The sequence below is a fragment of the Carcharhinus amblyrhynchos genome, unplaced genomic scaffold (genome assembly GCF_965287045.1).
Source record: "Carcharhinus amblyrhynchos unplaced genomic scaffold, sCarAmb.v2.hapA scaffold_45, whole genome shotgun sequence".
Classification (NCBI taxonomy): Eukaryota; Metazoa; Chordata; class Chondrichthyes; order Carcharhiniformes; family Carcharhinidae; genus Carcharhinus; species Carcharhinus amblyrhynchos.
The window spans coordinates 2121965-2266143 of NW_027649786.1; the positions used below are offsets into that span (position 1 = coordinate 2121965).

Genomic DNA, 144179 nt, shown 5'->3' on the forward strand with positions numbered 1-144179 from the left:
TTCAGAAGGAAGGCATTGGGCCCATTGAGTCGTCCCCAACCCTCCAAATGAGCATCTTAACCAGGCCCACTCCCTGCCTCACCCTCATAATCCTGCGCGTTGATTATCTCCAATCCACCCAACCTGCATATCTTTGAACACTAAGGAGTAATTTAGCATGGCCAATCCACGTAACCTGCACATCTTTGGAGTGTGGGAGGAAACTGGAGCACCCGGAGGAAACACACGCAGACACAGTGGGAACATGTAAACTCCACATAGACAGTGACCCAAGGCAGGACCCAGGTCCTGGTGCTGTGAGGCAGTAGTGCCAACCACAGTGCCACCATGGTCACCATGACACCAGAAAAATTGTTACGGACTAGGACATTACTACCCTGTCATCGAGCTGCCCAGGTTAGGAGTGAAGGGTGAGGACTCAGTGCGCTGAGCAGACCATTGCACACGCGCTGATCCGTCAGCACCAAGATTGCCGCATGCGCAGTGGCCCCACACCAACAATCTCTTTGCTGGCCAGCCCTGCAACGCACCCCCGATCACTGGCCACCCAACAATTCCCAGGCCCAGCCCTGAGCCCTGCCCTTCCGGCCCATCCCCCGATCTCTCCACCTTCCCCCCCCACCCCCATTTCTCCCCCTGACAGTTACGCCCACAGCCCCGGTGCCCTCTCTGCAGTTCAGGCCTCCCCAGCAGGCTGAGCCCACACCCCCAGCCCACCCTGATCATTAACCTCCTCCTTCCCCGATCGATACCGAGGCAGAGTGGCAGTGGGAACCCCAACTCCCAGCGATTGCCCCGTAGGCCTCACTCCATCAGAACCGCCCGACCCCCCGATACGCCCTGGTCCCTTGGCACTGCCTGATGCCCAGGGCAAAGACACAGTGTCACCTGGGCATTTTCACTTTGCCCCTTCAGCAGTACCAGTGGCAGAGGCTGGCACTGCCAGGGTGTCCATGCCCAGGGGTCACCACCCAGCTGCCCAATCCCGGGGTGTACCCCAATTACACCCCACTTCGCTCCAGCAGACTGGAGCTGCTAGTTCCCCAGAAATGGGGAGCAAGTGTAATCCCCACTGGAGTGAAACACTCTGGGGTGGTGGGAGCAGCAAGTGGGCCTAGAGACTGTAGTCCCGGGACCGCTAATCTCATTTAAATTGTATTATTTAAATAATTCCTGCTTCTCAGCACTGATTTCTGATGTGGAGCAGACCAGTTGGAAATCCAGCGGTGGAGGATGCATGGATCCCCCTTTTACTCAGAGCACAGAACAAGGTGATCAGTCTGTCGAGATGGAAGATGAACTTTCCTGTGCTGTGTGCCACAATCTGTGTAAAGATCTTATACAGATCTTTATCTGTAAAGGGCACAAACATTTCTGCAAACCCCACAAATCAACCTCCGTGGGATTCTCCTGGCCTGCTCTGCTAAAATATTCACAGGATGGGAGAATTGCAGCCTGAGCAATTAAAAGAATAAATATTGAGAGATACTTAAACCCAAATCTATGACTGTTCCCTGTTGAGGATTCTGTTATCTGTTTCTGTGTTTTATTTTACACAGGATCTCCTCACCTTAAACTCTTCAGCAGCTTCTCCCACTGGCAGCATCTCGTGGTTTTGATGATTTTTTGAAATCTGACAAATGACACAGATGGGCTGATTGTCAGTTTTACAGAAAACTTTCAGCTTCTCCTGGTGACGGCTGCATTCCAGCTGAATTTTATCACTTTTTACAAACAGTTCCACCATGTTGGAGAGAGTGCGGTTGGGTCTCAGATCCCTGGAGGAAGTTTCCTTTCCACAGACGGGGCAGGAGGCAGTGACAGCTTTCTCCCAGTACTGGGTTATACAGGATCGACAGAAGCTGTGATCACAGTCCATTAAAACAGGATCTTTATACAGATCGTGGCAAACAGCACAGGAAAGTTCATCTTCCATCTCGACAGACTGATCACCTTGTCTCTGCTCTGAGTAAAAGGGGTGAAATGTTCAGTGAAATACTTTCCCACAGTATTATAAACCATACCCAGAAAGGGCGGGGTGGGGGAATGAGCAATACAAATAAATTGCTTATAAACAAATTTGATGCACTAATTTTGTTCAGGGATTCACGACTGTGACAGGCTTGTGTTCCTGTAATATGTAGATATATTTTTACATTATTCTCACAGAACAAAGACAGAAGTTAATCTGGACAGAATTAATTTCAACTGTTCTCACGGACTTTTGATCAGAACAGGAGAGAGTGTAAGTTATTGTTCTGTCAAATAGGACAATAAATTTCTTTTACTGAAGATCAAAGGTTTATAAACAAAGACAAAGCGAACTGAATTAGGCTGTGTCACTTTCTAGGTGTTGTGTCGTGGTCACTTCAGAACCTTTGAAAAGTTACAGCACAGGAGGCCATTCGGCCCATCTTGTCCGTGCCAGTCTGAGGACACCCAGGTGCCCTTCCTAATCCCACCTTCCTGCACCCGACCCACAGCCCTGATGTGTCTCAGTGTAAAAAGTCTGACAACACCAGGTTTTAGTCCAACCTATTTATTTGACAATATACTCACAAGCTTTCGGGGTTAGTCCCTTCGTCAGGTGAATGGAGAACTCTCCATTCACCTGACGAAGGGACTAACCCCGAAAGCTTGTGAGTATATTGTCAAATAAATAGGTTGGACTAAAACCTGGTGTTGTCAGACTTTTTACTGTGTTTACGCCAGTCCAACGCCGGCATACCCACATCGTGTCTCAGTGTCACATTGTGTTTGATAATCATCTCGTGAAGCACCTTGGCACATTTCACTCTGCTGAAGCTGCCGTCCAAATGGAAATTGTTGTTGTTTTGAGTCAAATCCTGGGCCAAGGGCTGAAGTAAGAGTCTGACACAAACCTCGGGCACTGTCTCTGATCATTCACTAACTGTTTCCACTCACTTTGACCTGAAGTCTCCCCCAGGCAGCCCCCAGGAATAAATGTCACATCTTCATCAGCCTGGCTAAGATGCTCTTTGGGAGAGTGGGTGCAGACTGGATGGGCCCAATGGCCTCCTCCTGTACTGTCGGGGTTCTCTGAGGGAAGACAACTTGTATCTGCTGTTTGAATAGAAATGAATGGGGGAGCGATGGGAAAGGGCTGCGGTGGAGTTTTGTTGCTGGATTCAGACATTTCCCTGAATGATGTGAGTGAAATGTCAGAGTGAGGGGTGAAGCTGAAGCTCTCCCCGACCAACACCCCCTCCGCTTTTCCATTTCCCTGCTGCCCCTTTTCTGATCAGATGTGTGTGATTTTAAACGGTGTCACTCCCCCTCCTCCTTTCCCCCAGCTCTGCACTGATCGTTGCTGATCTCTCAGCTCCCAGTTCACAGACAGGCTTTCGAGCCGCGATGTTAACCTGGATTCTCTCTCTCTCCACAGCTGATAGCGAGTGAGTTGTGTCTTTGTAGCATTTTCCACTCCCATTTCCAGGCTGGGGACTGAGTTGGATGTTTCAGTGTCTCTGTGAACTGCCTCTGGAGGGAGGGAGCAGCTTCCCTGATGCATTTGGATGCTGTCAGTTTGGTTCTGGGCTGCTGACTGCTGCTGACACTGGGGGGAATTGCTGATTTTTTTTTGCCGGGTCACTTTTTAATTCCTTGTTTAAGATCAGGAATCTAATTGTAAATAAACATTTCCAAAGTGAAGAAATACATTTCCTATTTGTGTTCGACCTTCCAAAATGTGTTACCTCACATTTGTCCGGATTAAACTCCATCTGCCATTTCTCTGCTCAAGTCTCCAACTGATCTATATTTTTAAACCTTTCCGACCAATTAATCTCCTCTCTGTACTCGGAAAACAGGCCCAGATTTTTGAATTCAGCGCCTGACACACAGCAAGATCCCAAACTGGGGAATTTCACTCTCCCAACCTGGGTTTTTTTGAACATTGTCCAGACTGGCAGTGTGGAATTTCCCGATAGGGACTCGGTGTGTGACAGGAACATGGAATTGGGAAGTCCAGGCTCATGTTTATTTTCCCTCTTTGTTTCTGATCCAATTTTCTTTCAGTTGTGAAGAAAGGTCCTGTGGAGGGGCACAGTGGTTAGCACTGCTGCCTCACAGATCCCGATTTCAATTCCGGCCTTGGGTGACTATCCCTGTGGAGTTTCCATGTTCTTTCTGTGTCTGCTTGGGTTTCTTCTGGGTTCTCTGATTTCTTCCCGCAGTCCAAAGATGTGGGGGTTGGGTGGATTGGCCATGTTAAATTGCCTCTTAGTGTCGGTAGAATTAGCAGGGCAAGTACATGGGGTAACAGGGATAGGACCTGGTAGGATTGTTATCAGTGCAGGGTCGATGGGCCGAATGGCCTCCTGTACTGTAGCGATGCTATGCTTCTCTGAATTAAATGATCCATATTGCCTGGATTCACTATAGTTCACCACAACAGGTCCACAGCAGACATCATATCCCTGGCCTTACCTTCAACCCTGGATAACAAGAACAGTCCTGTCAGTCTCCCATTTATTGACTATAGGTCAGCCTTAACACCACTATTCCTACAATACTCACCTCCAAACTCCATGGCCTGGGGCTCGGCTCCTCCCTCTGCAACTGGATCCTAAACTTCTAATCCACAGGCGGCACGGTGGCACAGTGGTTAGCACTGCTGCCTCACAGCTCCAGGGGCCTGGGTTTGATTCCCAGCTTGGGTGACTATCTGTGTGGAGTTTGCACATTCTCCCTGTGTCTGCATGGGTTTCCTCCGGATGCTCCAGTTTCCTCCCATAGTCTGAAGATGTGCAGGTTCGGTGAATTGGCCATGCTGAATTGCCCCTTATTGTCAGGGGGACTAGTTAGGGTAAATGCATGAGGTTATGGGGATAGAGCCTGTGTGGGATTGTGGTTCCTGCAGACTCAATGGGCAGAATGGCCTCCTTATGCACTGCAGGGATTCTATGATTCTGTTCTATGACCGCAATCAATAAGGACAGGCAACAACACCTCCTCCACACCAGTGCCCTACAAGGCTGTGTCCTCAGCCCCTTACTATACTCCTTACACACCTCTGACTGTGTGGCCAAATTCCCCTCCAACTTGATTTTCAAGTTTCTTTATGACACCACCTTAGTAGGTTGGGTTCAAGCGATGATGAGATAGAGTACAGGAAAGAGATGGAGAATCTGGTGAACTGGTGCGACGGCACTAACCTCTCCCTCAATGTCACTGTAGTTAAGAAAGCCCACCAATACCTCCAGTTTCTCAGGAGACTAAGGATATTTGGCATGTCCGCTACGACTCATTCCAACTTTTACAGATTCACCATAGAAAACATTCTTTCTGGTTGTATCACAGTTTGGTATGGCTCCTGTTCTGTCCAAGACTGCAAGGAACTACAAAGGGTCATGAACAAAGCCCAGTCCATCACGCAAACCAGCCTCCCATCTATTGTGTCTACACTTCCCACTGCCTCAGAAAAGCAGCAGTATCATCAAGGACCCCATGCACCTCGGACATTCTCTCTTCCACTTTCATCCATAGGGAAAAAAATACAAAAGGCTGAGGACACGGACCAACCAACTCAAGAACAGCTTCTTCCCTGCTGCCATCAAACTTTTGAATGGACCTACTTTCCATTAAGTTGATCTTTCTCCACACCCCAGCTATGATTGTAACACTACATTCTCTCCTTCCCTTTTCTATGAACAGTATGCTTTGTATAGCAAACAAGAAACAATGCTTTTCACTGTACTAATACATGTGACAATAATAAATCAAATATGACTGTGTGGCCAAATTCCCCTCCAACTCAGTTCTCAAGTTTGTTGATGACACCACCACAGTGGTACAGATCTTAAACAACAATGAGAAGGAGTACAGGAAAGAACAAGTGCAGATTAGGTGGATTGGTCATGCTAAATTGCCCTTTAGTATCGGGGGAATTAGTAGGGCAAATACTTGGGTTTATGAGGATAGGGTCTGGGTGGGATTGTTGTCAGTGCAGGCTCGATGGGCCGAATGGCCACCTCCTGCACTGATGGGATTCTATGAATCCGGTGAATTGATGCGATGACAATCTCTCTGTCAACATCAGTAAAACGAAGGAGATAGCCATCAACTTCAGGAAGCGTAATGGAGGGCATGCCCCTGAATACATCAACAGGGATGAAGTGGAAATGGTCGAGAGCTTCAAGTTTCTAGGTGTCCATATCACCAACAACCTGCCCTGTCCCTCCAGACCGACACTATAGTTAATAAAGCCCCACCAAAACCTCTACTTTCTCAGCAGGCAAAGGAAATTTGGCATATCTGCTACGTCTCTAACCAACTTTTACAGATGCAATATAGAAAGCATTCTGTCTGGTTGTATCACAGCTTAGTATGGCTCCTGCTCTGTCCAAGACACAAGGTACTACAAAGGGTTATGAACGAAGACCAGTCCATCACACAACCTCCCATCCATTGACTCTGTCTACACTTCCTGCTGCCTCGGAAAAGCCGCCAGCATAATCAAGTACCCCAGGCACCCTGGCATGCTCTCTTCCACCTTCTTCCGTGGAGAAAAAGATCAAAAGGCTGAGGTCACGTACCAACCGACTCAAGAACACCTTCTTCCCTGCTGCCATCAGGACCTACCTTGCATTAAATTGATCTTTCTCTCCACACTCGCTGTGACTGTAACACTACAGACTGCATTCTCTGCTTTCCTTCTCTATGTATGGTATGCTTTGTATGGCGTGCAAGAAACAATACTTTTCACCTTCCACTAATACATATGACAGCAATAAATGAAATTAACTATCAAATCAAATCTGATCAGCCGAGTGTTTCAGCATTTTGTGTTTTTGGGATTGCTGCCAGTACCAGGTATCCAGCAGCAGGAGGCGACATTGCACTGTTAAACTTTACTGATCTTTGAACAGCTCGACATCACCATCTTCTGGCTGAAATCGGCACTACAATGAACTGCAAGGGAAAGTTCAACACTGTGGGCTGAATGGTCACTGTGATCACCGCTCACAAAACAGGCGTTGGAGTCAAGTGTGGGAGCAGAGTGAGAAATGGAAACGGGGAAGAAATCCCAGCTACAGACTGGGAAACAGAGGAAGAGATGGAGGATGGGACTGGTTGTTTGATTGACTGAAGCAGGGAGTAAATGAAGGAAGGAGAGACACAAGATATTTAATGTACTTTATATCTAAATCCTCTGACATTTCTATTTGTATTGTTTTTGTTTACAGTCTGATGGGGATTTTACAATTTGGAAATTAAATATCACATTTAGTAACAACCTGTTGTCAATGGTGGTTTCTGACACCCAACCCCTGACCTCTGCCCCTGACCCAAATCACTGGGTCAAGTCATTGTGCTGTCAGGGATGGTGTGACCACCTCAAGGACCCACCCATTTTCCAGATCTGGATCAGAACCAGAGCAGATTCTCAGAAACTGGTTTTCATCCCCAGTCCAGAAGAAAGGATAAAGTTTCTGGGTGAATTTTTTCCCAGTGAAGGTGTGGAGATGGGACTTGGTGTCTGCGTTGTAACATGAAACTGTCCCAGATTCATAACTGAGATAAACTCTGACCTTCCCAGGGATCTAACTGACAGGGAGGTCACTGGGCCAGTGCATAAACCTCTTCCCAGTGTCAGGTAGACTCCCCTGCTCCTGTTAATATTGAGGGTTGTTGTAGAAGCGAATGCAGCCTCTGCCTAATGTGATAGTGGAGTGGGACTGGAACCTGACTTCCATTCCCATTGCAGTTCAGTGAGAAACTACATCAGCCGACACTTCCCAACCTGCTCAACTTACCTTCGTTCAATATCTTGATGGTATGTGGGCAAAACAATGATAGTAAGAACATAAGAACAGAAGAAATAGTTTAACAGTCAGCAGTGATATTGGCAGCTCCCAGGAAACTTTGGGAATTCCTTGATGGTGAGGGAATGAGGGAATCCACTGTCTCACTGGCAATGGTCTCAAAATCATCCCCAGAGCCACCAAGTCACCGCACTCCATGTCATCAACCCTTGTGACCCACCGACTCACCACATAGAGTGAGCGAGTTGATTGGACTCTCCCAGCAGCCTTGCTTCAAAGAACAAAGAAAATTACAGCACAGGGACAGGCCCTTCGCCCCTCCAAGCCTGCACCGACCATCCTGCCTGACTCAACTAAAACCCCCTACCCTTCCGGGGACCATATCCCTCTGTTCCCATCCTATTCATGTAGATGTCAAGAAGCTCCTTAAAAGTCACTACCGTATCCATTTCCATTACCTCCCCCGGCAACGAGTTCCAGGCACCCATTACCCTCTGTGTAAAAAATCTGCCTCATACATCTCCTTTAAATCTTGCCCCTCGCACCTCAAACCTGTGCCCCCTAGTAATTGACTCTTCCACCCTGGGAAAAAGTTTCTGACTATCCACTCTGTCCCTGCCTCTCCTAATCTTGTAGATTCTATCAGGTCGCCTCTCAAGCTCCGTCATTCCAGTGAAAACAAACTAAGTTTCTTCAACCTCTCCTCATAGCTAATGCCCTCCATACCAGGGCAACATTCTGGTAAATCTTTTCTGTATTCTCTCGAAAGCTTTCTGGTAGTATGGCAACCAGAATTGAACACGATATTCCAAGTGTGGCCTCACTAAGGTTCTATAAAGTTGCAACATGACTTGTCAATTTTTAAACTCAATACCCTGGCCGATGAAGGCAAGCATGCCGTATGCCTTCTTGACCTTCTCCACCTGCGTTGCCACTTTCAGTGACCTGTGTATCTCTACACCCAGATCCCTCTGCCTATCAATACTCTTAAGGGTTCTGCCAAGTCCTCATCGACCCTTTCTGGTACCTCTTCAAACAACTCCAGCAAATTAGTTAAATGGGTGTCACGGCAACACAGTGGCACTGCTGCCTCACAGCGTCAGTGACCCAGGTTCAATTCTGGCCTTGGGTGACTGTGTGGAGTTTGAACATTCTCTCTGTGTCAGCAAAGGTTTCCTCCGGGTGCTCCTGTTTCCTCCAATCTGCTAAGAAGAAGTTCTAATAAATAAGTGTTGAAGCAGATACTAAAATCTGTCGACAGTCTGCCTAAGAACCAAGTTCCAGACCCAGAGTCCAAACCCAAGAACCCAATCTCAGAACATGGTGACAGCTCAGAACAGGGGGGGTGTCAATAACAAAGGCAGCATTTGTTGCCCATCCCTAATATCTACACAGACTAATGGAGCCATTCACTGACACAAACTGTAATGCACCCTTCACTAGTTATTGTCAGTTAGCAAACCAGTTACAGAATCAGCTTCCCGTGAAGAAACAACGGTGTTCTACCACCACCAGGTGGCCAAAGTCAGTAATGCTGGAGAAATAAATCTGTGGAGTCCCGATCTCAGGCAGCAGGAGGCGGTGTTGTTCCATGTAAAATAGGATTTTGATGTTAAAAGTGTTTTTACTGATTTAGCCTCATAAACATCAATACAAAGAAAACCTTGGAGAAATATAATCAGATAGTACGGACTAAAATCCTCATATCGCCTTTCAGGCAGGAAATCAAATTGTGTGAACGAATTGAATATTGAAATCAATTTGAGGTCCTGAGTAACATAAAGATTCTGAGAAGTTACTGGGTTAAAAATAAATCCATAGTTTGTAGTTTTAGATTTGCTATTTTGTTGACAAGTGATGTTGTTGCATCAGGTCAACTGTATTGATGCAATCAAAAAAATTCATCTGTTGTAATGAAAGCAAAATTCTGCTGATGGTGGGAATCGTCTGAAAAAGATTCATATTCCACTCGAGATGTTAACTCTGTTTTTCTCTCTCCACAGACGAGACCGGCTGAGCATTTTTCCAGCACTTTTGGTATTAATTTGATCTGCGGGTGAATTGAACACAGAAACATGTTGTTGCAGTATCTCCGGAAGCCATTAGGTGGAGCTGCTGCATGGATTTTAAAAATCTAATTTGATTGCTGCAATACCATTCTGAGCCAGAGGGAGGTGGTGTTGCTCTGTCTGATTTCACTTTCATTTTCACATTCTAACTATCCACCAATCCCCCAGTTATTAATCCAGGAGGACTTTTTTATCTTCTCTGTACTCGGAAAACAGGCCCAGATTTTTGAATTCACCTCCTGACACACAGCAAGATCCCAAACTGGGGAATTTCACTCTCCCAACCTGGGCTTTTGAACATTGTAAAAAGTCTGACAACACCAGGTTTTCGTCCAACCTAAAACCTGGTGTTGTCAGACTTTTTACTGTGTTTACGCCAGTCCAACGCCGGCATATCCACATTTTTGAACATTGTCCAGACTGGCAGTGTGGAATTTCCCGATAGGGACTCGGTGTGTGACAGGAACATGGAATTGGGAAGTCCAGGCTCATGTTTATTTTCCCTCCTTTCTTTCTGATCTAATTCTCTTTCAGTTGTGAAGAAAGGTGCTGCTGAACTGTCTGATCAGCCGAGTGTTTTAGCATTTTGTGTTTTTGGGATTGCTGCCAGTACCAGGTATCCAGCAGCAGGAGGCGACATTGCACTGTTAAACTTCACTGATCTTTGAACAGCTCGACATCCCCATCTTCTGGCTGAAATCGGCACTACAATGAACTACAAGGGAAAGTTCAACACTGTGGGCTGAATGGTCACTGTGATCACCGCTCACAAAACAGGCGTTGGAGTCAAGTGTGGGAGCAGAGTGAGGAATGGAAACGGGGAAGAAATCCCAGCTACAGACTGGGAAACAGAGGAAGAGATGGAGGATGGGACTGGGTGGTTTGACTGACTGAAGCAGGGAGTAAATGAAGGAAGGAGAGACACAAGATATTTAATTTATTTTGTCCTTCAAACTTGTGTGTTTTAACCTCTAATAGCGAATGAAAACACTAAGTCGTCTTTGAATGTTTAAACACAACTTTCATTATTCTGGTCTCTAACACAGGTTCATCCAGACTCAAAATGTTCGCTCTAACTCTCTCCACAGATCTGTCAGACCCACTGAGATTTTCCAGCATTTTTCTGTTTTTGTTTCTTTATTTTTTAGCTACTTAGAAACTAGTCATTTCCTGCAATGCATAAATACTCTCTATCCGTTACTGAAATTGAGGCTGATTTCCACTTGCATACGAAACCTGGCCAGGATTTTGCCACGTAACTATCAGTCTTCTTTTGTTGTTTTCTGTGAATGTTGGTCCAGATTTTGCCTGAACACAAGCTCTTTGTTAGCATTCCTACGCCTCAATGGGTCTTTGGCCGCCAGCCAATGAATTGATCAAAAACTGTTTGATGAAGCCAATCAGATAGACCCAGCACAGAGGGCCAGGACCCACCAGACCCCATCATGTTTATGCCTTACTGCATGTAGCCCGCATTCCAGTGCCCAGATAAGGAGACACTGGCTCCCCGCCTTCAGCTCTTTCGTTGGAATAAGTCTCAGGCCAGCTTGGCCACAGGAAATCCTAGCGTGCTTACAACATTGACCAAAAACCTGCTTTGCTTGATTGAAGTTGAATCTCTGAAAGTTATTCGGCTACAGTCGTTCCTCTTGATCCCTGAAGCCACAGGCAAAATGGATCACTTACCCATGACCAAATCAACATGGAAGTGAAAATCAAACCGCAAGACAATCAAATAAATTCATTCAAATTACACAGTATCAGTGTTATATCACATACATCACTTAATATATTACATAAAGCATTCCTGTTTACACCACTATAACTCTGCATTTAACTGTTTGGTTACCTCCGTCTTCCATTTAATAACCCATATTGTTACCACAATTAAATACAACAAGGTGGAAAGATTATTAATTGTTGAAGGCCTTTTAATTTGTACCCTTCAAATAACCAGACCAAATCGCAGAGTTCAAATCAAGGTTGAGGACTGGTTCCAAATCTCGAATCTTTAGTTTCAGACCTAACCTCATCTATCAGATCTCTGGCAAGAATCTCACCCTTCATCCACCCTTTGACTGAGGCCCCAGTGGTCTTAGTTAACCCTTCAGTTACCTGATTCAATGTTTTTATGAGCCCATCACCCTGTAGGTCTGTGGCAGTGAGTGCATTCTCGGTTCCATAGCCTCCACACTGTCATCCCTTTCCATGGCAACCCAGGAGGAATAGTCATTCAGTTCAGACAGTTGTACTGAATTAAGTACCGAGTTTTCACTCCCAACCAATCCCCCAATATCGCCCAGTACATCTCATATCTGTGATTCAGGAGCAATTCTGTAAGTATTGTTGGTTACCCCTGGAGACACCATTGTCACATCATGTAATAAAGTTTTAGCTTTCCCAGTCCTAACTAACCCATCAGGGGGAGGCTCGACCATGTTTGGACATTGGGTAGGTTTTTGATATCCACAAGTATTAAGCTGGTAATATCTAATATCTCTACAATCACGTCTTATCTATTACTTGTTTACATAGTTCTTGACAATGTTGGCCAGGTTCTGTGACATTGAATAAATATCTCCACAAATCCAGTATTTGAATCATATTATATCCTTTTGATAACTAAATTACCCTCTGAGTCTATCTCAACTGATCATCCCAACTCACAGGGTTTGATGAATATGCTCCCCTTAAACCTTTTTCAAAACTCCATCCTACGAGGGTGAACACTATACTCCTGCCCCATCCTTTTTTAACCCATCCACCCCCTGGGTCAGCAATTCGAATTGGCATGCCTGGTTTTCCTCAGGGTACAAAAACCTCATGCTCTGTCAGTTCCTCCCCATGATGGCTCGATTACTTGTGTTCGATGATTGGTGGGGGTGGCTTGATGCAATATCCAGATATTGAGTTTCTTTATCCACTCTCCTGTTCCTCCGGTGAGTAGCTGAACGTACACCATTCCACGATAGTCATCAGAGTAAACTGGAACCTGTGAAAACATTAATGCTGGTCCCCACCAGACGGGTGGTCATCAGGTTTGTTCGGGTCCTCGTACATTTTTAGCAGAGTATAATGCTTCCACTGACTTCCTCTCTTTGTATCTACAAATCTGTACGTATCACCTGTTAGAATTAGTTTGTCCAGTCCATGCCACCACGGTTGGAGACCGCTGCCCTCACGCCCCACCTTTACCATCACCCTTGAGAGATATTCTTCATTTTTCAACTTGCTGATGTGTCTCCAAATCCTGCATTGCCTGTCAGTCTCTAACTTCTGAATCAAATATAGTTGTTTAATTCTCTCACGTTCTCTCGGATCCTGCCTCTAAGTGGCCCTGCATTGCTCCCACCCTCTATGATTTGTTAAAGCGGAGGAATCTCTCATGGGGAATTCTTCCACCCACCTGGTAAATTGATCTATAATTACTAGGCAAGATCACTTCCCTTTTGATGAGGGTAGTGGACCTGTAAACTCAATCTGTATCTGATCCCAAGGTCCTCTGGGACGAGGCTGGTGATCGAGTTTAATTTTTATTGTCTTTGCAAGGTTGTACTGGGGACACAAAGTGCATTGCTGGCAAAATTGTGCAGTTTCCCCTCCTATTCCCTTCCAATACCACATACTCCATAGAGAAACCAATTTCAAAACAATTGAAATTAAATCTAATATATTATATCCAATCGAATATATTAATCGAATATATTATACATCTAATATATTATGTCCATTAAATCTAATATATTGTCCTGTCCGGATGTAAATCCCCATTCAGAGTCTTCTGATGCTTCTTGGGGCAACCACTTTCCCCTTCTTTCCTCCACACTCCTTCACTATCTGGGGATGCCCCCGCAACTCTTTCCACTCTTGTCTCATTATTATTCTCAATCACTTCTTTCTCTTCTCTCACCCTCCAGTGGGGCAATCTGTGCAACAAGACAATCCACCCTTTTTGTAAACTCCAGCTTCATCTTCACATGATTTGTGTTCAATTCCATTAATATTAACTGGAATGTGGTCTCTTGATGCTCTTTTCTCCCTGACACTCCCCACCTGCAGATCACCTCACTCAATATCATTCAAAATAACAACATGGACTTCAAATATTCTCCAGCTCTCCATTTATCTGTATCTATCTGATGGATATTCCTTGCCAAATTTATTAGCTACCCGGCCCTCCGTTGTTTTTGTCCGAATTATTTATCCTTTCAGGATAATTTTGGTCCTTGTTCATTTTTGACAGGTACTGATGCATTTAATTCTGCCCCAATTGTTTTGAAATTGGTTTCTCTATGGAGTGTGTGTCAGTGCCTTGATCACTTTGGCCCCATTAACCATTTCATGTCATGTTGTTTGTCAAGTAGTGTGCATGCCTGTGACCTGCTCTTAAGTGTATAGATACAAGAACTTCCAAACCCTTGAATGGGTTTATTTTGGACTGGTTTCCTGTATATTAGTAACTTAGTATGTAACTCATCTGCACACTTATTCAGTATCTCAATATCATACCAACACCTTCCTGACTCTCAGGTGATCTTGTCGAAGTCTTTCCTCATCTCTGCAAATGTCGTCCGGATACCTCAGGTATTGGTCAGAGTATCAAATTCTGTTCTCTTAAAAAACATAGACAAGGACACAAATATCGCCAAGAGAAGGCTACCAAGTTACGAGCCAATTTATACTTTCCTTTCGCTGGAATACACATCAGTGCCAGATCAAAATGTTCCATTGAATTGAATTGCACTCAATCTCCCAACACCCATTTGCTGTTTAATTTCCAATCTCTATCTTCTACCCTAATCCTATCCAGTTTGCTTCACAACATTTTAAAAACAGAAATCAAACATTTCTATTTGATTCCAGGCAGTTACCATTTTGATTCCTTTTTGTCTTAAATAGCATCATTTTTAAGTTAGCTTGTTAACAGTGTATATGTCAGAATTCTCCCAAATTCAAACAGTGTTGTTGCCTTTCAAATGTCCATTAATACCTATCTGATCTCATCTTCAAAAAAATCTTTGTTCCGACATCCATAGATACCACATAAAGTGTGTATGTTTCCTTAAAATAACTTGAAATGTTTTTTTAATCACCAGTTAGTCTCATTATCCATCAAATAAATCCCACCTTTAATTCTGTCCGACCTGTTCAACCATTGCTCACCCTGCCCTTGGCTTTCCATTCACTGTACTGTAACCTGTCGACAAACAGGGTCACATCAGCTCCCCTATGAGCCTGTTCACTTCCTCACATCTCATCTGCACACCACACACATGGTCCTTCAATGTTCATCTATCTCACTGGGTTACTTTCCTCATCCCTGACTATAGTAATTCACCTATTTGCTGGCAGGAGCAGGCTTTCCTCTTGAGTCTGCTTCACATCCGACACGGTTTTCAACCTTCCCATATTCAGAATTTACACCAGAGTGTGTTCTGTGTGCAAAGATACTTCCCCCAACATTGAGCAAATTGGTTTGCCTACTCTGACTGCCCGTGCTGAATAATCCAGGGGCTTGAATACATCTGGTAAACCCCTGTGGCACCTGCTGATTGTTTATTTGAATAGTATGCTACGGGTCGCTTTTGGTCTCCATGCTGCTGGGTTACTACAGCAGTGTAGTAATTCCCATTATTGTGACAATATATGTGGAATGGTGAGTCAGGTCTGGTAATCCCAGAGCTGGGGATGTTGCTAGACATTGTTTAATAGAAGTGAATGCAAACCTTGCACTCCCCCACCCATTCTGTCTTCTGTAACTCCTTACCAGATGCCCTCCCCAACTTTTTTCCAGATTTGAAATCGGGCTGATGATTGGTACAATATTGGAACTCTAAAATTAAATTCTCAAATATCTTGAAGCTGCTGCAAATCTTGTTCCATTTGGAGTTCGCTGCCACAGAAAATCCATCCTGCTTGGAGCAGAATGGGTTCATTCATATCTGATCATTCAAAACCTTAAAATCTTTGCCATCTTCCTGTCGTGACTATCAGTCCCATCGTTAATGCTTATATGCAGCTCACCTTGTTAACGGCACTCAGCTGCAGCCACTTTGGGTGAATCACGTACACGGACAGTCCATGCCAGCGAGAATCACACGGAGGGTCTTCCATTCCACTAAATGAGGAAAGATTGCAGTGCAGGGCGAGCCGAAAAAACCAGACCAAATAACTCCCGTTTTCTCACCACTAAGGCACTTAGAATATTTTTGGTAAGTTTGTACCCATACTGCTGAACATTTTCATTTTGCACTCATCAAGACAACACAAGAATGTCACAAATACTCGCCTTTTTTGAATTTTAGCAAAAACTGTAACTTCCCTGGTGTATTCTCCATGGCAATGCCTCAACCAATCAGAGTTTCTTTGCCAACCAATCAGCAAAACTTTCTCTTTTGCAGCACAAATTGCTGCTCCCTTTTGAAATTTGATACTCTTACATTTATCCTGATGAATGCAAGATGAAAAGCTTTGATAGCATGTGACTTTATTCAGCAGTGTTCATGTATGTATTTCTTGGAATCCTGGCCTGGTAATATCGAATAAAAATCGACACTTTGAGTTCATAACACAATAAAATGTGACTGATTGAGTTTATTAATTTCAGTTGAAGATTGTGCACCCAGATTTGGAAATAATTTTGAATTACATTTAATGATTCAGAGTCTTAGGCCAGTCTTGTGTGGAGGATTCACTGTCACTCTCCTCCAAAGAGTGATATTTCAGAAAGACAGTGGTGAAGGATAGAACTGGAGCCAATCTTTACACACTTTTATCTGCATTTACTTACAGAATTTCACATTAAAAGCATGTGCCCCCGAACCCAACAGTGACAGTTTCAGTCTGTATCTATTTATTCCTCTTTTGAGCAAATCTCAACAATGAAGTGTCCCATTTGAACAGGGCAGGAATAACCCACTGGAGCAAAGATCCAAAACTTAACATTTGAACTTTAAGAGAGTTTAAAATTTTGAAACTTTACAGTTCAAATTACGGTTACTTTACAAGGCTGATGTTGCACTGAATCACCACTCCTCCACATTGCCCCCACCACCCTCACAAGCCCTCCACACCACATCCCCCTCCATCTCCTCGCCCTTCCCCCCCCTTCCCTCCCTCCCCTCCACACCCCCACCTCCACCCCCACTCTGTGGTCATGGAAGGCCTCAAGTGTACCAGTGGGTAGGTGTGCACCTCATCCTTGAGGGACACCCAGGTGTAGCTGTGGAAGAGAGGCAGGCAGTTACACCAAATGATCCCATTGACTGCTCACTGCCTGGACCTGTTAATGGTCACCTTTACCAGGCCCAGGAACAGACCAATAAGGAGATCCTCTGCCCGCTCTCCTCAGCACCGTCTGCTCAAAGATCAGGAGAGTGGGGCTGAAGTGCAGCCAGAAATTGAGCAGCAGCCCCTTCAGATAATGGAAGAGGAGCTGGAATCTCTCACACTCGATAGAAATATTAAACACAGACTCCTCCAGGTTACAGAAATTACAGGCAGCCTGGGAATCAGTGAATTGATTTCACTCTCCATTGCACGGGACTGCCGTGTGTAACACCCTTCACCCCAAATCCCCGATGGACAGAAGGAGGATCCCACATGGACAGCATCCCACTGGGAGACTCTGCCTCCTCCGGACAACAGGACAGAACCTCACAGAGTGTCTGGATGGGCGATGAGATCGAGGGAGTGGAAGCTGTGCAAGAGCCCGTACAGGAAACCCCTCCGGATAGAGTGGAATGGCAGAGAGGGGATTTACCCTCAATCAGACACTCCGGAACCATGGACAGGAGCTGGATTAGCCAACAAAATGTGCCCTGAATCTGATGTCCACAATATTGATCATCCACCGTCAAACTCTTTCCAGGTGGGATTGGTCAGGGTGGATCCTGTGGGCCAGCACAGTGCCAAGGTGAGCAGACATGGTCCTGACAAATATCCTGTCATCCGTGCTGAGGAGGGAGACTGGGCACCACTTCATAAACAGGAGGAGATCGCCCCTCTTGGGCAGGAGGACAATAATGGAGAGGAACATTTCTCCGGTCACTAGATTTTCCCTTAGGACCAGTGTGTAATCTCCCCGCCCACCCCCCAGGACATCCCAGAACCTGCTCTATGGTCAGCTTGTCCAGCCCCGGGGACTTGCCCCTCGAGAGCCGGTCAGGGACACTGGTCAGCTCAGTCAGGCTAAGGGGTACCCTCTGCACTGACCCTCAACAGATCCTCCCACAAACCTCTGTCAGCATCATCACTGGACAGGTCCAGAGAGAAGAGAGCTCGGGAATAGGCTGGGGCCTCAACGCTGATACTCTCTGATTCAAGACCAGGGATCCGTCATCATGAAGCAGCCTCAGGAGCTGCTTACGGAGTCGCTGCCTTTTTTCCAGTGAGTAGAAGATGGGGAGACAAGGTCCAGGTTCTGAAGGAACCGGATCTGTGATCTCACAAACACATCACAGAAGTCGATAATCTGCTGCTCCCTCAGAGCGCCCTTGTTCTCTCCGTACACCTTCCACGGGGCCGGATCCTTGTTGTGGGGCTTCTAGGATGCTTTGCTCGTTAATGTACTTATAATCACCATTCCCCTTAAATAGCCAGACAAAGTCACAGAATGGTTCAAAATGATTTATTGAAGACTGTAGCGATCGGACCCTCTTTAGACCATAAAGGCCAGACAGAGTTCAGAATTTAGAAATACACAAGCAGTTATAGTTTCAAATTTGATTACAAGTAATTAACATATACCAATCAATGTACAGGAGTTATCTCTATCCACTCACAGTTATAGATTAAGGTTACATCATTCATAAGATACAGATATTGAAACAAATCACAATCACATTACGCTTGCTTAATTGTAATATCCAATCAGAGTTGAGTTTTGATTGTAGGTTATTGTTCCAACTATCTTTGGACACTCCAGCTGTGTCTGAGTGTGAGAACACAAATCAATCCTCCTATTCCAAATGTCTGCTTCAATGGCCTGTCCCAGACAAAGGCATCTTCCTCCCCTTCTGTTTATATGAAAGGTCTGTAACTCAGACACTCGGCCTTTGCCTGGCAATAGCAGCTTACTATCCTGATATGCATGTCTCTGCTGTTAAACTGTGTGCAGGCTTTTTTGTGGTTTAACCTTTCACTTGACACAGTTATTAATATGGCTACTCTTCACTTCTATAATTATTAGTATGGGTACTATTCCCCCTCAGTCCTCAACTCAGAGTGAACTCCAGGTCGAGCACCTCCTGCTCCCACCCCTCGATCCTGGTCTTCTGTCCCCTCATTGAACCCCTCACAGTCTCCCGACAGAAGATGTGAACCTTCTGCGAGACGTCAGCTCCAACCATCGGTTGAGGGTCAGCTGGACTTTGCCACGAGCTGTCAGCTCGGAATTCCCAGAATTCCCTGAGGGAGATGAAGGGGAGTCCCCCACTGACGATGGACTCTAAATCCTCCTCGGTGCCCTCCACTAAGTCCCAGTCCTCCTCAGTCTTCTCACTATCAGTGACCACCAGCCCTCACCCCAGTCATACCAGCCTCTGTCACCATCCCCCTCCCAGGATCGAGGGCAGAGAGCCGCTCCCTGGGCTGCTCTGGAGGTTCTGGGTCAGAGAGTGACAGTGGTTCTGGGCTCCGCTCCACCTCAGGCACCGGGTCACACAGTGACTGAGGGAAAAGCTCTAACCCCAGAACAAGCAACCCCAGGTTTAAAATCAGAGATGGAGAAAGGGGGCTTTCCCCCTACCCCACCCCCCCAACCGAGTGACCCAGTGTGTGGCACCTTCCCCTCCCCCACCCAGTGATCCAGTGTGTGGGGCCTTCCACTCCCCCACCCAGTGACCCAGTGTGTGGGGCCTTCCCCTCCCCCACCCAGTGATCCAGTGTGTGGGGCCTTCCCCTCCCCCACCCAGTGACCCAGTGTGTGGCACCTTCCCCTCCCCCACCCAGTGATCCAGTGTGTGGGGCCTTCCCCTCCCCCACCCAGTGACCCAGTGTGTGGCACCTTCCCCTCCCCCACCCAGTGATCCAGTGTGTGGGGTCTTCCCCTCCCCCACCCAGTGACCCAGTGTGTGGGGCCTTCCCCTCCCCCACCCAGTGACCCAGTGTGTGGGGCCTTCCCCTCCCCCACCCAGTGACCCAGTGTGTGGGGCCTTCCCCTTCCCCACCCAGTGACCCAGTGTGTGGGGTCTTTTTAATCAATTCCTCGATCAGGTCGAGCAGGTCCTGGGGGATATCAGCCCGTGTCCGGGTGGGCTCAGCCTCATCGACCTCGCCCGTCCCAGCCTCCAGTGTGTCCGACTTGGTGACGAGTGACTGGATTATATCGAGTGGATCCTCCGGCCCTCCCTCAGGCAGGGGTCCTCACACATCCCCGGGAGTTACAGGCCGGACCGGAGGGATCCGTCTCACCCTCCCGAGGAATGGACGACCCCCGCTGACAGTGTGTGATAATGGGAGGGGGGCAGGATCTGCTAAGGACACCAACCCCTCTTCCACAGAGGAACAAACCCCACCCCCACCCCCACCTACAAGAAACTGTCTTTATTTGGATGAAGGGTTAAAACCCTCATCCTCCTGGATTGTTACTGTCCGGGGACAGATTTTCAGGGGTTCTGTGTTTTTACCCCCATCAGTGAGATATGGACTGAAATAAGGATAGAGTTTCTCAGTGAATGTACCAGTGAAAGTGTAGATATGGGACTTGTTATCCGAGTTATAAAAGGACACCTTCCCTCCCTCATAATCCAGACAGACTCGAATCTTTCTCGGATTCACACTCAGATCTAAATGTTTCCATGGTTTCTCACAAGCCCAGTATTTATTCCTCTTTCTCAGTGCCATTGCCCAGTATCCGGAACCTGGATACAGGGTGATTTTCCCTTTCCTATTGATGGATTCCTTGGCCACACCCACACTCCACTTTGTCTTGTTTCCCACCTCCACCTCCCAGGAATGTTTTCCTGATGTGAATCCCTCTGATCCCAGGACACGGAGATAGTAATTAAATCTCTCCGGATTGTTAGGGAGCTGCTGCCGTTTCCCGGTGTATCTCACGGTGCTCAGGTCCTCAGACAGGAGAAGTTCAGGATGGGCTGTATTAGGGTCGAAGGTGACTGGAGCTGGGAACAGATGGACACGGATAAAATGTTAGTCAGACTCACTGTAACTTTCACAGCCGGTTAGTGATTGGGAAAATCAGCAATGATCCAGAATTAGAAATTCATCCCCCGGGGAAGAGCTTAAACAGCGCACAGGGGAAAGGGGAAGACACTACCCGGGGGGAAGGTTTTACCCGGACACCACACCCTGCAGTGAGGTTGAGGAAACCCCGTGACAGAGAGAGAGAAATGGAGACAGGCTGGGGGGGCGGGGTCAGACTGGGGGCGGAGCCAGGATGGGGCGGGACTAGGCGGGGGCAGGGCCTGAATGGGGGGTGTGGCATTGCCAGGGGCGGGTCATATCTCTGGGTGGGGGGGCGGGGGCGGGGGCGGGGCCGGGGCCCAGGAGAACTGAATGAGGGATCTGTAAAAACGATGGAAGAGAAACAGAGAGAGAGACAGAGCGACAGGCAGAGAGAGGGGGGCTCGTCTGCTGGTGACACGAATGCGACCCCTGAAGGTGCCTCCCCTCCTGTGTCCTGATGCGACCCGGAGGGACCTGCCATCCTGTCCAATGGCTGCAAGAGAGAGAAAGCTGGACTGGGAGAACAGGGACATGAAACACAGAGAGAGACAGAGAGAGAGAGAGACAGAGAGAGAGAGAGAGAGAGACGGAGTGAAGCAACATCAGGTTGTTACAGAAACAAGCAGCCACACTTGGACCGTGCTGAATACAAGAGACGGATTAAAGAGCGAGAGAGTCAAGTCAATGGTGGTTTAGTCTGTGCCGTGTCCCCGGGGCTGGTTGGAGAAGTGAGTGTTCCTCAGTTTGAGGGATAGTGAGTTAGAAACCGGACAGTCCGGCAGCCCCTGTTAGAAGCCCCTGATCCACCAAAACCTGTGGCTCCCCTTGTACAGCGGAGGGAAACTCCAGTCACTGATGACGGGGCCCCACCGAGGGGGCAGCGAGAGGGGAAGCGCTTTAAACCCGGGGAAAAGCAGATCATCCCGACCTGTTTCAATTGTGGGGGAAGTGGACAGTTTGTCCGAGAGTGGAGGAAACCAATGAAGGGCCAGAGTCAGGGGACTCGGAGTCAAGAGACACCCGAGACAAACACCCCGAGTTTCCGGAAATCCCACAGATGAATGAAATGGTGTCAGCACGAAAACACTCCCCAGGGTCAGGTCCATGTGGCCCAGGGAGAGGGTGTCCCGGGAAATTCAGCAGGAAGGGACTGTACCCAGCCTGAGTATCCTTGTCCACTCAGGTATGATGAGTGTGATAGACAATGTGTAGATATTATAGTGGAGGGAGAGAAAGGTAGTAGAGACAGGAGTGTCCAACACGGGAGTAGATTCACCCTCTCCTATGATCTACAGGAGGATCCATTATATTGGGAAGATTTACAGCTGATACAGGGGCTGGAGCGATATCCAAACCTTTAGGTTTTAGGGTGGGACCCCCTCCAGACAAAGTGGACATGGGTTTTAGTGAGATGGTGGCCATCGGGGGGCCGGATCGGCGATTAGAGGCCGGGTCCGGTCATCGGGAGGCCAACAGATACCGGGTCTGACCATCAGGCGACCGGGGGAGGTGAGGGGGGGATGCGCTTGTCAACCAATCTCCCGGCAGACTGAGAAATCAATGCATGTGCACTCGCCCCACCAACGGAAATCCCTTGACTCTGTGATACACTCAGTGCCGAAAATTCATTCAACTAAACTCGCCCAAAACACAGATGGGAAAATCTCCCGTATTCCCGCCTGTTGGGAGCTTAGTTTTTGGGGAAAATCATCCCGCCCCGTGTCCCAGCCACAAAACCAACAGACTTTCCTTAAGGTCGTGGGGAAAGAGCTGGAAAAGGCAGTAGCCTCTCGAGTGGAACAGGGAGTATTGGGACTGAGATGACAAATGTGAAAAGGCTTTCATTAAACTGAAAATGGACTTGCAGACTGGCCCAGCTCTGGGAGCTGTGGACCCCGACAAGGACTTTTATCTGGAAGCTGCAGCCACTGACATCAGTTTCAGTGAAGTCCTTCTGCAGGAAACAAACAGTCACTTGTGACCGGGAACCGATGTGAGCAGAGTCCCAGCAGACCTGGAAAAGGGATTTTCCACCTGTGAGGGACATCTGTTAGTGAGCTGTTGGACAGTGAAACATTTTACTGTTTTCGCCCGCACCCAGTCTCTTACATTACTGACCCACCACAATCCAATCCAACTATTGTGAGACACAAAAATCACAGAAGGAACAGGATCTAGTGTCAGAATAACCAGCTGGACTTTATTACTAAGTGGGAAAAACATGAAAGTAAACAGAATGGATGACCCTAAACTCACAGCTCATCTCAACTATCCAGGAGAAGCCCATACTTGTACTGTACAGGGTGTTTGGGAAACTGGGGGAGGATTCAGGGCAGGAATTAACCCTGAGGGATGAGATATTTATGTTGATGGCTCTAGTTTTGTGGAAGAAGGAAAAAGAAAAACAGAATGCTGGATTAATGATCCACAAAGGGAGGTTGAATGGACAATATCCTTTCCCAATACTGTGTGTTCAGCAGGTGGAGCTGGTCCTGTGACTCTCTGATCTGTCAATTCTGTATTTTAACAGAAAATTGACTGAAGTAAAATCTAATCCGTTACAAATACAATTGTATATTTATTTTAAAAAGACCAGTCCTTTCTACTAATGATCGAGAGAGCTGTCTAATAGCTGGTGTCAGGAAGCTCACACCCACCTGTATTAATCACCGTCAGCATCTTTTTCCACACTCTGTACTGCAGTGAGCAAATGTACTTCCCCACATTTATTAAAGGGTAAACCCTCTGTGGCTCTGGGAGAGTTTGTTTCACTCTGAAACAGGAGATAAAGGTCAGTGTTGGATCATTCCAGACTGGGGGAGAAATATGTTAGAAATAAAAATCACATCAAGGGTGTAAATTTTACCTTTTCTGTATATCCGGAAATTTCTGTGGAACAAGAACAATTATTACTGTTTATGTTTGGAGAACATTTTATCACAAAAAGTAAAGTAAGAGACTGGATTCCACAGAAAAGTACATTTTACATATAGAAAGTTATGGGACTGCCTCTTCCTGGACCGTGAGTTACTCCACAATATTACAAATGAGTCGATCTTCCTGCTCAACATGACTCACAGAGTGGGATTTTCCAGCTGCACTCACCCCTCATCCAGAAAATCCCACCCGAGGTCAACGGACTTGTGCATGATTTGCTCCCCACCCACTACAATTCCCATGGTGGGCAGGATGTGAACCTTTCCCCTGCAGAGTTACAATCCAATTGTAAAGTCCTGATCAATATCCAATAACTGGAATTAATTGATTGTTTGAAGAGATTCACTTTAATGTTTTCATTTTATAATTTGTATGTGTCCTGGACACAAATGTTTTTGTGAACCTTTCCCAGTGTTATCCAATAGAAATCACTGTCCTTTGTCACAATGACAAAGTGCACAGAAGGGTGTGTTGTCTGCCTGGTGCTCGGGTACAGGATGTCGCAGCTGGGCTGCAGAGGAATCTGGAGTGGGAGGGTGAGAACCCAGTTGTGGTGGTACATGTGGGTGCCAGCGACGTAGGCAAAGTGCGGACTGAGGATCTGGGGAGGGAGTATGAGAAGCTGGGAATGGAATTAAAAAGTAGAACCGACAAGGTGGTCTTCTCTGGGCTACTGCCTGAACCGAGTGCAGACGGGCGTAGGGTTGACAGGATAAAGGAAGTGAATGGGTGGCTCAGAGATTGGTGTGGGAGGAATGGGATCGAATTTATGGGGCATTGGCACCAGTATTGGGGTAGGTGGGACTTGTTCGGGCGGGATGGGGTTGGTCTGAATCGTGCTGGGACCAGAGTGCTGGCGAATCGAGTAAAGAGAACTGTAGACAGGGCTTTAAACTAATTAGGGGGGGGGAGGGTGCGAGGGTAGGTGATGTTAGGAGGTCTACAGTTAAGGATAGGGTACAGGTAAGGGAAGAGGCTGAGGATGTCCCAAGTGGTGGCGTTACGGCAAATAGGGTCCAGAAGAAGGCTGGGATGAAAGCGCTTTATCTGAATGCACGAAGCATTCGGAATAAAGTGGATGAGCTGGTGGCGCAGATCGACACAAATGGATACGATCTGGTGGCCATTACAGAGACGTGGCTGCAAGGTGACAGGGACTGGGAGATGAATGTACAGGGCTATCAAGTGTTTAGGAAGGATAGGCAGGAGGAAAGAGGGGGTGGCGTAGCTCTGCTGATTAAGGACAGCATCAAGGTGGTAGCAAGGGATGATATCGGAGCCAAAGAGCAGAAAGTGGAATCGTTGTGGGTGGAGATTAGGAACAGCAAAGGGAGGAAGACGCTGGTGGGTGTCGTCTATAGGCCCCCGAATAATGATCTGGAGGTGGGGCGGGCTGTTAACGCGCAAATAAGTGCGGCGTGCAGGAATGGGACGGCAGTAGTTATGGGGGATTTCAATCTGCATATTGATTGGTCGACCCATGTTGGACGAGGTGGGCTCGAGGAGGAGTTCTTGGAATGCTGCCGGGATAGTTTCCTGGAACAGTGTGTGTTGGAGCCGACGAGGGAGCGAGCTATCTTGGATCTGGTGCTATGTAATGAGGCGGGTAGAATTAGGGACCTTGAGGTGAAGGATCCTCTTGGAGAGAGTGATCATTGTATGGTGGAGTTTCTGTTGCAGATGGAGGAGGAGAAAGTGGGTTCCCGGACACGTGTCCTTTGTTTGAATAGAGGGGAGTATGGTAGGATGAGAGAAGAATTGGCGAATGTGGACTGGGGGAGCGCGTTGGAAGGTAGGTCTGCTGAGGAGCAGTGGAGGATCTTTAAGGAGATCTTTCTTGGTGCTCAGCAGAAATTTATTCCGATGGTTAAAAAGGACAGTAGGAAGAGAGGTAATAAGCCGTGGATAACGAAGGAGGTGAAGGAAAGTGTTAAATTAAAAGCGGAGGAATTTAGAGTAGCTAAGAGCAGTGGGCGAGAAGAGGATTGGGAAAGGTTTAAATGTCAACAAAGATTGACAAAAAAGTTGATAAAGGAGGGTAGAAGAAGCTATGAAGCTGGGCTAGCACTTAATATAAAAAAGGATAGCAAGAGTTTTTATAAATATATAAAAAGGAAGAGGCTGGCTAGGGTGAACGTTGGTCCCTTAGCGGATGAGAAAGGGGACCTAGTGGTAGGGGATGGGGATATGGCTAAGGTCTTGAATAACTTTTTTGTTTCTGTCTTCACGGAGGAGGACGTGAATAATTTGCCGGGTGTTAGCGATGGAAAGGTGGTAGGACTGGAGGGTCTTAATGACATTACTGTTACTAGAGAGGTGGTGCGCGACAGACTGGAGGGGCTGATTGTGGACAAGTCCCCAGGACCGGATGGAATGCATCCGAGGGTTCTGAAAGAAATGGCGGAGGTGATAGTGGATGCCTTGGTGGTTATTTTCCAGACGTCGCTGGATTCCGGGGAAGTGCCGGAGGATTGGAAAACGGCTAATGTTACGCCGTTGTTTAAGAAGGGTGCCAGGCAAAAGGCGGGGAATTACAGGCCGGTTAGTTTAACGTCTGTGGTAGGTAAAATGTTAGAATCCGTCATTAAGGAGGAAATTGCGAGGCATCTTGAAGGGAATTGCTTGATAGGGCAGACGCAACACGGTTTCATTAAAGGGAAGTCGTGTCTGACCAATTTACTGGAGTTCTATGAGGATGTGTCTAGGGCGGTGGATAGAGGAGAGCCGGTGGATGTGGTCTTTCTGGATTTTCAGAAGGCGTTTGATAAGGTACCTCACAAGAGGTTACTGCAGAAGGTCAGAGGACATGGAGTTGGGGGTAGGGTGTTAGCGTGGATAGAGGATTGGTTGTCAAATAGGAGGCAGAGAGTGGGGGTCAATGGGTGCTATTCGGATTGGCGGTTGGTGACTAGTGGGGTGCCCCAGGGGTCGGTGCTGGGGCCTCAGCTATTTACCATTTATATAGATGATCTGGAGGAGGGAACCGAGTGTAGGGTGTCGAAATTTGCTGATGACACCAAGATTGGGGGAAAGGCAAATTGTGCGGAGGGTGTGGAGAGTCTGCAGAAGGATCTAGATAGGCTGGGCGAATGGGCCAGGAAATGGCAAATGGAATTTAATGTTGGCAAGTGTGAGGTGGTCCACTTTGGTAGGAAGAATGGTAGGAAGGACTATTACTTACGTGGCGAAAAACTGCAGCAGGCGACGGTGCAGAGGGACCTCGGGGTCCTTGTGCATGAGTCGCAAAAACCCAGCCTGCAGGTGCAGCAGGTGGTCAGGAAGGCGAATGGGATGCTGGCCTTCATAGCGAGGGGGATTGAATATAAAAGTAGGGAGGTCTTGCTGCAGCTGTATAGGGCATTGGTGAGGCCGCAGCTGGAGTACTGTGTGCAGTTTTGGGCGCCGCACCTGCGCAAGGATATTTTGGCCTTGGAGGGAGTGCAGAGGAGGTTTACTAGGCTGATACCGGAGTTGAGGGGGTTGAGCTATGAGGAGAGGCTGAATAAACTAGGCTTGTACTCGTTAGAGTTTAGAAGAATGAGGGGAGATCTCATTGAGACGTATAAGATGATGAATGGGATGGATAGGATAGAGGTGGAAAGACTCTTCCCGCTCAAAAAAGACAGTAGGACTAGGGGGCACAGCCTCAAGATAAAGGGGGGGCAGTTCAGAACGGAGTTGAGGAGGAACTTCTTCACTCAAAGGGTGGTGAATCTCTGGAATTCTCTGCCCGTTGAAGTGGTGGAGGCTGCCTCGCTAAATATTTTTAAGAAGCGGGTTGATGGGTTTTTGATAAGAGAGGGGATTAAGGGTTATGGGGAGAGGGCGGGAAAGTGGAACTGAGCCACGACAGATCAGCCATGATCTTATTGAATGGCGGGGCAGGCTCGAAGGGCCAGATGGCCTACTCCTGCTCCTATTTCTTATGTTCTTATGTTCTTAAATCACTATCTATCCGAGAAAGATGGATAAAGCTCCAAAGTTAGTTTTACGTTCAGCCTTGGGGCTCATCAAACTTGCATTTGAATCTTTGTCTGCAGTTATCCTATTTTGTACTTTGCATTGGTGTTCAAAAGGAGAGGGATACATGGATCGGTGGTGTCTCAGAGGGATATGTAAACCCTTTAGAACAAGTCGTCATTACGAGGGAGGAAATGTTAGCTGTATTAAAAAGCATTAAGGTAGACAAATCCCCAGGGCCAGATGGCATCTATCTCAGCTAACTGAGGGAGACAAGAGATGAAATTACCGGTCCTTTAACATAAATCTTTGCTTCCTCGTTGGCCACAGGTGAGGTCCCAGAGGATTGGAGGATAGCCAATGTTGTCCTGTTATTTAAGAAGAGTAGCAAGGATAATCTGTGTAATTATGGTTCAGTGAGCTTGATGTCAGTGATAGTGAAATTGTTGGAGAAGACTCTTAGGATCTATACATATTTGGAACTGAATGGTCTTATTCGCGACCGACACAAGGTTTTGCATGAGGGAGGTCATCTCTCACTAATTTAATTGAGTCTTTTGACGAGGTGACAAAAATGATTGATGAGGGAAGGGGTGTGGATGTTGTCTACATGGACGTTAGTAAAGCATTTGACAAGGTCCCTCATGGCAGGTTGGTGCAAAAGATTTAACCACATGGGATCAAGGGTGAACTAGCTAGATGGACTCAGAATTGGCTTGGCCATAGAAGACAGAGGATAACGGTGGAAGGATGCTTTTCTAAATGGAGGTCTGTAACTGGTATGTTCCGCAGGGATCAGTGTTGGGACTTCTGTTGTTTGTAATCTATATTAATGACTTGGAAGAAAACATAGCTGGTCTGATTAGCAAGTTTGTGGATGATACTAAGTTTGCTGGAGTTGTGGATAGTGATGAAGATTGTTAGAGAATACAGCAGGATACAGATAGGATGGACAATTGGGTGGAGAAATGGCAGATGGAATTTAATCCGGACAAATGCGAAGTGATGCATCTTGGTAGATCCAATTCAGGTGGGAGCTGTAAAATAAATTCCAGAACAATCAGGAGCATAGACACAGAGAGAGGTTTGGGTGTGCAGGTCCACAGATCCCTAAAAGTGTCAGCAAAGATGCAAAAGGTGGTGAAGAAAGCATATGGCATGCTTACCTTCATTGGCTGGGGCACCGAGTATCAAAGTTGGCAAATTATGTTAGTTATATAAAACATTGGTTCACCCAGATTTGTAATATGTGTCCAATTCTGGTTACCACACAACCAGGAAGATGTGGAGGCTTTGGAGAGAGAAAAGGTTTACCAGGATGTTTCCTGGTATGGAGGGTATTAGCTATGAGGAGAGATTGAATAAAGTGGGATTGTTCTCCCTGGAAAGACGGAGGCTGAGGGATGACATGAAAGAAGTTTATAAAATTATGAGGGGCATAGATAAGGTGAATTTTTGGAAGCTTTTTCCCAGGACACAAATGACAATTATAAGGGACACAAGTTCAAGATAAGAGGGGAAAGGTTCAGTGGAGACGTGCGGGGGAAGGTTTTTTACACAGAGGACAGTATTGGCCTGGAATGCACCGCCAAGGGTGTTGATTGAGGCAGATACATTTGCGACATTTAAAACTCATCTGGATTGACACATAAACAGACAGGGAATAGAGAGATACAGACAGTTGGTCTAGATAGGACGTGATTGGTGCAGGCTTGGAGGGTCGAAGGGCCTGTTCCTGTACTGTACTGTTCCTCGTTTTTTGTTCAGATAGAGTGTCAGAGCACTTAGTGTAAGCTGGAAAGCTGAAGCATACAGAATGAATTCTAATGTCAGCTACACTTGCTGTGAGTCACACTGAGCTCAATGAGCAACCAGCTGAGTGGGAACTCCATTGTCACAGGGAGCGGCTTTCAGCTGAGATGTTAAACCGAGCTCTCTGCTGTCTGTTCAGGTGAAGGTAAAAGGTCATAAGACTGGAGCAGGAGAAGGTCTTTGACAGAATATTGCACACCTAGATGATGGATGTGCTCTCCAAAATGGGGTTTGGGAGAGAATCTGAATCCAACTGCTCGACACAAACACCAGTAGTGCAGTTTCAGTTAATGGGTGAGAATCAGAAAGCTTTCCAATTAAATCTGTAGTCAGGCAGGGCTGCCCCTCTCTCCTGTTTGTGTGTTGTTTAGAATCATTTGCTGAGTCCACCAGGAAGAATTCAAATATAAGAGCAGTGACAATCCCAGGCAGCAGAGGCACTGTGCTTGGATGATGTTGCCGTCTTTTGCTCGGATCCGCTGTTGATGCACAAACATCAACATCTGCAACCAGTTCAAACAGGCCTGGGAAGCCATGGTAAATCGTGGGAAGAGTGAGGCCATGTTCTTTGGGAACTGGGTGGATCAACAATTAGTCTCCTTTACTGTCAAATCAGGCAGCTTGAGGATACTGGAAATATGGTTTGGAGGGATCAGGGCATGCATTAGAATCTGGAGAGAGCGAGTAGCTATAATGAACCAAAACCTGGGTATATGGGAATGATGCTCCCTCTCCATTGCAGGCAAGAAGCTGGTCATCAGGTGTGAGGTGCTCTCAGTATTGGTGTACATGGCACAGGTCAGACTCGTTCCCCACTCCTGTGTGTGGCAATCACGCAAGCCATTTTCTGCTGCATTTGGGGGTCAAAAATGGACCATGTTTGTAGTGATATACAAACCTCTAGATAAAGGGGAGAAAAGCATGCCAAACATTGTCCGAATCCTGATGGCCACCTTTGTGTCTGGCTGCATGAAGCTGTGCGTAGATCCTCGGTACGCAAACATTAGGTGCCTCTACGTACTGAGGTTCTATCTGTCCTCAGTATTGTAAAGAATGGGTCTGGCCACATTGCCACAGAACGTTCCAAGTACTTAGACTGTGCCATACCACCTTCCTTCATGGAAACGTTTATGTGGAGAAACATCTTTGATGATAAGCCCATCTGGCAGTGGTCAGCATGCCTAGAGGCCCTGAAGGGAAAGGAGATGGTGGATCCTGTTGGATGGTTCCCTGAGCAGACTGTTAAGGTCATGTGGCAGAACACCTCATCACCAGAAATTTCAAACAAGTACCAAAACCTAACTTGGCTGGTAGTGAGAAAGGCCCTCCCGTCAGATCCTTCCTACAGGCATGAGTCTCACCCCATCTGCACATTGCCCTTGAAGAGACTGTTGTCCACCCTCTTGTGAAATCAGCCTTTGCAAAGAAGGTGTGGAGAAAGATGAGGTGGTTTTGTCAAGATTCATCATGAGCAGCTCCGTGATACAGGACTCTGTGCTCTACGGGCTGTTCCCAGGGATACACTCCAATATAATCATCAGCTGCTGCTGGAGAATCATCAACGCCGTGAAAGACACTCTTTGGTCTGCCCGAAACTTGTTGGCCTTCCAGCGCAAGAAACTGCAGACTGGCACATTCCAAAGCTCAGGACGATGTGCTGAGGGACGCACTGAAGCTTGGGGCAGCTGCTGCAGAATCCCACTGGGGAAGGTCACTGTCTAAGACCTTTCAACCACAGTAAAGTGAAGGGAGCAGAACCCTCTTGGACCAAATGAGTCACTGAATGTATACAGTAAATATTATCCTTCTCACAATTGTATTCATGCAACTCAGGGTGCAACTTGATCTCTGCAGATAATCTTTCAATACCTTAGCACCATCTGTAAGGGCCATTTTGAAATGTCCATAATGTTTCTTTGTGTTGAAGTAGCTCAATGTTTAACAGAATGTAGATAAAGAAGCTGAATAATTGCACTTTGTGTGATGGTCATTTTGAAATGTTTGGCGTGTTCTTTAAGATATTTTATGAATAAAGTATATTTTTGCAATCATAAAGCAAAGCCTGGCAGGATCCTGGATTGTTGTTCCCAGTCTCAGACCAACAGCTGTACTGGAAATGTACACTCAGGGGAGAATGGTCTGATCATTCTGAGGGTTTCTCACTTTGTATGAAGCTGATTTTCTTCATTGTTTAATTTGATGAAACTATCCCTCTATAATATTACTCTAAACAAGCTCCAGATTTCGTCATTTCCATGTTAAAGACAGCCGTTAGTGATCTTAGTGTGAGACAGAGAAATCCAAATGTCACAGGTGATTGGGGTAATTTTGGTCAGTGAGTTTTATATTCTAGATTTTGATGACACAACCTGCTCATTCTTCAAGACGGTGAAGCAGAGAAAAATAAAGAAACAGTTACCGTTAAAAACTTGATATTGTCCTGTTCACTCAGCTCTTGTTCAATATCCTGAACAGTGACTGAAAGCGATGAGATTTCCTCCGTTATCTTCTCAATCCTCTCCTTCATCTCCTGACTCTTTTTCTCTTTCTCAAGTTTCAGATCTTCCAACACAATCCTCTCTTCCTCACGGAGAAACTGGTGAAGTTTTTCAAATTCAGCTTTAATCTGTTTCTCTGTCTTTACACTTTGATCCTTTAGAAAATATCAGTGAGATTGAAAAATCAAATGAGGATGTTTAAAAGGTTGTTCAGCCTGAGCAGTTCTGTCCATATCAGAATATTAGAGAGAAAAACTTCCCAATCCTGTTAATTTCCAATCCTGATAATTTGACAAAGAACAAAGAAAATTACAGCACAGGAACAGGTCCTTTGGCCCTCCAAGCCTGCACCGACCATGCTGCCCAAGTGAACTAAAACCCCCTACCCTTGCAGGGACCATATCCCTCCATTCCCATCCTATTCATGTATTTATCAAGATGCCCCTTAAAATTCACCATCATATCTGCTTCCACTACCTCCCCTGGCAACGAGTTCCAGGCACCCACCACCCTCTATATAAAAAACTTGCCTCTTACACTCCTTTAAACCTTGTCCCTCGCACTTTCAACCTACGCCCGCTAGTAATTGATTCTTCGACCCTCGGAAAAAGCTGCTGACTAACCATTCTGTCCATGCCTGTCATAATGTTGTAGACTTCTATCAGGTCTCCCCTCAACCTCCGTCGCTCCAGTGAGAGCAAACCAAGTTTCTCCAAAGCTAATTCTTGTAGCTAATGCTCTACATACCATCCTGGTAAATTTTTTCTGTACCCTCTCTAAAACCTTCACATCCTTCTGGTAGTGTGCCGACCAGATCTGAACACTATATTCCAAGGGCACTGCAGCCTATTGTGCTGACAGTCCAGCCTTCGCAGGGCAGGTTCACTAAGATTCTGTGAAGCTGCAACATGACTTGCCAATTTTTAAACTCAGTGCTCTGGCTGATGAAGGTAAGCATGCCGTGTGCCTTCTTGACTACCTTCTCTACCTGCATTGTCACTCTCAGTGACCTGTGTACCTGCACACCCAGATCCCTCTGCCTATCAGTACTCTTAAGGAATCTGCCATTTACTGTATATTTCCCGTCTGTATTGGACCTTCCAAATGCATTACCTCACATTTGTCCGGATTAAACTCCATCTGCCATCTCTCCGTCCAAGTGTCCAACCAATCTATATTTTGCTGTATCCTCTGACAGTCTCCATCGCTATCCACAATTCCACCAACCTTTGTGTCGCCCACAAACTTATTAGTCAAACCAGCTATATTTTCCTCCAAATCATTTATACACATATTACAAACAGCAAAGGTCCCAACACTGATCCCAGAGGAACTCCACTTGTCACAGCCTTCCATTCAGAAACACACCCTTCCACTGCTACCCTCTGTCTTCTATGACCAAGCCAGTGGGGCTGTTTATCTGATTTATTTTATATAAAGAATATTATTCCTTAATGTAGTGACATCTAGTTAATCGATTAGATGTTTAGACAAATGATTACCAGATGGTCACTTATTCAAGAGAGGGAGCTTTAACTGGGGGATCGAGTTGCTGATTTCTCTGTTTGCTTTAGTAGGGACTATTTTTTGATTTAAAATCTAGGTTTTAGATTCTTTCTCAAATAAAAACACCTCCTGTATGGCCTGATGTTCCTCTCGGGGTGCACCCGAAGTCAGTGTGGGTGGGAGCAGATGTGAAACTGTTCCTGTTGTTAATGTGAGATTACACTGGGTGACCAATTCAGGCCTGGCCAGAGTGTAACGCGTCTGCTAGTTGGGCTAACACTGTGCGCAGGTGTGAATGTGTCGGGCACTGGGTCCAATGAGGAACGGGCAGGAGGTTTAATTCGGAGGAGACAATTCCCTGAAGACTGGCTGGAGTTGTGGGGGAAGCTGAGTGAGGTTTATTTAACAGTTATAAATAGCTGTGTATAGTCACTCCATCGGCACCAGGAAGGCAGGGAAAGCGTGTGGGCAAGTTGGGTGGGCTACCTGCCCCCTGTTTCACCAATGCGTGCCTGGATGTGCTAGTGCAGGATGTCAGTGCCAAGTGGCACATTTGGATGCTCAGGGAAAGAAAGTGCCCCACCTGACAAAGAAGGCCTGGTCGGTGACTACCACCCAGGTCAGTGGACACCAGGTTGTGGTGCTGTACCTAGCTGCTGTGCTGCAAAAGGTTTGATAATCTTCTGTGGTTGATAAGGGTTAGTGCAGAGATGGCATGGACCTGTGTAGAGGTGTAGTTAGGTGTTCAGTCTCCTCAGTGCTCAGAGGTCTGAGTATGTGTATCAACTGCACTGAAACCTGCCCTGCTAAGGCTGGACTGTCAGCACAATAGGCTGTGGTGCTTTGCAGGCGAAGGTGTGCCAGTGTTTAATGGTCTGCCAATTGCCAATGTGAGGGAGGGGACATTGTGAATGAACCTTAAGAAAGATGGAAGTCTCCCCTGTCAGGAGAAGACAAGTCACAAAGCTGCAGAGTGCCGCTGAGCCAGTGGGGGAATCCCCAATCTGCTGGTCCTCACTCAGAGTGAGAGAAATGCTCTCGAGTTGAATTTCCACCAGCCAGCTCATTCCTCCAGTCCTGGTGAGATCTGGGATGAAGGTAAGAGTGCAGGTCCCAGATGTGTGTGCCATAGGAACATGTCATGGGACCCTCATTAGAAAGTGAGCTGCCCCAGCCAGAGTGGCCTCTGAAGCTCCAATACAGACAGTACAACATCACTCCAGTGTCTCAACAGGCAGCCTTGCATGTGTAGTGACGTTGATGATGGAATTGACTGATGTGGCTTCTTTCCACAGATGAGCCAACTGCACCAGCCGCAGTCCACCCCAAGCACCTCCCCCTAAGCGCCAAGGGAACATTGCTCCGGCGCCTGTGTCACGCTGTACCTCAGAGCCAGGCATCAGTTCAGATACTCACATGTTGGTGGGTGTTAGGTCATCACCTTTACAGGTGGTGCACAGTGGTGAGGGTCCAGCACACCCACATGAGGAGGTGGAAGAGGCAAAGTGATCCCAGGATGCTGACATTGGGAGCACTGCTGAAGACCAGGACCATGCTGAGTCCGGGGCAGATGGTGAGCCTCTGAAGCTGCATATCCAGCGGGATGCGTGGGCAGAAAGGGCAGAGATCCACGAGGATCTGAATGCCATGGTCTCCATCATTGAGGAATCTGTGTGGAACCTGAGCACTGTGTTAACCCTGAGCACTGAGTGCACAGCCTCCTCAATTGACAGAGTGACGACTGAAGAGACAGCTTAACGGACACCCTCAGGAATTCCAGGGGAAGTGTTTGAACCTGCAAACCAGCGCACTGACTGCGACCTCAGGAGATCACTGCCAGTGTGAGTGATGGATGAGGAACCAAGTGTCTCTGCTAAGTGCTGTCCATCACTGATGAGCAGAGAGGTCCAAATGCAATTCACGCTGCTGGCTGAGCTTCCTGTTGTTTCTATGGTTCCTCAGGGTTAGGCAAGGTGAGTTACCGGTCAAATTTTTCAAAGTGTGTCCATAGGTCTAAGGGTAGTCAAATAAATGGCAGGGAGACGTGTCAGCTGTGTAAGGTGCAATATGTGGGAGTTCCTGGAGACACAGCATCTCCAGAGAGTCCACATCTGCACCAAATGTCTGGAGTTGCAGCGTTTGAGGGCCCGGGTTAGGCAACTGGAGTTGAGGCTGGAGGATTTATTTTTAGTGAGGGAAAATGAGGCACTAATGAATAGGAACCAGATTCAAGAGGGGATCCCAGAGCCAAGGAGGGGGGATGGGTGGGTTACAGTTAGGAAGGGGAAAAAGAAGAGGAGTAATGTTCCAAAGACTACCCCAGGGGTAGTCTCTCAAGATAGCAGGGGTAAGGCACCAACTGAGGTGGAAAGGGCACAAGGGGAAGAGGAAAATGCCTCAGAGGGAAGGAAGGGGGCTGGATGTGAGATAGTGGTGGGGGACGGGAGGGTTAGAGGAATTGATAGGCGGTTCTGTGGGCAAAAGCGGGACTCCAGGATGGTGGTCTGCCTCCCTGGAGCAGGGGTACAGGATGTGTCGGAGAGGGTAGAGGGAATGTTGAAGTGCCAAGGGACCCAGGCGGATGTAATTATACATGTAGGAGAGAAGGACATAGGAAGGAAGAGTAGGGGGGAAATACGTATGCAGTTCAGGGAGTTGGGAGCCAGGCTGAAGTGCAGGGCCTCCAGGGTGGTGATCTCTGGGCTGTTGCCAGTGCCCAGCAATAGCAGGGATAAGAATAATGAGATCCTGCAGCTGAATGCGTGGCTGAGGGATTGGTGCAGGACTGAGGGTTTTAGTTTTGTTGACCATTGGGAAGTCTTTGCAAAGGAAGGGCACTTGTATAAGAGGGATAGGGAACACTTAAATGGGAAGGGGACACATATTTTAGCTGGGAGGTTGGCTGGAGTGTTTAGGCAGGGTTTAAACTAGTGTGGAGGGGGTGGTGGGGAGGAGAGAGACAGCTCAGGCACTGGGAGTGAGTTGGAGGTCAGGGGAAGTCTAGATGATAGGAAAATCCCCCAGGAGAAGAAGGATCCGAGAGGGCCTGAGGGTCTTAGGTGCATCTGTTTTAATGCGAGGAGTGTGACGGGAAAGTTGGATGAACTTCGGGCCTTGATGTTCGCGAGGAATTTAGATGTGGTGGCAGTGACAGAGACGTGGTTAAAGGAGGAGCAGGACTGGCAGCTAAATATTCCAGGGTATAAGTGTTTTAGGCGTGATAGAGGTGGGTTGAAAAGAGGAGGGGGAGTGGCACTCTTAGTTAGGGAGCAGATCACAGCAGTGCAGAGGGAGGATAACATGGAGGGGCTGGAAATTGAGTCTCTGTGGGTGGAGTTGAGGAATAGGAAGGGGGCCATTACTATGCTAGGAGTGTACTATAGGCCACCTGATAGCCCACGGGCAGTGGAAGAGGGTATATGTAGGGACATTTTGGATAAGTGTAGGAAGAATAGGATTGTTGTAGTGGGAGATTTTAATCTCCCTGGGGTGGATTGGAAGGTGCCTAGAGCTGGGGGGTCTGATGGGGAGGAATTTGTAAGATGTGTATTGGAAGGATCCTTGCAACAGTATGTAGATAGCCCGACTAGAGAGGGGGCGATACTGGATTTAGTTCTGGGAAATGAGCCGGGTCAGGTGGTTGAGGTTGCGGTAGGTGAACATGTGGCTAATAGTGACCACAACTCCGTCTACTTTAGGATACGAATGGAAAAAGACGAGAGCTGTCCTCAGGGGAGGGTGCTAAATTGGGGGAAGGCTAGATACAGCCGGATTAGGCAGGAGCTTAGGGATACAGACTGGGATAGGCTGTTGGAAGGCAAGACCACGTTAGGCATGTGGGAGTCTTTCAAGGGAAAACTGCAAAGGGTGCAGGAAAGGCACGTGCCAGTTAGGAGAAAGGATGGGAAAGGTAGGATTAGGGAACCGTGGATTACTAGAGATATAGAAGACCTGGTTAGGAAGAAACGAGAGGCATATGTCAGGTCTAAGCAGCTGGGAACGGAGAGAGCGTTGGAGGAATACAGAGAGAAGGAGGGATCTCAAACGGGGAGTTAGGAGAGCAAAGAGGGGGCATGAGATGGCTTTGGCAGGTAGGGTTAAGGGGAATCCAAAGGCATTTTACTCCTATCTTAAGAACAAAAGGATGGCTGGGGTAAAATCGGTCCTCTCAGGGACAGACGTGGGGAATTGTGCTTAGAGGCAGAGGGAATGGGGGAGATCCTGAATGTTTACTTTGCGTCGGAATTCACGAAGGAGAGGGGCTTGATGTCTAGTACGGTCATTGAGGGAGCAGTAGACCAATTGAAAGATCTATCGATTACGAGGGAAGAAGTGTTAGGGCTTTTAGATGGCATTAAAACCGATAAATCTCCGGGGCCTGATTGCATTTATCCTAGGCTGCTTAGAGAGGTGCGGGATGAGATTGCTGGGCCTCTGACGCGAATCTTTGTCTCTTCTTTGGACACAGGTGAGGTCCCAGAGGACTGGAGGATAGCGAACGTGGTACCGTTGTTTAAAAAGGGTAGGAGGGATAGCCCGGGTAACTATAGGCTGGTGAGCTTAATGTCAGAGGTAGGTAAGTTGATGGAGAAGACTCTTAGGGATAGGATGTCTGTGCACTTAGAGCGTTGCGATCTGATTAAGGATACGCAGCATGGCTTTGTCAAGGGAAAGGCTTGCCTTACAAATCTGGTAGAATTCTTTGAGGAGGTGACAAAAACGGTCGACAAAGGACGAGCCGTTGATGTCGTCTATATGGATTTCAGTAGGCATTTGACAAAGTCCCTCATGATAGGTTGGTACAGAAGATTAAAGCTCATGGGATATGTGGTCAGGTATCTAGATGGGTAGAGAACTGGCTTACAAAGAGGAGTCAGAGAGTAGTAGTGGAGGGGTCTTTTTCTAGCTGGAGGTCTGTCACTAGTGGTGTGCCGCAGGGCTCAGGACTGGGACCTCTTCTCTTTGTAGTGTATATAAATGATTTGGAAGAGGGAGTAGGTGGTGTGATCAGCAGATTTGCTGATGACACCAAGATGGCTGGATTGGCGGGCAGTGAGGAGCAGTGTCTGGCAATACAGCGGGATATTGATAGGCTGGTTGATTGGGCAGATACATGGCAAATGGAGTTTAATCCAGATAAATGTGAGGTGATGCATTTTGGCCGGAATAATGTAGGGGGAGTTATATGGTAAAGGGTAAACCTGTAAGGAGTATAGAATCGCAGTGAGACCTGGGGGTGCAAGTGCACAAGTCTTTGAAGGTGGCAGTGCAAGTGGAGAGTGTGGTGAAGAAAGCCTATGGTATGTTAGCCTTTATAGGAAGGGGTATAGAATATAAGAGCTGGAGTCTAATGTTGCAGTTGTACAGAACGTTGGTTAGGCCGCATTTGGAGTACTGCGTCCAGTTCTGGTCGCCTTACTACCGGAAGGACGTGGAGACTCTGGAGAGAGTGCAGAGGAGGTTTACCAGGATGTTGCCTGGTATGGAAGGACTCAGGTATGAGGAAAGATTGAAGAAATTGGGGCTCTTTTCCCTTGAAAGACGCCGACTGAGGGCAGATCTAATAGAGGTATATAAGATTATGAAGGGTATAGATAGAGTAAACAGAGGTAAGCTATTTCCTATGATAGAGACATGTAGGACAAGGGGCCATGGACTTAAGGTTAGGGGGGAGACGTACAACACAGATATTAGAGGGAGGTTTTTCACACAGAGGGTAGTGGGGTATGGAATGCTCTGCCAAGTAAGGTGGTGGAGGCAAACACGCTAGAGTCATTTAAGAGTAACTTGGACAGGCACATGACTTGAGTTGGAGATGGGTGGATATAGGAGATTGTTTTAAATAAGGGTCATTAGCATTGGGGCATCCCTGGTAATGTAAATGGGTATGGTATGATAATGTTTTTTCTCTTTTCATTCACAGGTTTTAAGTCGGTCCACCTCATGTCCGATGAGGGGCATACACGCGATGGGTCGTACTGGGGCTGCTCTTGGTTGTTCGAGATTGGCCTAGTGCTTCATGTCGTTAGTGTGTGCCTAAACTGGACAAGATACTGGGCAAGACGACAGCTCAGTGACTATCACTGATTGCTGTGCAGACACATGGATTTGGGCCGGTGTCTGTGGGAGTTTGCGCATTCTCCCCGTGCTTGCGAGGGTTTTCTCTGGATGTTCCGGTTTCCTCCCACACCCCAAAGATGTGCTGTTAGGCTGGTTGGCAGGAATAAATTGTCCCGAAATCAGTTTCCCTCAATCTGGATGGCCATAAAACAATAGACAGGGGTCGTAGGTGGAGAGGGGGACTGGTGGTGTTGAGATGTCGGCGTGGGCTCGTTGGGCCGAAGGGCCCGTTTCCCGGGCTGATTTTGTTCTTCGTTCTCACAGGGCATTCCGAACGAGGGCAGCAGCTTCTCCACTCTTTGCCGTGATGAAGCCACAGTTCCTGCGGAATGGCCAGCCATGGGGCTGGATTCTCCCTCCCAGCCGGAGACAACTCAGGCTCCACCAGTCAGAGGACTACCACCAACGGCCCACCTGGAGAGCAAAGTCAGCAGGCTGCCTCCAATGTCACTGCCAGAGAGGGGAGAAGGGGAAAGTCATGGTAGGGGTGCACTAAGACACAGCACCCAGAGGCGTCAATCTAAGGCACCTTCAGCACAATAGGGACGTGTCATGGGTGATATTATTTGTCATTTTGAAGCTTGTGTTAGGGATGGCAAATGTATACGTTCTTTTCCTGTTAATCTAAGCTAATGTAAGTGTTTTCTTTACTGTAATGGGCTGAGGTGTTTTGAACAGTCGCCAGATGCTGCATGGGCTTGTAACTGTATAGTGTTTGCAATCCTTTGGATCAGTCAAAGTATCAGAAGCGCATCTTGAGCAATCCACTGGACCTCTGCACCACCACTCTCGAGGATGCATAAGTCCCTATCCCTGGAGAGGCGTAACCTCCAATGTCATGGACCTCAGACATTATTACAGGTTGGTGCTCTGCTTGTATACTCTAACCAATGAGTAATGGTGTCTGTGGCATCCCCACCCGCCTTGGTCTCCCTGCTGAGCCCCACCACCAACTCAGCCTGTGCCTCTCAACGGTCTCTGGCTGGGATCCTGCCTGCACTCGCCTTGCCTCCTCTCCCTCCTGTTCCTCTGTTCCTCTTCAGAGGAGATCACACCAGCTGAATACATTCTCCCCATTAGAGCAGATACAGAGGGATCACTTGCTCCAATCCTCACGGAAATTTTCTTGTGATGATGCAGTCCCGAAATGCTGAAAGGGCACGCTAATAAAAGCTAAAGAATTACTGAGAAACTCAGGAACAACTCTGTACTCACACAACAATGAGCTCACAATGAGAGAAAGTGTTGCTGCTCTGTGGGCCGCATACGATTTTTACACGTGCGTGGTGATGTCGGGAAATCGTACTCAATGTCGTTTCATGAAATTTTATTCTCGAACCAGGTCAGATACACATCCAAGCATAAAATTCTGGCCCACTTCCAGACTATCAATCCTTTCTTCATTTGAAAGACCCTTATCAGGTCCCCATCTCCCCCCCCATTCCCCATAATCTTTTTCAGAGAAAAGAGCCACAGCCAGTTCAATCTTTCCAATTTAAACTCTTTTAAATTTTAAAGTTTATTTGTTAGTGTCACAAGTCAGCTTACATTAACATTGCAATGCAGTTACTCTGAAAATCCCCTAGTTGCCACACTCCGGCGCCTTTTCGGGTACACTGAGGGTACATCTCGTCAGCACATCTTTCGAACTGTGGAGGAAATGGGAGCACCCAGAGGAAACCCATGCAGAAAGGACATTATTAAACTAGAAAGAGTGCAGAAAAGATTTACTAGGATGCTACCGGGACTTGATGGTTTGAGTTATAAGGAGAGGCTGGATAGACTGGGACATTTTTCTCTGGAGCGTAGGAGGCTGAGGGGTGACCTTATAGAGGTCTATAAAATAATGAGGGGCGCAGACCAGCTAGATAGTCAATATCTTTTCCCAAAGGTAGGGGAATCCAGAACTAGAGGGCATAGGTTTAGGGTGAGAGGGGAGAGGTACAAAAGTGTTTAGAGGGGCAATTTTTTCACAAAGAGGGTGGTGAATGTCTGGAAGAAGCTGCCAGAGGTAGTAGTAGAGGCAGAAACAATTTTATCTTTTAAAAAACAATTAGATAATTACAAGGGTACGATGGATACAGAGGGATACGGGCCAAATGCGGACAATTGGGATTAGCTGAGGGGTTTTAAAACAAAAGGGCGGCATGGACAAGTTGGGCCGAAGGGCCTGTTTCCATGCTGTAAATCTCTATGAATCTATGACTCTATGACACGGGGAGAACATGCAGACTCTGTACAGTCAGTGACCCAAACCACGAATAGAATCCAGGTCCCTAGTGCTCTGAGGCAGCAGTGCTAACCTCTGTGTCACCGTGCCACCCACATAGTTCCAGGATCAACCTTGTGAATATTTTATACACCATCTCCACTCTCTCTTTATATCTATAATATGAACACAGGATCCTGCATCTTGTAATTCTGTAAGTGTATAGAATGGAAAGTAAAATAAAATCAGAAATACCTGAATGTGGGTTAATGTTTTCTCGTAATCACTTTTTACAGCGCAGCATTCCTTCTTCTTGTCCTGGACAGGCTTCAGTGAGTTTCGCAGTTCTTCCTAAACAAAAACATCAGTTAATTTGTACAATTTTCAGAAATACACACCCAAAAATTAAATAACATTTGGTTAAAATTAAAATTCTCTGAGCTCTCAGGTTTTTATGAGGCTTCAGTTTCTTCACGTGTAGCAGTTTGATGTAAACTTCCAGTTTGCTGTCTGTGTAAAACTGGTGTTTGGGATCAGTCCCCAGATTTAGGCACCACCTGACTTTCTAAACATTGAAATTAGGAATATCAAAGAATAATATGTTGCTCAAGGTATGAAGTTCAACCATGTTTTGATTTTTATGTTTTAAACTGATTTAAAATAGTATTCTGATTTAAACTGAAACTGAAACTGATTTAAAATAGTATTAAGTCACAGGTAGATAGATTTCTGATCGATGAGGGAATTAAGGGTTATGGGGAGCAGGTGGGTAAGTGGAACTGATCCACTTCAGATCAGCCATGACCTTATTGAATGGCAGGGAAGGCTCGAGGGGCTAGATGGCCTACTCCTGCTCCTATTTCTTATGTTCTTATGTAGTATTCAGAAATTATCTCTACTGTTAATGTGTTCATTCAACTGGTCAGCCCATTGCCTTTCTGTTTCTGCCTCTTACTAATAAACAACTCTGATGTCGACATCATAAAGTCAATAAGTGATTACCACAGAAGTTCTGTTTTTTGTCATAAAATGTTAACTTAGTGAGTTGGTCATATCTCAAAAAGTGTGACACATTCAGCAATAGTTACCATACCAGGCAGTTTTATCTATTTTGGGTTGCTTGTGAAATAGAGCAAATCAACTGGTTTTACAAGGCAGGCTTTCTTTGTGGATGCAGCTTGCTGTTGGCTGAGTTCTCAAAACATCTACAGTTGGATAAGTTGGATGCTTCTGATATCGTTTTTTCCCTTTTTGATCTTCCCGTATCTGAACTAGCCTCTTAAAGTAAAGTTTATTTGTTCGTCACAAGTTGGTTTACATTAACACCGCAATGAAGTTACTGTAAAATTTCCCTAGTCGCCACACTTTGGTGCCTGTTCAGGCCAATGCTCCTAACCAGCATGTCTTTCAGACTGTGGGAGGAAACCAGATCTCCCGGAGGAAGCCCACCCAGGGAGAACATGTAAACTCCACACAGACAATGACCCAAGCCGGGAATCGAACCAGTGTCCCTGGTGCTGTGAAGCAGCAGTGCTAACCACTGTGCCACCATTCTTCAGAAGTGAAACTTAATTACCTTCATTTCGTGAGTTTACATTTTAGAATGTAAATGCAAAGTCTCCTCCTTTGAAATGTTAATACATCTTCAGACCCTTTATGTTCTATTTCACATTGTTACCAGCTTGCCCTTGGAAAGCATCTGTTTGACCTGTTGCTAGTCTCATCAAAAGTACGAGCACTAGCTGCATTAACCTATCCAAACTGCCCCTGACTTTAAGCAGTCCAATAGTTTTTTAAAACATATAAATATTCCAATTTACTGGATGTGCCTGATATTTTCATGTGATCATTATTTTTCTCTAGCAGCTTGTATATTTCTTGCCTTTTGAATATCTCTGAATCTGCTCTATTATTGACAGTAGTGCCCTCACTTGACTAGGCCTCAAACTCTGCAATTTCCTCCTTAAAACTCTGTCTTTCTTCTTTGGGACATTCCAGAGAAACTACCTCTGTGACCAAAGTTTTGACCATCTGTTGTAAGATCCCCTTATCACATAGAATCATAAACTCCCTACGATGCAGAGGGAAGCCATTTGACCCATCAGCCTGCACCGACACTCTGACAGAGCATCTTCCCCAGCCTCTATCCACGTAACCTCACGTATTAACCCCGCTAATCCCCCTAACATATAGATCTTGGGGACACTAAGTGGCAATTTAGCATGGCCAACCAACCTAACCTGCACATCTTTGGAGTGTGGGAGGAAACCGAAGCAGCAGAGAAAACCCACACAGACATGGAGAGAATGCGCAAACTCCACACAGTCCCTCAAGAATTGACCCTGGTTCCCGGCAGTGCGAAGCAGCAGTGTAACCACTGTGTGCCGCCGTGCCACCCCAATTTGGGAGGCAGGAGATTTCCCAGTGCACTGGGAGATCGGGGACCTTGTATAACGGCACGCCAAGATCTCTGCAGCTGGCTTTACCAGCGAGCTCAGGCTCCATCTCCTCCCCCCTACTGGCAAGAACCGCATTCTGGCTCTTTTTTTTGCACTAAGTGCCATAAGATTGCAACTGGCAGCTCGCTGAAAACAACCATCATGATTCTCTCTCATTTCTTGCCTGTAACTTTGAATTCTTTTGTAAACTTGCATCCTGAAGAATTTAATAATAAATATTGAGAGATACTCAAACCCAAATCTATGACTGTTCCCTGTTGAGGATTCTGTTATCTGTTTCTGTGTTTTATTTTACACAGGATCTCCTCACCTTAAACTCTTCAGCAGCTTCTTCCACTGGCAGCATCTCGTGGTTTTGATGATTTTTTGAAGTCTGACAAACGACACAGATGGGCTGATTGTCAGTTTTACAGAAAACTTTCAGCTTCTCCTGGTGATGGCTGCATTCTGGTTGAATTTTATCAACTTTGTCACTTTTTACAAACGGTTCCACCATGTTGGAGAGAGTGCGGTTGGGTCTCAGATCCCTGGAGGAAGACTCTTTTCTACAGACGGGGCAGGAGGCAGTGACAGCTTCCTCCCAGTACTGGGTTATACAGGATCGACAGAAGCTGTGATCACAGTCGATTAAAACAGGATCTTTATACAGATCATGGCAAACAGCACAGGAAAGTTCATCTTCCTTCTCGACAGACTGATCACCTTGTTCTGTGCTCTGAGTAAAATGGTGATCAACGTTCAGTGAAATACTTTCACTTTCATTTCCTGACTTCAGCAGTAATATTATTATAAACCACACCCAGAAAAGGGTGTGGAAAATACGTAACAGAAATCAGATAAACCCAAGTTAGTCACGAATTGTGTTCGGGAATCTGCCACCCTGACAGCCCGGCTCTTGTAAAAATGTAGATTTTTATTACCATAATTGTCGATCTCATGTAAAAGTCAGCCTACAACATCGAGCCAAAAAATTCAAACTCTATTTCTACTTGATGACACAGGCTGACTCTCTCACCCGCTGACCCCCCTCACTTGCTGACCCCCCTCACCCGCTGACCCCCCTCACTCACTGACCCCCCTCACTCACTGACCCCCCTCACTCACTGACCCCCCTCACCCGCTGACCCCCCTCACTTGCTGACCCCCCTCACTCACTGACCCCCCTCACTCGCTGACCCCCCTCACCCGCTGACCCCCCTCACTCGCTGACCCCCCTCACTCACTGACCCCCCTCACCCGCTGACCCCCCTCACTCGCTGACCCCCCTCATTCACTGACTCTCTCACTCACTGACTCTCCCTCACTCACTGACTCTCTCATTTGCTGACTCTCGCCCTCTCACAATCCTTGCACTCACTGCTTCCCTATCCTGACGCTCCCAATCATGGCTTCCTTTCCAAACCCCTCCACTCTGAGCGAGGGCTAAGTGGAAGATGGGCAATAGGGAGTAAATGGGTGAAAGGAAAACAAGCTGGAGAGTCAGGCAGGGAAGCAGCGACTGGGACAGAATCTCAGGGAACGGAACAGGCTGCTCCAAAATGGCACCAATCAGGTCACCCAGGCTCCGTCACCCCGGCCCATAAACCACGGGAAAATGAAAGACTGAAAGGGCATTTTCATACCCTGTTAGTGCATGGTTTTTAACCCCTTAAAGATATTACTCAGACACCTGCCCCAGAGAGAAAACCACACTGTTCAGGGCTCTTTATTCCAAAATGGGAGAACGGAGTTTGAACATTTTGTGACTTGGGCTGCCCACCTCAGGAATGAAAATCAGGCCTAAAGGCCCCAGTGGTTTGCAGAGTGGATCCAAATCACTAAACTGACCCGAATCTGATCAGAAATTGTAATTCTCACTCAGTGCTCTACTGTCCAATTAATTAATGTTCCCCAGGCCTCCCCATTCAACTTTTTAATTTGATTTGATTTATTATTGTCACCTGTGTTAGCATACAGTGAAAAGTGTTGTTTCTTGTGTGCTATACAGACAAAGCATACTGTTGATAGAGAAGGAAATGAGAGAGTGCAGAATGTAGTGTTACAGTCACAGCTAGGATGTAGAGAAAGATCAACTTAATGTGAGGTAGGTCCATTCAAAAGTCGGCAAGGAAGAAGCTGTTCTTGAGTCGGTTGGTACGTGACCTCAGACTTTTGTATCTTTTCCCCGACGGAAGAAGGTGGAAGAGAGAATGTCCACAGTGCGTGGAGTCCTTAGTTATGCTGGCTGCTTTGCCAAGGCAGCGGGAAGTGTAGACAGAGGCAATGGATGGGAGGCTGGTTTGCGTGACAGTTTGGGCTACATTCACGATCTTGTGTAGATCCTTGCGATCTTGGGCAGAGCAGGAGCCATACCAAGCTGTGATACAACCAGAAAGAATGCTTTCTATGGTGCATCTGTAAAAGTTGGTGAGAGTCGTAGCTGACACGTCAAATTTCCTTGATCTTCTGAGAAAGTAGAGGTGTGGGTGAGCTTTCTTAGCTATAGTTTTGGCATGGGGAGACCAGATGAGGAGATGCTGACATTGGACTGGGGTAAACACAGTAAGAAGTCTGACAACACCAGATTTAAGTCCAACCAATTTATTTGATAGAGGGACTATCAAATAAATTAGTTGGACTTAAACCTGGTGTTGTCAGACTTCTTACTATGGGGAGACCAGGACAGGTTGTTGGTGATCTGGACACCTAAAAACTTGAAGCTCTCGATCCTTTCTACTTCGTCCCTGTTGATGTAGACAGGGGCATGTTTTCCTTTACGCTTCCTGAAGTCGATGACAATCTCCTTCATTTTGTTAACTTTGAGGGAGAGATTATTGTTGCCACACCAGTTCACTAGATTCTCTTATTCCTGTACTCTGTCACGTCATTGTTTGAGATCCGACCAACTATGGTGGTGCTGTCAGCAAACTTGATAATTGAATTGGGGGGGAATTTGGCTGCATAGTCATAGGTGTATAAGGAGTATAGTCGGGGGCTGAGAACACAGCCTTGTGGGGCACCGGTGTTAAGGATAATCATGGAGGAAGTGATATTGCCTGTCCTTACTGATTGTGGTCTGTGAGTTCGGAAGTTCAGGATCCAGTCGCAGAGGGAGGTGCCGAGGCCCAGGCCATGGAGTTTGGAGATGAGTTTCATGGGAATCAGTGTTGAAGGCTGAACTGTAGTCGATAAATAGGAGTCTGACATAGGTGTCCTTGTTATCTAGGTGTTCCAGGGTTGAGTGCAGGGCCAGGGAAATGGTGTCTGCCGTGGGCCTGTTGCAGCGGTGGGCAAACTGTAGTCGATCCAGGTAGTCTGGAAGGCTGGAATTGATTCGTGCCATGGCTATGGTTGGCTTCATGACACAAGTTTAGTGCAATCACCAGCAATACCTGACTGTGGGGAGGGACTGGAGTCACTTGTGATCCTCTATCCCTTAGCAGCCCGATGAGGAACATATCCAGCCTGTGCAGCTCAATTCAATTCATGTCGTTGCTCATTTCCCCGTGGTCTTTCTGTCAAAGTGGACGGACTTGACAAGCAGTGTCAGCTCCGACCATCAGGCAAGGGCCATCTGCCATTATCACAGTGACCCAAGCTGTCAGCTAGGAACTCCCAGAATTCCCCGAGAGGATGAGGGGCGACTCAATGGGAGACTCGAGGGTATTTACCACCTCATTGGCAATGGACTCTAAATCCCCGCTTCCTCCACTGAGGATCCCCCCCTCCTCTGGGTTGACACAGTGATTTTCCATCAATAACTACCTCCCCCCCATCATCACCTCGTGTGTGGGGCCTTCCCCACCTCCCCTCCCAGTGACCCAGTGTGTGGGGCCTTCCCCTCCCCCACCCAGTGACCCAGTGTGTGACACCTTCCCCTCCCCCACCCAGTGACCCAGTGTGTGGGGCCATCCCCTCCCCCACCCAGTGACCCAGTGTGTGGGACCTTCCCCGCCTCCCCTCCCAGTGACCCAGTGTGTGGGGCCATCCCCTCCCCCATCCAGTGACCCAGTGTGTGGGGCCTTCCCCTCCCCCACCCAGTGACCCAGTGTGTGGCACCTTCCCCTCCCCCACCCAGTGACCCAGTGTGTGGGGCCTTCCCCGCCTCCCCTCCCAGTGACCCCGTGTGTGGGGCCATCCCCTCCCCCTCCCAGTGACCCAGTGTGTGGGGCCATCCCCTCTCTCACCCAGTGACCCAGTGTGTGGGGCCTTCCCCTCCCCCACCCAGTGACCCAGTGTGTGGGGCCTTCCCCTCCCCCACCCAGTGACCCAGTGTGTGGGGCCTTCCCCTCCCTCACCCAGTGACCAGTATGCCCCCCTGCCCCACTCAGTGTCCAATGTGTAGAGCCCTTCCCTCTCCCACCCCACCCCACTTGTCAAACTAGTTTAACAGAGAGTCAATCCAGAGGGTTTAAACTAGTTTGGCAAGGGTGTGGGACCCAAAGCAGTCGGGAGACTGAAGGTTCAGGGCAGCACAGAAGTTAAAGAGAGCACATTAAACAGCCAAGGCAGTGTCAGTAATCCTAGTACCAGACAGATCAGGCAAAAGCAAGACAGAGAGCAGGGGAAGTCCAGATTGAATCTGCAAGAGGCCTGACTGGCTCGGCAGATGTCGTAAAAAGTCTGACAACACCAGGTTCAAGTCCAACCGGTTTATTAGATAATAAACTCACTAGCTTTCGAGGGGTTTCCCTCTTCTTCAGGTGAATGGAGAACTCTCAAATAAACCAGTTGGACTTAAACCTGGTGTTGTCAGACTTTTTACTGTGTTTACCCCAGTCCAACGCCGGCACATCCACATCATCGGCAGATGTACTCAGGGCATGGATGGGTACATGGGACAGATATTATAGCTATTACTGAAACATGGCTAAGGGAGGGATAGGACTGGCAGCTCAATGTTCCAGGGTACAGATGCTATCGGAAAGATAGAACAGAGGAGGGGGAGTTGCCTGTTTGATAAGGGAAATTATCACAGAGAGGGAATATATCCGAGGGTTCACCCATTGAGTCTATATGGGTAGAACTGAGAAATAAGAAGGGGAAAATCATTTTGATAGGGTTTTACTATCGTCCCCCTAAATATCTTTAAGGGGTTAAAATCCATGCTTCAACTTGGGTGTGAAAATGCCCTTTGAATCTTCCATTTTCCCGTGGTTTATGGGCCGGGGTGACGGAGCCTGGGTGACCTGATTGGTGCCATTTTGGAGCAGCCTGTTCCGTTCCCTGAGATTCTGTCCCAGTCGCTGCTTCCCTGCCTGACTCTCCAGCTTGTTTTCCTTTCACCCATTTACTCCCTATTGCCCATCTTCCACTTAGCCCTCGCTCAGAATGGAGGGGTTTGGAAAGGAAGCCATGATTGGGAGGGTTAGGATCAACATTGATCACCATTTTACTCAGAGCACAGAACAAGGTGATCAGTCTGTTGAGATGGAAACTGATCTTTCCTGTGTTGTTTGCCACGATCTGTATAAAGATTCTGTTTTAATGGACTGTGATCGCAGCTTCTGTCGATCGTGTATAACCCAGTACTGGGAGAAAGCTAACACAACCTTTTGTCCCATCTGTAGAAAGCAGGTTTCCTCCAGAGATCTGAGACCCGACTGCATGCTCGCTAACATTGTTGAAACATTTGTAAAAAGTGATAAAGGTGATAAAATGCAGCTGGAATGAAACCGTCACAAAGCGAAACTGAGATTATTAAAACTGACAATCAGCCCATCTGTGTCATTGTCAGATTTCAAAAAAATCATCAAAACCACGAGATGCTGCCAGTGGGAGAAGCTGCTGAAGAGTTTAAGGTCAGGATATCCTGTGTAAAATAAAACACAGAAACAGATAACAGAATCCTCAACAGGGAACAGTCATAGATTTGGGTTTCAGTGTCTCTCAATATTTATTATTTAATCACGCAGTCTTTAGATGAACTGTCATTGGTATTGCTGCTTCAGAAACCTGAAACAGCTTCACTTTAGTCTAAAGACGACATTAATAGAAGTTGATCAACAACAACTTGTGTTACACTGTTAATATAATAAAACATCCTGGGGCCCTTCCTGAGATATAAAGTAAAATTAGACACCAAATCACATAAGGAGATATTAGGACAGATGGTCAAAAGCTTCGTCAAAGGCACTGGCCCCCTGTCCTGACAATCTGGGGGCCTCAATGTCTTCCAATGATTCTGACGAGGCCATCACATCTTGTCCCTCATCTACTGCAAGTCTTTGAAGACAAGTGAGCCCAGATGATTGCGTCCCGGGTTCACTGTTATTAAAATCAGAGTGCAAACCCATTTTTTCACCTCTATCATGATCTAACTATATCTTAGCAGTGTGCCTCAAGGATCAGTACAGGGGCCACTGTTATCTGTCATTATATTAATGATTTGGATAAGAATATAGGATGCATGGTTAGCAGGTTTCCAGATGACACCAAGATTGGTGGCATAGTGGACAGTGAAGGAAGTTATCTCAGATTACAAGAGATCTTGATCAATTGGGCCAATGGGCTGAGGAATGGCAGGTGGAGTTTAATTTAGATAAATGCAAGGTGATGCATTTTGGTAGATCGAATTAATGATAGGGCGTTGGGGAGAATTACAGAGTTCTAGGAGTACATGTTTGTAGCTCCTTGAAAGTGGAGTCACAGGTGGACAGAGTGCTGAGGAAGGCATTCGGCATGCTTAGTTTCATTGGTCAGAATATTGAATACAGGAGTTGGGACGTCTTGTTGAAGTTGTACAAGACATTGGTAAGGACACATTTGGAATACTGTGTAAGTTCTGGTCAGCCTATTATGGAAAGGATATTATTAAACGGGGAGAGTGCAGAAAAGATTTACTAGGATGCTACCAGGACTTGATGGTTTGAGTTATAAGGAGAGGCTGAATAGATTGGGATTTTTTTCTCTGGAGCATAGGAGGCTTAGAGGTGATCTTATAGAGGTCTATAAAATAATGAGGGGCACAGGACAGCTAGATATTCAATATCTTTTCCCTAAGATAGGGGAGTCTAAAATTAACGGGCATAGGCTTAAGACGAGAGGGGAGAGATACAAAAGTATCCAGAGGGGCAATTTGTTCACACAAGGGTGGTGAGTGTCTGGAACAAGCTGTCAGAGATAGTAGTAGAGACAGATACAGTTTTGTCTTTTAAAAAGCATTTAGACAGTTACGTGGGTAAGATGGGTATAGAGCGATGCGGGCAATTGGGAGTAGCTTCGGGGTTTAAAAAAAAGGATGGCATGGACAGATTGGGCTGAAGGGCCTGTTTCCATGTTATAAACCTCAATGACTCTATGATTCTATTACCAGCTTGCCATGCTGATTGACCGGCATGATGAGCTGGTAAATTTGACCCCTGTATATCAGAAGCTTCTAACCTATGCAAGTGTAGCTGTTTTGAGAACTCAGCCAACAGCAGGAATAGCTGTCTTCGCTCTTGTCTGTAATGAAAGCCTGCCCTGAAAAACTGGTTGTTTTGTTCTATTTCAGAAGCAACCAAAAGTCGATATAACAGCCTGGTGGAGTAACTATTGCTGAATTATTTTATAGTTTTAAATCTCTATAAGATGCTGTGGAGGTTTGGGGAGAAATAGCTCTGAAGATAGTGAAATGTATAATCGGGGAATGTATAATAGGGGACAAAGAAATGGCCGAATACAAACTTTCATTCTGTCCTCACAAAGGATACAAATCAGATATCAGAAATGTTGGAGAATGCAAGATTTAGTGAAATTGAAGAACTGAGGGAGATCAATATTAATAGAGAAATGGTGCTGGGAAAATTGATGGGATTGAAGGCGGATAAATCCCCAGGGCCTAATAATCTACATCCCAGTGTTTTAAGGAAGTGGCTCTAGAAATAGTGGATGCATTGGTGGTTATCTTCCAGGATTATATCGACTCTGGAACAGTCCCTGCAGATTGGAGGGTAGCTAATGTCACTCCAATATTCAAAAAGGGAGGCAGAGAGGGAACAGGGACTTTTAGACCAATAAGCTTGACATTGTTGGTGCGGAAAATTCTTGAATCCATTATCAAGGACTTTATAGCAGAGTATTTAGAAAGCAGTGGCAACAGCTGTAATCACGGAGTCAGCATGGATTTATGGAGGGGAAATCATGCTTGACAAATCTGTTGGAATTCTTTGAAGATGTAACCAGTAGAGTTGACAAGAGGGAGTCAGTCGATGTAGTATATTTGGACTTTCAGAAACGGTTTGACAAAGTGCTGCATAAGAGATTATCATGCAAGATTAAAGCACATGGGACTGGGGGAAGTGTAGTGAGCTGGATGGAAACCCGGTTAGCAGAGAGGAAACAAAGAGTAGGAATTAATGTGTGCTTTTCAAATTGACAGGCAGTAACTAATGGGATGCCACAGGGATCGGTGCTGGGACCCCAGCTATTCACAATATATATTAATGATTTGGCTGAAGGAACAAAATGTAACACCTCAAATTTTGCAGATGATACCAAGTTGGATGGGAGGGTGAACTGTGACGAGAATGTGGAGATCCTTCAGAATGACCTGAATAAGTTGGGTGAGTGGACTAATCAATGGCAGATGCAGTATAATTTGGATAAGTGTGAGGTTGTTCACTTCAGAAGCAAAAACAAGAAGGCAGATTACTACCTGAACGGCTGTAAATTGGGAGAGGGGAGTGTGCAGCAGGTCCTGGGTGTCCTTGTGCACCAGTCACTGAAGGTGAACATGCAGGAGCAGCAAGCAGTAAAGAAGGCAAATGGTATGTTCGTCTTCATTGTGAGAGGTTTCGAGTACAGGAGCAGGGATGTGTTGTTGCAATTATACAGGGCCTTGGTGAGGCTACGCCTAGAGTATCGTGTGCAGCTTTGGTCTCCTTTTCTGAGGAAGGATGTTCTTGCTCTCGAGGGAGAGCAGCAAAGGTTTACCAAGCTGATTCCGGGGATGGCAGGACTGATGTATGAGGAGAGATTGACTAGGTTAGGATTGTTTTCACTGGAATTCAGACAAATGAGGGAGGAATCTTATAGAGATTTATAAAATTCTAACAGGACTAGAACAGGGTATCTCCAGGGTGGATATTCCCAATGGTGGGGGAGAGCAGAACCAGGGGTTCACAGTCTGAGGATTCAGGGGAGATTCAGGAAGTGAGGAGACATTTCTTCTCCAAAGAGTGGTGAGCCTGTGGAATTCATTACCACAGGAAGTAGTTGATGCCAAAACATTGAATGTGTTCAAAAGGTGGCTGGATATAACACTTAGGGCGAATGGGATCAAAGGTTATGGGGAGAAAGCAGGATTAGGCTATTGAGTTGGATGATCAGCCATGATCTTAATGAATGGTGGAGCAGGCTCGAAGGGCCAAATGGCCTCTTCCTGCTCCTGTCTTCGATGTAAAGGGTAAAGTTCATGATACAGTATTTAGCCATTGTTTTAGTTCAGTGTACTTCTAGTTGACTTTATTGATTTTTATTTGATTGTTTAATAAACATTTAAAATCATCACAAAAAACCGGGACATCATTCTCTTTCCTCACATTATGTAAAGTTGCAAAAATTCATTTTGAGGATTTGTTCTAAATTTCTCTTCTGGGATTTGGAATAAACCTCCATTTACTATCAGCTGTGCTCTCAACAGCGGAGATGTTTTAGAAGATTGTGAGGGATTTGAAACAAGGATGAGAATGTTAAAATCAAGGTATTGTTTGGTCAGGAGCCAATGTCGCTCAGTGAGCACAGAGGTGATGGGAGAATGGGACTGGCTGTAAGTGAGGAGAGGGACAGCAGAGTTTTGGATAACTTGTAGTTTACAAAGGGTCGAATGTGGGAGAACAGCCAGAGTTCTCCAATCTCATCTGTAGCTGAGATTCTCCAGTCCTGCTGCTATGACTGGAGATTTGGCAGAGCGCCAAACTGTCCATTCTTACTGGCAGCGGTGGCACCGTGTACAACATTGGAGAATTCGAGCCAATAACTGTGTGGGGTTTGCATATTCTCCCTGTGCCTGTGTGGATTTCCTCCAAGTGATCCGGTTTCTTTTCACAGTCCAAAGATATGCACCAAAAGTGGATTGGCCATGTTAAATTGCGCTTTTGTGTCCAAAGATCTGTAAATTCTGTGCATTAGCCATGGTAAATGTGAATATTATGGGGATAGGGCAGGTATTGTAGAGTCATAGAATCATACAGTGTAGAAAAGCCTCTTCGGCCCATCGAGCCTGCACCAACAATAACTACCAATAATGCCTTGCTAATCCCATTTTCCTGAACTTGTCCCATACCCTTGACTGTTATGATATTCCAAGTGTCTATCCAAATATTTCTTAAAGGTTGTAATGTTTCCAGTCTCCACTACCTTCCCAGGTAGTGTGTTCCAGATTCCCACCACCTTTTGAGTGAAAAAGATTTTTCTCAAATCCCCCTGAATCTCCTGCCCTTTACCTTGTGCCCCCTCGTAATTGCCCCCTCAACCAAGGGGAGTAGCTGTTCCCTACTCTGTCCAGAGCCCTCATAATCTTAGACACCACAATCATGTCCCCCTTAACCTTCTCTGTTCTAAAGAAAATAATCCAAGCCCATCTGATCTCTATAGCTCAAATGCTCCATCCCAGGCAGCATCCTGGTGAATCTTCTCTGTGCCCCCTTAGTGCTGTCACGTCCTTCCTATAGTGAGGTGACTCGGGTGGGTCTGGGTAAGATTCGCTTTCGGAGAGTTGGTGCAAACCTAATGGGGCAAATGGTCTCCTTTTGCACTGCACGGATTCTCTGGATTTGATGGAATGCTCTGTGAATTTGGCAGCGTGCCATCCGCTCGTGGAAATGGTGGATTTTCACAATATATGTTAAGGCACTTTGGAAAAAAAAAATTCTCCAGTGGAGTCACACCACATCCATGGATGGCGGCCTCTGATTCATGCTAAGCACATTACTCATGGGGAGCTCCATTTAAATCCAATCCAGCATTCACCAACCACTTCCTCTGGGTCCATGGATACTCATGGCTGCAAAGACGTCTGCCTCCAGGTTCTCAGAAGCCTCCCTCACCAGACTGCTGGATGCAGTGAAGGGGCAGCATGACATCCTTTACCCTCATACAGGGAGGCTCGGCACTAGGGTTCAATCACTGCCAGCTCAAGGGAGAACCCCACTCGCTTTCCCCGCACACATCTACATTTCCCATGCAGATCATCTGCTCATCACCTTTCATGTCCTGGCATGCTCCTGCTTACTCTCTCTATATCTGGTTTCAGGCAGGACAAGTTGGCTCACAACAATAGCTACAGATTTCAGATGGGTGGAGGGATGCCTGGGTTGAAATCCCTCTCTGAAATCAAGACGAGAAATTGTGCAGAGTATTTCTCAAGATGGGCACAGTAAGACGTCGCACAGCACCAGGTGAAAGTCCAACAGGTCTATTTGGTAGCAGGAGGTTTTGGAGCGCTGTCCCTTCAGCAGGTGAGTCCACCTGATGAAGGGGCAGCGCTCTGAAAGCTGGTGCTACCAAATAAACTTGTTGGACTTTCACCTGGTGTTGTGAGACTTCTTACTGTGTCCACCCCAATCCAACACTGGATTGTCCACATCATCTCTCAAGATGATATACATCTCCCATTATGTCCCATTGCCTCCACTGTGCAAATTAAATAGGAAGAAAATAAAATAAGACCTATATTAGTCTGGGATCTCTCAAAATTTTAATTTTGATTAAAATTGTAATTTTAATAGAATGATATTCCATTTTTTGGGTGTTTATTTCTGAAAATTATACAAATTAACTGATGTTTTTGTTCAGGAGGAACTATGAACCTCATTGAACCCAGTCCAGGATAAGAAGAAGGAACGTAAGATTGTAAAAAAGTGATTACGAGAAAACATTAACCACATTCGGGTTCTTCTGATCTTATTTTGTTCTACATTCTGTACACGCTGTAGAATTGTATTGTACAGAATTCTGGTCTCATATTATTGGTATAAAGTGAGAGTGGAGATGGATAACAAAATAATCACAAGGTTGACTCCAGAACTAAGGTTAAAATAGGAAAGATTGAACCGGCTGTGGCTCTTTTCTCTGGAAAAGAGAAGTTTGAGGGGGTGACCTGATAGGGGTCTTTCAGATGAAGAAAGGATTTGATAGTCCAGACATTGGGCAGAATTTTATGTTCGGAGGTTTGGGTGCGTGTCCAACTCAGCCCAGGATAAGTTTCATCAAATGACACTGAATGTGCTTCATAGAGCTTGATCGCGCACACGGTAATCGGATGTGGCTCGCTGACAATTAAAGGGCCAATTAATGCCATGAACAAGCCAATGCGCTGTGATTTTACACAGCCAGTGCAATTTTCAGCTCCTCGCATGGGTAAAACAAGTGGGTGCTGGTCACAATTTTCATATTTCCCTTCATCCAAGTGTGAGATAAAAGGCCCCAGGATCAGCAACATTTTCTCTGCTCATCGCTGTGAGTAGAGTTCACCCTGAGTTTCTCAGGAATTCTTCAGCTTTTCCAGCTTGCCTTTCAACATTTCAGGACTGTATCGTCCCTTGGAGATTTTCCTGAGGATTAAAGCACAGCAATTCCTCATTTGCAAGGCATTGGTCCTTTGTATCTGATCTAATAGGAGAAATGTATTCACCTGGTCCGATCTCCTCTGAAGAGGAACAGAGGGAGAGGAGGCAAGGTAAGGATTCCAGCCAGAGACTATTAAGAGGCATGAGCTTAGTTGGTGCTGGGCCAGCAGGGAGACCAAGGCGGGAGGGAATGCCACAGACACCATTACTCATTGGTTAGAGTATACAGGCAGAGCACTAACCTGCTGATGATGTTTGAGGTCCAGTTCTGCAAGAGGCTACAGGGACACAGTGACAGCAAAATGCGAGCTGATAGCTCCCAAATTCGCCTCCAACTGCATTGGGGATGTGGAGGGAATGGACGTATCGATGCTTTAAAAGTCACAGTTGTCCGAAAACTCTCAGCCTCCAGTTCATCTCAGGGCTCAGTATTGGTCTGAGGTGTTTGTCAATTCGCTCACACAGCTGTGTCAATCTTGTGATCGATGCCATCTTCAGACAGGCATTCACCCATTACCAGACAGATGAGGTTGGCCATGCAGAGAGAGCACAAGGGTTTACAGTGATGTCTGGGATCCCTGTCATGCAAGGTGTTATAGATTCCATCAGGGCACCAACAGGAGAATCGGGAGCTTTCATCAACAGGAAAGGATACCACTCGATAATTGTGCAGATTGTCTGTGACCACAGGACACAGGTTCTCCAGAGTTATCCAGGGAATTCACACGATACATACATCTCCTGGCACTCCCAGGGCCCAAAGCTGTTTATGGCTCCTGCAAGATTGGATGGATGGCTCCTAGGTGACAGGGCTATCCGTTGAAGAGGAGGCTGATGGTTTCACTCTGTCACCCAAGAATTGAGGCAAAAAGGAGAAATATAACAGGAGTCATACATCCATAAGAGTGGTGATGGAGAGGTCCACCCACTGCTGAAGATGTGCTTCCGATACCTGGATCGATCTGTGGAATCATTGCAATATCTTCCGGAGCGTGTCTCCCTCATAGTGGGCATGGGTTACACCCTGTATAATCTAGCTCTGACAAAGGGGGCCCAGTGGAGCCTGAGGAGAATGAGACAGGACCACAGCAAGGATGACTCCACTGAAAGATCAGAGGAAAAGCCTGGGGATGTGCTGGCTGAGGATGTTGAGGCAGACGAACATTCAGGGGACAGGAACACCAATGATGTTGTGATCCAACGAGGCACCCAAGGCATCTGTGCTCAAAGTTAAAGTTTATATTTTAAAATTTATTTCAAGTCACAAGTAGGCATACATTCACGCTGTAATGAGGTTATCTTGCAACAATCATTAAATGAAACCCAACCCAGATGCCAGCATCACACAACAGCACACAACTTGTGTACCATCTGACCACTATTTAAAACATCCAATCAATCCAGCCCATTAAAGCAATGTTTATGTTACTTCACGTGAACGGAAAAACAACAGACTAATTTTCCACATCTGGGAATTTTCCACATGTTGAACACCCTTAGAGGAGGCACAGAGACAACAGGCAGCTCATTCACCAGAATCGATGCACTGGTCACGCTCGAACAGCTGCGATGGGCAGGCCATCTTCACTTTCTGATAAGAAGGGCCTGTAATGTTTCCCATATCTGTGGCACACACATCTGGGGGCCTGCAGTCTTACCATCATCCCAGACCCTCGTCTCACTAGCTGGCCGATGGAAATCCAACTCCAGAGCGTCACCTCCGCTCCGAGTGAGGACCAGCAGATTGGGGATTCCCCCACCGGCTCAGCGACACTCTGCAACTTTGTGACTTGTTTTCCCCTGACTGGGAATGTTCCATCTTCCTTAAGGTCCATTCACAATTCCCCTCCCTCACAGGGGGAGCCATTTCACTGTGGCACACCTCTCCCTCCAATTTATTGTGGCCTATTGTGCTGACAGTGCAGCCTTGGCAGGGCAGGCTTCAGTGCCAGTTGGCATACATTCAGGGTGCCCAGGGGAATGACCAGCCGACTGTACCTCTCTGCACAGGTCCCGCCATCGCTACACTTTTCCTTGCGATCACAGGAGACCAATGAACCTTTTGCAGCACCAAAGCCAGACATGTTGCACAATGTCATGCCCGCTGACCTGGACGGCAACCTCCAACCAGGCCTCCTTAGTCAGGTGGAGTGGCCTTCTCTTGCCATCCCTGGGCATCAGAACATGTCACCTGGCACTGATCTGTATTAGGCACTCATTGGTGAAAGGGGGGTGGCAGAGAGTTCACCTTACTTGATCACCTGCCTCCCATGTACTCCTGATGAGGGACAAAGACTGTATACAAGACTGCTTATAATTATTCAATAAACCTCACTCAGCATCCCCCACAACTCCTGGCAGCCTTCAGGGAGGTGCCTTCTCAGAATTTAAATCCCCCGCCAGGTCCTCATTGGGCCCAGATGTTTGATGCATTCACACTCCTTGCAGCATTAGCCCAACCAGTAGACGTGTTACATACTGGACTGGCCCTAATTGGCCCCCCTGTGTAATATCGCATTCATAGTATGATCTCTGGCTGAAGCAGGTTTCACATCTGCTCCCATCCGTACTGACTTGGGCATTGCCCTGAGGGTAAAATTCAGGTAAAATACGGAAGATGTTTCTACTTGAGGACTTTAAATCCAAGATAGTCCCAACTATGTCAAACTGAGAATCAGCAATAAAAATAGAAAATACTGGATAAATTCCAGCAGGTCTGGCAGTATCTGTAGAGAGAGAAACAGATTTGCGAGTCCATATGACTCTTCTTTGGAAATCAGCAACTCAATCACCTCTTAGAGTTCCCTCTCCTGCATAAATTATCACTGAGTAATTTATCAACTACAAATTCTAATTAACGAGATGTCACTGTGTTAGAAAATAATGTTCAGATACACATCCCCAAATCATCAGGACTGGGAATAAACTGGATTGGGATTTTTCTCTATAATATTATGTGAGCAGAACTGTTCAGGCAAAACAACCTCTTAAAAATCCTCAATCTCACTGATGTTTTCCAAAGGACCAAAGTGTAAAGACAGAGAAACAGATTAAAGCTGAATTTGAAAAACTTCACCAGTTTCTCCATGAGGAAGAGAGGATTGTGTTGGAAGATCTGAAACTGGAGAAAGAGGAAAAGAGTCAGGGGATGAAGGAGAGGATTGAGAAGATAAAGGAGGAAATTTCATCACTTTCAGTCACTGTTCAGAATATTGAACAAGAGCTGAGTGAACAGGGCAACATCAAGTTTTTAACGGTAACTGTTTCTTTATGTTTCTCTGCTTCACCGTCTTGAAGAATGAGCAGGTTGTGTCATCAAAATCTAGAATATAAAACTCACTGACCAAAATTACCCCAATCACCTGTGACATTTGGATTTCTCTGTCTCACACTAAGATCACTAACGGCTGTCTTTAACATGGAAATAACTAAATCTGGAGCTTGTTTAGTGTAATATTATAGAGGGATAGTTTCATCAGATTAAACAATTTGTGAGAAATGATTGGGAGGCTGGTTTGCGTGATGGATTGGGCTACATTCAGAGCACCCTCCGTGCTCTCATCCCACGTACTCCCTGCGTTGGAGATCTCTGCTGCCTCTCAAAGATACACAAGGCAAACACTCCCGGCCATCCCATTGTATTGGGTAATGGGACTCTGTGTGAGAGCCTCTCCGGCTACGTCGAGGGCATCCTGTATTGTACAAAGAACCCCCAGCTTTTGTCGCGACACTACGGACTTCCTGCAGAAACTCAGCACATATGGAGCAGTTGAACCAGGACCAGTCCTCGTCACAATTGATGTCTCGGTGCTCTATCCCAGCATCCCCCACGACGCTGTTCCTTCGTCAGGTGAGTGGGGAGTTCTGATCAGAAACAGGCATATAAAGGAACACACAGTTTACAGAATACTGATTAGAATGAGAATCTTTGCAGCTAATCTGCTATTCAAGTCTTAAAGGTGCAGACAATGTGAGTGAAGGTAGCATTAAGCATAGGTTAAAGAGATGTGTATTGTCTCCAGACAGGACAGTAAGTGAGATGTTGCAACTTCAGGCAAGTCGTTGGGGTTACAGATAGTGTGACATGAACCCAAGATCTCGGTTGAGGCCGTCCTCATGTGTGCAGAACTTGGCTATCAGTCTTTGCTCAGCGACTCTGCGCTGTCGTGTGTCACGAAGGTCGCCTTGGAGAACGCTTACCCGAAGATCAGAGGCCGAATGCCCGTGACTGCTGAAGTGTTCGCCAACAGGAAGGGAACAATCTTGCCTGGTGATTGTTGAGCAGTGTTCATTCATTCATTGTCATAGCATCTGCATGGTCTCCCCAATGTACCATGCTTCAGGACATCCTTTCCTGCAGCGTATTAGGTCGACAACTTTGGCCGAGTTGCAAGAGTATGTGCCGTGTACCTGGTGGATGATGTTCTCACATGAAATTATGTCATCCATGTCGATGATCCGGCATGTCTTGTCGAGGTTGCTGTGACAGGGTTGTGTGGTATTGTGGCCACTGTTCTCCTGAAGGCTGAGTAGTTTGCTGTGAACAATGGTCTGTTTGAGGTTGTGCGGTTGTTTGAAGGCAAGAAGTGGAGGTGTGGGGATGGCTCTGGCGAGATGCTCGTCTTCATCAATGATATGTTGAAGACTCCGGAGCAGATGTCTTGGCTTCTCCGCTCCGGGGAAGTACCGGACGTCAAAGGGCACTCTGTCCACCATGTCCCTTGTTTGTCTTCTGAGGAGGTTGGTGCGGATTTTTGCTGTGGTGCGTTGGAACTGTCAATCGATGAGTCGAGCACCATATCCTGTTCTTATGAAGGCATCTTTTAGTGTCTGGAGGTGTCTGTTGCGATCCTCCGCGTCTGAGCAGATCCTGTGTATACAGAGGGCTTGTCCATAGGGGATGGCTTCTTTAACATGTTTAGGGTGGAAGCTGCAGAAGTGGAACATCGTGAGGTTATCTGTGGACTTGCGGTACAGGGAGGTGCTGAGGTGACCGTCCTTGATGGAGATGCGTTTGTCCAAAATTGTAACTGATTCCGGAGAGTAGTCCATGGTGAGTCTGATGGTGGGATGGAACTTGTTGATGTCATCATATAGTTGTTTCAATGATTGTTCATCATGAGTCCAAAGGAAGAAAATGTCATCAATGTATCTAGTTTATAGCATTCGTTGAAGGTCCTGTGCGGTGAAGAAGTCTTGTTCGAGCCTGTGCATGAAGATGTTGGCATATTGAGGTGCAAATTTGGTCCCCATGGCTGTTCCGTGTGTCTGGATGAAGAACTGGTTCTTCAAGGTGAAGACATTGTGGTCCAGGATGAAGCGGATGAGTTGTAAAATTGCATCTGGAAACTGGCAGTTGTTGGCTTTGAGTACTGAGGCAGTTGCAGTAATGCCATCGTCATGGGGGATGCTGGTATAGAAACGCCGAGACATCCATTGTGACAAGGAGTACCCCTGGTTCAACTGCTCCATGTGTGCTGAGTTTCTGTAGGAAGTCCGTAGTGTCGCAACAAAAGCTGGGGGTTCTTTATACAATACAGGATGCCCTCGATGTAGCCGGAGAGGTTCTCGCACAGGGTCCCATTACCCGACACAATGGGATGGCCGGGAGTGTTTGCCTTGTGTATCTTTGGGAGGCAGCAGAGATCTCCAACGCAGGGAGTACGTGGGATGAGAGCACGGAGGGTGCTTTGAATGTAGCCCAATCCATCTCGCAAGCCAGCCTCCCATCCATTGACCCTGTCTACATTTCCCGCTGCCTCGGCAAAGCAGCCAGCATAACTCAGGGTCCTAGGCACCCCAGACATTCTCTCTTTCACCTTCTTCCATTGGAAAAATGATACAAAGTCTGAGGTCACAGACCAACCGACTCAAGAACAGCTTCTTTCCTGCTGCCATCAGACTTTTGAATCGACCTATCCTGCATTAAGTTGATCTTTCTCGAGCTATGACTGTAATACTACATCCTGCACTCTCTCCTTTCCTTCTCTAGGAACGGTATGCTTTGTCTGTATGGTGCACAAGAAACAATACTTTTCACCTTATGCTAATACATGTGAATATAATAAATCAAATCAAATCAAATCCTTGACCCCCCCTCCCCCTTTAAGGTCCCAAGATGCCAGACCAGGATGTCAGTGCCAAAGTGCCACTGTGCCAATGCACCATTGCCAAGACTTGGAGTCTGAGTGGGGGTTTAATGGAGGGTCTGAGGGAGCTGAGTGGGGGTGTGAGGGTGGAAGAGGTCTGATTTGGGATTTATGGGGGAGGGGGTTCTGTGGGGGAAGACCGAATGGGGGGGGTCACCCTCATGCCAGCACAGTGTGGGGGTGTGAGATGACCCGTTATTTCTATACTGGAAGGAGGGGGATGGTGGTGCTCCCCTGGTCAGTGGGTGGGGGTAGAGGGGGGGATATTACCATTTCATTCTTTGTGGGAAGCAGGGTCTGTCTCAAACCGTGGAGATCATGGCACTGTTTAGAATCGGCACCCCGAACTCCAAACAGCAGAGCTGGCTGGCAGGTCTCTCTGGATGGGCTTTTTATTTATTCATTCCTAGGACATGGGCGTCGCTGGCTGGCCAGCATTTATTGTCCATCCTTAGTTGCCCTTGGAGGGCAGTTGAGAGTCAACCAAATTGCTTTGGCTCTGGAGTCACATGTAGGCCGGACCAGGTAAGGACGGCAGATTTCCTTCCCCAGAGGATCACGTGGGTTGCATCATTCAGATGGGTGAATCCCACCTGACAGACGGTGTCAGCACCAGCAGGGAAGACCTCCGTTTTCCCGCAGGAGTGGCACGTAATCCCTTTTCGGGTGAATTGCGGACTGGGTGTGGGTGAAAACAGTAAAATGTTTCACTGTCCAACAGCTCACTAACAGATGTCCCTCACAGGTGGAAAATCCCTTTTCCACGTCTGCTGGGACTCTGCTCACATCGGTTCCCGATCACAAGTGACTGTTTGTTTCCTGCAGAAGGACTTCACTGAAACTGATGTCAGTGGCTGCAGCTTCCAGATAAAAGTCCTTGTCGGGGTCCACAGCTCCCAGAGCTGGGCCAGTCTGCAAGTCCATTTTCAGTTTAATGAGAGCCTTTTCACATTTGTCATCTCAGTCCCAATAACTCCCTGTTCCACTAGAGAGGCTACTGCCTTTTCCAGCTCTTTCTCCACGATCTTAGGGAAAGTGTGTTGTTTTTATAGTTGGGACTTGTGGCCTCCCTGACTTCACCCCCCAGTCAATCATGTCTGTGAACAGTGGAGACGTTTACATTTCCCACGTCCAAGTTGCTTTAATGTGGAGATGCCGGCGTTGGGCTGGGGTAAACACAGTCAGCAGTCTCACAGGTTAAAGTCCAACAGGTTTATTTGGGAGCACAAGCCACGAGCTTTCGGAGCACAAACCCTTCATCAGGTGAGTGGGAATTGTGTTCACAAACAGGACAGATACAGACACAAATTGAATTTATAAGATAATGGTTGGAATGCGAGTCTTTACAGGTCATCAAGTTTTAAAGGTACAGACAATGTGAGTGGAGAGAGGGTTAAGCTCAGGTTAAAGAGATGTGTACTGTCTCCAGACAGGACAGTAAGTGAGATTTTACAAACCCAGGCGAGTGGTGGGAGTTACAGACAGTGTGATATGAACCTAAGATCCCGGTTGAGGCCGACCACCCTCTCTCTCTCCAAACAAGGAAATGTTAATGGAGCAGTTAGAACCTGTGCGCTGGGATTATTGAAATGTGGATGATCTCTGATTAGCGCCCGGCTGCCCTGCGGCTCTCTCTCTCTCACTGTCTATTTCTACATACCACTGATTCAGTCCCGGAGTCCCGTCTCTCTCTCTGTAACGGGGTTTCCTCAGCCTCACTGCAGGGTGTGGTGTCCGGGTAAAACCTTCCCCCCGGGCAGTGTCTTCCCCTTTCCCCTGTGCGCTGTTTAAACTCTTCCCCGGGGGATGAATTTCTAATTCTGGATCATTGCTGATTTTCCCAATCACTAACCGGCTGTGAAAGTTACAGTGAGTCTGACTAACATTTTATCCGTGTCCATCTGTTCCCAGCTCCAGTCACCTTCGACCCTAATACAGCCAGTCCTTACCTTCTCCTGTCTGAGGACCTGAGCACCGTGAGACTCACCGGGAAACGGCAGCAGCTCCCCGACAATCCGGAGAGATTTGATTACTGTGTCCTGGGATCAGAGGGATTCACATCAGGAAAACATTCCTGGGAGGTGGAGGTGGGAAACAAGACTGAGTGGGATGTGGGTGTGGCCAAGGAATCCATCAATAGGAAGGAGAGAATAACCCTGGATCCAGATAACGGATTCCAGACAATGAGACTGAGAAAGGGAAATAAATACTGGGGTTGTGAGGAACGTTTAGATCTGAGTGTGAATCCGAGAAAGATTCGAGTCTGTCTGGATTATGAGGGAGGGAAGGTGTCCTTTTATAACTCGGATAACAAGTCCCATATCTACACTTTCACTGGTACATTCACTGAGAAACTCTATCCTTATTTCAGTCCATGTCTCACTGATGGGGGTAAAAACACAGAACCCCTGAAAATCTGTCCCCGGACAGTAACAATCCAGGAGGATGAGGGTTTTAACCCTTCATCCAAATAAAGACAGTTTCATGTCGGTGGGGGTGGGGGGAGGTTTGTTCCTCTGTGGAAGAGGGGTTGGGGTCCTTCGCAGATCCTGCCCCCCTCCCATTATCACACACTGTCAGCGGGGGCCGTCCATTCCTCGGGAGGGTGAGACGGATCCCTCCGGTCCGGCCTGTACCTCCCGGGGATGTGTGAGGACCCCTGCCTGAGGGAGGGCCGGAGGATCCACTCGATATAATCCAGTCACTCGTCACCAAGTCGGACACACTGGAGGCTGGGACGGGCGAGGTCGATGAGGCTGAGCCCACCCGGACACGGGCTGATATCCCCCAGGACCTGCTCAACCGGATCGAGGAATCGATTAAAAAGACCCCACACACTGGGTCACTGGGTGGGGGAGGGGAAGGCCCCACACACTGGGTCACTGGGTGGGGGAGGGGAAGGCCCCACACACTGGGTCACTGGGTGGGGGAGGGGAAGGCCCCACACACTGGGTCACTGGGTGGGGGAGGGGAAGGCCCCACACACTGGGTCACTGGGTGGGGGAGGGGAAGGCCCCACACACTGGGTCACTGGGTGGGGGAGGGGAAGGCCCCACACACTGGGTCACTGGGTGGGGGAGGGGAAGACCCCACACACTGGGTCGGGGAGGGGAAGACCCCACACACTGGGTCGGGGAGGGGAAGGCCCCACACACTGGGTCACTGGGTGGGGGAGGGGAAGACCCCACACACTGGGTCACTGGGTGGGGGAGGGGAAGGCCCCACACACTGGGTCACTGGGTGGGGGAGGGGAAGGCCCCACACACTGGGTCACTGGGTGGGGGAGGGGAAGGCCCCACACACTGGGTCACTGGGTGGGGGAGGGGAAGGCTCCACACACTGGGTCACTGGGTGGGGGTGGGGAAGGGTGTAACACCCTTCACCCCCACACTAAAGAGGAAGGGAGAGCTCTCTTCTCTCCGGATCTGTCCAGTGATGATGCTGACAGAGGTTTGTGGGAGAATCTGTTGAAGGACAGCACAGAGGGTGCTGAGTGACTGAGTGTCTAATCCAGCTCCTGTCCACGGCTCCGGAGTGTCTGATTGAGGGTAAATCCCCTCTCTGCCATTCCACTCTATCCGGAGGGGTTTCCTGTACGGGCTCTTGCACAGCTTCCACTCCCTCGATCTCATCGCCCATCCAGACACTCTGTGAGGTTCTGTCCTGTTGTCCGGAGGAGGCAGAGTCTCCCAGTGGGATGCTGTCCATGTGGGATCCTCCTTCTGTCCATCGGGGATTTGGGGTGAAGGGTGTTACACACGGCAGTCCCGTGCAATGGAGAGTGAAATCAATTCACTGATTCCCAGGCTGCCTGTAATTTCTGTAACCTGGAGGAGTCTGTGTTTAATATTTCTATCGAGTGTGAGAGATTCCAGCTCCTCTTCCATTATCTGAAGGGGCTGCTGCTCAATTTCTGGCTGCACTTCAGCCCCACTCTCCTGATCTTTGAGCAGACGGTGCTGAGGAGAGCGGGCAGAGGATCTCCTTATTGGTCTGTTCCTGGGCCTGGTAAAGGTGACCATTAACAGGTCCAGGCAGTGAGCAGTCAATGGGATCATTTGGTGTAACTGCCTGCCTCTCTTCCACAGCTACATCTGGGTGGCCCTCAAGGATGAGGTGCACACCTACCCACTGGTACACTTGAGGCCTTCCATGACCACAGAGCGGGGGTGGAGGTGGGGGTGTGGAGGGGAGGGGGGTGGAGGTGGGGATGTGGAGGGGAGGGGGGGAATGGGGGGGAGATGGAGGGGGATGTGGTGTGGAGGGGTTGTGAGGGTGGTGGGGGCAATGTGGAGGAGTGGTGATTCAGTGCAACATCAGCCTCGTAAAGTAACCGTAATTTGAATTTTAAAGTTTCAAAATTTTAAACTTTCTTAAAGTTCAAATGTTAAGTTTTGGCTCTTTGCTCCAGTGGGTTATTCCTGCCCCGTTCAAATGGGACACTTCATTGTTTAGATTTCTCAAAAGAGGAATAAATAGATACAGACTGAAACTGTCACTGTTGGGTTCGGAGGCACATACTTTTAATGTGTAATTCTGTGAATAAATGCAGATAAAAGTGTGTAAAGATTGGCTCCAGTTCTATCCTCTTTGGAGGAGAGCGACAGTGAATCCTCCACACAAGAAGCTTTGGTTGGACAGAGTCTCACCCGGAATCACTGATTGGTTCAAAGGGGATGTTTCACTTTGATATGATTTACCTCGTCTACATTTCCATTCCATTCCCAATCTTTTATCGCTGTTCTGTCTTTCTACTGTCACTGAGCCTGGGCTGATTTTAGAATAAACTCAGACAAAATGGTTTGAAATGTTAAGATTGATCGAAAACTCTGAATCTTTAATTTAAACACAATTCAAAGTTATTTCCAAATGTGGGTGCACAGTCTTAAACTGAAATTAATAAACTCAATCTGTCACATTTTACTGTGTTATAAACTCAAAGTGTCAATTTTTATTTGCTATTACCAGGCCAGGATTCTAATAAATACAAACATGAGCATTGCTGAATAAAGAGACATGCTGTCAAAACTTTAAAAATCTTTACTTAGACTGGTGGAAGGTGCGAAGTGATGTTCCACATGGATGAAGGCTGGGACGACAGTTGTTAATAATTTGAATCAATGATGAGGAGTTAGGAAGCTGAAAATCAGAATTTGAGGATGAAATTTGAATTGGAAATGCAGTTAATAGAGAGGAAAGAATCATCTGAGAATCATCTGAGACATTGTCCTGAATTATGCAGCCAGAGACTGTTCTGTTTGGTTCACCGTCACTTCCTCCTTTGATCAATTTGCTGCTGTTTGTTGTCAGAAGGAGAAATGAAAATATTGAACCAAGGAAACTGCAGCTGTGGTTCCAGCAACAACCAGTATTCTGCTGTGTCTGAGAAACATTCCCATCTAATTTGCAATAGAAACCAGAGGGATAATTGACAATGTACCATTTCTCTGCCAGGTAAAAGCAATCGATTTTACTGAGCCCGTGTGGGTGAGATTTAACTGGCTTGATACGATATTGACCCCATCGCTCCCTTTCACTTTAATTTTGTTGCTCAATACCCCTGCGCCTAACTTCCTCTACAGAGAGCAAAAAAACCCCACGAAGCGGAAAAGAAGAAAACTCAAAAATTCACAGCAAATCAGTCACTCACCACCAGCCACCAGCACTTTCCAAATCCACTGCTCCGAAGAACAATCAGCTGGAGGTCTGTGACTAGTGGTGTGCTGCAGGGCTCAGTACTGGGACCTTCGCTATTTGTAATAAGAACATAAGAAATAGGAGCAGGAGTAGGCCATCTAGCCCTTCGAGCCTGCCCCGCCATTCAATAAGATCACGGCTGATCTGTCGTGGCTCAGTTCCACTTTCCCGCCTTCTCCCCATAACCCTTAATCCCCTTGCCTATCAAAAACCTATCCACCCAAGTCTTAAATATATTTAGCGAGGCAGCCTCCACCACTTCAACGGGCAGAGAATTCCAGAGATTCACCACCTTTTGAGTGAAGAAGTTCCTCCTCAACTCCGTTCTAAACCGCCCCCCCTTTATCTTGAGGCTGTGCCCCCTAGTCCTACTGTCCTTTCTGAGCGGGAAGAGTCTCTCCACCTCTATCCTATCCATCCCATTCATCATCTTATATGTCTCAATGAGATCTCCCCTCATTCTTCTAAACTCTAACAAGTACAAGCCTAGTTTATTCAGCCTCTCCTCATAGTTCAACCCCCTCAACTCTGGTATCAGCCTAGTAAACCTCCTCTGCACTCCCTCCAAGGCCAAAATATCCTTGCATAAGTGCGACGACCAAAACTGCACACAGTACTCCAGCTGCGGCCTCACCAGTGCCCTATACAGTTGCAGCAAAACCTCCCTACTTTTATATTACGTTTCTACCTAAAATATTGGATATATTCAATGCATCAACTGCATTGTTTCCATCTGTACAATTGGTTAACTCTGCACAAAAACTCCATTCAATTTGATTTTATTTATTATTATTAATAATCATTTATTATTATTTATTATGGGCATATGGCCTCCTTCTCCACTATAGGGATTCGATGAGCGGTTTGTTTCACCAACTTCGCGGAAATTCGGGAGTAACCCCTTGGTCAGACGGAGGTTAGAATGTGGAAATTTATTTATGAGTCACAAGTAGGCTTACATTGATACTGCAATGAAGTTACAGTGAAAATCCCCTAGTTGCCACACTCCACGCCTGTTTGGTACACTGAGGGAGAATTTAGCATGACCAATGCACCTAACCAGCGCATCTTTCGGACTGTGGAGGAAACTGGAGCACCCGGAGAAAATCCACGCAGACACAGGGGAGAACGTGCGGACTCCGCACATACAGTGACCCAAGCTGGGAATCGAACCTGTGTCCCTGGCGCTGTGAGGTAGCAGTGCTGACCACGCTGCCCTATCTATCCAATCAGATTCCTTCATAATCCTGAAGACCTTAGTGACTGGTATTGATGCATTTGAAGGGAAGCTGAATAGGTACAAGTGAGAATGTAATGGAAGAATACTTTGATGGAGTTAAATACCAAAAGATGGAGGATGGGCTCGTGGGAAGCACAAACCCTCGCACGGACCTATCGGACCAAATGGCCTGTTTCAGTGCTACAAATACAATGCAACTATGAAAGCCGTTAGCCATTTATTATTAGTAGTGGTCTTATTGTATATTTTACTTCATATATTCCCAGTCTTTTCTGCTGTTTACACTGCTCATCACAATCAGCAAGTCCAGCCATCTTCGTGTCATCTGCAAACTTGCTGATCACACCAGTTACTCCCTCTTCCAAGTCATTTATGTATATAACTGGTGTGATCAGCAAGTTTGCAGATGACAGGAAGATGGCTGGACTTGCTGATAGTGATGAGCAGTGTCAAGCAATACAGCAGGATATAGATAAGCTGGTATATTGGGCAGAGAAATGACAGATGGAATTTAATCCAGATAAATGCGAGGTGATGCTTTTTGGAAGAAATAATGTAGGGGGGAGTTATATGATAAATGGCAGGACTATTAAGAGTATAGAAACGCAAAGGGACCGAGGTATGCAAGTTCACAAGTCCTTGAAGGTGGCAGTACAGGGGGAGAAGGTGGCCAAGAAGGTTGATGGTTTATGCTTGCCTTTATAGGAAGGGGTATAGAGTATAAAAGCTGGTGTCTAATGTTGCAGTTGTATATAACGTTGGTTAGACCACATTTGGAGTACTGTGTCCAGTTCTGGTCGCCTTACTACCGGATGGACGTGCAGACCCTGGAGAGGGTGCAGAGGAGGTTTACCAGGATGCTGCCTGGCATGGAAGGACTGAGCTATGAGGAGAGATTGGGCAAATTGGGGCTGTTCTCCTTAGAAAGGTGGAGAATGAGGGGAGATCTAATAGAGATGTATAAGATTATGAAGGGTATAGATAGAGTGAAGAGTGGTCAGCTTTTTCCCAGTTTGGATATGAAAATTACGAGGGGCCATGGGCTTAGGGTGAGAGGGGCGACGTATAATTCGGATGTTAGAGGGAGGTTTTTCACACAGAGGGTTGTGGGGGCCTGGAATGCACTGCCAAGTAGGGTGGTGGAGGCAGGCACGCTAGAGTTGTTTAAAGCTTACTTAGATAGGCACATGAGCGGTCTACAGATGGAGGGATATAAAAGATTGTTCTAAATAAGGATCAAGAGCCTTAGGCCATTCCTGGGAATCAGTTGATTCCTATGGACCGTCCAACATATTTTATGGCTCACTTGTCTTAACGTTTGAGCTTCTGAGAATTCCGCAAATGTCTGTCTAAGTTGTACATGTTGATTGATGTCTTTCTTTTAATCCACAGGTGATTCGGTCCGCCTTGTTGTCCAACAAGAGACATACACGCGGTGGGTCGTGCGAGGGCTGCTCTTGGATGTTGTTTTGAGAGTAGCCTAGTGCTTCACGTCGTTAGTGTACGCTTAAACTGGACCAGATGCTGGGCAACACGACAGCTCAGTGACTATCACTGTTTGCTGTGCAGACACATGGATTTGGGCCAGTGTCTGTGGGAATTTGCACATTCTCCCTGTGCTTGCGTGCGTTTTCTCCGGGTGCTCTGGTTTCCTCCCATACCCCAAAAACGTGCTCTTAGGCTGATTGGTGTTAACAAATTGTCCCTAAATTAGGCGTCCCTCAATCTGGTTATGGTTCCTTTATTGTGGAGTCCAATAGGCAGAGACAAAGGTCAGAGGTAGAAGAGGGCACTCACAATGTGAAAATGGCGGCGTGGGCTTGTTGGGCCGAAGGGCCTGTTTCCTGTGCTGTGTTGTTCTTTGTTGAACTTCCTGACGGTCAGATATATTTTACAGTCGAGTCTATAAGAGACTGAGAGGAAAGAGCAATGGAGAAAATCATTACTGAGTCAGGATCCCAGTGTCTTTCCTGACACTGATGCTCGGCTCCCTGCTGGATGGATTTTTTTACCCTGATCTATTTCTGGCTTAAATATAGGAATAACATTCATTGGCCACAGGATCTCTGGCAGAATTTGAGTGTTAAATTTTTTTTTACAATCACTTTTCTGTATTTTTATGTGATTCCCACCCAACCACAAGTTTTATCCAGTCTTTGATTATTTTATCAAATTTCGAACTGTACTGACCTGAAATGGTCTGATGAATTTATTCAATTATTATTCAATAGTTCAATTCCTCTCCTCATGAATCTTTCTCCCATCTCTAGTCTCCCAATCCTTATTCACTGGTTCATTCTGCTCCAACTGTCCCACGACACACACAACTTCTTTCTAACTGAGCTCAGAGCTGTGCTCCACTTGTCCATTTGTCAGTTTGCCCCTCTCTAGTCAGAATTCTAGTAAAGCCGAGTTGAGTTAGCCTCTACTTTCTACTTTTATTGCAGCAAAACATTTCATAAGTCACACATACAGGCAGAGTCAACATGGTTTTATTGGTCTTTAATGCAAGGCGATGGAGTATAAAAAACCCATTTAGAATTGGTCTGGTTTCTTCCATTCTCTCCACTGGTGGAAAGGAATAGGGGCTCTAATATATGGAATAGATACAAGAAATTCATTTAAAAATTACTTTTCAGTAAAACCTACAGCAAGCTGCATTTTCTAAGAGTGAAAGCTGACTGAGCAGATACATGGTGAACTCCCTTCACATCAATGTGACATTGCTAATAAAGATTACACACATCTACAAGTCACTGTCCTTAGGGTCGTCACAATGTCAACTCTCACTAAAATACAATGTTAGCTGGGAGAAATAAAACCACAATCAGGTAAAGGAACACGAGTCCCCAAGTCTTATTGTCTCATTGGACATGATATGTTGACCAAACAGTTTGACCAACATGACCATAACACAGCCCGAGTTTTTCAAAAATAAATTCAGAAAAACAGAAATTGGATGGTCAACTTAATTATAATAGGAGGGTTTTCTCACCTGATATGGGGTAATGAGTTGGGTGGTCTATTATTTAGAGAATGATCATCTTCCACATCACCTTTTAATTATACAACACCAAAAACTCATTGTAAATATCTCCACAAAATTTGAATGATCAGATTTGTTAGGGGAGAGTGTGATAGCGATCAGCTCCCTTTGAGATCCATCCTAACAAGTCTCACACTCTCGGGGATCAGGGAAAAATTACTTTGATATTCGATGGATGTCCAATTCCTCTTTTAGAATCTAATATTTGTATTAAGTAAGAGTTTACATTTGGGATTCTCTGATAGATATTAGAATTAACTATCTATTCGGAATATTATTTAAGTGTTGCAATTTACATTCTCTGTATAATCACTCTGTTACAGGCTTCTTCATAATATTAAATTTATCTGTTTACTTAAAATTTAAACTGTCTCATTTAATCTTTTGTATCAAACACTCCTCGATCCCACCTCCTATTCCCTTTGGGAGAAAATAATTTCTGAGGAGTTCTCCTCCGGATCCTTACAATATCCGGGAAATTACAATCGAGCTAAGAATGCAGTTGGATTTTAGGCTATTGGGTGGAAGGTAACATTCTGGACTGACTTTCTTCCTTTGGGTGTAGAGATAGCTCGACACTGTGGACCCAAATTACACATCCTGGAGTTTGCTTCCCTCTGAAGTTGAGAAAGTGAGTTTAACAATGAGCCGGATCTGACTGGCTTCCTGTAAAAGTTACGATTGTAAAAACACCACAGGAGTTCCAGGATTCAGACCCAGTGACAGTGAAGGAACAGCGATATATTTCCATGTTACCTCAATGTTCCATGTTACCACCATGAGATAAACTCCGCACACAGGACTACACCCCAACTGGTTTACATTAATCACTGTACAGAAAATACAGAAACAATTACATGGTCAAAAAGTGATTGGACATCAAGAGGGTAAATAATACATTGCCTTACAGACACACACTGCATACTTCTCTTCCCAAAGGTCTGAAGTCTGAATCTGCTGTCAATCTCTCTGCTCCTGTTAATATTGAGGGTGGTTGTAGAAGCGAATGCAGCCTCTGCCTAATGTGATATTGGGGTGGGACTGGAACCTGACTTCCATTCCCATTGCAGTTCAGTGAGAAACTACATCAGCCGACACATCCCAACCTGCTCAACAGACTTACCTTCGTTCAATGTCTTGATGGTGTGTGGGTAGAACAACGATTAACAGTTATCAGTGATATTGGCAGCTCCCAGGAAACTTTGAGAATTCCTTGATGATGAGGGAGTGAGGGAATCCACTGTCTCACTGGCAATGGTCTCAAAATCATCCCCAGAGCCACCAAGTCACCACACTCCATGTCATCAACCCTTGTGACCCACCGACTCACCACATAGAGTGAGCGAGTTGATTGGACTCTCCCAGCAGCCTTGCTTCAAAGAACAAAGAAAATTACAGCACAGGGACAGGCCCTTCGCCCCTCCAAGCCTGCACCGACCACGCTGCCCGACTGAACAAAAACCCCTACTCTTCCGGGGACCATATCCCTCTATTCCCATCCTATTCATGCAGTTGTCAACACGCTCCTTAAAAGTCACAACTGTATCCGTTTCCATTACCTCCCCCAGCATTGAGTTCCAGACACCCATTACCCTCTGTGTAAAAAATCTGCCTCGTATGTCTCCTTTAAAACTTGCCCCTTGCACCTTAAGCCTGTGCCCCCTAGTAATTGATTCTTCACCCTGGGAAAATGTTTCTGACTATCCACTCTGTCCCTGCCTCTCATAATCTTGTAGACTTCTATCCGGTCACCCCCCAACCTCTGTCGTTCCAGTGAAAACAAACTAAGTTTCTTCAACCTCTCCTCATAGCTAATGCCCTCCATACCAGGCAACATTCAGGTAAATCTTTTCTGTATTCTCTCGAAAGCCTCCACATCCTTCTGATACTGTGGCGACCAGAATTGAACATGATATTCCAAGTGTAGCCTAACTAAAGTCCTATAAAGCTGCAACGTGGCTTGCCAATTTTGAAACTTAATACCCCGGCCGATGAAGGCAAGCATGCCGTATGCCTTCTTGACTACCTTCTCCATCTGCATTGCCACTTTCAGTGACCTGTGTATCTGTACACCCAGATCCCTCTGCCTATCAATACTCTTAAGGGTTCTGCCAAGTCCTCATCGACCCTTTCTGGTACCTCTTCAAACAACTCCAGCAAATTAGTTAAATGGATGTCAACACAGTGGCACTGCTGCCTCACAGCGTCAGTGACCCAGGGTCAATTCTGGCCTTGGGTGACTGTGTGGAGTTTGAATATTCTCTCTGTGTCAGCGTAGGTTTCCTCCGGGTGCTCCTGTTTCCTCCCATCTGCTTAGAAGTAGTTCTAATAAATAAGTGTTGAAGCAGATACTAAAATCTGTCGACAGTCTGCCTTAGAACCAAATTCCAGAACCAGAGTCCAAACCCAAGAAACCAATCTCAGAACATGGTGACAGCTCAGAACAGGGGGGGTGTCAATAACAAAGGCAGCATTTGTTGCCCATCCCTAATATCTACACAGACTAATGGAGCCATTCACTGACACAAACTGTAATGCACCCTTCACTAGTTATTGTCAGTTAGTAAACCAGTTACAGAATCAGCTTCCCGGAAAGAAACAACGGTGTTCCAGCACCACCAGGTGGCCAAAGTCAGTAATGCAGGAAAAATAAATCTGTGGAGTCCCGATCTCAGGCAGCAGGAGGCAGTGTTGCTCCATGTAAAATAGGATGTTTATGTTAAAAGTGTTTTTATTGATTTACCCTAATAAACATCAATACAAAGAAAACCTTGGAGAAATATAATCAGATAGGACTGACTAAAATCCTGACATCGCCTTTCAGGCAGGAAATGAAGTTGTGTGAACGAATTGAATATTGAAATCAATTTGAGGTCCTGAATAACATAAAGATTCTGAGAAATTACTGGGTGAAAAATAAATCCATAGACAGTTTGTGGTTTTAGATTTACTATTTTGTTGACAAGTAATGTTGTTGCATCATGTAAACTGTATTTATACAAACAATTTCATCTGTTATAATGAAACCAAAATTCTGCTGATGGTGGAAATCGTCTGAAAAAGATTCATATTCCACTCGAGATGTTAACTCTGTTTTTCTCTCTCCACAGACGGGACCGGCTGAGCATTTTTCCAGCACTTTTGGTATTAATTTGATCTGCGGGTGAATTGAACAAGGAAACATGTTGTTGCAGTATCACCGGAAGCCATTAGGTGGAGCTGCTGCATGGATTTTAAAAATCGAATTTGATTGCTGCAATACCATTCTGAGCCAGAGGGAGGTGGTGTTGCTCTGTCTGATTTCACTTTCATTCTCACATTCTAACTATCCACCAATCCCCCAGTTATTAATCCAGGAGGACTTTCTTACCTTCTCTGTACTCGGAAAACAGGCCCAGATGTTTGAATTCACCTCCTGACACACAGCAAGATCCCAAACTGGGGAATTTCACTCTCCCAACCTGGGCTTTTTTTGAACATTGTCCAGACTGGCAGTGTGGAATTTCCCGATAGGGACTCGGTGTGTGACAGGAACATGGAATAGGGAAGGCCAGGCTCATGTTTATTTTCCCTCCTTTCTTTCTGATCTAATTCTCTTTCAGTTGTGAAGAAAGGTGCTGCTGAACTGTCTGATCAGCCGAGTGTTTCAGCATTTTGTGTTTTTGGGATTGCTGCCAGTACCAGGTATCCCAGAAAGAAATCCCACAACACCAGCTTAAAGTCCAAACAGGTTTATTTGTAGCAAAAGCCACAAGCTTTCGGGACAGCCTATCCCATCATCAGGTGGCTGGGAGTTCTGATCATAAACAGGACACAAAGACACAAACTCAATTTACATGCACAATGATTGGACTGTGAGTCTTTACAGCTAATCAATTCTTAAAGGTACAGACAATGTGAGTGGAGACAGCTTTAAGCACAGGTTAAAGAGATGTGCATTGTTTCCAGACAGCAACATGAGTGAGATTTTGCAAGTCAAGGCAAGTTGTGGGGGTTACAGATAGTGTGACATGAACCCAAGATCCCGGTTGAGGCCGTTCTCATGTGTGTGGAACTTGGCTATCAGTTTCTGCTCAGCAGCTCTGCATCGTTGTGTGTTGTGTAGGCCACCTTGGAGAATGCTTACCCGAAGATCGGAGGCCGAATGCCCATGACCGCTGAAGTGTTCCCCAACAGGAAGAGAACAGTCTTGCCTGGTGATTGTCGAGCTGTGTTCATTCATCCGTTGTTGTAATGTCTGCTTGGTCTCCCCAATGTACCAAGCCTCGGGACATCCTTCCCCAACCTCATCTATCAGATCTCTGGCAAGATTCTCACTCTTCATCCACCCTTTGACTGAGGCCCCAGTGGTCTTAGTTAACCCTTCAGTTACCTGATTCAATGTTTTTATGAGTCCATCACCCTGTAGGTCTGTGGCAGTGAGTGCATTCTTGGTTCCATAGCCTCCAACTGTCATCCCTTTCCGTGGCAACCCAGGAGGAATAGCCATTCAGTTCAGACAGTTGTACTGAATTAAATACCAAGTTTTCACTCCCAAACAATCCCCCAATATCGCCCAGTACATCTCATATCTGTGATTCAGGAGCAATTCTGTAAGTATTGTTGGTTACCCCTAGAGACACCATTGTCACATCATGTAATAAAGTTTTAGCTTTCCCAGTCCTAACTAACCCATCAGGGGGAGGCTCGACCATGTTTGGACATTGGGGAGGTTTTTGATATCCACAAGTATTAAGCTGGTAATACCTAATATCTCTACAATCAAGTCTTAGCTATTACTTGTTGACATAATTCTTGACAATGTTGGCCAGGTTCTGTGACATTGAATAAATATCTCCACAAATCCAGTATTTGAATCATATTATATCCTTTGGATAACTAAATTACCCTCTGAGTCTATCTCAACTGATCATCCCAACTCACAGGGTTTGATGAATATGCTCCCCTTAAACCTTTTTCAAAACTCCATCCTAAGAGGGTGAACACTATACTCCTGCCCCATCCTTTTTTAACCCATCCACCCCCTGGGTCAGCAATTCGAATTGACATGCCTGGTTTTCCTCAGGGTACAAAAACCTCATGCTCTGTCAGTTCCTCCCCATGATGGCTCGATTACTTGTGTTCAATGATTGGTGGGGGTGGCTTGATGCAATATCCAGATATTGAGTTTCTTTATCCACTCTCCTGTTCCTCCGGTGAGTAGCTGAACGTACACCATTCCACGATAGTCATCAGAGTAAACTGGAACCTGTGAAAACATTAATGCTGGTCCCCACCAGACGGGTGGTCATCAGGTTTGTTCGAGTCCTCATACATTTTTAACAGAGTATAATGCTTCCACTGACTTCCTCTCTTTGTATCTACAAATCTGTACGTATCACCTGTTAGAATTAGTTTGTCCAGTCCATGCCACCACAGTTGGAGACCGCTGCCCTCATGCCCCACCTTTACCATCACCCTTGAGAGATATTCTTCATTTTTCAACTTGATGATCTCTCTCCCAATCCTGCATTGCCTGTCAGTCTCTAACTTCTGAATCAAATATAATTGTTTAATTCTCTCACGTACTCTCGATTCTGCCTCTAAGTGGCCCTGCATTGCTTCCGTCCTCTAGTTGCTGACATTTTTAGCTAATTGAAAGAATTTATCTTTATTTTTGTTTATCAAACCCCTTCATCGAAGCCTTCGATTGAATATCTGAGGAGAATGATCCCAGTTTCTCTAGATGTACAGTTCCGATTACCATATTTGACTGAACTACAGTGTGCACTGTCAGCTGGCAACCCAGCTAAAGAGAATCCTACAGGAAAGTTCCCCTTTATACCTGTGGGAGGGAGGTGGGCCAGATCACTCCTCCAGCCTTCTCAAATCCAGCCTTTGCTACAGTGTCTATAGTTGTCTGATCTAGACACCAGGCTATTTAACAATCCAGCAGCTCACTGATTGCTGCTCTGCATTTATTTGGCTGTAATTATCTCAACCATTGAAGATGGAGGTTATGACAGAATTTTACAGTCCCCCCGCCCATTCTCAACCTTGACAGTGAGGGAGAGTGTAAAATTCCTCAATGGGCTGACAAGCTGGACTCCTGTCTGCCCCAACCTATCTGCAGTTTTACACTAAAGTGGGCACGGTCTCAGCCAGTGCACCTGGTCTTGTCCTAATTGAAGTCTTAGGCCAGTTATTGACCGCTACGGGGTGCTCCCCACCCAGCTTCAGTTTCCAGGCTGCCGATCAAAGTTTCCAGGCGTAGGGGAAGCCCAAAAGCAAATCAGATTCAGATCTTTGTGGGAAGGTGGATGACACCTCCAACAAAAGCCCCCTTTTAACATCAGTGTCCCCTCCCCCTGCTTCAGGCCCAGTAGCTGGAGGACCTGCTTCCTCACCTACCCCTAGCCTCTCCACCACTACCCTCTGTATTCCTCTCTGTTCACCTCCCTAGGCCTCCTTCAATTTTTTAAAAGAATCCATTAACATTGGGAGACAGGACATTAAATATCTCTTTGAGAATGTCGTGGGTTGTTGAATTCAGATTGTTTTAGAATGTGGTGAATGGTCTCCGCTGCTGTGGTTGATTATGTCACAGCTTTCAGAAACTGAACAGAGTTTTCAGAGCAGATTGTTGGACATGGATTGGACTGCAGCCTCCTCAGTGAGATGGAAGCTCTTCATAAAAAGATTTCTTTTTTCAGCTTTGTATTTACAGAGCATGTCCCAGGAACAGCCGTGTAATTCTACAAAGATTGAGTTAAGACACTGTGGTGGAGCTGTGTGCTGTGCTGAGTTCCCTCTTCAATTGGGAGCATCATGTTTACTCTCTTTGGTTTTATCCTTGGTTATTTCAACACCAGTCATGGGAGTGTGCCTCAGGTCAGTCTTCACTCAGCTCCCTTACCTCTGACCCCATCAGAATTACAGAATTGTTACAGTGCAGAAGAAGGCCATTTGGCCCACGCTGACTCTTCAAATGAGCAGTTTACTTAGTGCCATTCTCCTGCCGTCTTTCCATAGCCCTGCACATTCATCCTTTCCAGATAACAGCCTCATTCCCTTTTGATTGAATCTGCATCCACCACATTCTCAGGCAGTACATTCCTGACCTGAAATCTCCTGCTGCATGAAAAAACATTTTCTCATTGTGACTTCTTCTCTAGCCAATTATTTTAAATCGATGTCCTCACGTTCTTGATCCTTTCAAGTGTGGGAACAGTTTCTTCCTATTGGCTCCATCCAGACACCTCAGGATTTTGAATACTTTTCTCAAATCCCCTCCCAACTTTCTATTCTTTGAGAAATCAGTTGTAATTTCTCCAGTTTGTCTATATAACTGATGTTCAGCATCCTTGGGGCCGTTCACACAGGCTTAAGCACAGAATCCGAGGTGACACTTCAGTGCTGAGAGAGCAGTGATTGTGTTTTAAGTCTCCCTCTGTGGCCTATTGATTCACAATGTTTTTGATGTTATATAATTTTACAGGAGTCTCTGGAGTAGCTGCCATGAACTTATTCCATTGTACCGATTAACCAAAGAAATATCACCAGCAAGACATTGTAATTGGGTTGTACTCAGTCTGACCTCAGGTAACACTAGGGCTATCTGCATCACCTGATTTAATCTGGTTTATTATTGTCACATGTATTCGCATACAGTGAAAGGCATTGTTTCTTGCGAGCTATACTAAGCATACCATTCATAGAGTAGGAAATGAGAGAGTGCAGAATGTATTGTTACAGCCATAGCTAGGATGTAGAGAAAGATCAACTTAATACAAGGTAGGTTCATTCAGAAGTCTGATGGCAGCAGGGAAGAAACTGTTCTCGAGTCGTTTGGTACATGGCCTTAGACTTTTGTATCTTTTCCCCGATGGGAGAAGGTGGAAGAAAGAATGTGCACGGGGTCCTTCATTAGACTGGCTGCTTTTCCAAGCCAGGGGGAAGTGTAGACAAAGTCAGTGGATGAGAGGCTGGTTTGAGTGATGGATTGGGCTACATTCACGACCTTTTGTAGTTTCTTGCGTCTTGGGCAGAGCAGGAGCCCATACCGAGCTGTGATACAATAAGAAGGAATGTTTTCTGTGGTGCATCTGTAAAAGTTCGTGAGAGTCATAGCTGACATGCCAAATTTCTTTAGTCTCCTAAGAAAGTAGATGTGTTGGTGGGCTTTCTTAACTATAGTGTCAGCATGGGGGGACCAGGACAGCTTGTTGGTGATCTGGCCACCTAAAAACTTGAAGCTCTTGATCCTTTCATCCCTGTTGATGTAGACACGGGCATGTTCTCCTCACGCTTCTTCAAGTCGATGGTAATCTCCTTCGTTTTGTTGACATTAAGGAAGAGATTATTGTTGCCGCATCCGTTCACCAGTTTCTCTATCTCATTCCTGTCATTGTCTGGCCCACTACGGAGACTGACACCCAGCAGTTACAGCTGGCAGGAGGCAGGATGATGCTGTGAAATTATGGGATTGATCTGTTAGAAAATTTTAATCCCGCAGATTGTCAGTCGTTCTTCATTCGATCCCAGATAGAAGAAGGGAAAGATTCTCTCAGTGAAAGTGTGGGGAGGGGACATGTTGTCCCCATTGTAAAATGTCCACCCTCATAGTCCAGGTAAACTCCGATCCTCCGGGGATTCGCACTCAGGGCGAGGATGGTATTAGAAGTGGTGAAGGCAACGTAGACTTTGCTGGGACTCAGCCACACAGCCCAGTAACCAGTCTCGGGTCTCAGTGCAAATTCCCCTTTCCTGTCTGCAGACTCTCGGGCTATTCCCACCCCCCACCAATTCTCATTCCCCACCTCCACCTCTCAGTAATGTCTCCCTGTTGTGAATCCTTCTGACCCCAAGACAAAGGGCCAGAAATCAACCCTCTGCGGGGTGTCAGGGAGTGGCTGCAGCTTGTCTCCGAGTCTCACACTGGTCTGGTCCTTTGACAGGATCAGCAGGGATTTGCTGTATTCAGATCGAGAGTCAGAGAGGCTGGAGCTGAGGAACAGTTAAAATAACACAGTCAGTCACTTAATTCCTTGCTGTTTTATTCAAAATCTTTCTTTAAGAGCCCATTTATAGAAACATAGAGAATAGGCGCAGGAGGAGGTCACTCAGCCCCTGGAGCCTGCACCACCATTCAATATGATCATGGCTGAACATGCACTTTCAGTATCCCATTCCCGCTTTAACCTAAGAACATAAGAAATAGGAGCAGGAGTCGGCCATCTAGCCCTTCAAGCCTGCCCCACCATTCAATAAGATCACGGCTGATCTGAAGTGGATCAGTTCCACTTTCCCGCTTTCTCCCCACAACCCTTAATTCCCCTGTCTATCAAAAACCTATCTACCCGTGACTTAAATATATTTAGCGAGGCAGCCTCCACCACTTCAACAGGCAGAGAATTCCAGAGATTCACCACCCTTTGAGTGAAGAAGTTCCTCCTCAACTCTGATGATCTAGATAGGCTGGGCGAATGGGCCAGGAAATGGCAAATGGAATTTAATGTTGGCAAGTTTGAGGTTATCCACTTTGGTAGGAAGAATGGTAGGAAGGACTATTACTTACGTGGCGAAAAACTGCAGCAGGCGACGGTGCAGAGGGACCTCGGGGTCCTTGTGCATGAGTCGCAAAAACCCAGCTTGCAGGTGCAGCAGGTGGTCAGGAAGGCTAATGGGATGCTGGCCTTCATAGCGAGGGGGATTGAATATAAAAGTAGGGAGGTCTTGCTGCAGCTGTATAGGGCATTGGTGAGGCCGCAGCTGGAGTACTGTGTGCAGTTTTGGGCGCCGCACCTGCGCAAGGATATTTTGGCCTTGGAGGGAGTGCAGAGGAGGTTTACTAGGCTAATACCGGAGTTGAGGGGATTGAGCTATGAGGAGAGGCTGAATAAACTAGGCTTGTACTCGTTAGAGTTTAGAAGAATGAGGGGAGATCTCATTGAGACGTATAAGATGATGAATGGGATGGATAGGATAGAGGTGGAGAGACTCTTCCCGCTCAAAAAAGACAGTAGGACTAGGGGGCACAGCCTCAAGATAAAGGGGGGGCGGTTTAGAACGGAGTTGAGGAGGAACTTTTTCACTCAAAGGGTGGTGAATCTCTGGAATTCTCTGCCCGTTGAAGTGGTGGAGGCTGCCTCGCTAAATATTTTTAAGACGCGGGTTGATGGGTTTTTGATAAGAGAGGGGATTAAGGGTTATGGGGAGAGGGCGGGAAAGTGGAACTGAGCCACGACAGATCAGCCATGATCTTATTGAATGGGGGGGCAGGCTCGAGGGGCTAGATGGCCTACTACTGCTCCTATTTCTTATGTTCTTATGTTCTTAAATAAGGTGACGAGTACTGTAGACAGTACTACAGATGTAGTCTCATTATTGCTCTGTACAACTGAAGCCTAACCTCTCCACTTATGGATTCAATTTCCCTCACAGTAAACAATAACATTCTATTTGCTTTCCTAATTACTTGCTGTCTCTGTGTATTAGCCTATTGTGATTCATGCACAAAGATACCAAGATCCCTCTGCACCTAGGAGTGCTACAATTTCTCACCATTTAAATAATTTTATTTTATTCTTCCTGCTAAGATGAACAAATTCACATTTTCCAACATTATACACCATTTGCTGGATCTTTGAATCCCACTCATTGGATCCCACTCATTGAACCTATCAATATCTTTTTGTAGCCTCTTCATGTCCTCTTCACAACTTACTTTCCTACCTATCTTTGTGTCATCAGCAAATTTGGCAACTATCCCATCTACCTCTTCATACAATTCATACAAACTGTAAACAATTGAGGTCACAGCATTGATCCCTGTGACATTACTTGTTGCAAACCTAAAAAAGACCTATTTATGCCTACTCTATGATATCTGGTAGACAAACAATCTTCTATCTGGCCAACGTTACCCCTGTAACATGAGCTTTTATTTTTTGTAATTTTGATGTTGCACAATATTAAGTCCACATCCACAGCTCCTTCCTCAAAAAACTCTGGTAACTCGGTTAAACAACATTTCACTTTCACACAGCCATGTTGACTCTGGCTGATTATGTTGAACTGATCCAAATGCCCTGCTATAACTTTTTTTAACAATACCTTCTATCATTTTCCCAATGACAGTTGGTAAGCTAGCTGGTCTGTAGTTTCCCCTTTCTGTCTTCCTCCTTTGTTTGATTAAGAGTTATATTTACAAAATTAAAACCAATACAACAACTATCTCAGTAGCCACTTCTTTTAAGATTCTAGGATGAAGTCTATTAAAACCCAAGCTCCAGTCAGCACATTGATCAAAGATTTACTCAGTACCACTTCTCTGGTGACTGCAGTTTTCCTGACTTCCTTTCTCCATTCCATTTCCAGGTTTACAGGATTCTGGAATGTTACTTCTATCTTCTATAATGAAGACCAATGCAAAATATCTGTTCCATTCACTTGCCATCTCCTTGTTTTCAATTATTAATTCTCCATTTTATATGGGATTAACACTCACTTGTTAACAACTTCCATTTTTAAATATTGATAAAATTTCTTGCTGTATTTTTGGCTATTTCTGACTAGTTTTCTCTTGTACTCTAATTTTTCCTTCCTTATTAATCTTTTAGTCTTCCTTTGCTGCCCCTTATATTCTGTCCAATCTTCTGATGTTTCCCCGTCTTTGCACAATTATTTGTTTTTTCCTTAAGTCTCATTCCACCTTTAACCTTTCTAGTTAACCATGTACGTTGGGCCTGTCCTTTGTAGTTTTTCTTACTAGTTGAAGTGTATCTATTATGTGTATTCTGAAATATTTATATAGATGATTTATATAGATGATCTGGAGGAGGGAACCGAGTGTAGGGTGTCGAAATTTGCTGATGACACCAAGATTGGTGGAAAGGCAAATTGCGCGGAGGGTGTGGAGAGTCTGCAGAAGGATCTAGATAGGCTGGGCGAATGGGCCAGGAAATGGCAAATGGAATTTAATGTTGGCAAGTGTGAGGTGGTCCACTTTGGTAGGAAGAATGGTAGGAAGGACTATTACTTACGTGGCGAAAAATTGCAGCAGGCGACGGTGCAGAGGGACCTCGGGGTCCTTGTGCATGAGTCGCAAAAACCCAGCTTGCAGGTGCAGCAGGTGGTCAGGAAGGCGAATGGGATGCTGGCCTTCATAGCGAGGGGGATTGAATATAAAAGTAGGGAGGTCTTGCTGCAGCTGTATAGGGCATTGGTGAGGCCGCAGCTGGAGTACTGTGTGCAGTTTTGGGCGCCGCACCTGCGCAAGGATGTTTTGGCCTTGGAGGGAGTGCAGAGGAGGTTTACTAGGCTGATACCGGAGTTGAGGGGGTTGAGCTATGAGGAGAGGCTGAATAAACTAGGCTTGTACTCGCTAGAGTTTAGAAGAATGAGGGGAGATCTCATTGAGACGTATAAGATGATGAATGGGATGGATAGGATAGAGGTGGAGAGACTCTTCCCGCTCAAAAAAGACAGTAGGACTAGGGGGCACAGCCTCAAGATAAAGGGGGGGCGGTTTAGAACGGAGTTGAGGAGGAACTTCTTCACTCAAAGGGTGGTGAATCTCTGGAATTCTCTGCCCGTTGAAGTGGTGGAGGCTGCCTCGCTAAATATTTTTAAGACGCGGGTTGATGGATTTTTGATAAGAGAGGGGATTAAGGGTTATGGGGAGAGGGCGGGAAAGTGGAACTGAGCCACAACAGATCAGCCATGATCTTATTGAATGGCGGGGCAGGCTCGAAGGGCTAGATGGCCTACTCCTGCTCCTATTTCTTATGTTCTTATGTAATATCCCGATAAATGTTTGCTACTGCATCTCTATTGATCTGTCACTTAACCTAATTTGCCAGTTCACTTGAGCCAGCTCAGTTTTCATGTCGCATAATTTCCCTTATTTCAGTCTCAAAAACATAGTCTCAGGCCCACTGCTCTCTCCTTCAAACTGAATGTAAAATTGGGTTCACTGTTATCTAGAGATACCTTCACTGTGAGATCGTTAATTACTTCCATCTCCCTGCACAGTGCCAGATCTAGTATAGCCTGCTCTCTGGTTGTTTCCAGAATATATTCTAACTATCCTGAAAACACTCACTAGACTACCTTTGCCCATCTGACCTTTCCCATCTATATATAAATTAAAATCTCCCATAATTATTGCCTTTCTGACAAGTTCTAATTTTTTTTTATGCTCGATCCTACGAAGTGGTTACTGTTATGCAATCTGTACATGACTCCATAGTGACTTCTTGCCTTTACCATTTTTCAACTCTGCACAAATCACATTCTGGTTTCCTGAATGTTGGTTATCTTTCTCTATTGTGCTAATATCATTATTAACTCACACAGCCACCCCTTTATCTTTTCCTCTCTTCCTGCCCTTCATGAATATTCCATCCCCTTCAATATTTAGGTTTCAATTCATGTTCTTCTGCAACCATGTCTCCATAATGGCTATCAAATCATCTTTATTTCTCTAATAAAATAAACGCAAAATACTGTGGATGCTGGAATCTGGAACAAAAACAGAAAAATGCTGGAAAATCTCAGCAGCTCTGACAGCATCTGTGGACATGATGTGGGAATGCTGGCGTTGGACTGGCGTAAACACAGTAAAAAGTCTGACAACACCAGGTTTTAGTCCAACCGATTTATTTGATAATACTCACAAGCTTTCGAGGGGACTGCCTCTTCATCAGGTGAATTCACCTGACGAAGAGGCAGTCCCCTTGAAAGCTTGTGAGTATTATCAAATAAATCGGTTGGACTAAAACCTGGTGTTGTCAGACTTTTTACAGCATCTGTGGAGACAGAGTACAGCCAACATTTTGAGTCTAAATAACCCTTTGACAGAACATCTTTATGTCTATGTGTGCTCTCAGTTCTTTTGTCCTGTTTGGAATGCTACATACATTCAGATACAGAACTTTTAGTTTTATGCTTTCATTCTTTTTTATAATCTTTATTTTCATCGGTTGATTTACTATTGGATTTGATCTATATATTGCTTCATGGTTTTTATTTCCAATAACAATACCTTTCTCTTCTGCCTTGTCTCTACTCTGCAGTTGCTCCCACTATTCAGTGGCCACACTGTCAAACCCTGATTCCTTTCCTGGATAATGGAGAAAAGACATTCGTTTAGGGAGAGTGGAATATTTCCTCAGGATAACTGAGGAAATAAACCTTGGTGACACTTTCAGGGAGTGGGTTACAAGCCAGTGCTTGTTCTCCATGCCCACAGTGAACACAGCTAACTCCATATCACCCTGTAACTTCTCTCCTCTCAGCATGGATAAACAAGGCTTCATTCCCAGGCTTTCTGCCCAATCTTATTCATGATCGTGAGTTGGATATACAAGGTGGAAGGACATCGGGAGAAAGCTATATTGTGGAAAAGGCAAGATTCTGTGAGGAAGGAAAGGCCATGGTTGGGATGAGGGAGGTAAAATGGATGAACTGTCTCTTACTGAATTCAGGAAAGTATTGCAGGTTTTTGGAGGCAGTGCTTCAGCCCAGGATCCCTGAGTTACTTCTGTTGGAGAAGCTGAAATATTCAGGTGACTTGTTGAAGGCCTTTTAGAAGTTGAATCTGGTGAATGAATAACACTTTAATTCCATTGAAGGTTGTATTTAACGAGGATGTTAAACAACAGTTTGGTACTAAAACCTAGTCTGGTTGATATCTGATTCACAACATAAAGATATGAGTTATAAAGCAGACAAATGAACATATATGAGCTTTACCAGGGTCGAAGGTATCGAGCATTTCTCTCCACACTCTGTACTGCAAAGAGCTGAAGAATTTTTCAGTAGCTGGGGTGGCATATTATAATCCTCCCGAATCCTGTAAATGTCAAAGAGTTGGTTAGAAATGGACTTTTCTAGTTATTTTATCAAATTGCGCAGAGTTCCAGTAAAGACCATGCCCGACCTCCTTTTCCTGTCAGCTTCCTCCTGAAATAAATAAAACACGTGGCTGAGTTGACAGAGGCTGATTGTCTCTATCCAAACAGCAATACTAAAATACATATTCTTAAAAACTGCTGAGAATTTCTCATTTCCATTGCAGCAGACACCAGACAGAAAGATGATTTAAATGTAGGATAGAGGACAACCTGTGAAATGCAAACACATTACAAGAATGTTATCAGAGCTGATAGATTGTAACTATTGGAAGGTTTGAACAGACTGCCTTCTCTCCTCGAGAAATGGGATTACTGGGAGGTGATGCAGTCAAGTTTTGCATCAAGGGACAGATTGGTTGACACTGACCAAGGCAGTAGAATTTGTTACAGGAGTGAGGTGGGGTGGGGGGGTTGGTGGGGGGGTGGTGGTGGGGGCACCAGTTCTGGACCACTCATGAAACACACATGGAATAACGCCCGGCTGACTTTTAGGACCGAGCTGATAGTTTATAGGCCGATGTTCTCAGCACCTTGCTGTGTGACGGAATCAGGGACAACTTACAGCCAGCAGGAAAAGAAGCTCAACGATTTCCATCTTCACTGTCTGCGGTGTAACCTGACTGGACAAAATGGTAAATGTGGTCTTCCTCTCAAAGGCAGAGCTTCGAAGTTTGTTACTGCTCGTGAAGCAGAGGTGGTTTAATTGGCTAGAACACACCCACATGATGGAAGTCAGTCATATACACAAGGACTTCCTGTACGCTGAGCTCGCTGGAGGGAGACAACCAGTCAGATGTCTAATAACGATAATGAACAAATATTCTTCTTCTCACTAGGATGCATCTTTTTCATGTCAGAAAGTCCATTTGTTGTTGTTTATCATCAGATGACTCTTTAGAGAGACAGTAGCATATTATCATTGGTAATCTACAGGCCCAGGTTCTTGTTTTGGACAAAGGTTTAAATCAAACCACAGCAGATGGTGCAGTTTAAATTCAGTCAATAAAATCGAGAATTGAAAAGCTAATTTCAACGATAATGACCATGAAATATGATCAATTGCTATAAAAACCCATTTGGTTTATTAATGTCCTTTAGGGAAGAAAATCTGTCACACTTACCAGGTTTGGCCTACATGTGACTCCAGACCCACAGCGATGTCTTAACTGCCCTCTGAAAAGGTCCAGCAAGCCACTCAGTTCAGGGCAATTAAGGATGGAGAATAAATGCTGGCCTTGCAAATGATGCTTATATCCCAGAAAAGAACAAATAAGGGAGAAGGAACCTGAAACAAAGCCTTACTCACCTCACAGTGGAATGGATTCCCTTCCAGTGTGTCTTTGTGGATCTTATACACATTTCTGTGGGAAAATTCTTTTTCACAAAGTTTCTCCTAGCAATGGATAATTCTATGTGCATTCACAAGGCTGGTGAATGGTGTTAAGGAAAATGCTCATTTGAGAAGCTGTTGTAGACATGATGGGCTGAATGGTCTCCTGTGCTATAACAATTCTGTGATTCTGTGATTTAGCTATTTGAAAGGTAATTTTCCTTTTGTGACAGTATATTCATGCAGTACCTCACTCAGGAAAAGGCTATTCCATGTGTCAAACCGATAAGAAGGCTATTCCATGTGTCAAACTGATTTACCTTCAGAGCCTTGCTCATATCATCGATGTTCAATGAGAAGATAATGGAGTCGTTCAGCTACCAGACCCCAGAGGAACACATCGAGCATCAAGTGGTGGGTGGATCCTCATGCATATGACACCAATGGGGAGCAGCTCTCGGAAGGTGGGAGGTCTCCATGTAACCGGTTCAGCTTCACTGAGGTGGGATTTGCTTCAGAAATTCAGGATCTTCTCCATGCACTGGTAAGGATGCAGCAAATGTGTGGGTTGGAAAGGAGGGCCTAAGAGTGGGTAAAGCTGGGATGGGGCTGATGAAGGTGTTGAGGATGGCGTTAAAGCTGGGGGAGGGTGAAGGTATTGAGGGGAAAGCTGAGAGGTCGGGGGGGGCAGGAGTGACGGGAGGAAGGAATATTGTGTTTCTCCAAATACGTAGTCATGTTTCCAGATTTTGGGGCACAGGAATTCACATTCCGGTTTTCTGGCTGGCATGGGCACTTGGTGTCAATTTGGGGAAATCATTCCTAAGTGTTTAGAGAACAGGCAGCTCAAAGTGTGAGCAGTGGAGCCGAATGTCCACCTCCAGGAAGTTCTGCTCCTTTCTTTGACGTGACTTCCCTTTGTCTCTGTTCCCTGCTCACCTTCCATTGCCATCTCTGACGCCTCTTGTGTTTGATCAGGTTTGTGTCCATCAATCTCAGATCCAGCAGATTCAATAGGAACTTTCAAAAGAAAATTGGATCAATACCCGAGAAGGGACAGGGGAGTGAAATTATTGGATAGCTCTTTCAAAGAGCTAGAACAGACACAGTGGGCTGAATGGCCTCTTTTTCTATTGTATGATTCTCTAGTTCTATAAATAGAATGGGGAGGCCTGTGGAACATTAATTGATTGGACAGTAGAGCACTGAGTGAGAATTAAAATTTCTGATCAGATTTGGGTCAGTTTAGTGATGTCGATCAGAGCTCCAAACCACTGGTGACTTTATTCCCACTCTCCCTCCCAGTGGAGTAGCACGGTCTTTGGAATGTGTGCGCAATGAGTTAAGGAGGTGACTCAAGGCACAGATTGGTTGTAAGTACCTGGCATCTGAGTCATTGGGTTTCATCATTTGACTGATCAGCTTCTTCTCTGCTGCCATCAGATGTTTGAATGGATCTACCTTCTATTAATCTGATCTTTCTCTACACCTTCGCTATGACTGTAACATTATATTCTTTATTTTTTCTTTACTTCTCCCCTATATACTCTGAATGGGATGTTTTGTCTGCATTGCATGTAAGAAACAATACTTTTCACTGTGTCCCAATACATGTGACAATAATAAATGTAAAAGGTGATATAAAATAGGAGGAGGCCATTCGGCCCTTCAAGCCTGCTCTGCCATTCATTACGATAGAAACATGGAGACTAGAAGCAGGAGGAGGCCATTCAGCCCTTCGAGCCTGCTCCACCATTCATTTCGATCATGGCTGATCATCGAATTCAATTTTGTGATTCCCCCCTCCCCCCAGATCTCTTGATCCCTTTAGCTCCAAGAGAGACATCTCTTGCTGAAGAATCCATCAAAGGTGCCAAAAGAGAGTAACGGACCAAGCTGGAGTCCCAGGCTAGCCACACATACTCCCACCGATTATGGCAAGGGTTGCAAGACATAACAGGCTACAAGATCCAGGCATGTAAAATCGCCGGCTCCAATGCACCCCTTCCCGATGAGCTTGGCGCGTTGAATGCCCATTTCGAGTAAGAGGTCAGCGAGAGCGTGTCCTCCACCTCAGAAGCCTCAGATGAACCCACATCCGATGTCAGAGCAGCCTTCTCGAAGGTCAACCCATGGAAAGTGACTGCCCCAGATGGGGTATGATGAGGAGATGCCGGTGTTGGGCTGCGGTAGGCACAGTAAGAAGTCTCACAACACCAGGTTAAAGGCCAACAGGTTTATTTGGCAGCACAAGCTTTTGGAGCACTGCCCCTTCATCAGGTGAGTGGGAGTTGTGTTCACAAACAGGGCATATATAGACACAAACTCAATTTACAAGATAATGGTTGGAATGTGAGTCTTTAAAGGGAATCAAGTCTTAAAGGTACAGACAGTGCGAATGGAGAGAGGACCAAGCACAAGTTAGAGAGGTGTGTATTCTCTCCAGCCAGGACAGTTAGTGAGATTTTGCAAGCTCAGGCAAGTCATGGGGGTTACAGATAGTGTGACATGAACCCAAGACGAGGTATCCAGATGAGCACTCAGATCCTGCGCAGACCAGCTGGTGGAGTTTTTACAGACATTTTCAACCTATCTGCTTCAAGGAGACGGCCATCATTCCTGTACCAAAGAAAAGCCAGACAGCTTAATGACTATCGCCCTGTGGCTCTGATATCCATCACTGAGAAAGGTTATTCATGCCCAGATTCAATTCTGCCCTCCCAGAATGCCTGGATCCACTAGAGTTCACCTTCTGCTGCAACAGACCCACAGCGATGCCATCTCCCTGGCCCTGCACTCAACCCTGGAACACCTCGGTAACAAAGACATCTGTGTCAGACTCCTATTTATTGACTGCAGCTCACCTTTCAACACGTTATTCTTGTGAAACACATCTCCAAACTCTGTGGCCTGGGGCTCAGTTCCTCTCTCTGCAACTGGATTCTGAACTTCCTAACCCACAGACTGCAATCAGTAAGGAGAGGCAACAACACCTCCTCCATGACCATCCTCAACACCGGTGCCCCACAAGGCTGTGACCTCAGGATCAGGAGGGGTTCCTCATGTTAGTGTCGTCGGCCCAACCATCTTCAGCTGCTCCACCATCGCTGTGCTGATGATTACTGCAGTGTTCAGTTTCATTTGTAACCTCATAGATACTGAAACAGTCTGTTCCAGCCCAAGGCCTGGGCTGATAGGAGCAAATAACTTCCGTGCCACACAAGTTCCAGGCAATGATCATCTCCAACACTATAGAATCTAACCATCCCCTCTTTAATCACAGTACAATCACTGAAACTTCCACTGTCAATATCTTGGAGGTTACTACTTACCAGAAACTGAACTGGCCCAGCATATAAATACTGTGGTGACACGATAAGATCAGAGACTGGCAATTCACCAAGGCATGTTTGACAACATCAGGACAGCAAATATCTCAGTTCCTGGACATCACTGCAGGAGTTCTTCAGGATAGTGGCCTAGACAGCAATATGTTCTGTCTACAAGATGCACTGCAGGAACTCACCAATTCCAAACTCACCGTCATTACAGTTTTGAAGGTAAAAAGTACCAGATGAATCCCTCCCCCTCCCCGTCCCCCACTCCCACCTTTGAGGGGGAGAGCTCACTGGTGGTGATTTAACCTGACAATCACCACACCTTAGGTGAGGGGCTAGGATGAGAAGGCAGGCCTTCAAAAATAACCTCAACCAGTATGGAAATTGAACCCATGCTGTTGGCATTGCTCTGCACAATGAATCAGCTGTCCAGCCAACTGAGCTAACTGACCTCCAATTATCTTGGCCTATCCCCATGAGAGCAGCAGATACCTGTTAAAACCATCACCTGGAGGTTCCTCAAGGTCTCCTGTAATTCAAAGAACAAAGAAAATTACAGCACAGGAACAGGCCCTTCGGCCCTCCAAGCCTGCACCGACCATGCTGCCTGACTTAACTAAAACCCGGGGACCATATCCCTCGATTCCCATCCTATTCATGTACTTGTCAAGACACCCCTTAAAAGTCACTACTGTATCCACTTCCACTACCTCCCCCAGCAATGAGTTCCAGGCACCCACCACTCTCTGTGTAAAAAAATCTGCCTCATACATCTCCTTTAAACCTTACCTCTTGCACCTTAAACCTAAGCCCCCTTGACTCTTCCACCCTGGGAAAAAGCTTCTGACAATCCATTCTGTCCATGCCTCTCATAATCTTGTCAACTTCTATCAGGTCTCCCCTCAACCTCCGTCGCTCCAGTGAGAACAAACCAAGTTTCTCCAACCTCTCCTCATAGCTCATGCCCTCCATACCAGGCAACATCCTGGTAAATCTTTTCTGTATCCTTTCTAAAGCCTCCACATTCTTCTGGTAATGTGGGTGACCAGAATTGAACACTAGATTCCAAGTGCGGCCTAAGTAAGATCCTATGAAGCAGCAACATGACTTGCCAATTTTTAAACTCAATGCCCCGGCCGATGAAGGCAAGCATGCTGTATGCCTTCAAATACTGGATTTGTGGAGATATTTATTCAATGTCACAGAACCTGGCCAGGATTGTCAAGAACTATGTAAACAAGTAATAGATCAGACTTGATTGTAGAGATATTAGATATTACCAGCTTAATACTTGTGGATATCAAAAACCTACCCAATGTCCAAACATGGTCGAGCCTCCCCCTGATGGGTTAGTTAGGACTGGGAAAGCTAAAACTTTATTACATGACGTGACAATGGTGTCTCTAGGGGTAACCAACAATACTTACAGAATTGCTCCTGAATCACAGATACAAGATATACTCGTGATGTTGGGGGATTGTTTGGGAGTGAAAACTCGGTATTTAATTCAGTACAACTGTCTGAACTGAATGACTGTTCCTCCTGGGTTGCCATGGAAAGGAATGACAGTGTGGAGGCTGTGGAACTGAGTATGCACTCACTGCCACAGACCTACAGGGTGATGGGCTCATAAAAACATTGAATCAGGTAACTGAAGGGATAACCAAGACCACTGGGGCCTCAGTCAAAGGGTGGATGAAGGGTGAGATTCTTGCCAGAGATCTGATAGATGAGGTCAGGTCTGAAACTAAAGATTTGAGATTTGGAACCAGTCCTCAACCTTGATTTGAACTCTACGATTTGGTGTGGTTACTTGAAGAGTACAAATTTAAAGGCTGAATGTCAAAGCCTTCAACAATTAATAACCTTTCCTCCCTTGTTGTGCTAACAAAGAGCTTGTGTTCAGTCAAAATCCAGACCAACATTCACAGAAGACAACAACATCTGGAAGAAGAAGACTGATAGTTACGTGGCAAAATCCTGGCCAGGTTTCAGATGCAAGTGGAAATCAGCCTCAATTTCAGTAACGGATAGAGAGTATTTATGCATTGCAGGTATTGACTAGTTTCTAAGTAGCAAAAAATAAAGAAACAAAAACAAAAGTGCACGAAAATCTCAGTGGGTCTGACAGATCTGTGGAGAGAGTTAGAGCGAACATTTCGAATCTGGATGACCCTGTGTTAGAGACCAGAATGAAGAAAGTTGTGTTTAAACATTCAAAGTCGACTTAGTGTCTTCATTCACTATTAGAGGTTAAAACACACAAGTTTGAAGAACAAAGTAAATTAAATATCTTGTGTCTCTCCTTCCTTCATTTACTCCCTGCTTCAGTCAGTCTAACCACCCAGTCCCATCTTCCATCTTTTCCCCTGTTTCCCAGTCTGTAGCTGGGATTTCTTCTCTGTTTCCATTCCTCACTCTGCTCCCACACTTGACTCCAGCGCCTGTTTTGTGAGCGGTGATCACAGTGACCATTCAGCCCAGAGTGTTGAACTTTCCCTTGCAGTTCATTGTAGTGCCGATTTCAGCCAGAAGATGGTGATGTCGAGCTGTACAAAGATCAGTAAAGTTTAACAGTGCAATGTCGCCTCCTGCTGCTGGATACCTGGTACTGGCAGCAATCCCAAAAACACAAAATGCTGAAACACTCGGCTGATCAGACAGTTCAGCAGCACCTTTCTTCACAACTGAAAGAGAATTAGATCAGAAAGAAAGGAGGGAAAATAAACATGAGCCTGGACTTCCCAATTCCATGTTCCTGTCACACACCGAGTCCCTATCGGGAAATTCCACACTGCCAGTCTGGACAATGTTCAAAAAAGCCCAGGTTGGGAGAGTGAAATTCCCCAGTTTGGGATCTTGCTGTGTGTCAGGAGGTGAATTCAAAAATCTGGGCCTGTTTTCCGAGTACAGAGAAGATAAGAAAGTCCTCCTGGATTAATAACTGGGGGATTGGTGGATAGTTAGAATGTGAGAATGAAAGTGAAATCAGACAGAGCAACACCACCTCCCTCTGACTAAGAATGGTATAAAGTCTGACAAAACACCAGGTTTTTGTCCAACCGATTTATTTGAGAATAGACTCACAAGGTTTCGGGGCTTTTTGGTTCGCCCCAAAAGCTTGTGAGTTGGACTGAAACCTAGTGTTGTCGGACTTTTTACTGTGTTTACGCCAGTCCAACGCCAGCATACCCACATTAAGAATGGTATTGCAGCAATCAAATTAAATTTTTAAAATCCTTGCAGCGGCTCCACCTAATGGCTTCTGGTGATACTGCAACAACATGTTTCCTTGTTCAAGTGTTGCAACAACATTATTTATCAACAAAATAGTAAATCTAAAACCACAAACTGTCTATGGATTTATTTTTAACCCAGTAATTTCTCAGAATCCTTATGTGCCCCAGGGATCTGTTCTAGGACTCTTGCTGTTTGTTATTTTCATAAATGACCGAGATGAGGAAGTGGAGGGATGGGTAAGTAAGTTCGCTGATAACACGAAGGTCGGTGGTGTTGTGGATGGTCTGGAAGGATGTCAAAAGTTGCAGCAGGACATAAATAGGCTGCAGGACTGGGCAGAGAAGTGGCAGATGGACTTCAACGCGGATAAATGTGTAGTCGTCCATTTTGGCAGAACCAGTGGGATGAACGAGTACACTCTCAAGGGCAGGAGTCTTGGTAGCATTGAAGAGCAGAAGGATCTTGGGGTCTGGGTCCACAGGACTCTTAAATCGGCCTCGCAGGTGGAGGATGTGGTCAAGAAGGCGTATGGTGTACTGGCCTTCATTAATCGAGGGATTGAGTTTAGGAATCGGGAGGTAATGCTGCAACTTTATAAGACCCTCGTCAGGCCTCATTTGGAGAACTGTGCGCAGTTCTGGTCGCCTCACTATAGGAAAGACGTAGAAGCTATTGAGAGGGTACAGAGGAGATTTACAAGGATGTTGCCTGGACTGGGAGGCATGCCTTATGAAGTTAGGTTGAGGGAGCTGGGACTCTTTTCCCTGGAGAGACGAAGGTTGAGAGGCGACCTGATAGAAGTTTATAAAATGTTGAGAGGAATAGATAGGGTGGATTCTCAGAGGCTATTTCCCCGGGTTGAAATGGTCGCTACGAGAGGACACAGATTTAAGGTGCGGCGAGGAAAGTACAGAAGTGATGTTAGGGGTAAGTTTTTCACTCAGAGGGTAGTGAGTGAATGGAATCGGCTGCCGTCAGTGGTGGTGGAGGCGAACTCGCTGGGGTCTTTTAAAAGACTTCTGGATGAGTATATGGGGTTTAATGAGATTGGGGGTTATAGATAGGTCTATAGATTGGTCAGTGTTGATGTGATCGGCGCAACTCGTGGGCCGAAGGGCCTGTTTGTGCTGTAGTGTTCTATGTTCTATGTTCTATCTCCCTTGGTCTTTTTCCATCTCCCCTGCTCTTTCTCCCTTTTCTCCATCTCCCCTAGTCTTTCTCCACCTTCTCCATCTCCCCTGGTCCTTCTCCATCTCCCCTGCTCTTTCTCCCTTTTCTCCATCTCCCCCGCTCTTTCTCCATCTCCCCTGCTCTTTCTCCCTTTTCTCCATCTCCCCTGGTCTTTCTCCATCTCCCCTGCTCTTTCTCCCTTTTCTCCATCTCCCCTGCTCTTTCTCCATCCCCCCTGCTCTTTCTCCCTTTTCTCCATCTCCCCTGGTCTTTCTCCATCCCCCCTGCTCTTTCTCCCTTTTCTCCATCTCCCCTGGTCTTTCTCCATCTCCCCTGCTCTTTCTCCCTTTTCTCCATCTCCCCTGCTCTTTCTCCATCCCCCCTGCTCTTTCTCTCTTTTCTCCATCTCCCCTGCTCTTTCTCCATTTCCCCTGCTCTTTCTCCCTTTTCTCCATCTCCCCTGGTCTTTCTCCATCTCTCCTGCTCTTTCTCCAGCTTCTCCATTTTCACTGGTCTTTCTGTACCTTCTCCATCTCGCCTGCTCTTTCTCCCTTTTCTCCATCTCCCCTAGTCTTTCTCCATCTCCCCTGGTCTTTCTCCCTTTTCTCCATCTCCCCTAGTCTTTCTCCACCTTCTCCATCTCCCCTGGTCCTTTTCCATCTCCCCTGCTCTTTCTCCATCTCCCCTAGTCTTTCTCCATTTTCTCCATCTCTCCAGCTCTTTCTCCACCTTCTCCACCTCCCTTGGACTTTCTCCACCTTCTCCATCTCACCCAGTCTTTCGCATCTTCTCAGTCTTCCCTGGTTTTTCTCCACCTTCTCCATCTCCCCTGATATTCTACCATCTTCTCCATCTCTTCTGACCTTTTCCCATCTTCTCCATCTTACCTGGTATTCTGCAATCTTCTCCCTCTCACCTGGTATTCCTCCACCTTCACCATCTCTCCTGATCTTCTACCATCTTCTCCATCTCCCCTGGACTTTTTCCATCTTCACCATCTTTCCTGCTCTTCCTCTATGTTTAGTTTACCTTGTGTCAATCACTTGTTTGAACTTTCTAACCAATATATGCAGGGCAGGTACCCAAAATGTCAGGCTGGTCACACCATCAAACTCTTTCTCCTGATCCAGGTGGGATTGGTCAGGGTGGATCCTGTGGGCCAGCACAGTGCCAAAGTGAGCAGACATGGTCCTGCCAAAGATCCTGTAGTCCGTGCTGAGGAGGGAGACTGGGCACCACTTCATAAACAGGAGGAGATCGCCCCTCTTGGGCAGGAGGACAATAATGGAGAGGAACATTTCTCCGGTCACAAGATTTTCCCTCAGGACCCGTGTGTTATCTCCCCGCCCACCCCCCAGGACATCCCAGAACCTGCTCTATGGTCAGCTTGTCCAGCCCCGGGGACTTGCCCCTCGAGAGCTGGTCAGGGACACTGGTCGGCTCAGTCAGGCTAAGGGGTACCCTCTGCACTGACCCTCAACAGATCCTCCCACAAACCTCTGTCAGCATCATCACTGGACAGATCCAGAGAGAAGAGAGCTCGGGAGTAGGCTGGGGCCTCAACGCTGATACTCTCCGATTCAAGACCAGGGATCCGTCATCATGAAGCAGCCCCAGGAGCTGCTTACGGAGTCGCTGCCTTTTTTCCAGTGAGTCGAAGATGGGGAGACAAGGTCCAGGTTCTGAAGGAACCGGATCTGTGATCTCACAAACACACCACAGAACTCGATAATCTGCTGCTCTCTCAGAGTGCCGTTCTTCTCTCCATACACCTTCCACGGGGCCGGATCCTTGTTGTGGGGCTTCTAGGATGCTTTGCTCGTTAATGTACTTATAATCACCATTCCCCTTAAATAGCCAGACAAAGTCACAGAATGGTTCAAAATGATTTATTGACGACTATAGCAATTGGACCCTCTTGAGACGATAAAGGCGACACAGAGTTCAGAATTTAGAAATACACAAGCAGTTAGAGTTTCAAATTTGATTACAAGTAATTAACATATACCAATCAATGTACAGGAGTTATCTCTATCCACTCACAGTTATAGATTAAGGTTACATCATTCATAAGATACAGATATTGAAACAAATCACAATCACATTCCGCTTGCTTAATTGTAATATCCAATCAGAGTTGAGTTTTGATTGTAGGTTATTGTTCCAACTATCTTTGGACACTCCAGCTGTGTCTGAATGTGAGAACACAAATCAATCCTCCCATTCCAAATATCTGCTTCAATGGCCTCTCCCAGACAAAGGCATCTTCCTCCCCTTCTGTTTATATGAAAGGTCTGTAACTCAGACACTCGGCCTTTGCCTGGCAATAGCAGCTTACTATCCTGATATGCATGTCTCTGCTGTTAAACTGTGTGCAGGCTTTTTTGTGGTTTAACCTTTCACTTGACACAGTTATTAATATGGCTGCTATTCACTTCTATAATTATTAGTATGGGTACTATTCCCCCTCAGTCCTCAACTCAGAGTGAACTCCAGGTCGAGCACCTCCTGCTCCCACCCCTCGATCCTGGTCTCCTGTCCCCGCATTGAACCCCTCACAGACTCCCGACAGAAGATGTGAACCTTCTGCGAGACGTCAGCTCCAACCATCGGTTGAGGGTCAGCTGGACTTTGCCACGAGCTGTCAGCTAGGAATTCCCAGAATTCCCTGAGGGAGATGAGGGGGAGTCCCCCACTGACGATGGACTCTAAATCCTCCTCGGTGCCCTCCACTAAGTCCCAGTCCTCCTCAGTCTTCTCACTATCAGTGACCACCAGCCCTCACCCCAGTCATACCAGCCTCTGTCACCATCCCACCCCCAGGATCGAGGGCAGAGAGCCCCTCCCTGGGCTGCTCTGGAGGTTCTGGGTCAGAGAGTGACAGTGGTTCTGGGCTCCGCTCCACATCAGGCACCGGGTCACACAGTGACCGAGGGAAAAGCTCTAACCCCAGAACAAGCAACCCCAGGTTTAAAATCAGAGATGGAGAATGGGGGCTTTCCCCCTACCCCACCCCCCAACCGAGTGACCCAGTGTGTGGGGCCTTCCCCTCCCCCACCCAGTGACCCAGTGTGTGGCACCTTCCCCTCTCCCACCCAGTGATCCAGTGTGTGGGGCCTTCCACTCCCCCACCCAGTGACCCAGTGTGTGGGGCCTTCCCCTCCCCCACCCAGTGACCCAGTGTGTGGGGCCTTCCCCTCCCCCACCCAGTGACCCAGTGTGTGGGGTCTTTTTAATCGATTCCTCGATCAGGCCGAGCAGGTCCTGGGGGATATCAGCCCGTGTCCGGGTGGGCTCAGCCTCATCGACCTCGCCCGTCCCAGCCTCCAGTGTGTCCGACTTGGTGACGAGTGACTGGATTATATCGAGTGGATCCTCCAGCCCTCCCTCAGGCAGGGGTCCTCACACATCCCCGGGAGGTACAGGCCGGACCAGAGGGATCCGTCTCACCCTCCCGAGGAATGGACGGCCCCCACTGACAGTGTGTGATAATGGGAGGGGGGCAGGATCTGCGAAGGACCCCAACCCCTCTTCCACAGAGGAACAAACCCCACCCCCACCCCCACCTACAAGAAACTGTCTTTATTTGGATGAAGGGTTAAAACCCTCATCCTCCTGGATTGTTACTGTCCGGGGACAGATTTTCAGGGGTTCTGTGTTTTTACCCCCATCAGTGATACCTGGACTGAAATAAGGATAGAGTTTCTCAGTGAATGTACCAGTGAAAGTGTAGATATGGGACTTGTTATCTGAGTTATAAAAGGCCACCTTCCCTCCCTCATAATCCAGACAGACTCGAATCTTTCTCGGATTCACACTCAGATCTAAACATTTCAATGATTTATCACAAGCCTGGTATTTATTCCCCTTTCTCAGTATCATTGCCCAGTATCCGTTATCTGGATCCAGGGTGATTTTCCCTTTCCTACTGATGGATTCCTTGGCCACACCCACATCCCACTCAGTCTTGTTTCCCACCTCCACCTCCCAGGAATGTTTTCCTGATGTGAATCCCTCTGATCCCAGGACATTGACACAGTAATCAAATCTCTCCGGATTGTCGGGGAGTTGCTGCCGTTTCCCGGTGATTCTCACGGTGCTCAAGTCCTCAGACAGGAGAAGGTAAGGACTGGCTGTATTAGGGTCGAAGGTGACTGGAGCTGGGAACAGATGGACACGGATAAAATGTTAGTCAGACTCACTGTAACTTTCACAGCCGGTTAGTGATTGGGAAAATCAGCAATGATCCAGAATTAGAAATTCATCCCCCGGGGAAGAGTTTAAACAGCGCACAGGGGAAAGGGGAAGACACTGCCCGGGGGGAAGGTTTTACCCGGACACCACACCCTGCAGTGAGGCTGAGGAAACCCCGTTCCAGAGAGAGAAATGGAGACGGCTGGGGGGCGGGGTCAGTCTGGGGGCGGGGCCAGGGTGAGGGGCGAGGCTACTCGGGGGCGGAAGCAGGCAGGGCCTGAGTGGGGGGCGTGGCATGGGTGAGGGCGGGTCAATGCTGGGGGTGGGGCCGGAGGGAGCCTGGGGGCGGGGTCAGATTGGGGGCGGGGCCAGACCCTAGAAGAACTGAATGAGGGATCTGTCAAAACGATGGAAGAGAAACAGAGAGAGAGACAGAGCGACAGGCAGAGAGAGGGGGGCTCGTCTGCTGGTGACACGAATGCGACCCCTGAAGGTGCCTCCCCTCCTGTGTCCTGATGCGACCCGGAGGGACCTGCCATCCTGTCCAATGGCTGCAAGAGAGAGAAAGCTGGACTGGGAGAACAGGGACATGAACCACAGAGAGAGACAGAGAGAGACAGAGAGACAGAGACGGAGTGAAGGCAACATCAGGTTGTTACAGAAACAAGCAGCCACACTTGGACCGTGCTGAATACAAGAGACGGATTAAAGAGCGAGAGAGTCAAGTCAATGGTGGTTTAGTCTGTGCCGTGTCCCCGGGGCTGGTTGGAGAAGTGAGTGTTCCTCAGTTTGAGGGATAGTGAGTTAGAAACCGGACAGTCCGGCAGCCCCTGTTAGAAGCCCCTGATCCACCAAAACCTGTGGCTCCCCTTGTACAGCGGAGGGAAACTCCAGTCACTGATGACGGGGCCCCACCGAGGGGGCAGCGAGAGGGGAAGCGCTTTAAACCCGGGGAAAAGCAGATCATCCCGACCTGTTTCAATTGTGGGGGAAGTGGACAGTTTGTCCGAGAGTGGAGGAAACCAATGAAGGGCCAGAGTCAGGGGACTCGGAGTCGAGAGACACCCGAGACAAACACCCCGAGTTTCCAGAAATCCCACAGATGAATGAAATGGTGTCAGCACGAAAACACTCCCCAGGGTCAGGTCCATGTGGCCCAGTGAGAGGGTGTCCCGGGAAATTCAGCAGGAAGGGACTGTACCCAGCCTGAGTATCCTTGTCCACTCAGGTATGATGAGTGTGATAGACAATGTGTAGATATTATGGTGGAGGGAGAGAAAGGTAGTAGAGACAGGAGTGTCCAACACGGGAGTAGATTCACCCTCTCCTCTGATCTACAGGAGGATCCATTATATTGGGAAGATTTACAGCTGATACGGGGCTGGAGCGATATCCAAACCCTTAGGTTTTAGGGTGGGACCCCCTCCAGACAAAGTGGACATGGGTTTTAGTGAGATGGCGGCCATTGGGGGGCTGGATCGGCGATCAGAGGCCGGGTCCGGTCATCGGGAGGCCAACAGATACCGGGTCTGACCATCAGGTGACCGGGGGAGGTGAGGGGGGGATGCGCTTGTCAACCAATCTCCCGGCAGACTGAGAAATCAGTGCATGTGCACTCGCCCCACCAACGGAAATCCCTTGACTCTGTGATACACTCAGTGCCGCAAATTCATTCAACTAAACTCGCCCAAAAAACAGATGGGAAAATCCCCCGTATTCCCACCTGTTGGGAGCTTAGTATTTGGGGAAAATCATCCCGCCCCCGTGTCCCAGCCGCAAAACCAACTGACCTTAAGGTCGTGGAGAAAGAGCTGGAAAAGGCAGTAGCCTCTCTAGTGGAACAGGGAGTATTGGGACTGAGATGACAAATGTGAAAAGGCTTTCATTAAACTGAAAATGGACTTGCAGACTGGCCCAGCTCTGGGAGCTGTGGACCCCGACAAGGACTTTTATCTGGAAGCTGCAGCCACTGACATCAGTTTCAGTGAAGTCCTTCTGCAGGAAACAAACAGTCACTTGTGACCGGGAACCGATGTGAGCAGAGTCCCAGCAGACCTGGAAAAGGGATTTTCCACCTGTGAGGGACATCTGTTAGTGAGCTGTTGGACAGTGAAACATTTTACTGTTTTCACCCACACCCAGTCTCTTACATTACTGACCCACCACAATCCAATCCAACTATTGCTGGACACGAAAATCACAGAAGAAACAGGATCTAGTGTCAGAATAACCAGCTGGACTTTATTACTAAGTGGGAAACACATTAAGGTGAACAGAATGGATGGCCCTAAACTCACAGCTCATCTCAACTATCCGGGAGAAGCCCATACTTGTACCGTACAGGGTGTTTGGGAAACTGGGGGAGGATTCAGGGCAGGAATCCACCCTGAGGGATGAGATATTTATGTTGACGGCTCCAGTTTTGTGGAAGAAGGAAAAAGAAAAACAGAATGCTGGATTAATGATCCACAAAGGGAGGTTGAATGGACAATATCCCTTCCCAATACTGTGTGTTCAGCAGGTGGAGCTGGTCACTGTGACTCTCTGATCTGTCAATTCTGTATTTTAACTGAAAATTGACTGAAGTAAAATCTAATCCGTTACAAATACAATTGTATATTTATTTTAAAAAGACCAGTCCTTTCTACTAATGATAGAGAGCTGTTTAATAGCTGGTGTCAGGAAGCTCACACCCACCTGTATTAATCACTGTCAGCATCTTTTTCCACACTCTGTACTGCAGTGAGCAAATGTACTTCCCCACATTTATTAAAGGGTAAACCTTCTGTGGTTTTGGGAGAGTTCGCTTCACTCTGAAACAGGAGATAAAGGTCAGTGTTGGATCATTCCAGACTGGGGGAGAAATATGTTAGAAATAAAAATCACATCAAGGGTGTAAATTTTACCTTTTCTGTATATCCGGAAATTTCTGTGGAACAAGAACAATTATTACTGTTTATGTTTGGAGAACATTTTATCACAAAAAGTAAAGTAAGAGACTGGATTCCACAGAAAAGTACATTTTACATTTAGAAAGTTATGGGACTGCCTCTTCCTGTCCTCACTGGACCGTGAGTTACTCCACAATATTACAAATGGGTCGATCTTCCTGCTCAACATGACTCACAGAGTGGGATTTTCCAGCTGCACTCACCCCTCATCCAGAAAATCCCACCCGAGGTCAACGGACTTGTGCATGATTCGCTCCCTACCCACTACAATTCCCATGGTGCGCAGGATGTGAACCTTTCCCCTGCAGAGTTACAATCCAATTGTAAAATCCTAATCACTATCCAATAACTGGAATTAATTGATTGTTTAAAGAGATTCACTTTAATGTTTTCATTTTATAGTTTGTATGTGTCCTGGACACAAATGTTTCTGTGAATCTTTCCCAGTGTTATCCAATAGAAATCACTGACTATCCGAGAAAGACGGGTAAAGCTCCAAAGTTAGTTTTACGTTCAGCCTTGGGGCTCATCAAACTTGTGAACTAGCTAGATGGACTCAGAATTGGCTTGGCCATAGAAGACAGAGGATAGCGGTGTTTTTCTGAATGGAGGTCTGTAACTGGTATGTTCCGCAGGGATCAGTGATGGGACCTCTGTTGTTTGTAATATATATAAATGACTTGGAAGAAAACATAGTTGGTCTGATTAGCAAGTTTGTGGATGATACTAAGTTTGCTGGAGTTGTGGATAGTGATGAAGATTGTCAGAGAGTACAGCAGGATACAGATAGGCTGGACAATTGGGTGGAGAAATGGCAGATGGAATTTAATCCAGACAAATGTGAAGTGATGCATCTTGGTAGATCCAATTCAGGTGAGAGCTATAAAATAAATTCCAGAACAATCAGGAGCATAGACACACAGAGAGGTTTGGGTGTGCAGGCCCACAGATCCCTAAAAGTGTCAGCAAAGATGCAAAAGGTGGTGAAGAAAGCATATGGCATGCTTACCTTCATTGGCCAGGGCATCGAGTATCAAAGTTGGCAAATTATGTTAGTTATATTAAACGTTGGTTCACCCAGATTTGTAATATGTGTCCAATTCTGGTCACCACACAACCAGGAAGATGTGGAGGCTTTGGAGACAGAAAAGGTTTACCAGGATGTTTCCTGGTATGGAGGGTATTAGCTATGAGGAGAGATTGAATAAAGTGGGATTGTTCTCCCTGGAAAGACGGAGGCTGAGGGACGACATGAATGAGGTTTATAAAATTATGAGGGGCATAGATAAGGTGAATGTTTGGAAGCTTTTTCCCAGGACACAAATGACAATTATGAGGGGCACAAGTTCAAGGTAAGAGGGGAAAGGTTCAGTGGAGACGTGCGGGGGAAGTTTTTTTACACAGAGGACAGTATTGGCCTGGAATGCACTGCCATGGGCGTTGATTGAGGCAGATACATTTGCGACATTTAAAACTCATCTGGATTGACACATAAACATACAGGGAATAGAGAGATACAGGCAGTTGGTCTAGATAGGACGTGATTGGTGCAGGTTTGGAGGGCCGAAGGGCCTGTTCCTGTACTGTACTGTTCCTCGTTTTTTGTTCAGATAGAGTGTCAGAGCACTTAGTGTAAGCTGGAAAGCTGAAGCATACAGAATGAATCCTAATGTCAGCTCCACTTGCTGTGAGTCGCACTGAGCTCAAGGAGCAACCAGCTGAGTGGGAACTCCATTGTCACAGGGAGCGGCTTTCAGCTGAGATGTTAAACTGAGCTCTCTGCTGTCTGTTCAGGTGAAGGTAAAAGGTCATAAGACTGGAGCAGGAGAAGGTCTTTGACAGAATATTGCGCACCTACATGATGTATGTGCTCTCCAAAATGGGGTTTGGGAGAGAATCTGAATCCAACTGCTCTACACAAACACCAGTAGTGCAGTTTCAGTTAATGGGTGAGAATCAGAAAGCTTTCCAATTAAATCTGTAGTCAGGTAGGGCTGCCCCTCTCTCCTGTTTGTGTGTTGTATAGAATCATTTGCTGAGTCCACCAGGAAGAATTCAAATATAAGAGCAGTGACAATCCCAGTCAGCAGAGGCTCTGTGCTTGGATGATGTTGCCATCTTTTGCTCGGATCCACTGTTGATGCACAAACATCAACATCTGCAACCAGTTCAAACAGGCCTTGGAAGCCATGGTAAATCGTGGGAAGAGTGAGGCCATGTTCTTTGGGAACTGGGTGGATCAACAATTAGTCTCCTTTACTGTCAAACCAGGCAGCCTGAGGATGCTGGAAATATGGTTTGGAGGGATCAGGGCATGCATTAGAATCTGGAGAGAGCGAGTAGCTATAATGAACCAAAACCTGGGTATATGGGAATGATGCTCCCTCTCCATTGCAGGCAAGAAGCTGGTCATCAGGTGTGAGGTACTCTCAGTATTGCTGTACATGGCACAGGTCAGACTCGTTCCCCACTCCTGTGTGTGGCAATCACGCAAGCCATTTTCTGCTGCATTTGGGGGTCAAAAATGGACCATGTTTGTAGTGATATACAAACCTCTAGATAAAGGGGAGAAAAGCATGCAAAACATTGTCCTAATCCTGATGGCCTCCTTTGTGTCTGGCTGCATGAAGCTGTGCGTAGATCCTCGGTATGCAAACATTAGGTGTCTCTACGTACTGAGGTTCTATCTGTCCTCAGTATTGTAAAGAATGGGTCTGGCCACATTGCTGCAGAATATTCCAAGTATTTAGACCGTGCCATACCACCTTCCTTCATGGAAACGTTTATGTGGAGAAACATCTTTGATGATAAACCCATCTGGCAGTGGTCAGCGTGCCTAGAGGCCCTGAAGGGAAAGGAGATGGTGGATCCTGTTGGGATGGTTCCCTGAGCAGACTGTTAAGGTCATGTGGCAGAACACCTCATCACCAGAAATTTCTAGCAAGTACCAAAACCTAACTTGGCTGGTAGTGAGAAAGGCCCTCCCGTCAGATCCTTCCTATAGGCGTGAGTCTCACCCTATCTGCATATTGCCCTTGAAGAGACTGTTGTCCACCCCCTTGTGAAATGAGCCTTTGCAAAGAAGGTGTGGAGAGAGATGAGGTGGTTTTGTCAAGATTCATCATGAGCAGCTCCGTGATGCGGGACTCTGTGCTCTACGGGCTGTTCCCAGGGATACACTCCAATATAGAACATAGAACATAGAACATAGAACATTACAGCGCAGAACAGGCCCTTCGGCCCACGATGTTGCGCCGACCAGTTACAAAAACAATGACCCACTAGCCTATACCAATCCCTTTTCGTCCATAAACCTATCCAGAGATCTCTTAAACGCCCCCAAACTAGACGCATTTACAACTGCAGCAGGCAGGGCATTCCAATCCTTCACCACCCGCTGGGTAAAGAACCTACCCCTGACATCCGTCCTGTAGCTACCCCCCCTTAATTTAAAGCCATGCCCCCTCGTGCTAGCTTTCTCCATCCGAGGAAAAAGGCTATCACTATCCACCCTATCTAAACCTCTAATCATCTTATATGTTTCAATAAGATCCCCTCTTAGCCGCCTTCTTTCCAACGAAAACAACCCTAAATCCCTCAGTCTCTCCTCATAGGACCTCCCCACCATACCAGGCACCATCCTAGTAAACCTCCTCTGCACCCTCTCCAACGCCTCCACATCCTTCTTGTAATGCGGGGACCAGAACTGCACACAGTACTCCAAGTGTGGCCGCACTAGAGTAGTGTACAGTTGCAACATTACACTGCGACTCCTAAATTCAATCCCCCTACCAATAAACGCCAAGACACCGTACGCCTTCTTAACAACCTTATCTACTTGATTCCCAACTTTCAGGGATCTATGTACACACACACCTAGATCCCTCTGTTCATCCACACTATTCAAAGTCCTCCCGTTAGCCCTATACTCGACACATCTGTTGCTCCTACCAAAGTGAATTACCTCACACTTCTCCGCATTAAATTCCATCCGCCACCTCTCGGCCCAGCTCTGCAACCTATCTAAGTCTCCCTGCAGACTATGACACCCTTCCTCACAATCTACCACACCTCCAATTTTGGTGTCATCAGCAAATTTACTAATCCACCCAACTATACCCTCATCCAGATCATTAATAAAAATTACAAACAACAGTGGCCCCAAAACAGATCCCTGAGGCACACCACTCGTAACTGTACTCCATGATGAATATTTACCATCCACCACCACCCTCTGTCTCCTATCTGATAGCCAATTCCTGATCCAACTTCCTAGATTACCCACAATCCCATACATCTGCATTTTCTGCAGAAGCCTACCATGGTGAACCTTATCGAACGCCTTACTAAAATCCATGTATACCACGTCAACTGCCTTACCCCCATCCACCTCTTTGGTCACCTTCTCAAAAAACTCAATAAGGTTAGTAAGGCACGACCTACCCGCTACAAAACCATGTTGACTATTTCTAATCAATTCATTACACTCCAAATAACTATAAATCCTATCCCTAATAATTTTTTCTAAAACCTTGCCCACAACAGAAGTAAGACTCACCGGTCTATAATTCCCGGCAAAGTCTCTGTTCCCCTTCTTAAACAATGGGACAACATTCGCTATCCTCCAATCCTCCGGGACTACACCAGAGACCAATGACGACCTGAAGATCTGAGCCAGAGGCTCTGCAATCACCTCTCTAGCCTCCCAGAGAATCCTAGGGTAGATCCCATCCGGACCAGGGGACTTATCTATTTTCAGCCCCTCAAGAATTTCCAGCACATCCTCTTTATCAACCGTAATACTGTCTATTTTACACCCCTGCAACCCAATGTCCTCCTCAGCTATATTCATGTCCCCCTGCGTGAACACCGAAGAGAAATATTGGTTCAATACTTCTCCAATCTCCTCCGGTTCCACACACAACTTCCCCCTGCTGTCTGTAACTGGCCCTAATCTTGCCCTGACCAACCTTCTGTTCTTGACATACCTATAGAACGCCTTAGGATTCTCCTTAATCCTATCAGCCAAAGTCTTCTCATGTCCTCTTTTAGCCCTTCTCAACTCACTCTTCAACTCCCTCCTAGCCAATCTAAAGCTTTCTAGTGCACTATCTGAGCCCTCCAATCTCATCCTAACATAAGCCTCCTTTTTCTTTTTAACCATCGACTCAACTCTTTTAGTGCACCACGGTTCCCTAGATCTACCAAATCCACCATGCCTGACAGGGACATACCTATCAAGGACTCGCAGTAGCTGCTCCTTGAAAAAACTCCACATTTCAGACGTTCCCAGTCCCTGTAATCCCCTAATCCAATCCATGCTTCCTAATTCACTCCTGATAGCCTCATAATCGCCCTTACCCCAGCTAAAATTGCTGACCCGAGGTTCATGCCTATCTCTTCCCATCACTAAGGTGAACGTAACCGAATTGTGGTCACTATCACCAAAATGCACACCAACTTCCAAGTCTAGCACCTGGTCTGGCTCATTTCCCAGCACCAAATCCAATATAGCCTCACCTCTAGTTGGCCTGTCTACATACTGAGACAAAAAACCTTCCTGCACGCTTTGTACAAACACTGACCCCTCTAGCGAGCTAGAACTATAGCAACTCCAATCAATATTCGTAAAGTTAAAGTCCCCCATAACAATTACCCTATTACTTTCACTCCTAACCAGGATTGTCTCCGCAATCCTTTCCTCAACCTCTCTAGAACTTTTAGGAGGTCTATAAAAGACTCCCAACAGGGTGACCTCTCCTCTCCTATTTCTAATCTCCGCCCATACTACCTCAACTGACAAGTCCTCATCAAACTTTCTCTCCGACACTGTGATACAGTCCTTGACTAGCAATGCTACCCCACCCCCCCTTCTACCTTCTTCTCTACTCCGACTAAAGCATTTGTACCCCGGAACCTGCAACATCCATTCCTGACCCTGCTCTATCCAAGTCTCAGAAATGGCCACAACATCAAAGTCCCAGGTACTGATCCACGCTGCAAGTTCATCCACTTTATTGCAAATACTCCTCGCATTAAAGTACACGCATATAATCATCAGCTGCTGCTGGAGAATCATCAACTCAGTGAAAGACACTCTTTGGTCTGCCCGAAACTTGTTGGCCTTCCAGCGCAAGAAACTGCAGACTGGCACATTCCAAAACTCAGGACAACGTGCTGAGGGACGCACTGAAGCTTGGGGCAGCTGCTGCAGAATCCCACTGGGGAAGGTCACTGTCTAAGACCTTTCAACCAAAGTAAAGTGAGGGGAGCAGAACCCCCTTGGACCGAATGAGTCACTGAATGTATACGGTAAATATTATCCTTACCACAATTGTATTCATGCAACTCAGGGTGCAACTTGATCTCTGTAGATAATCTTTCAATACCTTTGCACCATCTGCAAGGGCCATTTTGAAATGTCCATAATGTTTCTTTGTGTTGAAGCAGCTCAAAGTTTAACAGAATGTAGATAAAGAAGCTGAATAATTGCACTTTGTGTGATGGTCATTTTGAAATGTTTGGAGTGTTCTTTCAGATATTATGAATAAAGTATATTTTTGCAATCATAAAGCAAAGCCTGGCAGGATCCTGGATTGTTGTTCCCAGTCTCAGACCAACTGCTGTACTGGAAATGTACACTCAGGGGAGAATGGTCTGACCATTCTGAGGGTTTCTCACTCTGTATGAAGCTGATTTTCTGCATTGTTTAATTTGATGAAACTATCCCTCCATAATATTACACTAAACAAGCTCCAGATTTAGTTATTTCCATGTTAAAGACAGCCATTAGTGATCTTAGTGTGAGACAGAGAAATCCAAATGTCACAGGTGATTGGGGTAATTTTGGTCAGTGAGTTTTATTTTCTAGATTTTGATGACACAACCTGCTCATTCTTCAAGACAGTGAAGCAGAGAAAAATAAAGAAAGAGTTACCGTTAAAAACTTGATGTTGTCCTGTTCACTCAGCTCTTGTTCAATATTCTGAACAGTGACTGAAAGCGATGAGATTTCCTCCGTTATCTTCTCAATCCTCTCCTTCATCTCCTGACTCTTTTTCTCTTTCTCCAGTTTCAGATCTTCCAACACAATCCTCTCTTCCTCACGGAGAAACTGGTGAAGTTTTTCAAATTCAGCTTTAATCTGTTTCTCTGTCTTTATGCTTTGGTCCTTTAGAAAATATCAGTGAGATTGAAAAATCAAATGAGGATGTTTAAAAGGTTGTTCAGCCTGAGCAGTTCTGTCCATATCAGAATATTAAAGAGAAAAACTTCCCAATCCTGTTAATTTCCAATCTTGTTAATTTCCAATCCTGATAATTTGACAAAGAACAATGAAAATTACAGCACAGGAACAGGTCCTTTGGCCCTCCAAGCCTGCACCGACCGTGCTGCCCAAGTGAACTAAAACCCCCTACCCTTGCAGGGACCATATCCCTCCATTCCCATCCTATTCATGTATTTATCAAGATGCCCCTTCAAATTCCACTGCTTCCACTACCTCCCCTGGCAACGAGTTCCAGGCACTCACCACCCTCTATATAAAAAACTTGCCTCGTACACTCCTTTAAACCTTGTCCCTCGCACCTTCAACCTACGCCCGCTAGTAATTGATTCTTCGACCCTCGGAAAAAGCTGCTGACTAACCATTCTGTCCATGCCTGTCATAATGTTGTAGACTTCTATCAGGTCTCCCTGATGATCTGGAGGAGGGAACCGAGTGTAGGGTGTCGAAATTTGCTGACAACACCAAGATTGGTGGAACGGCAAATTGCGCGGAGGGTAGATAGGCTGGGCGAATGGGCCAGGAAATGGCAAATGGAATTTAATGTTGGCAAGTGCGAGGTGGTCCACTTTGGTAGGAATAATGGTAGGAAGGATTATTACTTACGTGGCGAAAAACTGCAGCAGGCGACGGTGCAGAGGGACCTCGGGGTCCTTGTGCATGAGTCGCAAAAACCCAGCCTGCAGGTGCAGCAGGTGGTCAGGAAGGCTAATGGGATGCTGGCCTTCATAGCGAGGGGGATTGAATATAAAAGTAGGGAGGTCTTGCTGCAGCTGTATAGGGCATTGGTGAGGCCGCAGCTGGAGTACTGTGTGCAGTTTTGGGCGCCGCACTTACGCAAGGATATTTTGGCCTTGGAGGGAGTGCAGAGGAGGTTTACTAGGCTGATACCGGAGTTGAGGGGGTTGAGCTATGAGGAGAGGCTGAATAAACTAGGCTTGTACTCGTTAGAGTTTAGAAGAATGAGGGGAGATCTCATTGAGACATATAAGATGATGAATGGGATGGATAGGATAGAGGTGGAGAGACTCTTCCCGCTCAGAAAGGACAGTAGGACTAGGGGGCACAGCCTCAAGATAAAGGGGAGGCGGTTTAGAACGGAGTTGAGGAGGAACTTCTTCACTCAAAGGGTGGTGAATCTCTGGAATTCTCTGCCCGTTGAAGTGGTGGAGGCTGCCTCGTTAAAAATTTTTAAGACGCGGGTTGATGAGTTTTTGATAAGCGAGGGGATTAAGGGTTATGGGGAGAGGGCGGGAATGTGGAACTGAGCCACGACAGATCAGCCATGATCTTATTGAATGGCGGGGCAGGCTCGAAGGGCTAGATGGCCTACTCCTGCTCCTATTTCTTATGTTCTCCCCTCAACCTCCGTCGCTCCAGTGAGAGCAAACCAAGTTTCTCCATAGCTAATTCTTGTAGCTAATGCTCTACATACCATCCTGGTAAATTTTTTCTGTACCCTCTCCAAAACCTTCACATCCTTCTGGTAGTGTGCCGACCAGATCTGAACACTATATTCCAAGGGCACTGCAGCCTATTGTGCTGACAGTCCGGCCTTCGCAGGGCAGGTTAACTAAGATTCTGTAAAGCTGCAACATGACTTGCCAATTTTTAAACTCAGTGCTCCGGCTGATGAAGGTAAGCATGCCGTATGCCTTCTTGACTACCTTCTCTACCTGCATTGTCACTTTCAGTGACTTGTGTACCTGCACACCCAGATCCCTGTGCCTATCAGTACTCTTACGGAATCTGCCATTTACTGTATATTTCCCGTCTGTATTGGACCTTCCAAATGCATTACCTCACATTTGTCCGGATTAAACTCCATCTGCCATCTCTCCGTCCAAGTGTCCAACCAATCTATATTTTGCTGTATCCTCTGACAGTCTCCATCGCTATCCACAATTCCACCAACCTTTGTGTCACCCACAAACTTATTAGTCAAACCAGTTATATTTTCCTCCAAATCATTTATATATATATTACAAACAGCAAAGGTCCCAACACTGATCCCTGAGGAACTCCACTTGTCACAGCCTTCCATTCAGAAACACACCCTTCCACTGCTACCCTCTGTCTTCTATGACCAAGCCAGTTGGGCTGTTTATCTGATTTATTTTATATAAAGAATATTATTCCTTAATGTAGTGACATCTAGTTAATCGATTAGATTTTTAGACAAATGATTACCAGATGGTCACTTATTCAAGAGAGGGAGCTTTAACTGGGGGCTCGAGTTGCTGATTTCTCTGTTTGCTTTAGTAGGGACTATTTTTTGATTTAAAGCCTAGGTTTTCAATTCTTTCTCAAATAAAAACACCTTTTGTATGGCCTGATGTTACTCTCAGGGTGCACCCGAAGTCAGTGTGGGTGGGAGCAGATGTGAAACTGTTCCTGTTGTTAATGTGAGATTACACTGGGTGACCAATTCAGGCCTGGCCAGAGTGTAACGCGTCTGCTAGTTGGGCTAACACTGTGCGCAGGTGTGAATGTGTCGGGCACTGGGTCCAATGAGGAACGGGCAGGAGGTTTAATTCTGAGGAGACAATTCCCTGAAGACTGGCTGGAGTTGTGGGGGAAGCTGAGTGAGGTTTATTTAACAGTTATAAATAGCTGTGTACAGTCACTCCATCAGCACCAGGAGGGCAGGGAAAGCGTGTGGGCAAGTTGGGTGGGCTACCTGCCCCCTGTTTCACCAATGCGTGCCTGGATGGACTAGTGCAGGATGTCAGTGCCAAGTGGCACATTTGGATGCTCAGGGAAAGAAAGTGCCCCACCTGACAAAGAAGGCCTGGTCGGAGGCTACCACCCAGGTCAGTGGGCACCAGGTTGTGGTGCTGTACCTAGCTGCTGTGCTGCAAAAGGTTCAATAATCTTCTGTGGTTGATAAGAGTTAGTGCAGAGATGGCATGGACCTGTGTAGAGGTGTAGTTAGGTGTTCATTCTCCTCAGTGCTCAGGGGTCTGAGTATGTGTATCAACTGCACTGAAACCTGCCCTGCTAAGGCTGGACTGTCAGCACAATAGGCTGTGGTGCTTTGCAGGCGAAGGTGTGCCAGTGTTTAATGGTCTGCCAATTGCCAATGTGAGGGAGGGGACATTGTGAATGAACCTTAAGAAAGATGGAACTCTCCCCTGTCAGGTGAAGACAAGTCACAAAGCTGCAGAGTGCCGCTGAGCCAGTGGGGGAATCCCCAATCTGCTGGTCCTCACTCGGAGTGAGAGAAATGTTCTCGAGTTGAATTTCCACCAGCCAGCTCATTCCTCCAGTCCTGGTGAGATCTGGGATGAAGGTAAGAGTGCAGGTCCCAGATGTGTGTGCCATAGGAACATGTCATGGGACCCTCATTAGAAAGTGAGCTGCCCAGCCAGAGTGGCCTCTGAAGCTCCAATACAGACAGTGCAACATCACTCCAGTGTCTCAACAGGCAGCCTTGCATGTGTAGTGACGTTGATGATGGAATTGACTGATGTGGCTTCTTTCCACAGATGAGCCAACTGCACCAGCCGCAGTCCACCCCGAACACCTCCCCCTAAGTGCCAAGGGAACATTGCTCCGGCGCCTGTGTCACACTGCACCTCAGAGCCAGGCATCAGTTCAGATACTCACATGTTGGTGGGTGTTAGGTCATCACCTTTACAGGTGGTGCACAGTGGTGAGGGTCCAGCACACCCACATGAGGAGATGGAAGAGGCAAAGTGATCCCAGGATGCCGACATTGGGAGCACTGCTGAAGACCAGGACCATGCTGAGTCCGGGGCAGATGATGAGCCTCTGAAGCTGCATATCCAGCGGGATGCGTGGGTAGAAAGGGCAGAGATCCACGAGGATCTGAATGACATGGTCTCCATCATTGAGGAATCCGTGTGGAACCTGAGCACTGTGTTAACCCTGAGCACTGAGTGCACAGCCTCCTCAATTGACAGAGTGACGACTGGAGAGACAGCTTAACGGACACCCTCAGGAATTCCAGGGGAAGTGTTTGAACCTGCAAACCAGCGCACTGACTGCGACCTCAGGAGATCACTGCCAGTGTGAGTGATGGATGAGGAACCAAGTGTCTCTGCTAAGTGCTGTCCATCACTGATGAGCAGAGAGGTCCAAATGCAATTCACGCTGCTGGATGAGCTTCCTGTTGTTTCTATGGTTCCTCAGGGTTAGGCAAGGTGAGTTACTGGTCAAATTTTTCAAAGTGTGTCCATAGGTCTAAGGGTAGTCAAACAAATGGCAGGGTCCATGGGGAGACGTGTCAGCTGTGTAAGGTGCAATATGTGGGAGTTCCTGGAGACACAGCATCTCCGGAGAGTCCACATCTGCACCAAATGTCTGGAGTTGCAGCGTTTGAGGGCCCGGGTTTGGCAACTGGAGTTGAGGCTGGAGGATTTATTTTTAGTGAGGGAAAATGAGGCACTAATGAATAGGAACCAGATTCAAGAGGGGATCCCAGAGCCAAAGAGGGGGGATGGGTGGGTTACAGTTAGGAAGGGGAAAAAGAAGAGGAGTAATGTTCCAAAGACTACCCCAGGGGTAGTCTCTCAAGATAGCAGGGGTAAGGCACCAACTGAGGTGGAAAGGGCACAAAGGGAAGAGGAAAATGCCTCAGAGGGAAGGAAGGGGGCTGGATGTGAGATAGTGGTGGGGGACAGGAGGGTTAGAGGAATTGATAGGCGGTTCTGTGGGCAAAAGCGGGACTCCAGGATGGTGGTCTGCCTCCCTGGAGCAGGGGTACAGGATGTGTCGGAGAGGGTAGAGGGAATGTTGAAGTGCCAAGGGACCCAGGCGGATGTAATTATACATGTAGGAGAGAACGACATAGGAAGGAAGAGTAGGGGGGAAATACTTACGCAGTTCAGGGAGTTGGGAGCCAGGCTGAAGTGTAGGGCCTCCAGGGTGGCGATCTCTGGGCTGTTGCCAGTGTCATGATGTGGGTATGCCGGCGTTGGACTGGCGTAAACACAGTAAAAAGTCTGACAACACCAGGTTTTAGTCCAACCTATTTATTTGATAATATACTCGCAAGCTTTCGAGGGGTTACCCTCTTCGTCAGGTGAATGGAGAGTTCTGGCCTCAGACAGAGCATATAAAGCACAGACAGTTTAGAGATTACTGATTAAAATGCGAATCCTTACACCTAACCTGCTGTTCAAGACCTGAAGTGGCTGATAATGTGAGTGGTAGGAGCACTGATCACAGTTTAAAGAGATGTGTATTGTCTCCAGACAGTACAGTAAGTGAGGTTTTGCAAACCCAGGCAAGTCACGGGGGTTACAGATAGTGCGACATGAACCCAAGATCCCTGTTGAGACCGTCCTCATGTGTGCGGAACTTGGCTATCAGTCTCTGCTCAGCGACTCTGCGCTGTCGTGTGTTGTGAAGGCCGCCTTGGAGAATGCTTACCCGAAGGTCAGAGGCTGAATGCCCGTGACCACTGAAGTGTTCGCCAACAGGAAGGGAACAGTCTTGCCTGGTGACTGTCGAGCGATGTTCATTCATCCGTTGTCGTAGCGTCTGCATGGTCTCCCCAATGTACCATGCTTCGGGACATCCTTTCTTGCAACGTATCAGGTAGACAATGTTGGCCGAGTTGCAAGAGTATTTACCATGTACCTGGTGGATGGTATTCTCACGTGTGATGATGGTATCCATGTCGATGATCCGGCATGTCTTGCAGAGGTTGCTGTGACAGGGTTGTGTGGTATTGTGGTCACTGTTCTCCTGAAGGCTGGGTAGTTTGCTGCGAACAATGGTCTGTTTGAGGTTGTGTGGTTGTCTGAAAGCAAGAAGTGGGGGTGTGGGGAGGGCCCTGGCGAGATGTTCGTCTTCATCAATGATATGTTGAAGACTCCGGAGAAGATGTCGTAGCTTCTCCGCTCCGGGGAAGTACTGGACGACGAAGGGAACTCTGTCCACTGTGTCCCGTGTTTGTCTTCTGAGGAGATCGGTGCGGTTTTTCGCTGTGGCGCATCGAAACTGCCGATCTATGAGTCGAGCACCATATCCTGTTCTTACGAGGGCATCTTTCAGGGTCTGGAGGTGTCTGTCACGATCCTCCTCATCTGAGCAAATCCTGTGTATACGGAGGGCTTGTCCATAGGGAATGGCTTCTTTAACATGTTTAGGGTGGAAACTGGAGAAGTGGAGCATTGTGAGATTGTCTGTGGGCTTGCGGTACAGTGAGGTGCTGAGGTGACCGTCCTTAATGGAGATGCGTGTGTCCAAGAATGCAACTGATTCTGGGGAATAGTCCATGGTGAGTCTGATGGTGGGGTGGAATTTGTTGATATCATCATATAGTTGTTTCAGTGATTGTTCACCATGAGGCCAGAGGAAGAAAATGTCATCGATGTATCTAGTGTACAGCATCGGTTGAAGATTCTGTGCGGTGACAGTCGATGAACCAGAACAGCCGACAGAGAGATCCGCAGTGCAACAGCCTAAGAGGAAGGAATCCAATTGGACTCCTCCGGAAGGCCGCTGCCCTCGACTGGACTTGTATGCCCAAACCATCAGGAGGTGCGTTAACACCAGATTCATCAGCCGCACTCACAAGACAGCCCCGAACATCACCCAAGCACAACGCAACGCCATCCACGCTCTCAAGACAAACCGCAACATTGTCATCAAACCAGCAGACAAAGGAGGGGCCATCGTCATACTGAACAGAACGGATTACTGTAAAGAAGTGTACCGACAACTAAACAATGAGGAACACTACAGACAATTACCCACAGATCCGACCAAAGAACACGCTCGTCAACTCAACAATCTGATCAAGACCTTTGATCCGGACCTTCAGAGCACCCTCCGTGCTCTCATTCCACGTACTCCCCGCATTGGAGATCTCTACTGCCTCCCAAAGATTCACAAGGCAAACACACCTGGCCGTCCCATCGTATCGGGCAATGGGACTCTGTGTGAGAACCTCTCCGGCTACGTCGAGGGCATCCTGAAACCCATTGTACAAAGAACCCCCAGCTTTTGTCGCGACACTACGGACTTCCTACTGAAACTCAGCACACATGGAGCAGTTGAACCAGGGACACTCCTCGTCACAATGGATGTCTCAGCGCTCTACACCAACATCCCCCACGACGATGGCATTGCTGCGACTGCATCAGTACTCAATGCTGACAACTGCCAGTTTCCAGATGCAATTTTACAACTCATCCGCTTTATCCTGGACCACAATGTCTTCACCTTCAACGACCAGTTTTTCATCCAGACACATGGAACAGCCATGGGGACCAAATTTGCGCCTCAATATGCCAACATCTTCATGCACAGGTTCGAACAAGACTTCTTCACCGCACAGAATCTTCAACCGATGCTGTACACTAGATACATCGATGACATTTTCTTCCTCTGGCCTCATGGTGAACAATCACTGAAACAACTATATGATGATATCAACAAATTCCACCCCACCATCAGACTCACCATGGACTATTCCCCAGAATCAGTTGCATTCTTGGACACACGCATCTCCATTAAGGACGGTCACCTCAGCACCTCACTGTACCGCAAGCCCACAGACAATCTCACAATGCTCCACTTCTCCAGTTTCCACCCTAAACATGTTAAAGAAGCCATTCCCTATGGACAAGCCCTCCGTATACACAGGATTTGCTCAGATGAGGAGGATCGTGACAGACACCTCCAGACCCTGAAAGATGCCCTCGTAAGAACAGGATATGGTGCTCGACTCATAGATCGGCAGTTTCGATGCGCCACAGCGAAAAACCGCACCGATCTCCTCAGAAGACAAACACGGGACACAGTGGACAGAGTTCCCTTCGTCGTCCAGTACTTCCCCGGAGCGGAGAAGCTACGACATCTTCTCCGGAGTCTTCAACATATCATTGATGAAGACGAACATCTCGCCAGGGCCCTCCCCACACCCCCACTTCTTGCTTTCAGACAACCACACAACCTCAAACAGACCATTGTTCGCAGCAAACTACCCAGCCTTCAGGAGAACAGTGACCACAATACCACACAACCCTGTCACAGCAACCTCTGCAAGACATGCCGGATCATCGACATGGATACCATCATCACACGTGAGAATACCATCCACCAGGTACATGGTAAATACTCTTGCAACTCGGCCAACATTGTCTACCTGATACGTTGCAAGAAAGGATGTCCCGAAGCATGGTACATTGGGGAGACCATGCAGACGCTACGACAACGGATGAATGAACATCGCTCGACAGTCACCAGGCAAGACTGTTCCCTTCCTGTTGGCGAACACTTCAGTGGTCACGGGCATTCAGCCTCTGACCTTCGGGTAAGCATTCTCCAAGGCGGCCTTCACAACACACGACAGCGCAGAGTCGCTGAGCAGAGACTGATAGCCAAGTTCCGCACACATGAGGACGGTCTCAACAGGGATCTTGGGTTCATGTCGCACTATCTGTAACCCCCGTGACTTGCCTGGGTTTGCAAAACCTCACTTACTGTACTGTCTGGAGACAATACACATCTCTTTAAACTGTGATCAGTGCTCCTACCACTCACATTATCAGCCACTTCAGGTCTTGAACAGCAGGTTAGGTGTAAGGATTCGCATTTTAATCAGTAATCTCTAAACTGTCTGTGCTTTATATGCTCTGTCTGAGGCCAGAACTCTCCATTCACCTGACGAAGAGGGTAACCCCTCGAAAGCTTGCGAGTATATTATCAAATAAATAGGTTGGACTAAAACCTGGTGTTGTCAGACTTTTTACTGTTGCCAGTGCCCAGCAATAGCAGGGATAAGAATAATGAGATCCTGCAGCTGAATGCGTGGCTGAGGGATTGGTGCAGGACTGAGGGTTTTAGTTTTGTTGACCTTTGGGAAGTCTTTGCAAAGGAAGGGCACTTGTATAAGAGGGATAGGGAACACTTAAATGGGAAGGGGACACATATTTTAGCTGGGAGGTTGGCTGGAGTGTTTAGGCAGGGTTTAAACTAGTATGGCGGTGGGGTGGGGAGGAGAGAGACAGCTCAGGCACTGGGAGTGAGTTGGAGGTCAGGGTAAGTCTAGATGATAGGAAAATCCCCCAGGAGAAGGAGGATCTGAGAGGGCCTGAGGGTCTTAGGTGCATCTGTTTTAATGCGAGGAGTGTGATGGGAAAGTCGGATGAACTTAGGGCCTTGATGTTCACGAGGAATTTAGATGTGGTGGCAGTGACAGAGACGTGGTTAAAGGAGGGGCAGGACTGGCAGCTAAATATTCCAGGGTATAAGTGTTTTAGGTGTGATAGGGGTGGGTTGAAAAGAGGAGGGGGAGTGGCACTCTTAGTTAGGGAGCAGATCACGGTGGTGCAGAGGGAGGATAACATGGAGGGGCTGGAAATTGAGTCTCTGTGGGTGGAGTTGAGGAATAGGAAGGGGGCCATTACTATGCTAGGAGTGTACTATAGGCCACCCAATAGCCCACGGGCAGTGGAAGAGGGTATACGTACGGACATTTTGGATAAGTGTAGGAAGAACAGGGTTGTTGTAGTGGGAGATTTTAATCTCCCTGGGATGGATTGGAAGGTGCCTAGAGCTGGGGGGTCTGATGGGGAGGAATTCGTAAGATGTGTATTGGAAGGATCCTTGCAACAGTATGTAGATAGCCTGACTAGAGAGGGGGCGATACTGGATTTAGTTCTGGGAAATGAGCCGGGTCAGGTGGTTGAGGTTGCAGTAGGTGAACATGTGGCTAATAGTGACCACAACTCCGTCTACTTTAGGATACGAATGGAAAAAGACGAGAGCTGTCCTAAGGGGAGGGTGCTAAATTGGGGGAAGGCTAGATACAGCCGGATTAGGCAGGAGCTTAGGGATACAGACTGGGATAGGCTGTTGGAAGGCAAGACCACGTTAGGCATGTGGGAGTCTTTCAAGGGAAAACTGCAAAGGGTGCAGGAAAGGCATGTGCCAGTTAGGAGAAAGGATGGGAAAGGTAGGATTAGGGAACCGTGGATTACTAGAGATATAGAAGACCTGGTTAGGAAGAAACGAGAGGCATATGTCAGGTCTAAGCAGCTGGGAACGGAGAGAGCGTTGGAGGAATACAGAGACAGAAGGAGGGATCTCAAACGGGGAGTTAGGAGAGCAAAGAGGGGGCATGAGATGGCTTTGGCAGGTAGGGTTAAGGAGAATCCAAAGGCGTTTTACTCCTATCTTAAGAACAAAAGGGTGGCTAGGGGTAAAATCGGTCCTCTCAGGGACAAACGTGGGGAATTGTGCTTAGAGGCAGAGGGAATGGGGGAGATCCTGAATGAATACTTTGCGTCGGTATTCACGAAGGAGAGGGGCTTGATGTCTGGTACGGTCATTGAGGGAGCAGTAGACCAATTGAAAGATCTATCGATTATGAGGGAAGAAGTGTTAGGGCTTTTAGATGGCATTAAAACCGATAAATCTCCGGGGCCCGATTGCATTTATCCTAGGCTGCTTGGAGAGGCGCGGGATGAGATTGCTGGGCCTCTGACGTGAATCTTTGTCTCTTCTTTGGACACAGGTGTGGTCCCAGAGGACTGGAAGATAGCGAACGTGGTACCGTTGTTTAAAAAGGGTAGGAGGGATAGCCCGGGTAACTATAGGCCGGTGAGCTTAACGTCAGTGGTAGGTAAGTTGATGGAGAGGACTCTTAGGGATAGGATGTATGTGCACGTTGCGATCTGATTAAGGATACGCAGCATGGCTTCGTCAAGGGGAAGGCTTGCCTTACAAATCTGGTAGAATTCTTTGAGGAGGTGACAAAAACGGTCGACAAAGGATGAGCCGTTGATGTCGTCTATATGGATTTCAGTAAGGCGTTTGACAAAGTTCCTCATGGTAGGTTGGAACAGAAGATTAAAGCTCATGGGATATGTGGTCAGGTATCTTGATGGGTAGAGAACTGGCTTGCAAAGAGGAATCAGAGTAGTAGTGGAGGGGTCTTTTTGTAGCTGGAGGTCTGTCACTAGTGGTGTGCCACAGGGCTCAGTACTGGGACCTCTTCTCTTTGTAGTGTATATAAATGATTTGGAAGAGGGGGTAGGTGGTGTGATCAGCAGATTTGCTGATGACACCAAGATGGCTGGATTGGCGGGCAGTGAGGAGCAGTGTCTGGCAATACAGCGGGATATTGATAGGCTGGTTGATTGGGCAGATACATGGCAAATGGAGTTTAATCCGGATAAATGTGAGGTGATGCATTTTGGCCGGAATAATGTAGGGGGGAGTTATATGGTAAAGGGTAAGCCTGTAAGGAGTATAGAATCGCAGCGAGACCTGGGGGTGCAAGTGCACAAGTCTTTGAAGGTGGCAGTGCAAGTGGAGAGTGTGATGAAGAAAGCCTATGGTATGTTAGCCTTTATAGGAAGGGGTATAGAATATAAGAGCTAGAGTCTAATGTTGCAGTTGTACAGAACGTTGGTTAGGCTGCATTTGGAGTACTGCGTCCAGTTCTGGTCGCCTTACTACCGGAAGGACGTGGAGACTCTGGAGAGAGTGCAGAGGAGGTTTACCAGGATGTTGCCTGGTATGGAAGGACTGGGGTATGAGGAAAGATTGAAGAAATTGGGGCTCTTTTCCCTTGAAAGATGCCGACTGAGGGCGGATCTAATAGAGGTATATAAGATTATGAAGGGTATAGATGGAGTAAACAGAGGTAAGCTATTTCCTATGATAGAGACACATAGGACAAGGGGCCATGGACTTAAGGTGAAGGGGGAGAGGTACAACACAGATATTAGAGGGAGGTTTTTCACACAGAGGGTAGTGGGGTATGGAATGCTCTGCCAAGTAAGGTGGTGGAGGCAAACACGCTAGAGTCATTTAAGAGTAACTTGGACAGGCACATGACTGGGTTGGAGATGGGTGGATATAGGAGATTGTTTTAAATAAGGGTCATTAGCAATGGGGCGTCCCTGGTAATGTAAATGGGTATGGTATGATAATGTTTTTTCTCTTTTCATTCACAGGTTTTAAGTCGGTCCACCTCGTGTCCAACGAGGGACATACACGCGATGGGTCGTACTGGGGCTGCTCTTGGTTGTTCAGGATTGGCCTAGTGCTTCATGTCGTTAGTGTGTGCCTAAACTGGACAAGATACTGGGCAAGACGACAGCTCAGTGACTATCGCTGATTGCTGTGCAGACACATGGATTTGGGCCGGTGTCTGTGGGAGTTTGCGCGTTCTCCCCGTGCTTGTGGGTTTTCTCTGGGTGCTCTGGTTTCCTCCCACACCCCAAAGATGTGCTGTTAGGCTGGTTGGCAGGAATCAATTGTCCCTAAATCAGTTTCCCTCAATCTGGATGGCCATAAAACAATAGACAGGGGTTGTAGGTGGAGAGGGGGACTGGTGGTGTTGAGATGGCGGCGTGGGCTCGTTGGGCCGAAGGGCCCGTTTCCCAGGCTGATTTTGTTCTTTGTTCTCACAGGGCATTCCGAACAAGGGCAGCAGCTTCTCCACTCTTTGCCGTGATGAAGCCACAGTTCCTGCGGAATGGCCAGCCATGGGGCTGGATTCTCCCTCCCAGCCGGACACAACTCAGGCTCCACCAGTCAGAGGACAACCACCAACGGCCACCTGGAGAGCAAAGTCAGCAGGCTGCCTCCAATGTCACTGCCAGAGAGGGGAGAAGGGGAAAGTCATGGTGAGGGCTGCACTAAGACACAGCACCCAGAGGCGTCAATCTAAGGCACCTTCAGCACAATAGGGACGTGTCATGGGTGACATTATTTGTCATTTTGAAGCTTGTGTTAGGGATGGCAAATGTATACGTTCTTTTCCTGTTAATCTAAGCTAATGTAAGCGTTTTCTTTACTGTAATGGGCTGAGGTGTTTTGAACAGTCGCCAGATGCTGCATGGGCTTGTAACTGTATAGTGTTTGCAATCCTTTGGATCAGTCAAAGTATCAGAAGCGCATCTTGAGCAATCCACTGGACCTCTGCACCACCACTCTCGAGGATGCATAAGTCCCTATCCCTGGAGAGGCGTAACCTCCAATGTCATGGACCTCAGACATTATTACAGGTTGGTGCTCTGCTTGTATACTCTAACCAATGAGTAATGGTGTCTGTGGCATCCCCACCCGCCTTGGTCTCCCTGCTGAGCCCCACCACCAACTCAGCCTGTGCCTCTCAACGGTCTCTGGCTGGGATCCTGCCTGCACTCGCCTTGCCTCCTCTCCCTCCTGTTCCTCTGTTCCTCTTCAGAGGAGATCACACCAGCTGAATACATTCTCCCCATTAGAGCAGATACAGAGGGATCACTTGCTCCAATCCTCATGGAAATTTTCTTGTGATGATGCAGTCCCGAAATGCTGAAAGGGCACGCTAATAAAAACTAAAGAATTACTGAGAAACTCAGGAACAACTCTGTACTCACACAACAATGAGCTCACAATGAGAGAAAGTGTTGCTGCTCTGTGGGCCGCATACGATTTTTACACGTGCGTGGTGATGTCGGGAAATCGTACTCAATGTCGTTTCATGAAATTTTATTCTCGAACCAGGTCAGATACACATCCAAGCATAAAATTCTGGCCCATTTCCAGACTATCAATCCTTTCTTCATTTGAAAGACCCTTATCAGGTCCCCATCTACCCCCCGCCATTCCCCATAATCTTTTTCAGAGAAAAGAGCCACAGCCAGTTCAATCTTTCCAATTTAAACTCTTTTAAATTTTAAAGTTTATTTGTTAGTGTCACGAGTCAGCTTACATTAACATTGCAATGCAGTTACTCTGAAAATCCCCGAGTTGCCACACTCCGGCGCCTTTTCGGATACACTGAGGGTACATCTAGTCAGCACATCTTTCGAACTGTGGAGGAAATGGGAGCACCCAGAGGAAACCCATGCAGAAAGGATATTATTAAACTAGAAAGTGTGCAGAAAAGATTTACTAGGATGCTACCGGGACTTGATGGTTTGAGTTATAAGGAGAGGCTGGATAGACTGGGACATTTTTCTCTGGAGCGTAGGAGGCTGAGGGGTGATCTTATAGAGGTCTATAAAATAATGAGGGGCGCAGATCAGCGAGATAGTCAATATCTTTTCCCAAAGGTAGGCATAGGTTTAGGGTGAGAGGGGAGAGGTACAAAAGTGTTTAGAGGGGCAATTTTTTCACAAAGAGGGTGGTGAGTGTCTGGAAGAAGCTGCCACAGGTAGTTGTAGAGGCAGATACAACTTTATCTTTTAAAAAACATTTAGATAGTTACAAGGGTACGATGGATACAGAGGGATACGAGCCAAATGCGGGCAATTGGGATTAGCTTAGGGGTTTTAAAAAAAAAGGGCGGCATGGACAAGTTGGGCCGAAGGGCCTGTTCCATGCTGTAAATCTCTCTGAATCTATGACTCGATGACACGGGGAGAACGTGCAGACTCTGCACAGTCAGTGACCCAAACCACGAATCGAATCCAGGTCCCTCGTGCTCTGAGACAGCAGTGCTAACCTCTGTGTCACTGTGCCATCCACATAGTTCCAGGATCAACCTTGTGAATATTTTATACATCATCTCCACTCTCTCTTTATATCTATAATATGAACACAGAATCCTGCATCTTGTAATTCTGTAAGTGTATAGAATGGAATGTAAAATAAAATCAGAAATACCTGAATGTGGGTTAATGTTTTCTCGTAATCACTTTTTACAGCGCAGCATTCCTCCTTCTTGTCCTGGACTGGCTTCAGTGAGTTTCGCAGTTCTTCCTAAACAAAAACATCAGTTAATTTGTACAATTTTCAGAAATACACACCCAAAAATTAAATAACATTTGGTTAAAATTAAAATTCTCTGAGCTCTCAGGTTTTTATGAGGCTTCACTTTCTTCACGTGCAGCAGTTTGATGTAAATTTTCAGTTTGCTGTCTGTGTAAAACTGGTGTTTGGGATCAGTCACCAGATTTAGGCACCACCTGACTTTCTACTTACACTGAAATTAGGAATATCAAAGAATAATATGTTGCTCAAGGTATGAAGTTCAACCATGCTTTGATTTTTATGTTTTAAACTGATTTAAAATAGTATTCTGATTTAAACTGAAACTGATTTAAAATAGTATTAAGTCACAGGTAGATAGATTTCTGATCGATAAGGGAATTAAGGATTATGGGGAGCAGGCGGGTAAGTGGAACTGATCCACTTCAGATCAGCCATGACCTTATTGAGTGGCGGGGCAGGCTCAAAGGGCTAGATGGCCTACTCCTGCTCCTATTTCTTATGTTCTTATGTAGTATTCAGAAATTATCTCTACTGTTAATGTGTTCATTCAACTGGTCAGCCCATTGCCTTTCTGTTTCTGCCTCTTACTAATAAACAACTCCAATGTCGACATCATAAAGTCAATAAGTGATTACCACAGAAGTTCTGTTTTTTGTAATAAAATGTTAACTTAGTGAGTTGGTCATATCTCAAAAAGTGTGACACATTCAGCAATAGTTACCATACCAGGCAGTTTGATCTATTTTGGGTTGCTTCTGAAATAGAGCAAATCAACTGGTTTTACAAGGCAGGCTTTCTTCGTGGATGCAGCTTGCTGTTGGCTGAGTTCTCAAAACATCTACAGTTGGATAAGTTGGATGCTTCTGATATCGTTTTTTCCCTTTTTGATCTTCCCATATCTGAACTAGCCTCTTAAAGTAAAGTTTATTTGTTCGTCACAAGTTGGTTTACATTAACACCTCAATGAAGTTACTGTAAAATTCCCCAAGTCGCCACACTTTGGCGCCTGTTCAGGCCAATGCTCCTAACCAGCATGTCTTTCAGACTGTGAGAGGAAACCAGATCCCCCGGAGGAAGCCCACCCAGGGAGAACATGTAAACTCCACACAGACAATGACCCAAGCCGGGAATCGAACCAGCGTCCCTGGTGCTGTGAAGCAGCAGTGCTAACCACTGTGCCACCATTCTTCAGAAGTGAAACTTAATTACTTTCATTTCGTGAGTTTACATTTTAGAATGTAAATGCAAAGTCTCCTCCTTTGAAATGTTAATACATCTTCAGACCCTTTATGTTCTATTTCACATTGTTACCAGCTTGCCCTCGGAAAGCATCTGTTTGACCTGTTGCTCATCTCATCAAAAGTACGAGCTCTAGCTACATTAACCTATCCAAACCGCCCCTGACTTTAAGCAGTCTAATAGTTTTTTAAAACATATAACCAGTCAAAAATATTCCAATTTACTGGATGTACCTGATATTTTCATGTGATCATTATTTTTCTCTAGCAGCTTGTATATTTCTTGCCTTTTGAATATCTCTGAATCTGCTCTATTATTGACAGTAGTGCCCTCACTTGACTAGGCCTCAAACTTTGCAATTTCCTCCTTAAAACTCTGTCTTTCTTCTTTGGGACATTCCAGAGAAACTACCTCTGTGACCAAAGTTTTGACCATCTGTCGTAAGATTCCCTTATCTCATAGAATCATAAAATCCCTACGATGCAGAGGGAAGCCATTTGACCCATCAGCCTGCACCGACACTCTGACAGAGCATCTTCCCCAGCCTCTATCCCCGTAACCTCACGTATTAACCCCGCTAATCCCCCTAACATATAGGTCTTGGGGACACTGAGTGGCAATTTAGCATGGCCAACCAACCTAACCTGCACATCTTTGGAATGTGGGAGGAAACCGAAGCATCGGAGAAAACCCACACAGACATGGAGAGAATGCGCAAACTCCACACAGTCCCTCAAGAATTGACCCTGGTTCCCGGCAGTGCGAGGCAGCAGTGTAACCACTGTGTGCCGCCGTGCCACCCCAATTTGGGAGGCAGGAGATTTCCCAGTGCACTGGGAGATCGGGGACCTTGTATAACGGCACGCCAAGATCTCTGCAGCTGGCTTTACCAGCGAGCTCAGGCTCCATCTCCTCCCCGCTACTGGCAAGAACCGCATTCTGGCTCTTTTTTTGCACTAAGTGCCATAAGATTGCAACTGGCAGCTCGCTGAAAACAACCATCATGGTTCTCTCTCATTTCTTGCCTGTAACTTTGAATTCTTTTGTAAACTTGCATCCTGAGGAATTAAATAATAAATATTGAGAGATACTCAAACCCAAATCTATGACTGTTCCCTGTTGAGGATTCTGTTATCTGTTTCTGTGTTTTATTTTACACAGGATCTCCTCACCTTAAACTCTTCAGCAGCTTCTTCCACTGGCAGCATCTCGTGGTTTTGATGATTTTTTGAAGTCTGACAAACGAGACAGATGGGCTGATTGTCAGTTTTACAAAATAATTTCAGCTTCTCCTGGTGACGGCTGCATTCCGGCTGAATTTTATCACCTTTATCACTTTTTACAAACAGGTCCACCATGTTGGAGAGAGTGCGGTTGGGTCTCAGATCCCTGGAGGAAGTTTCCTTTCTACAGATGGGGCAGGAGGCAGTGACAGCTTTCTCCCAGTACTGGGTTATACAGGATCGACAGAAGTTGTGATCACAGTCGATTAAAACAGGATCTTTATACAGATCGTGGCAAACAGCACAGGAAAGTTCATCTTCCATCTCGACAGACTGATCACCTTGTGTCTGCTCTGAGTAAAATGGTGATCAACGTTCAGTGAAATACTTTCAGTTTCATTTCCTGACTTCAGCAGTAATATTATTATAAACCACACCCAGAAAAGGGTGTGGAAAATACGTAACAGAAATCAGATAAACCCAAGTTAGTCACAAATTGTGTTCGGGAATCTGCCACCCTGACAGGCTGGCTCTTGTAAAAATGTAGATTTTTATTACCATAATTGTCGATCTCATGTAAAAGTCAGCCTACAACATCGAGCCAAAAAATTCAAACTCTATTTCTACTTGATGACACAGGCTGACTCTCTCACTTGCTGGCCCCCCTCACCCGCTGACCCCCCTCACTCGCTGACCCCCCTCACTCGCTGACCCCCCTCACTCGCTGACCCCCCTCACTCACTGACCCCCCCTCACCCACTGACCCCCCTCACTCGCTGACCCCCCTCACTCACTGATCCCCCCTCACCCGCTGACCCCCCTCACTCGCTGACCCCCCTCACCCGCTGACCCCCCTCACTCACTGACCCCCCTCACCCACTGACCCCCCTCACTCGCTGACCCCCCTCACTCACTGACTCTCCCTCACTGACTCTCCCTCACTCGCTCTCTCTCACTCACTGACTCTCCCTCACTCACTGACTCTCCCTCACCCGCTCTCTCACTGACTCTCCCTCACTCTGACTGTCCCTCACTCGCTCTCTCACACTCACTGACTCTCTCGCTGACTCTCACTCGCTGACTCTCCCTCACTCGCTGACTCTCCCTCACTCACTTGCTCTCTCTCACTCGCTGACTCTCCCTCACTCACTGAATCTCCCTCACTCGCTGAATCTCCCTCACTCGCTGACTCTCCCTCACTTGCTGACTCTCCCTCACTTGCTCTCTCTGACTCACTGACTCTCCCTCACTCTCTGAATCTCCCTCACTCTCTGAATCTCCCTCACTCGCTGACTCTCCCTCACTTGCTCTCTCTCACTCGCTGACTCTCCCTCACTCGCTGAATCTCCCTCACTCGCTGACTCTCCCTCGCTCGCTCTCTCTCTCGCTGACTCTCCCTTACTCCCTCACTTGCTCTCCCTCACTGACTCTCCCTCACTCGCTCAATCTCCCTCACTCGCTGACTCTCCCTCACTCGCTCTCTTTCTCGCTGACTCTCCCTTTCTCCCTCACTTGCTTTCCCTCACTCGCTGAATCTCCCTCACTCACTGACTCTCCCTCGCTCACTCTCTTTCTCGTTGACTCTCCCTTTCTCCCTCACTGACTCTCCCTCACTCTCTGAATCTCCCTCACTCGCTGACCCCCCTCACTCACTGACTCTCCCTCACTCGCTGACTCTCTCTCTCACTGACTCTCCCTCACTCTCTGAATCTCCCTCACTCGCTGACTCTCCCTCACTCGCTGACACTCTCTCTCTCGCTGACTCTCCCTTCCTCACTCACTCTCTCTCACTCACTGACTCTCTCATTTGCTGACTCTCGCCCTCTCACAATCCTTGCACTCACTGCTTCCCTATCCTGACGCTCCCAATCATGGCTTCCTTTCCAAACCCCTCCACTCTGAGCGAGGGTGAAGTGGAAGATGGGCAATAGGGAGTAAATGGGTGAAAGGAAAACAAGCTGGAGAGTCAGGCAGGGAAGCAGCGACTGGGACAGAATCTCAGGGAACGGAACAGGCTGCTCCAAAATGGCACCAATCAGGTCACCCAGGCTCCGTCACCCCGGCCCATAAACCACGGGAAAATGAAAGACTCAAAGGGCATTTTCATACCCTGTTAGTGCATGGTTTTTAACCCCTTAAAGATATTACTCAGACACCTGCCCCAGAGAGAAAATCACACTGTTCAGGGCTCTTTATTCCAAAATGGGAGAACAGAGTTTGAACATTTTGTGACTTGGGCTGCCCACCTCAGGAGTGAAAATCAGGCCTAAAGGCCCCAGTGGTTTGCAGAGTGGATCCAAATCACTAAACTGACCCTAATCTGATCAGAAATTGTAATTCTCACTCAGTGCTCTACTGTCCAATTAATTAATGTTCCCCAGGCCTCCCCATTCAACTTTTTAATTTGATTTGATTTATTATTGTCACCTGTGTTAGCATACAGTGAAAAGTGTTGTTTCTTGTGCGCTATACAGACAAAGCATACTGTTGATAGAGAAGGAAATGAGAGAGTGCAGAATGTAGTGTTACAGTCACAGCTAGGATGTAGAGAAAGATCAACTTAATGTGAGGTAGGTCCATTCAAAAGTCGGCAAGGAAGAAGCTGTTGAGTCGGCTGGTACGTGACTTCAGACTTTTGTATCTTTTCCCCGACAGAAGAAGGTGGAAGGGAGAATGTCCACGGTGCGTGGAGTCCTTAGTTATGCTGGCTGCTTTGCCAAGGCAGCGGGAAGTGTAGACAGAGTCAATGGATGGGAGGCTGGTTTGCGTGACAGTTTGGGCTACATTCACGATCTTGTGTAGATCCTTGCGATCTTGGGCAGAGCAGGAGCCATACCAAGCTGTGATACAACCAGAAAGAATGCTTTCTATGGTGCATCTGTAAAAGTTGGTGAGAGTCGTAGCTGACACGTCAAATTTCCTTGATCTTCTGAGAAAGTAGAGGTGTGGGTGAGCTTTCTTAGCTATAGTTTTGGCATGGGGAGACCAGATGAGGAGATGCTGACATTGGACTGGGGTAAACACAGTAAGAAGTCTGACAACACCAGATTTAAGTCCAACCTTAAATCTGATAGAGGGACTATCAAATAAATTGGTTGGACTTAAACCTGGTGTTGTCAGACTTCTTACTATGGGGAGACCAGGACAGGTTGTTGGTGATCTGGACACCTAAAACTTGAAGCTCTCGATCCTTTCTACTTCGTCCCTGTTGATGTAGACAGGGGCATGTTTTCCTTTACGCTTCCTGAAGTCGATGACAATCTCCTTCATTTTGTTGACTTTGAGGGAGAGATTATTGTTGCCACACCAGTTCACCAGATTCTCTTATTCCTGTACTCTGTCACGTCATTGTTTGAGATCCGACCCACTACGGTGGTGCTGTCAGCAAACTTGATAATCGAATTAGGGGGGAATTTGGCTGCATAGTCATAGGTGTTTAAGGAGTATAGTCGGGGGCTGAGAACACAGCCTTGTGGGGCACTGGTGTTAAGAATGATCATGGAGGAAGTGTTATTGCCTGTCCTTACTGATTGTGGTCTGTGAGTTCGGAAGTTCAGGATCCAGTCGCAGAGGGAGGTGCCGAGGCCCAGGCCATGGAGTTTGGAGATGAGTTTCATGGGAATCAGTGTTGAAGGCTGAACTGTAGTCGATAAATAGGAGTCTGACATAGGTGTCCTTGTTATCTAGGTGTTCCAGGGTTGAGTGCAGGGCCAGGGAAATGGTGTCTGCTGTGGGCCTGTTGCAGCGGTGGGCAAACTGTAGTGGATCCAGGTAGTCTGGAAGGCTGGAATTGATTCGTGCCATGGCTATGGTTGGCTTCATGACACAAGTTTAGTGCAATCACCAGCAATACCTGACTGTGGGGAGGAACTGGAGTCACTTGTGATCCTCTATCCCTCAGCAGCCCGATGAGGAACATATCCAGCCTGTGCAGCTCAATTCAATTCATGTCGTTGCTCATTTCCCCGTGGTCTTTCTATCAAAGTGGACGGACTTGACAAGCAGTGTCAGCTCCGACCATCAGGCAAGGGCCATCTGCTATTATCACAGTGACCCAAGCTGTCAGCTAGGAACTCCCAGAATTCCCCGAGAGGATGAGGGGTGACTCAATGGGAGACTCGAGGGTATTTACCACCTCATTGGCAATGGACTCTAAATCCCCGCTTCCTCCACTGAGGATCCCCCCCTCCTCTGGGTTGACACAGTGATTTTCCATCAATAACTACCCCTCCCCCCCCCCCATCATCACCTAGTGTGTGGGGCCTTCCCCGCCTCCCCTCCCAGTGACCCAGTGTGTGGGGCCATCCCCTCCCCCACCCAGTGACCGGGGTCTTCCCCTTTCTCACCCAGTGACCCAGTGTGTGGGGCCATCCCCTCCCTCACCCAGTGACCCAGTATGTGGGGCCTTCCCCTCCCCCACCCGGTGGCCCAGTATCTGGGGCCTTCCCTTCCCCCACCCAGTGACCAGTATGCCCCCCTCCCCCACTCAGTGACCAATGTGTAGAGCCCTTCCCTCTCCCACCCCACTTGTCAAACTAGTTTAACAGAGAGTCAATCTGGAGGGTTTAAACTAGTTTGGCAAGGGTGTGGGACCCAAAGCAGTCGGGAGACTGAAGGTTCAGGGCAGCACAGAAGTTAAAGAGAGCACATTAAACAGCCAAGGCAGTGTCAGTAATCCTAGTACCAGACAGATCAGGCAAAAGCAAGACAGAGAGCAGGGGAAGTCCAGATTAAATCTGCAAGAGGCCTGACTGGCTCGGCAGATGTACTCAGGGCATGGATGGGTACATGGGACAGATATTATAGCTATTACTGAAACATGACTAAGGGAGGGATAGGACTGGCAGCTCAATGTTCCAGGGTACAGATGCTATGGGAAAGATAGAACAGAGGAGGGGGAGTTGCGTGCTTGATAATGGAAATTATCACAGAGAGGGAATATATCCGAGGGTTCACCCATTGAGTCTATATGGGTGGAACTGAGAAATAAGAAGGGGAAAATCATTTTGATAGGGTTTTACTATAGTCCCCCTAAATATCTTTAAGGGGTTAAAAACCATGCACTAACAGGGTATGAAAATGCCCTTTGAGTCTTTCATTTTCCCGTGGTTTATGGGCCGGGGTGACGGAGCCTGGGTGACCTGATTGGTGCCATTTTGGAGCAGCCTGTTCCGTTCCCTGAGATTCTGTCCCAGTCGCTGCTTCCCTGCCTGACTCTCCAGCTTGTTTTCCTTTCACCCATTTACTCCCTATTGCCCATCTTCCACTCAGCCCTCGCTCAGAGTGGAGGGGTTTGGAAAGGAAGCCATGATTGGGAGGGTCAGGATCAACATTGATCACCATTTTACTCAGAGCACAGAACAAGGTGATCAGTCTGTCGAGATGGAAGATGAACTTTCCTGTGCTGTTTGCCACGATCTGTATAAAGATTCTGTTTTAATGGACTGTGATTGCAGCTTCTGTCGATCGTGTATAACCCAGTACTGGGAGAAAGCTAACACAATCTTTTGTCCCATCTGTAGAAAGCAGGCTTCCTCCAGAGATCTGAGACCCGACTGCATGCTCGCTAACATTGTTGAAACATTTGTAAAAAGTGATAAAGGTGATAAAATGCAGCTGGAATGAAACCGTCACAAAGCGAAACTGAGATTATTAAAACTGACAATCAACCCATCTGTGTCATTGTCAGATTTCAAAAAAATCATCAAAACCACGAGATGCTGCCAGTGGAAGAAGCTGCTGAAGAGTTTAAGGTGAGGAGATCCTGTGTAAAATAAAACACAGAAACAGATAACAGAATCCTCAACAGGGAACAGTCATAGATTTGGGTTTCAGTGTCTCTCAATATTTATTATTTAATCACGCAGTCTTTAGATGAACTGTCATTGGTATTGCTGCTTCAGAAACCAGAAACAGAGGGTGAAACAGCTTCACTTTAGTCTAAAGACGACATTAATAGAAGTTGATCAACAACAACGTGTGTTACACTGTTAATATAATAAAACATCCTGGGGCCCTTCCTGAGATATAAAGTAAAATTAGACACCAAATCACATAAGGAGATATTAGGACAGATGGTCAAAAGCTTCATCAAAGGCACTGCCCCCCCTGTCCTGAAAACCTGGGGGCCTCAATGGCTTCCAATGATTCTGACGAGGCCATCACATCTTGTCCCTCATCTACTGCAAGTCTTTGAAGACAAGTGAGCCCAGATGATTGTGTCCCGGGTTCACTGTTATTAAAATCAGAGCGCAAACCCATTTTTTCACCTCTATCATGATCTAACTATATCTTAGCAGTGTGCCTCAAGGATCAGTACAGGGGCCACTGTTATTTGTCGTTATATTAATGATTTGGATAAGAATATAGGAGACATGGTTAGCAGGTTTCCAGATGACACCAAGATTGGTGGCATAGTGGACAGTGAAGGAAGTTATCTCAGATTACAAGAGATCTTGATCAATTGGGCCAATGGGCTGAGGAATGGCAGGTGGAGTTTAATTTAGATAAATGCAAGGTGATGCATTTTGGTAGATCGAATTAATGATAGGGCGTTGGGGAGAATTACAGAGTTCTAGGAGTACATGTTTGTAGCTCCTTGAAAGTGGAGTCACAGGTGGACAGAGTGCTGAGGAAGGCATTCAGCATGCTTAGTTTCATTGGTCAGAATATTGAACACAGGAGTTGGGACGTCTTGTTGAAGTTGTACAAGACATTGGTAAGGACACATTTGGAATACTGTGAAAGTTCTGGTCAGCCTATTATGGAAAGGATATTATTAAACGAGAAGAGTGCAGAAAAGATTTACTAGGATGCTACCAGGACTTGATGGTTTGAGTTATAAGGAGAGGCTGGATAGATTGGGATTTTTTTCTCTGGAGCGTAGGAGGCTTAGAGGTGATCTTATAGAGGTCTATAAAATAATGAGGGGCACAGGTCAGCTAGATAGTCAATATCTTTTCCCTAAGATAGGGGAATCTAAAATTAACGGGCATAGGCTTAAGGCAAGAGGGGAGAGATACAAAAGTGTCCAGAGGGGCAATTTTTTCACACAGGGGTGGTGAGTGTCTGGAACAAGCTGTCAGAGATAGTAGTAGAGACAGATACAGTTTTGTCTTTTAAAAAGCATTTAGACAGTTACGTGGGTAAGATGGGTATAGAGCGATGCGGGCAATTGGGAGTAGCTTCGGGGTTTAAAAAAAAGGATGGCATGGACAGGTTGGGCTGAAGGGCCTGTTTCCATGCTATAAACCTCAATGACTCTATGATTCTATTACCAGCTTGCCATGCTGATTGACTGGCATGATGAGCTGGTAAATTTGACCCCTGTATATCAGAAGCTTCTAACCTATGCAAGTGTAGCTGTTTTGAGAACTCAGCCAACAGCAGGAATAGCTGTCTTAGCTCTTGTCTGTAATGAAAGCCTGCCCTGAAAAACTGGTTGTTTTGTTCTATTTCAGAAGCAACCAAAAGTCGATATAACAGCCTGGTGGAGTAACTATTGCTGAATTATTTTATAGTTTTAAATCTCTATAAGATGCTGTGGAGGTTTGGGGAGAAATAGTTTTTATATATAATTTTTTTATAAATAGAGAAATGTATAATCGGGGAATGTATAATAGGGGACAAAGAAATGGCCGAATACATATTTTCATTCTGTCCTCACAAAGGATACAAATCAGATATCAGAAATGTTGGAGAATGCAAGATTTAGTGAAATTGAAGAACTGAGGGAGATCAATATTAATAGAGAAATGGTGCTGGGAAAATTGATGGGATTGAAGGCGGATAAATCCCCAGGGCCGAATAATCTACATCCCAGTGTTTTAAGGAAGTGGCTCGAGAAATAGTGGATGCATTGGTGGTTATCTTCCAGGATTATATCGACTCTGGAACAGTCCCTGCAGATTGGAGGGTAGCTAATGTCACTCCAATATTCAAAAAGGGAGGCAGAGAGGAAACTGGGACTTTTAGACCAATAAGCTTGACATTGTTAGTGCGGAAAATTCTTGAATCCATTATCAAGGACTTTATAGCAGAGTATTTAGAAAGCAGTGGCAACAGCTGTAATCACAGAGTCAGCATGGATTTATGGAGGGGAAATCATACTTGACAAATCTGTTGGAATTCTTTGAAGATGTAACCAGTAGAGTTGACAAGAGGGAGCCAGTCGATGTAGTATATTTGGACTTTCAGAAACGGTTTGACGAAGTCCTGCATAAGAGATTATCATGCAAGATTAAAGCGCATGGGACTGGGGGAAGTGTAGTGAGCTGGATAGAAACCCGGTTAGCAGAGAGGAAACAAAGAGTAGGAATTAATGTGTGCTTTTCAAATTGACAGGCAGTAACGAATGGGGTGCCACAGGGATCGGTGCTGGGACCCCAGCTATTCACAATATATATTAATGATTTGGCTGAAGGAACAAAATGTAACATCTCAAATTTTGCAGATGATACCAAGTTGGATGGGAGGGTGAACTGTGACGAGAATGTGGAGATCCTTCAGAATGACCTGAATAAGTTGGGTGAGTGGACTAATCAATGGCAGATGCAGTATAATTTGGATAAGTGTGAGGTTGTTCACTTTGGAAGCAAAAACAAGAAGGCAGATTACTACCTGAATGGCTGTAAATTGGGAGAGGGGAGTGTGCCGCAGGTCCTGGGTGTCCTTGTACACCAGTCGCTGAAGGCAAGCATGCAGGGGCAGCAAGCAGTAAAGAAGGCAAATGGTATGTTGGTCTTCATTGCGAGAGGTTTCGAGTACAGGAGCAGGGGTGTGTTGTTGCAATTATACAGGGCCTTGGTGAGGCTACGCCTAGAGTATCGTGTGCAGCTTTGGTCTCCTTTTCTGAGGAAGGATGTTCTTGCTCTCGAGGGAGAGCAGCAAAGGTTTACCAAGCTGATTCCGGGGATGGCGGGACTGATGTATGAGGAGAGATTGACTAGGTTAGGATTGTTTTCACTGGAATTCAGACGAATGAGGGAGGAATCTCATAGAGATTTATAAAATTCTAACAGGACTAGACAGGGTATCTCCAGGGTGGATATTCCCAATGGTGGGGGAGAGCAGAACCAGGGGGTCACAGTCTGAGGATTCGGGGGGATTCAGGAAGTGAGGAGACATTTCTTCTCCAAAGAGTGGTGAGCCTGTGGAATTCATTACCACAGGAAGTAGTTGATGCCAAAACATTGAATGTGTTCAAAAGATGGCTGGATATAACACTTAGGGCGAATGGGATCAAAGGTTATGGGGAGAAAGCAGGATTAGGCTATTGAGTTGGATGATCAGCCATGATCTTAATGAATGGTGGAGCAGGCTCGAAGGGCCAAATGGCCTCTTCCTGCTCCTGTCTTCAATGTAAAGGGTAAAGTTCATGATACAGTATTTAGCCATTGTTTTAGTTCAGTGTACTTCTAGTTGACTTTATTGATTTTTATTTGATTGTTTAATAAACATTTAAAATCATCACAAAAAACCGGGACATCATTCTCTTTCCTCACATTATGTCAAGTTGCAAAAATTCATTTTGAGGATTTGTTCTAAATTTCTCTTCTGGGATTTGGAATAAACCTCCATTTACTATCAGCTGTGCTCTCAACAGGTGAGATATTTTAGAAGATTGTGAGGGATTTGAAACAAGGATGAGAATGTTAAAATCAAGGTATTGTTTGGTCAGGAGCCAATGTCGCTCAGTGAGCACAGAGATGATGGGAGAATGGGACTGGCTGTGAGTGAGGAGAGGGTCAGCAGAGTTTTGGATAACTTGTAGTTTATGAAGGGTCGAATGTGGGAGAACAGCCAGAGTTCTCCAATCTCATCTGTAGCTGAGATTCTCCAGTCCTGCTGCTATGACTGGAGATTTGGCTGAGTGCCAAACTGTCCATTCTTACTGGCAACAGTGGCACGGCGAACAACATTGGAGAATTCAAGCCTATGACTGTGTGGGGTTTGCATATTGTCCCTGTGTTGCGTGGATTTCCTCCAGGTGATCCATTTTCTTTCCACAGTCCAAAGATATGCACTATAAGTGGATTGGCCACGTTAAATTGCGCTTTTGTGTCCAAAGATCTGTAAATTCTGTGCATTAGCCATGGTAAATGTGAATATTATGGGGATAGGGCTGGTATTGTAGAGTCATAGAATCATACAGTGTAGAAAAGGCTCTTCGGCCCATCGAGCCTGCACCAACAATAACTACCAATAATGCCTTGCTAATCCCATTTTCCTGAACTTGTCCCATACCCTTGACTGTTATGGTATTTCAAGTATCTATCCAAATATTTCTTAAAGGTTGTAATGTTTCCAGCCTCCGCTACCTTCCCAGGTAGTGTGTTCCAGATTCCCACCACCTTTTGAGTGAAAAAGATTTTTCTCAAATCCCCCTGAATCTCCTGCCCTTTACCTTGTGCCCCCTCGTAATTGCCCCCTCAACCAAGGGGAGTAGCTGTTCCCTACTCTGTCCATACCCCTCATAATCTTAGACACCACAATCATGCCCCCCTTAACCTTCTCTGTTCTAAAGAAAACAATCCAAGCCCATCTGATCTCTATAGCTCAAATGCTCCATCCCAGGCAGCATCCTGGTGAATCTTCTCTGTGCCCCCTTAGTGCTGTCACGTCCTTCCTATAGTGAGGTGACTAGGGTGGGCCTGGGTAAGATTCGCTTTCGGAGAGTTGGTGCAAACCTAATGGGGGCAAATGATCTCCTTTTGCACTGCACGGATTCTCTGGATTTGATGGAATGCTCCCTGAATTTGGCAGAGTGCCATCCGCTCGTGGAAATGGTGGATTTTCACAATATATGTTAAGGCACTTTGGAAAAAAAAATTCTCCAGTGGAGTCACACCACATCCATGGATGGCGGCCTCTGATTCATGCTGAGCACATTACTCATGGGGAGCTCCATTTAAATCCAATCCAGCATTCACCAACCACTTCCTCTGGGTCCATGGATACTCATGGCTGCAAAGAAGTCTGCCTCCAGGTTCTCAGAAGCCTCCCTCACCAGACTGCTGGATGCAGTGAAGGGGCAGCATGACATCCTTTACCCTCATACAGGGAGGTTAGGCACTAGGGTTCAATCACTGCCAGCTCAAGGGAGAACCCCACTCGCTTTCCCCGCACACATCTACATTTCCCATGCAGATCATCTGCTCATCACCTTTCATGTCCTGGCATGCTCCTGCTTACTCTCTCTATATCTGGTTTCAGGCAGGACAAGTTGGCTCACAACAATAGCTACAGATTTCAGATGGGTGGAGGGATGCCTGGGTTGAAATCCCTCTCTGAAATCAAGACGAGAAATTGTGCAGAGTATTTCTCAAGATGGGCACAGTAAGACGTCGCACAGCACCAGGTGAAAGTCCAACAGGTCTATTTGGTAGCAGGAGGTTTTGGAGCGCTGTCCCTTCAGCAGGTGAGTCCACCTGATGAAGGGGCAGCGCTCTGAAAGCTGGTGCTACCAAATAAACTTGTTGGACTTTCACCTGGTGTTGTGAGACTTCTTACTGTGTCCACCCCAATCCAACACTGGATTGTCCACATCATCTCTCAAGATGATATACATCTCCCATTATGTCCCATTGCCTCCACTGTGCAAATTAAATAGGAAGAAAATAAAATAAGACCTATATTAGTCTGGGATCTCTCAAAATTTTAATTTTGATTAAAATTGTAATTTTAATAGAATGATATTCCATTTTTTGGGTGTTTATTTCTGAAAATTATACAAATTAACTGATGTTTTTGTTCAGGAGTAACTATGAACCTCATTGAACCCAGTCCAGGATAAGAAGAAGGAACGTAAGATTGTAAAAAAGTGATTACGAGAAAACATTAACCACATTCGGGTTCTTCTGATCTTATTTTGTTCTACATTCTGTACACGCTGTAGAATTGTATTGTACAGAATTCTGGTCTCATATTATTGGTATAAAGTGAGAGTGGAGATGGATAACAAAATAATCACAAGGTTGACTCCAGAACTAAGGTTAAAATAGGAAAGATTGAACCGGCTGTGGCTCTTTTCTCTGGAAAAGAGAAGTTTGAGGGGGTGACCTGATAGGGGTCTTTCAAATGAAGAAAGGATTTGATAGTCCAGACATTGGGCAGAATTTTATGTTCGGAGGTTTGGGTGCGTGTCCAACTCAGCCCAGGATAAGTTTCATCAAATGACACTGAATGTGCTTCATAGAGCTTGATCGCGCACACGGTAATCGGATGTGGCTCGCTGACAATTAAAGGGCCAATTAATGCCATGAACAAGCCAATGCGCTGCGATTTTACACAGCCAGTGCAATTTTCAGCTCCTCGCATGGGTAAAACAAGTGGGTGCTGGTCACAATTTTCATATTTCCCTTCATCCAAGTGTGAGATAAAAGGCCCCAGGATCAGCAACATTTTCTCTGCTCATCGCTGTGAGTAGAGTTCACCCTGAGTTTCTCAGGAATTCTTCAGCTTTTCCAGCTTGCCTTTCAACATTTCAGGACTGTATCGTCCCTTGGAGATTTTCCTGAGGATTAAAGCACAGCAATTCCTCATTTGCAAGGCATTGGTCCTTTGTATCTGATCTAATAGGAGGAATGTATTCACCTGGTCCGATCTCCTCTGAAGGGGAACAGAGGGAGAGGAGGCAAGGTAAGGATTCCAGCCAGAGACTATTAAGAGGCATGAGCTTAGTTGGTGCTGGGCCAGCAGGGAGACCAAGGCGGGAGGGAATGCCACAGACACCATTACTCATTGGTTAGAGTATACAGGCAGAGCACTAACCTGCTGATGATGTTTGAGGTCCAGTTCTGCAAGAGGCTACAGGGACACAGTGACAGCAAAATGCGAGCTGATAGCTCCCAAATTCGCCTCCAACTGCATTGGGGATGTGGAGGGAATGGACGTATCGATGCTTTAAAAGTCACAGTTGTCCGAAAACTCTCAGCCTCCAGTTCATCTCAGGGCTCAGTATTGGTCTGAGGTGTTTGTCAATTCGCTCACACAGCTGTGTCAATCTTGTGATCGATGCCATCTTCAGACAGGCATTCACCCATTACCAGACAGATGAGGTTGGCCATGCAGAGAGAGCACAAGGGTTTACAGTGATGTCTGGGATCCCTGTCATGCAAGGTGTTATAGATTCCATCAGGGCACCAACAGGAGAATCGGGAGCTTTCATCAACAGGAAAGGATACCACTCGATAATTGTGCAGATTGTCTGTGACCACAGGACACAGGTTCTCCAGAGTTATCCAGGGAATTCACACGATACATACATCTCCTGGCACTCCCAGGGCCCAAAGCTGTTTATGGCTCCTGCAAGATTGGATGGATGGCTCCTAGGTGACAGGGCTATCCGTTGAAGAGGAGGCTGATGGTTTCACTCTGTCACCCAAGAATTGAGGCAAAAAGGAGAAATATAACAGGAGTCATACATCCATAAGAGTGGTGATGGAGAGGTCCACCCACTGCTGAAGATGTGCTTCCGATACCTGGATCGATCTGTGGAATCATTGCAATATCTTCTGGAGCGTGTCTCCCTCATAGTGGGCATGGGTTACATGCTGTACAATCTAGCTCTGACAAAGGGGGCCCAGTGGAGCCTGAGGAGAATGAGACAGGACCACAGCAAGGATGACTCCACTGAAAGATCAGAGGAAAAGCCTGGGGATGTGCTGGCTGAGGATGTTGAGGCAGACGAACATTCAGGGGACAGGAACACCAATGATGTTGTGATCCAACGAGGCACCCAAGGCATCTGTGCTCAAAGTTAAAGTTTATATTTTAAAATTTATTTCAAGTCACAAGTAGGCATACATTCACGCTGTAATGAGGTTATCTTGCAACAATCATTAAATGAAACCCAACCCAGATGCCAGCATCACACAACAGCACACAACTTGTGTACCATCTGACCACTATTTAAAACATCCAACCAATCCAGCCCATTAAAGCAATGTTTATGTTACTTCACGTGAACGGAAAAACAACAGACTAATTTTCCACATCTGGGAATTTTCCACATGTTGAACACCCTTAGAAGAGGCACAGAGACAACAGGCAGCTCATTCACCAGAATCGATGCACTGGTCACGCTCGAACAGCTGCGATGGGCAGGCCATCTTCACTTTCTGATAAGAAGGGCCTGTAATGTTTCCCATATCTGTGGCACACACATCTGGGGGCCTGCAGTCTTACCATCATCCCAGACCCTCGTCTCACTAGCTGGCCGATGGAAATCCAACTCCAGAGCGTCACCTCCGCTCCGAGTGAGGACCAGCAGATTGGGGATTCCCCCACCGGCTCAGCGACACTCTGCAACTTTGTGACTTGTTTTCCCCTGACTGGGAATGTTCCATCTTCCTTAAGGTCCATTCACAATTCCCCTCCCTCACAGGGGGAGCCATTTCACTGTGGCACACCTCTCCCTCCAATTTATTGTGGCCTATTGTGCTGACAGTGCAGCCTTGGCAGGGCAGGCTTCAGTGCCAGTTGGCATACATTCAGGGTGCCCAGGGGAATGACCAGCCGACTGTACCTCTCTGCACAGGTCCCGCCATCGCTACACTTTTCCTTGCCGATCACAGGAGACCAATGAACCTTTTGCAGCACCAAAGCCAGACATGTTGCACAATGTCATGCCCGCTGACCTGGACGGCAACCTCCAACCAGGCCTCCTTAGTCAGGTGGAGTGGCCTTCTCTTGCCATCCCTGGGCATCAGAACATGTCACCTGGCACTGATCTGTATTAGGCACTCATTGGTGAAAGGGGGGTGGCAGAGAGTTCACCTTACTTGATCACCTGCCTCCCATGTACTCCTGATGAGGGACAAAGACTGTATACAAGACTGCTTATAATTATTCAATAAACCTCACTCAGCATCCCCCACAACTCCTGGCAGCCTTCAGGGAGGTGCCTTCTCAGAATTTAAATCCCCCGCCAGGTCCTCATTGGGCCCAGATGTTTGATGCATTCACACTCCTTGCAGCATTAGCCCAACCAGTAGACGTGTTACATACTGGACTGGCCCTAATTGGCCCCCCTGTGTAATATCGCATTCACAGTATGATCTCTGGCTGAAGCAGGTTTCACATCTGCTCCCATCCGTACTGACTTGGGCATTGCCCTGAGGGTAAAATTCAGGTAAAATACGGAAGATGTTTCTACTTGAGGACTTTAAATCCAAGATAGTCCCAACTATGTCAAACTGAGAATCAGCAATAAAAATAGAAAATACTGGATAAATTCCAGCAGGTCTGGCAGTATCTGTAGAGAGAGAAACAGATTTGCGAGTCCATATGACTCTTCTTTGGAAATCAGCAACTCAATCTCCTCTTAGAGTTCCCTCTCCTGCATAAATTATCACTGAGTAATTTATCAACTACAAATTCTAATTAACGAGATGTCACTGTGTTAGAAAATAAT

General features: G+C 46.5%; 3 protein-coding genes across 3 annotated transcripts; 1 reads left to right on the forward strand and 2 right to left on the reverse strand.

Annotated features, from left to right (window-relative positions):
* Positions 1-20401: 20401 nt before the first annotated feature.
* On the reverse strand, positions 20402-45119 carry LOC145337271 (zinc-binding protein A33-like). The gene is made up of 6 exons (XM_080182060.1): positions 44855-45119; positions 42341-42436; positions 32172-32405; positions 23910-23932; positions 23701-23816; positions 20402-20979 (listed from the first exon to the last, which is right to left on the reverse strand). Exons 1-6 carry the CDS (start codon positions 45038-45040, stop codon positions 20402-20404), a joined length of 1233 nt encoding a protein of 410 aa, XP_080038186.1. The 5' UTR covers positions 45041-45119.
* A 4834-nt stretch (positions 45120-49953) lies between these two features.
* LOC145337242 (zinc-binding protein A33-like) lies at positions 49954-65989 on the forward strand. The gene is made up of 6 exons (XM_080182031.1): positions 49954-50173; positions 50261-50324; positions 57540-57603; positions 60097-60330; positions 64049-64133; positions 65135-65989. The coding sequence occupies exons 1-6, from the start codon at positions 49954-49956 to the stop codon at positions 65695-65697; spliced, it is 1230 nt and encodes a 409-aa protein (XP_080038157.1). The 3' UTR covers positions 65698-65989.
* Positions 65990-100763: 34774 nt separating this feature from the next.
* Positions 100764-129088, reverse strand: LOC145337212 (zinc-binding protein A33-like). The gene is made up of 6 exons (XM_080182005.1): positions 128714-129088; positions 126195-126290; positions 111264-111497; positions 104282-104304; positions 104073-104188; positions 100764-101341 (listed from the first exon to the last, which is right to left on the reverse strand). The coding sequence occupies exons 1-6, from the start codon at positions 129086-129088 to the stop codon at positions 100764-100766; spliced, it is 1422 nt and encodes a 473-aa protein (XP_080038131.1).
* Between the last annotated feature and the right edge of the window lie 15091 nt (positions 129089-144179).

Excerpts from the sequence above, each read along its gene's own strand:
- LOC145337271 (XM_080182060.1), bottom strand. The coding sequence starts at position 45,040 with ATGGTGGAACCGTTTGTAAAAAGTGACAAAGTTGATAAAATTCAACCA. Across the intron at positions 23,933-32,171 it reads ACAATATCAAGTTTTTAACG|AAATTTCCGGATATACAGAA; the intron begins GTAACTGTTTCT and ends CTTGTTCCACAG. Across the intron at positions 23,817-23,909 it reads TTTCCGGATATACAGAAAAG|AGTGAAACAAACTCTCCCAG; the intron begins GTAAAATTTACA and ends CTCCTGTTTCAG.
- LOC145337242 (XM_080182031.1), top strand. The coding sequence starts at position 49,954 with ATGGAAACTGATCTTTCCTGTGTTGTTTGCCACGATCTGTATAAAGAT. Across the intron at positions 57,604-60,096 it reads CCCATTACCAGACAGATGAG|GACCAAAGTGTAAAGACAGA; the intron begins GTTGGCCATGCA and ends TGTTTTCCAAAG. Across the intron at positions 64,134-65,134 it reads CAGCTCCCAGAGCTGGGCCA|CTCCAGTCACCTTCGACCCT; the intron begins GTCTGCAAGTCC and ends ATCTGTTCCCAG.
- LOC145337212 (XM_080182005.1), bottom strand. The coding sequence starts at position 129,088 with ATGGAAGATGAACTTTCCTGTGCTGTTTGCCACGATCTGTATAAAGAT. Across the intron at positions 126,291-128,713 it reads AAGCTGCTGAAGAGTTTAAG|GAAGAACTGCGAAACTCACT; the intron begins GTGAGGAGATCC and ends GTTTTTGTTTAG. Across the intron at positions 104,189-104,281 it reads TTTCCGGATATACAGAAAAG|AGTGAAGCGAACTCTCCCAA; the intron begins GTAAAATTTACA and ends CTCCTGTTTCAG.